Source organism: Parasteatoda tepidariorum, chromosome 5, assembly GCF_982258835.1.
Source record: "Parasteatoda tepidariorum strain Cologne lab strain chromosome 5, Ptep-v5.0, whole genome shotgun sequence".
NCBI lineage: Eukaryota > Metazoa > Arthropoda > Arachnida > Araneae > Theridiidae > Parasteatoda > Parasteatoda tepidariorum.
This window is the reverse complement of record NC_141759.1, coordinates 43677568-43821746: the sequence shown is the minus strand read 5'-3', so window position 1 is coordinate 43821746 and position 144179 is coordinate 43677568. Positions and strand designations below refer to the sequence as shown.

Sequence of the window (144179 nt, the reverse complement as noted above, 5' to 3'; positions counted from 1 at the left end):
CACAAAGAAGACACATTTATGGAAACAATCTTTGCGAACCATGAATCTTTTATTTTCTACAGATCTGCAAGATCCCGTGGAAGTTACAGTTACGAGTCTGTGCTTCCGTGTTAGGTAAAAAGAGGGGTCTTCCCCCATCCCCGAAACTAATTCAGCCGAGCGTTACTAATGGCGCGTGCCGTTGCGTTAGAGGGTGGATTTGGGAATAGGGAAAATAGGAAAGAGGATGGGAATATTCAGGTGATAAAGACAAAAGGTTTATTTTGTTCTGTGCGTTATTTAGGAATGTGGGGAAGGTTTTCTGCTATTTCGTTTCGGTATACATATTTCTTTAACTTGGAGCGGAATCTATTCCTAAATTTTTGGGAACGTGTCAAAAAGCTCTCTCAGCGTTTCTTGTGTGACTAATTGCACGATGTGACTGATTATAAAACTGTTAACTGTGACTTGAGAGATAATAATCAACGAATACTTAACGCTTGTTTTTTCAACGGTGCAATTTTAAGTCACTTAAACTAAGATGCCTCCCAACTTTTATGTTTTTGTTTCGTAAATTAGATGGGAAATTGGCATTTGCATTGTTTTTTACACTGCGTTTTGAAATTTCTCTTTTTTTTCTGGCATAGGTAGTTTTTATTTTTGGAGTTTACCTCTATTTTAATTTTTTTTCTTTGATAACTACATTGTGTTTAAAAATAATCATTCTAACAGCATTGTAATTGTTAATTAGATAGGGGAAAAGGAGCAAATTATTCAGTTTCGAATTTCAAACATCCAATTTCTCAGATCTTTTTCAATTCTAAGAGGATTTTTCTTTATATTGGGTGTGATACACGGGAAGAGGAAAGAAAATGAACTATCTTTAATAGCTTCTGATCTAATGATAGGATTTTCATATAATAAAGTGTAACTTTAACAGTCCAAAGAACGCCTTTGAGATGGTTTAGTAGTTTTATGTGTACAAAAATGCATGGTTGATGATGATTTTTGAGCATTAAGAACGAAGTATATTCGCAATCTGCGTTTTTATTTGCTTGTTCGGGATACTTGCCGAAAGTTTAAGCTCCCTATTTTTAAATAATCAATTTGGTAATAAGACATTAAATGCTTTTCCTGAACAGAGTTTTAAAAAAGGAATAGGGACTTAATGAATAGCTTCGTTGACGAAACTGCTGCATTACTTTAGACAGCTTAATTGGAAAAGAAATATTTAATCCTAACTGAATTCCCCAAAACTATTTTAGTATCAGAACTACACCAGTTATCTATCTTATTACAATTATCATAATAAATGGTACTATAAATAACTAATTTAGGACATAAAGAATAGTTAAGTCAAAGAACCAACTTTTACGAGATGGGTAGATATCCGTTACAGCTTTTAATTTTGAAACAGTGCCAAAAAAAAAACGCTATAGTAATGGAAAACATTAAGTGACTCTAAATCTTTTCAGACATGCAGCTTTAAAAATTGAAATTCTTAGGTGAAGGAAACTACACTTAAGTTCAAAAAATCGAGAAGAATAGAAAGGTTTTGGAAATTAAATGTTTAATTAATTAATTAACCAGTTTACTCTAAAAGGATGCTTGTGACAAACGTAAAATTTTCTGATACATAATAAAAGATTCCTCACGGAGAAAAAAAATTCTGATGAAATTAACGTTGTGTATAGTAATAACATTTCTACTAAAAAAAAATTAATTCTGGTATAACGGAAATATACCCACAACAATACCCAAAATGCACGTAAAGATATAGAAATCAAAATTAGACCATTTATTTGGTAATTTTTCCTTTAACATGGTAATAGTTTACCGAAAATTCAGATTTTCAAAATTACAGTTCTTATTACCACACATTTAGTAAAAAATACAAAACTGAAAAGTAAATTTAACCGCATAAATTAATTTCCTGCTATATTCTAAGGCGTCATTTTAAAACTATCAAATTTTATTGCACCATATGTATAAAACCATATTTTATTGTTAATTTTGCCGAAGACATTATCAAAGCACATCAGTAAAAATTATAGAGCTTGAGCTTTTTGCTGTTTCCATAGAGCCAGAAACACACTTAAATTAACCATATTCTGGTAGTTTTGACCATACTCTTTTCCTCGGCGCTGTCCCCATACTAGTCAGAATTCATCTCAGAGATTATTCTCATGAAATGCTCATCATTATGAAATGGCAAACATATAAATAAGTTGTATTAAAAATTGAAGTTAAAAAAATATTAAAACAGAAATCTCACAATTTCCAGCAATAATCTTACTTATTATCATTCATATCAGAAATTATTCCCATGAAACCCTCCACACTATGAAATGGCAAACATATGGATAAGTTGTTAATACTTATTATTAAAGTTACAAAATATTAAAGCAGAAACCTCACAAAATTTCCAGCAATCTTACTTATTATCATTCATCTCAGAGATTATTCCCATAAAACTCATAACAACATTGTTTAATTCACCACGTTTCCAGCTCTCATAACAATTTCTTACGAAATTGGTCAGACAAATCCTCACCAAAACTGTCATAATAGGCACGAAATTTTTTACTTCGGCCATCATTTTCAGACACCTAATAACACTTAGCTATCAAAACCGCCATGGCTTAATGTTTTTATGTATATGCGTGAATCGACCAGTCTTTGCACATACGACAACTGTCGTGTTTGACACTTTATTATAGTCATTTAACGCCAATTCGTGACTCTTTCTTTTTTTACTGTCGGAAATAAGCTACCGAAGATCCGTGTTTCCTTTCTGAAAACATAAAAATTAAATGGAATAAGAAATTGGGAATTATTCTTTTAAATCTGTGATTCTATGCGTAAATTGCTGTAGCGACTTTCTAAAAAATAATCGCTTATTTATGAACTATTTTACGCAAAAAAATCTTTTTATTCAAAATAATTACAGATTCGAGTTCTTTCTTTCGAGTTCCATTCAAAAAATGCAGCCATTCGGAGTGTAATTATGTTTGCTAATGATTCATTTTACGGAGTTAACTTTTTTTCAAGCTAGACTGTTCACTAACGTAGATGATTTTAAAACTTATAATGTTTATTATGGTAAAGAAAAATAATTATGAATGCATGAAAATAATTATGATTATTTTGCGTAGAGTTATAATTATATTTGATTTTACAAAATGTTAAATTATAAGATATTGTGACTATTAATTACTTTTACGGTTTATTTCTTGATTAAAATATCATAGAATATATTTATTGTTGATTTCATTGAAGAAATAAAACTGATGTGAAACATTTGCCATATGCATTTGAACTATTTGAAATACTATGCTCAGAAAAATGTAATACATGTATTTCTAGGAGGATCCTTAAAAACAAATGCAATAAATTTGTTTTATTTTAAAGGGATGTTTTGTAAATCAAGGAAAACAGTATGAAATTTAAACTAATAATGCGTCGATATTATTCTAAAATGAATTTTATTAAATTATACTTAAATTAAATCTTCCGAAAAAGTAAAAGATAATGAAATCGATAAGGCCATCAAGAAATGCTCGAATCTGATCTATACTTTAAACATATGACTTCCTTTGAAATAAAAATAAAATAATCATTTGCAGTATAAAATATTTCGTTATTCTTTAATCAACCATCAAAATTTAAAAGTTGATTAATTAAAAGCTTATGTTTTGAAAGTCATCAAGAAATGCTCGAATTTGATGTATACTTTAAATATATGACTTCATTTGAAATAAAAAAATAATAATTTATATTATAAAACATTTGTCATTATTTGACCAACCTTCAATACTGAAATAGTTAATTAATTAAAAGGTTAAGTTTTTTGTCTAAATTAACATATTAAAAGTTCCTTTAAAAAGACTTTATTTCCTTTAAGGTCCTAAAAGGCTTTATTTCAATTCCAAAAATAATCGTTATTGGAATAAGAGATCCGCAAATTTAGCACAAACTATACTTTTTTGTAAATATTCTATATTTTTTTAAAACTGTACATTAGAAGTGAAAGCAATATGATTTCAAATTTCGTTGCAACCCCCTACTAAGTAATAAACTCCTTCTTAAAATTATATTGTAGCTACCTTGTTTCAGAATGTCCCTTACATATATGTATCGAATTTTTCTCAACTATAATACTCATGATGCATGCCCATCAATGCTTTGACTTTTGAGAGCTTGACGTGATATTTTTTTTCTAGCAGAAACAAGCGAAAGCAGAAAATGATTAAAGTATATAGAATTTCTTCAAAGCTCTTATCTTTAAGCTTATGTTTCATAAGAGCATGATCAATTGAACTGAACAGAACTGTATAAGAATATTTGGGTGACTGCAGGCACTTGCGGCCCATTGCCCATTCATCCTGTTCTTGATCGATGTGAGGGTTGGATGAGGTGGTGGGAATGCAAATGGAGTAAAAGGAGTGACAGTTGATGACAGATGAGTGTTAAATTATGACTTTGAAGTTATAAGTATGACTATTTGACTAGTAATATACCTGTTTAAATTATTTATAAGTAGTAGTGGCCTTTTTTTTAAATTCAAATTAAATAGAATATTGCTATGTTACCTTTAATATCCCAAAAGAAAAATTTTCTGAAACAACGGAAATTCCGCTGTAAGTTGGAGGATATAATGATGCTAAATAATACCTACTTAACAGTATTATGCTAATATAAGGTACACGGCTTGATCCAAATAATGGACACATTTCTATACTAACTCCATGTAAGCAATTTTTCTTTCAGCAGCAAATGTTTTGGAAGATTTTAAAGTGCAAAACTGTTGGCACAAATTTAAATATCAAGCTTGAAACTACTTCCAGCTTACCCAAGAAATAATTGTCCTTGTAAAGAGAATAATTGCAGCCCAAAGAGCATGCACTTTGCATTAGATACCGGCCCATGTAGACATCTTCGGCAATGATCAGGCTGATAATATAGCCTAGGAAGCCTGAAACTTCCCTCAACTCTCCAATAGTCTAACCCTTAACGATGCTGATGCAATAGCAAGACTTAAACTTACTTCCCGATCACCTTCTATCCCAGAACCTAATTGCAACAGGGTAATTTCAACTAACATAGCCAGACTACGTACGGGACCCTTTGAAGGAATTAAAACATTCCCTGATGGCCTAAGAAATCCTGACATCCAACTTTCCCCAGGCCATGCTTTTAATTTTCCTTTTACACAGACTAAACTTTACAACATAAATTCAAACCCCACTTATCAACTGCTCTATTAGCCAAGGGTCTTTGACATTGCCAGGACTATTTTGGACGCCTTCGGTGCTATTTTATTCATATGCACTACTTGGACAAGACAGCAACATGCTTGAAGCTTTTAGACATGATTACTCAAGCAAAGTTCGAATTGACTAAAATGAGCGCTGTAAGTTAATAATTCTTTCTAGCTTTAACAACAGCAATTTTGAAATAATTCTATAGGATTGCAATATAAGAATGATAGAATATAAGAATGCTTTTTTTTAATTACACTGTTATTGAAAAAGGAAATCACCTTTTAACTTCCTACGCTCATTTCGGTCGATGCAAATTTTGCTTGGTGAAAAAGAACACCATTTTTAAAAGCTTCAAACATAATTTTTCAAAGTGTGCCTACAGTTTGCCATGCAAAGTCTTCCGAAACATTTGCAGCTAAAAGAAATGTTGTCTACATAGAGTAGTATAAAATTATTTCCCTTATTTTGTTCAACCCCTGCTCATTCATTCGAGTCATTAACTCGACTTCCTGTCTTAAATGAAGCCTATGTTATATTAAAAAAATCTAATGTTCTTTCAATTAATTTATAATAATTTACTTGAGTAAAACCTCAGACACTTTTCAGAAAAACGTAGATAAAGAAACCATCAAAAGCTCTGTCACCAATGTGACTGACGATGGTAAATCAACAATTTAAAACTTCTTACACATTGTTAACTCAATGTTGAAGGCAGAAAATGGTACACTTTGCTTTTCGAAGAAGAAAGTGGTGCGAATTCAAATTATATTATTTAAATAAAATTACATTGTAATAAATCCCATTTTTGCAAAATTAGAGAGTAGCTGTGTTCCTCAAATCTATCCGTTACGTGTATATATCAAGCTTATCTCTACTATAATACTTATGAAACACTGTAATACATACTTATAGGAACATAATGCCAATATCATAAAATACATTCATCAAACTGTTATTTTTAAACTCAATTTCCTGTCCTAAATCAATTCTATGTTATAACAAGAAGTTATATTGTAACAGCCATTTATATTTAATGTATTGCTTTAACCAAACCCTAGATGCTTCCTAGAAATGCCTAATTTCGTCAACCATAAAAAGTTATGGAACCAATAACACTGCAAATGACGGTAATAAATCAACAATTTAACACTTCTCATGAATTGTTATCTTACTGCTAAAGGAAGAAAATGCTATATTTCGTTTCGCTTTCTTGTTGTTGGAAAGAGACATTATAGATTTGAGGAAAATCACCATGCATTAAAAAACGAAATATGTTATTTAGTAGGCAGATCTTTTTTACACTTCTTAAGCTATCCACCACCATTATTGCGACGATCTGGGGGGGGGGGAATCTACTTTTTTTTTTCTCTCAGTCACCTGCGTCTGTCTTCAATGCGATGATTGTAAAAGGCGGCGATGTCTGGTCCAACAAAAACGCAAAAAAGCTATTTGTCTTTCAAAATGCGCCAATTTGTCAAGTACATGAAATGTAAATGAGAACAGGAAATCGCAGAAAGGGTTGTTTGAACGTGTAAAGTGACAAATTTTCCTGATAAAAAACATGCTACTGTTCTTAAAACAACTGGGTTCTAGATAAAAGAAGATTCTGCGCTTGCAAATCTGCGTGGTAAAAATATGATGCGGCTTCTGTAGTTGATGAGTTGATTAAAAAGCCTTGAGTTGTTTTATTGTTCTTTTGCGGTTTAAGGTTCTGACTCAACATTCCTCTTAGTAAACTATGTAGGTAACTAGATTAGAACATTTTTAGGTAGATCCCTAGTTGATGACTAAAAATATCACCAACACCCTAAAAGATATGTTAAAAGACAGAATCAACAGGAAAATATTTAAACATATCAAATATATGCTTAAATATATCAAATATATCTATAATATATATAATAAATGTGTATAATATATGTTTAAATATATCAAAAATGTATAAACCTATCAAATATATAAAAAATACATGTTGAATTAAAAAAATAACTTAAATTGTTTTAAAAAACAAAGAAAGAAAGTTTTAAAATTAAAAATTCAGTTTCATGCTTATTTATACACTTCTTCTTCTTCTTAGGTACTACAGACGGTTACTGTCCAAGGTCGTTTGAGTTAGTTATGTATACACTTGTGTATAATAATAATTAAATGAGCTAGGGAATCGAAAATTTTAAAAATGTAATTTTTGGCCAATAATAGGCTTCTTTGGAAGTTACAATGAGCTTATATTCGACATTGCATAAACCTAGCTTTCTGTTTTGCATAAAAACAACATTAGGTCTGTCGGTAAATTTTGTTCGTGAAGGTACACGACTGACATAGATTTGAAATTTTCGATTCTTTCTGCTCACAATATGAAACTCTACCAGTTTCATATGAAATAGTGCCACAAAAATAATTGACCTAAATGATGTATATTATAGAGTACGAATTAAGGACTCTACTAGACGCAAAAAGTGCCTTTATTTATTTATTAATTCATTTTTTTAAATGGTAGTGGATGAATATTTTCAAACTACATTCTCACTAATAAAGCTCAATTCAGCAGTCCTTGAGTTCAGTAGAATTTTGTTAATTTGACATTCGAAATCACGTTATAAATGATGAAACGCAAACTCTCAAATATAAGACGAAAATGTTTTCTGAACTCAAAACCTCACTGCAAGCATCGTGGGAGATTGTTAACTAGAATGACGAAACTAGAATAAAGACTGGACAATCGAAAATAAACAGACTGTACGGTGGTCATGCTAAGTAAGGTGGTTAAGGTTTTGGGCTCGTACTAGGAAGATCCAGGGTTCGAATCCTGCTTCGTACTTGCTCTTCATTCACCTCTCTGTTGACTTTGGAGACTCCCTTTCCCTGTTGTGTCGTGCCACTCATATGCAGGGATGTCAACTTGCTCCGGACCGCAAATATATATTTTAAAGTGGTAGTTTATCAGTTGTGATTCTTGGTTTAATAAATTCAGTTTAGTTGATTTTTATATAAATAATTCGTTGGCTTAAATAATTCACCACTTTATAGTACTTATGAAATGCTGTACCTTTTAAAAAGCATGCAAAAATAGTCAAATATTTACAAAATTTACTTTGTATTTATTTACTGTTTTTTTAATTATTTTGGCGTGTCCGGAGCAGTTGGCATCTCTGCATATGGTGCCCATGATTTTTCGAAATTTAGATACATTATGCTCAACAAGGTTTGTTTTTTTTTTTTGAAAAAATTGTTGAAAAATTACGTATTGCTGAAAAATAATTATCAATATATTATAATTGAAATATTATTAAAATATTATTAGTAAAATATTATTATTAAAATATTAGTAAAATATTATTATTAAAATATTATTATTAAAATATTATTGTTAAAATATTAGTAAAATATTATTATTAATATATTATTAAAATACTGTTAAATATTATCAAATATTATTAAAATTACAACATGAGCATTAATGAGTAAAAAAAAAGTGTCAGAGCATTCCTGTAAATGCAGAAGTTACAAAAAGATATAACGGTTCTGTAATTACAGAGAATAAATACAGGGAAAACATAGGGGACAAATATTATCAGTACCAGTGAAATGTCTTACTTAAGATTAATTTTTTTTCCCTTTCTAATTTATAGCTTATTTTGTAAGATTTTTGCAAATAGAAAAAAAAAAACATGAAAAATAAAATAATAAATGTATTATTCCTCTATTGTTTTTCGTTTCTTCAAATACAACTTAATTCCATGAGACCATTTTCATTCCCGATGCACTTACTTGTAATTAACGCTCATTTCCCGAAATCCCCCCCCCCCCTAAGACGAGCTTAAAGATGGTTGGCATGACAACGATCACGTGGCAGTGTGTCGCGATGCAGTCATGGCCCATTGATTGCAGCCATCTTGAAAATGGGGACTAAATTATATTTGTCAGCTAATTTTCCGCAAGATTTTCGCTTTTCTTCTTCTCTCTTTAATTTTCAGCCCCAAAACATGTGGTTTAAATCTTTTGCTAAAACTAGGTCATCTTTAGCTAAATCTACCCCAGAGAAAATTAAAAAAAAATCTATCTTTTTTAAGGTAAACCCAAAAGAGTGATTAAGGTTTTTTTTTTTCATGTATCTAATTTTATTTGTACGAAACCTTCATTTTTCGTATGATTAAGAGTATTAAGAAAATTACTGATGTAAGTAAATAATTATATACATTTAAGAAAACCTCGTCGATTTAGAAGTAATTTTCTGAACAATTATATCTTTCAAATTATTGAAATGTTTACATTAAAGTGTAATCTTCGAAGTAAGATATCTACAATAACTGCTTAATGATATATAAAAGGGAGGTATTTAAGATGTTATTAGCAAATATTACTTTATGTAAGTTTTTGGAGAAGATGAAGACATCATTTTCTTTCATCAATACAAACTCTCTAAGTAGTGGACGTTTTGGATAAGTATTATTTCATAACGAGTTTTAATTCTATAAAAATTCTATACACACTTTACAACTTTGTTAATTTTGAAAGGAATCAAACAACGAATTAATGTTCCTTATATAAACATTAGAATTTACGTAACATGTTTACTAAATAAATTTTTAAGAAGATACCAAGAATTTATCGATTTGTATCTCTCTTAAACGACGGTTTTAAAAAAGTAAGAAGTGGTAGCACATGTGACTCATTATAAGCATTTATTTTGTAAAAGTAATATAGTTTTGTCTACAATAGAGCTGAAGTCAAGCAACAGCCCTTTTGTCAGGTAATAGAAGGTAATACCTCTTTTGTTTTAAGCAACATGTATGTACAGTTCGCAAGGAAATAAACGGATCTCCCTGAATAACTTTTGACCTTATGATCGGATTTTCACGTTCTAGAACTCAATCTTAATGGTTTAAGGGGGTGACCTCAAATATACTAATTAATTAGTGCAGATGGTATTTTAAGTTACAAAATCAGATACTAAAACGTACTTTCTCCGAATAAACAAGCCTTTTTTTCAACGTATCCAGATTTTCGACCCTTAACATATAGGGGGTAGTTGGAATCTAGGAACTATGGTCCCTATAGTTTGGTCAAGAGAGCGGTTCAAAGTTTGGACCTTTTAATGTTGATTTTACTTTTTACGTAATTCACCATATCTCGAGAACTTTTTAAGCGAAATAAAAAAAAATTGAGCACAATTATAAAATTTGTTTATCCATAGATAATTCCATACGAAATAAAACTATTAGTACACATTAATCACTTTTTTATGATTTTGTATTATTTTACATAATAACAGTGGTAAAAAGTTTGAATTGTAAATTACACAAATTTTTACATCCTTTTAAAGAACGTAATTTTAAATGGCAAAATACAAAATTTTGGCGGAATTGGTTTTAACTTCATAAAATTTCGCTTTTTTTTTTTCAAAATAAGAATAAGTAGAGACTAAATAAATTTAATTTCTTAAATTGTAATTTGATTTGTTTCTAAAATAAACATTTAATAAAATTTTATGAATTAAATTTCTCAAATTGTCACTTTACTTAGTCTCCAAAACAAGAATTCAGTAAAGACTGAGTAAATTTAACTTATTAAATTGTCTTTTAATTTATTCCTAAAATAAGCATTTAATTAAATCCAAATAGATGAAATGTTCTAAACAGTCGCTTTCTTTTATGTCCAAAATAAGAATTCAGTAGAGACTGAATAAATTTAATTTCTTAAATGTCACTTAATTTGTTTCTAAAATAAATATAAATAAATAAAATCTTTAATTTATCACTTTATTTTATGTCCAAAATAAGAATTCAGTAGAGACTGAATAAATTAATATTTTTAAATTTCCATTTGAGTTGTTTCTAAAATAAACACTTAATTAAATATGAATAAGTCAAACCTCTTAATTTGACACTTTATTTTATGTCCAAAATAAGAATTCAGAAGAGACTGAGTAAATTTAATTTCTTAAATGTCATTTAATTTGTTTCTAAAACAAATCTAAATAAATAAAATCCTTAATTTGTCACTTTATTTTATGTCCAAAATAAGAATTCAGCAAAGACACCAAAAAGAATTCAATTCCAAAAATTATCCCTTTATTTCGTGTCCTATATAAAACCATAAATAAATTCAATTATATTCATGCAGACAAAACTATTTTTCTCTCATTCTAAATTTTGATACATTGAGATAGATTACGATATCAGTGATTGATGAAGTGAAAATAATCAAAGATTTAACAATAAGGCGGATATTGTTAAAAAAAAATAATAATCGTTTATTTGAATTTTCTTTTCAATACCATCTAATGACCCAGGAGATTAACAGAAGATTGGCATGCAAAAATCTCTGTCAATAATTATTGCTAAAACTATAGTCTAGTGTCCCAAGGATAGCAGTTTACCGTATTCTTTCCTATTTTAAAGATTTTCATTGTAAAAAAAGAAATTATATGGGCTCGGCACCGTATAAGAAATTATCTCTCACAATTAAGCGGTACGCCCTTTTTCTTAACTTTGAAATGGGTAGGATGCTACTATTACTGCTCTTCAGATTTATTTGATAGATAACTTCATAACCCGGAACTGTTAAACGGATGGCATAAGCGAAAAATAGTAATTCCAAGTATACTTAGTAAGATTAGTGAAATCTAGATCTCTTAGTTGTTGAATTCTTCAACAAAAAAAATTTATCGCATTTTTGATGGTTTGTTTTATATGATTATAACTAACATTTTCATAAGGAAAAAATTGTAATTTGAAGTATACTTAGTAAGATTAGTGAAATCGGGGTCCTTTTAGTTGTTGAATTCTTCAAAGTTTTATATGATTCTAACTAACATTTTCATAAGGAAAAAATTTTAATTTGAAGTATAGTTAGTAAGATTAGTGAAATCGGGATCCTTTTAGTTGTTGAATTCTTCAAAGTTTTATATGATTATAACTAACATTTTCATAAGGAAAAAATTTTAATTTGATGTATACTTAGTAAGATTAGTAAAATCAGAATCCGTTTAATTGTTGAATTTTTCGAAGCTTTTTCTTTATCGCATTCTTGTTTTGTTCTGCATGATTATAACTAACATTAACGGTCAATGTTGCACACCTACTTACTTTTATTCTTTGTGATAACTGTTGAATAGGATGCCTGCGAGTGACGTAGTGTGGGTACCTTGATACTGATTGGTTGTTGAAATTGGGCATTTGCAACTGGCTTTCCATTCTATTTCGAGTTAGCCAAGGCCGTCAAGTATCAATTCTCTTAAGTTACACATTCTAAATTCTTTCACAAAGATTCTCTCTCGAAGATTTTAATTCTTTCCCAATATATTTACACAAGACTTTACACAAAGACAGGTATGAAGCCATGAGGAATATAAACAAACTACAGTCGGACCTCTATTTAATGAAGTCACTAAATCCCGATAATAAGTTCGATATATAAAAAATTCGTTAGATAGAAAATCACCTTTTGAAATACTTAAAGGAAGAAAAAAAAACGGTTTTAAATTCATAAGCACTAGACATAATTAAAATTGCAATTGATACACCTTAACTTAAAAGAAATACGTAACAAATTAATAGATTGCTAATAACTATTAATTTGTTACGTATTTCTTTCTCTTAACATTTTTCTTTTTTTTTTCTTCATTTGCGCATTGTAATAGAGGGCGTTGTTTTCTTTAGGTTTTAGTTTTTTCTTTTCATTCGGCTTGCTGAGAAATTGATGTCTGACATGTGACTATGTGAGTTTTTATTTTTCTGATGATTTTGTTTCAGTTTCTTTTCTTAATTTGTTATTTATATTGCATGTTTTTTTCCTGGACTTCTATGCAAAACCATCGGGGTACTGAGGGAGTTAATTTAAGCATTTGCTTCTCCCTCAATTAGAAATGGTTCTGTTTTTATGGCTACCGGGGCCGGTACCCCCTGAAGACGTCGGCTTCGGTGGTCATATTTTCATTTTTATTTCCTTCATTTTCTTTTTCTTTATCAATAAAATTAAATTTGACTTTGCAAACTTTTGAAAATTTAAGTGATGAGATAAAGTACTATAAATTATCTACTCAAGCTCAAGTTAAGTATAAGTATCTAAGTATCTTACTACTTTATATATATATATATATATATATATATATATATATATATATATATATATATATATATATATATATATATATATATATATATATATATATATATATATATATATATATATATATATATATATATATATATATAAGGACACAGCGGTGAAAATCCGTCTCTTTGGCAAAGAATAGATAAAAACAAATTAAAATGCACATTTAATAAAAAAAAATTATACACCACTGAGAGTACAGTATTTGAGTGCAAATCTTTATTAGTTTTGTTACGTTTTCATTGTTCAAAAACAGCCTTTATTTTTAATAAAAGAAAAATACCTCTAAATTAAAGTAACAAATGTGGTGAGTAAAACTATTTCTTCCATTTTAGACCGTGCTCTATCATTATCCCCAATAAAACCTTTACAAAATAATAATCACGATGCCTATACATGATTCGTAGAGATCATTATGATACAAGATTATGCTAATTTTATTTCATTTGAACTTTTGAAAATGATAGTTAGATTTTTTGATGAGTTTCTTAATCAGTACACTGACCGATAATACTCGAGTAACTAACAATTTATCTCTATTAAGAATGTAAATGGTTATTGCCAATAGGTAGAAATGAAATTCTAGTCACATGAAATGAATTCTCATTTTTTATTCTTTTAATAACAAGGAAAAAGGGTTTATATAGTGCCAGTGGAATAAAAATTTAATTGAAAATCGTAAACACTTGCTCTTTAAAAGGCGTTATATATATTTTTTTTCCAAAATGGAAAAAGTGACCACACAAGTGTTTCGTTATTAGTAATCTCTTCCTCAAAAACGTAATTGCTCTCTTTACAATAATATGTATTATAAATTTAAATATTTATATCTGGATCTGAAGAAGAAAGCACAGTAATTATTGAAGTGATCGGTCACAGACTTCATATCCATAGATATCGTACAGATACCCAAGACAAAATTCTTGGTGGTACCATCAAAGGATTTTGATGGTTTAGGTTAGTTTCTGTAAGATTTTTGATGGTTCAACATGTGTTGATGGTCACCATCATACAACACTTTCCATCTAGTTTTGATGATTTTTGATGGCCCAACAAATTTCCATTATTACAAAATGGAAAATGTTACTTTTGTGCTATGATGGTGAACCATCAAGAAATGTTTGATTTTTGATGGACCATTATGAACCATCATATTTTGATGGCAGATGTTGTTTTGTCTCTGAATGTGTTTGTTGGCGTCTCTGAATCATGCTAAACCTTTTATAAACTAGCAAAATCTGCCTATATTTGCAAATTTAGTTTGTTGTTATTTACCGTGTGGTCAGACGATCAAGCCATGTAAAATTATCGTGGCATTCAACGTGTTAAGGAAAGTCGGTAGGCCATATACCAACAATGCTAATACTGAGCTTTTTCGATGTACCATTATGATGGTCAACCAACAAGTTATGTTTGTTACTGTTGAAAAAACAACAGCCATCAAAATATGATAGTAGATGCTGTATGATTATTTTGATGGTCTACCAACAAGATGTGTTTATTAATGTAGGACCAACAACAACCATTAAAATATGATAGAAGATATTACCAAATATGGTACTATAGAATATAGTAGTATACATATAGATAGTATACATATGCTATGTAGGTATCAATAGATATTGGTGAATATAGGTAGACAATAGTATGAACAAATACAGATGGTTATCATAATTCGCGATCGCAACGAACTATAGGGGGCGTTGTTGTATGAGACGCTTACCTGCGATTTCCATATGAACCGTCATTCAGTTACTCTGGAGACGTCGTTAATGTAGCGTGTAGCATTGCAACGTTCCTTCTTTAATGTGGCTTATTAAATTTAAAAAAAAAATGCTTGATCTTCTTTCTTGTACAACCGAAAACAAAATGGTATCTCTTTTTATTAGAGAAGGAATATCCAAAACACATCGGAAAAATATTTGCACATTAACAGAAAAAAATATGTATATTCTTATAAGAGTTAAAACCTAATGCCCGAGAAATAGTATTACTAAATTTAATGATATAACATGAAAGGCCCATTTAAACTTTACATTCTATAGTTTTAAGAATCATATTAGTTCAAAAATTAAAATGAACAAAAAGTATACATAAGCCTCATAATTTTATGAAATTTAATTTTGTAAACAACGTTTTTTGACAACAATTTTTATCAAAAAATTTCAAGTTTCAATAAAAATCATTATTTAGAAACTAAGAAACGTAAAATAAAGAATGCTGACGAAACAAAAACAAAAAAAAACAATTCTTTTTTGTCGCCATTTTTAGTGCTACGAATATTCGTCTTTGGGATTTGCCAAAAACAAAACAAGATGCAATTTTATTTTTTCAGGAGGGAAATATTTTACTGAAAAAACGAAAATGTACCAATTCCCACAACATAAAACTTTATCTTGGCAAACTTACGTTTTGGAAATGTTATTTCATTTGGAATCTTATTCATCAGAGTTCATATGGCGATATGATTGTTTTGAATCTATGCTAAACTCTATATCGGCTCATTTTCCACCGAAATCCAATTAACTATTTTGATTTTAAATAAAGTGTTTTATTTTATGAACTGTCGCAAAAATTTTAAGTGTAGATTGGCGGCACTTAAAAACCGCCAAATCTGTAGCGGCGGTAGCGTTAATACGTCGTAAGTACCGAATTTTTATTCCATACTTTTCTGAATCATATTATTTCAAACATTGGAATATACAAGAAGTATACATAAACACATAATGTTATACCATTTAATTTTTCAAAAGTATTTTGAGAACAATTTTTATCAAAAAATTATAAACTAAAAAACGGAAAATAAAGAATTCTTAGGATAAAAAAAACGATTTTAAGAATTATTAACATTGAAATAAAAACTTTCATATTGTTTCTTTTTTTATTATTCTTATAGTTCTTAATCAGACGTAAAAACCCATTCTGTAGAGAACCATCATCAAATGAAAAAAAAATATTTACAAGCAAATTTTTTATTGTAAAAATCATTGCACTTACCTGATTTATGATTCCCGGAGAATTCCAAAATGATAAGTTCCTTGTTTGAAAACTTTATTCTCAAATAATAGATACATAGTTTATACCTTCATTACTTTTAGATAACATACTACACAGCAAAATTTTATAATTGATATGAATTTGAATATGTAGCTAAAAACAGAATAGCTGAATTCTAGTTGAACTTATTCTTTCAAAATTAAAAAAAACTTACCAAGAAAACGATTTAAATTAATTAAGAATCAGCACAAATGGCACTATTTCAAGTAACTTGGATAATTTTTTATTGTTGTTTTCCGAATTATATGGATACAGAAATATATACTATTCTATAACGAAGAAGAATATGCTATAACTATTACAATTCTGTATGTTCTGAATTCATATTTATTCACTCGAATGACGAAAGCAATGTTGACTTCACTTTAATTCGTAATGAATTGAAGACAGAAGAAATGCATTTTACCTTAATACACACATCTGTAACAGTATCCGAAATCGGAAGTCATCAGTTGCAAGTTTGTTGATAATAGAAATTAAAAATAATTGAGGAATTTTTCTTCAAATGTTTGGCGTGTTCTGTTCCAGAAAGATTTACTAATATTCTGGAGATTTTTTTCAAGTTCTTCGGCCTTTTCCTTAGGGAAATTTTGTTTCTTATTTGCTGCCAAAAAATGGCGTCTGATTCAGTCAATGACTTTGATGGAACTAAATGAAAACGTGATAAATTAATGTCCGATATTTACAGGCTCCCGCTAGACGGCGTACTCGAGCGTTGCGATCGCGAATAATGGAGACACTTTTATTTTAACTTTTTGAACACAGTTTTTCCATTCCATTTTGCATGACCAAACCGTTGGCCCAATTTGAAATATCATGCTTGAAGCCTTTAGAACTGGTTTCTTTTCTTGCCATGCAAAGTTATTAATCTACCAAAACAAGAGCAGAAAGTGAAAACTTCTTTCCTTTTAATATCTCTATAATTAAAAAAGCATTCTTATATAAATATTGTGATCATGTTGATTACTTTCAAAATTGTTACCGTTATTAGCTTCCAAGTTATTAGTACCGAACCTTGCATGGGTAAAAAGAAGCACCATTTGTTCCTTGATCTTATAAATTGTGCTAGCAGTTTTGCCATCAAAAATCTTTCAAAGCATTTGCTGCTGAAAATAAAAATTGTTTCCCTAGAGTTAGTATAGAAGTGTTTCCATGCTTTTGACCAACCCCAGTATATCTTGGGGCTGTGGTTGCTCAAAGGATCTGGCACATATGCCTCCCAATGAGGTAATCCGGGTTCTAATCCCGACAATGGCTGGTCGATACGAATTCCGCATCTGACTCACACCAACCACAGTGCTGACGTAAAATATCCTTATTAGTTTTAGCCACCTTACTGTCAGACTAACCATTAGATGTTTTCGTAGTTTTCCTCTCCATGTAACGCAAATGCGGGTTAGTTCAATCAAAAAGTCCTCCTCGAATGCAAATTTCTCCCAATACTCGAGTTCTCTTGTCTTCTGAATTGTTTTCAAAATTACATAGCTACGCAGTTGCACATTAGTAGTCGTAAGCCCAAAAATTGGGTCGACTGTTCAACGACGATTATAAAACAAAATAATTTAGCTCTTTGTTGTTTGAAAAATAATGGTTGCGAGACGTATAAAAACAAATAGTTTTGCATTTCTAGATATTAGTAACATTTGCTGAACTTGTGTTGCCAGACTAGTTACACTGCTCCTTAATGGGTTGCGAAGTTGAGACACTTGCATAGCAGCCAACTTTTCTGGATTATTTTATTTTTATACTCAAAGTGGTAGCAAAATCTATGTTCATACCCTGTTTTATTGCTCACCAACCCTTGGAACAGCTTGCAAACTTTTTTTCGAATTTTTAGTTCGCTCACAAGACACTAAGTGTTCCTGTTCAAGTAATATCCCAGAGATGCCAACTGCTCCGGACACGCCAAAATAATTAAAATAACGGTAAATAACTACTAAGAAAATTTTGAAAATGTTTTGATTATTTTTGCTTGCATTTTAAAAGGTGCAGCATGACGAAAGTACTAGAAGGTGGTGAATTATATAAGCCTATGAATTATGTAGAAATAGTGGTGGTTAAAAATCTACCAAATCGAATTTATTAAACCAAGAATCACAATTGATAAACTACCATTTTAAAATATATATATTTGCTGTCCGGAGCAAGTTGGCATCTCTGATATCTTCGAATATAGAAAGAAAATGTCCAGAGTCAACCACCGGTGGCTGACACTGAAATTACATTTAGGCTGCGTCTGCCACCGCTTGCTGACACTGACCTTTCACATACGCCGTGAAAAACAGCTGGCTGACAGCGTATAACATGATATAGAACTATAAAATTTACACTCTTTAATGGAATTGCAGAAAATTTATTCAAAATTTACTTAATTATTTGATTCTTGGCTTAATAAATTCAATTTAGTAGATTTTTAACCACCACTATTTTTAACCAATTCGTAGGCATATATAGTTCACCACTTTTAGTTCACCACTTTAGTCAAATACATCATGCTGAAATGGCAACTTGCTCCGGACAGCAAATATATATTTTAAAGTGGTAGTTTATCAATTGTGATTCTTGGTTTCATAAATTCAATTTAGTAGATTTTTATTAGCCACTATTTCTAAATAATTCGTAGGCTTATATCATTCTCCACTTTATAATACTTAAGTCATGCTATATCTTTTAAAAAGCAATCAAAAATAGTAAAATATTTGCAAAATTTACTTTGTAGTTGTTTACCGTTTTCTTAATTATTTTGGCTTGCCCGGAGCAGTTGGCATCTCTGCATCATGCTAAACCTTTTATAAACTAGCAAAATATGCCTATATTTGCAAATTTAGTTTGTTGTTATTTACCGTGTGGCCAGACGATCAAGCCATGTAAAATTAGCGTGGCATTCAACATGTTAAGGAAAGTCGGTAGGCCATATACCAACAATGCTAATACTGAGCTTTTTCGATGTACCTTTTCACAATATCTAAAGAAGATATTGCTTCAGTGTTTCCCCAGAATATTTACATATACATATTTACACTGTCATAACTGTCAATGCATATCTTTGGCAGAAATGTTTTTAAAAAATCATGAACTGAGATTTTGTAATTTTTTAAAAAGGTTCATCATTTTTGAGCAAAAATCTTTTATGACTGAAAAAATAATCCTGTTAACGCTAAAACTTCATCACAGCCTAAAACTAATATGATCTCAAATATCTCCGAAAAATTCAAAGAGTATTCATAAGTAGCTTCTTAGAAAAAGTACATCGAAAAAGATCAATTTTAGTATTATTCATATGAACCTTTCCGACTCCCCTTAAAAGAGAATAGAATATAGATCAAGAATGCTTACTTTTAAATTATATCATCCTGGTTTTTACTTCTAACACGTCGTGTCAGAAATTAAAATTCAGCACATTATGCTTAACAACTAATATATCTTTGTTTGTTTTGCAATATCAATAAATATGTATATAAATTAAATATTTGACCTAGAATATTGGCATTTACTATTTATACTCTAACATTTTTTTTCTCCTTATATTCTCTCTCTTTCGTATATGCCTGTTTAGGCAGAGGAGAGCGATTGCTCTTGTTTTCCAGTGGCGCCATCTATGGCCAAGAATTAGACTTCTGCTACACCCATACGCCACACCCGTTTATAGGGCAGTACCATTCATACATCCATTCATACATCCACAGATCATAATTTTGATCTCAATCAGAGAACGATTGATTTGTTATGGGAACATGGAGGACTTTTCGACTCGACAGATTTAACATGCTTCGATCACCATTTTACTACACGGAGAGTCTTCTGCCGGGGGGGGGTTCGAACCCACGAACTCTCGGACATGAGCCCAGCACCCTACCCGGCCTCCTCCTTGCATTTCGCGTTGAATATACATAGAAATTTTTAAGTTTTACATTGGTGAGATGTCCAATGTTATGAAATATTTTTATTATTATTTATGCTTATTTACTTAACTCAAATATCCAATATGTAAGTTTCAAAACACGCATCTTCCCACATTCGCTGCACACATTTAAGTTAGAACAATTTGTTCAAACATAACCACTCGAAGAAAAGCGACTAAGATTAGATTATTCCGTCATCTCATTAACTGATCCAGGAATTTCATTCATTGGGTTTCATCTGTATAACATTGCTTACATTTACAGGGGTCTGTCCTGGCCGAATTTACTACCGTTTAGCGGTACCTTCACAAATTCAACTTTAGGAAAAACGGTAGTTTCACAAATTTAACTTTAGGGAAAACGGTAGTTTCACAAAATACTTTTTCTTAAAATTTTATTTTTTTATCCCTTAAGAAACGATAAATTCATATTTTTACGATATTTTTGTGTTGATTTTTTATCGTAATTTTGAATTTTTCACAAATTATGTCTAAATTTTCGCAAAATAGGTACCTCTCAGAAAAACCTAGACAGACCCCTGATTTAATAGTTCTTTACATTACTTACATTTAACGTTTTTTAATCCAAATGAGGTACACCGTTCTTGTCAACAGGAATAAGCAAATTCAAATATTATTTTGGAGTTACGTTAGACTTTTATAGATTTCTTTTCGCTTTTTTTCATAGGTAGATAGATAGACAGATTGATAGATAAATAAATATGATGACAGAAATTAAACTTACCAAACGCTCTTTATTTTGCTGGCTAAAACTAGCAAATTATGAGTGAGTTATTCTTTTTTGCATGTTTATATTCACTACTAAAAATAAATATCTAGGATATACGCTCTGCTTGACTCCATTGAACTTGCAATATCACAATAAAAATTCTTATAAATAGAGAATTGTATTTCATTAGTAACCTTGAAACCAATTGCGTGAAAATTATACGTTATTTCTTATGAAAAGAAAGAAAAAAAAAGAAATATAAAAATTATCCTTTTTTGCTACATTTCTATTTTACAAATAAACAAAAAAATGCAAATATAAAAAAATACATTCTTCACTGTGAAGAGGGACCTACTCAGGTGATAAAGTTTTCATATACAATAGGGTTTTATCAAAAAAGCAGCTGGAAAATTTCTAAAAATGTAGATACAAAAAATACATTCTTCACTATGAAGAGGGTCCTACTCAGGTGATAAAGTTTCCATATACGATAAGGTTTTATCAAAAAAGCAGCTGCAGAAGTTTTAAAAATTCAAATAATAAGAAATACATTCTTCACTATGAAGAGGGTCCTACTCAGGTGATAAAGTTTCCATACACTACAATATGGTTTTATAAAAAAAGCAGCAGCAAAAATTTAAAACATGCAAACATAAAAAATACATTCTTCACTATGAAGAGGATCCTACTCAGGTGATAAAGTTTCCATACACTACAATATGGTTTTATCAAAAAAGCAGCAGCAAAAATTTAAAACATGCAAATATAAAAAATACATTCTTCACTATGAAGAGGGTCCTACTCAGGTGATAAAGTTTCCATACACTACAATATGGTTTTATCAAAAAAGCAGCAGCAAAAATTTAAAACATGCAAATATAAAAAATACATTCTTCACTATGAAGAGGGTCCTACTCAGGTGATAAAGTTTCCATACACTACAATATGGTTTTATCAAAAAAGCAGCAGCAAAAATTTAAAACATGCAAATATAAAAAATACATTCTTCACTATGAAGAGGGTCCTACTCAGGTGATAAAGTTTCCATACACTACAATATGGTTTTATCAAAAAAGCAGCAGCAAAAATTTAAAACATGCAAATATAAAAAATACATTCTTCACTATGAAGAGGGTCCTACTCAGGTGATAAAGTTTCCATACACTACAATATGGTTTTATCAAAAAAGCAGCAGCAAAAATTTTTCAAACAAATCAGTATATTAACCATAGTACTGATACATTAAAAAACATTAGATAAAAACACTACAGAAAATAAGTCTCAATGAATAAAGAATCTTACATTAAAACATAAATCCAGCTAGCACAAGAATAAATTTTTATAAAAAGCGTAGGAAGTTGGCAGCCCGTCATGAAAAAGCACAGGAATTCACGGATTTATGCAATGAAATATTATGGTGTACCATATGAAATAAAATAAAGTAAAAACCTGCAAATAACAATTTTTTATAATTTTTAAGCTTAACTTTTAACATTATAACCGAAAAATAATAAAATAATTTTACCTCTCTAAGATGAGCTATCATTACAAAAAAATAAGCTTCATATTCCAAAATACATTTACAAAAAACTACCTTGGGTACATGATATTATTTTAAATTCAACTTAATTCTCTTCTCAGTTCTTAAAATTCTTACCATTTCTCTTCCTCTGTCTTTTAAATATGCTTAATAACAACATCGTATGTTAGGGAACTGTAAAACCACAGAAACCACAATTACATCTTCTATTTTTAAATCAAGCTAAGTTCAACTCTGGGCAAGGAAAACAAAAACTTGAAGCTCATTTGAGTATTTTCTAATAAAAATGTAGCTAGACATACATAAAAAATATTATTTTTCGGTAAAAAAAAATTTTTCTTAATTAAATCATAATTAAGGGATAGAGTGAAAAATATAAATAAATCGATTATACGAAAACACTTTTTATTCCACACATTATTAAAATTAATTTTTCAACTTAATATACTTTTGTAATTCAAGTGTTTATACAATTTAACTCTCTTTAATTTTAAACAAAAATTCCCAGAAAATCATTTTAATAATTTAACCCTTTCGCGCCGACTGTCACAAATACGTGACACCATAAAACCGTATCAACCAGGGTAAAAATATGAAACTGGTAATCAAAGTATTTCTTTAGCAGTTTATTTGTGGGCGGAGTTATAATTGTTTGATTTATTTAATTCACCATTACTTTGTTCAAAATAAAAGTATTTAGTTATACTTTGAATTAACATTGATTATATATATGATTAAACTAACAATAATTAAAGTAACAGCAAAGTAAGTCTGTCAAATTAGAAACGACTACATTTAAGTTACCGCTTTTTATTTAATTACATCCTGATCCTGATTTTGTACGAATGCTTTCATGAATCACCCGTCCCCAAGGGGTTAAACAAAAGTATATTTTTCCCGCTTACCCAATTTACACCTATTTTCTTTCTTCACTGGTTTCAGATGAGTTTAATTTAATTAAGTTCCATTACGTCATTAAGTTTAATCCATTAATGTCAATAATAAAAGCGTAATTGAAAACTTGCGTTTATGAAGTGGATAAGTTTCCTTCTTACCTACCAGGTTATATTTTAAAAGGCACTTTGCTTTAACTTTAAATCTAAATACTAATATTAATATAACTACAAATCTTAAATTCTAATTATTAAATGATAATGCTATAACTTTTTTCATTTTAAAAGCAAGGGTGGCAGAGCTCCATTTTCGACAACAACAAAAAAATTTTAAAAACGGTGAAAAATTAAAATTTAAGAATTAGGTAAATTTGGCCAACATTTTATAAGCCTCACCAGAGAGTATCGGAACAAAGCGATATTTTATGAAAATGGATGAACGATTCCTAATTTATGATGGGAGAAATAACTTAAAATAGAATTACTGAACTAAATATTATACATTAGCACGTTCACGCCGGGGTGACCCACCTGTGGGTCACGCTAGATTGTCTCATCTTGGCAGCGCACCGGAGTAAAAACTGGTAACAAATAAATTTCATATTTTAGTTTTTTCCGGGAATAATAAAAATCCATAACTACCAATTGTTTTTAACGGATGCAATTTTTTGTATTGAATTGCTTCTTCTCCGTGATAAATTTCTTACAGTGAATTGTTATTGTTGAGAATAGATTAACTCCTCTCGAATATTATCTAATATTGAAATAGTTCTTCTACCAGTATTTTCTCTTTTTCCGTACCAGTATTTTCACTTTTCCCGGCGTGAACGTGCTAAATCATGAACGCAAATAGCTAGGCTATTTGCATCCTGTGAAAAAAGAAAATAAACGAACAGTAAAACCACTTCATTTCTTGCTAGTTTTTTTAGCAATAAATGCAACTGATAACCAAGACTTACTTATATAGATACATTTGTTTTCCTGATAAGGATGGAATCTTGCACATATATTTCAATTTTTAAAAGGTATTGGTATCCGGGGCACAATATTTCTCTCGACAACAAGCTAGTTTTAACACGCAGAATGCCATGCTAATTTTACATGGCTTGCATGTCTGGCCAAACGATTAACCCCTTGGGGACGGGTGATTCAGAAAAGCATTCGTACAAAATCAGAATCAAGTTGTAATTAAATAAAAAACGGTAACTTAAATGCAATCGTTGCTAATTTGACAGACTTACTTTGCTTTTACTTTAATTATTGTTAGTTTAAATATATGTATAATCAATGTTAATTCAAAGTATAACTAAATAGTTTTATTTTGAACAAAGTAATGGTGAATTAGATAAATCAAGGAATTATAACTCCGCCCACAAATAAACTGCTAAAGAAATACTTTAATTACCAGTTTTATATTTTTACCCTGATTGATACGATTTTATACTGTCACGTATTTGTGACAGTCGGCGCGAAAGGGTTAATAACTACAAACTAAATTTGCAAATATTGGACATATTTTGCTAGTTTTTTAAAAGGTTTAGCATGACTTATACCGGAAAAAGTGGTGAATTATATACGCCTACGAATTGTTAGAAATAGTGGTGGTTAGCAATCTACTAAATTGAATTTATGAAACCAAGAATCAATAAACTACCACTAGAAAATATTTATTCGCTCTCCGGATCAAGTTGGCATCTCTGTATATATAAATAAAACAAGTTTTGTGTGTTCCATATTGCATTAATTTCTTCAAACCATTTAAGTAACGATAATAATATAAAAAAATTAAAAATTTACTCGAATTATGTGTTTCTAAAAATCTTGGCTTCGCCGGTGACCCCCATGGCATTCAACGTGTTAATAGAACGCCAAATTATTGCTCAGCAAGTAATATGTTTTCAGAGTTCTCAATGTATTGAGATGAACAGGAACATTTTCTTTCAAATTTAGTGCACACCAAAAAATATTAAAATCTCATTTTAATGCCATTGAAAAATATATGGCAATTAAACGAGTTAATAAAGGGTGAAAACACAGTTACCGTAATATTATTTTTCGAACTTATAATTATATTTCAATTGTTAAAATTACGACTGCAAAATTAGTCGAAGAACTATTCACCGAAAACCTTACAGCACATCCATATGACTAACAGGGAGAAAGTAAGAGAGAAAAACAAGCTCATCTCTTTGGAAGAAAACAAATAAGATTTCTTTCTACAATCCTGTCACTTTCGATGTCTTCCTTTTGATGGATTGCGTGTAGAGATACAAGAGGGATGTACCAACCCTCCTTCCCTGCCGTCCCATTACGCAAGTAAAAGGCTTCGCCAACCTTTTGTTCTTTGTTCGAAAGCAGCCAACTGTAAAAAAAATCACAATTTTAGAGGTAGAAACGGACGCCTCTTGGCGCACATTGTGATTTGAATTTGGTTGAATGACAGACTTCGTATCGCGTGGATGAGTCCTTTGGTTGAGAGGCACAAGTTTTTGCATAAAGCTGCTGTTTTTGCTTCTGTTTGTTAAATGTATTTGGGCATGTGGTAACTAACGATGTCATATGGCATGTCTACTTTGTCTTTTGTTTTGAAAAGTTGCTAAATGGTTTTTCTACGTACCTATGCATAACTTCCAACTTGTCCGGTCATTAACAAGGATTTAACAAACTATTAATAAATAAAGAAAAAAGTATTTTTAGAACTAAGCTACTTCGGTAATATTCAAATGCAGAAAAATTTTAAATAATAGATTTTGAATAACTATGTAAGAATTATTGATTCGACGACTTAGAAGTCAGCAGCTGTGTCTTCGTTTCTTCTTTTCTCTCTCGATGCATGTTAGATTGCAAGTCTATCAATATGTGGTCCGATTTGGATCGAATTCTTTTTTCTTTTCTTTTTTCAGTTAGCGTAATTTGGTAAAATTCAAAATAAATAAATAAATAAATAAATAACCGGCTATTTTCCGGGCTTATTTTCTGCAGTAATTTAAAAAGTGCCTGTATGATAAAAGTGGTAGCAGGTATGCATATAAATTAAATTGAAATTTTTTCCTGTTTTCTATTGATTTGGTTAAATATCACAGATGTAACCAAAATTTAACATCTGTCAAAATGAAAAATATCTGCCAAAATGTAACATCTTTGGGAAAGATTTTACAAAATGGGAATAGTACAAAGCTGAGGGAACTTCATGGGGAATTTTTCAAATGGTAGCTTAGAGTAATGGTATAAGAGCCATAGCATTCACCTTCCAGTGAGGTGGACCGAGTTCGAATTTCAGCTATGACTGATCGATACGAATTACACACCCGACACGCGCAGACCACAGTGCTGACGTAAAAATACCATCAGTGGTAAATGAATCATGGGTTAGAGTCCCTTTGCCGTCAGACTAAGGGTGGGAGGTTTTCGTGGTTTTCCTCCCCATGTAACACAAATGCTGGCAAGTTCCATCAAAAAGTCCTCCAATTTCTCAAATCCAGGAGTTCCCTTCTCTTCTGAATTGGGTTCAAAATTGCAATGCTACGGAGTTAAACATTAGTAGACGTGAACCCAAAATTGGGTCGATTGTTCAACAACGGTTATAAAATGAAAAGTGTCATCTAAAGTTAAGTTTTAGTATATGGTATGTTGTTTTAGTTTAAAAACAAACAACTAACCATAACAAACCATAGCTTACAAGCAAACCACTAAGACAATTAACTAAGTGACAACCTTTATTGCTTTGTTGTTTGATGAATTGTGGTTGCCAAACGTTTAAAAGTAATTAGTTTCACACATCTAGTGGTTTGTAACATTTGTTAAGTTTGTGTTGCAAGACTAGCTACACTGCACTGTAAAGGATTAGCAAACCGTATGATCGCTGTCTACAGTAGGTTGATAGGATATTTCATTGATTTATAGGAATAAATCGAAGGATTTTGTGGTACAATCCTAATTTGACATAGAATAGAAGTTTACCTGCAACTGCGGTTTCACAAAAAAATACTATGGTGACAAAAGTCGAGCCTGACAAGGTGGCTACAAATATTTCGCACCACAGATAAACATCTAGGAAGATGGCATCTTGGCAGCTGTGTGTTGACAGCTGCTTATCTCCAATCGCCATCATCTTCTTTTGCTCATCTTGGGGATTCAAGACTTAGCTATTTCGAGGGAAATAATGGTGGCGAGACAATTAAGAATACAAATTCCTAACATGTGTCACGTACTGTTATATAGGCTCTTAACAATGGCACGGGAATCTCTCAAGGTTTTCCCGGCAGTAACATGATATTGAGGAAAAATATTTTTTGTTGCATATCTGAAAGAAAGTTTCTTCGACCGCAGAAATTTAACTGAATTATAGCTAACAATGAATTTGAAATATATGGATGAATGAATATGAAATATACAACAAAGCTACCACCTTACTGGTTGCCCACTATATACGGAGCGATCCAGAACAGAGGCAACAGCATCTAATCCTGGGATTGAGAATTTCTTTGAAACCCATAACCAGAAATGTTATAATAAGAGCATAGAGGTGCCAGTTAATTATGAACTGGCTGTTCTTGCGAATTTAAAACGGTGCTTTTATTTGCTAAAATTACCTTAATTTTTTGTTTTCTTGTAATTTCTTGTACTCTTGTTTTACCGAAATTCCAATTCAGCTGCTTCATTTTCCAGCAACAGCCTGAAATACAAGAATTATACTTTTTGGGACAGTTCTTTAATAACATCAATCAAAGTGGATATACCTTTGTGACTACCACAACTAATTGAGATTTCAAGATTGTGTATATAAAATTAAACATTAAAGTCGGCGAATTTGTAAAAAAAATTTATTAATTAATTAAAAGGTTTAGTACAAAAATGAAAAAATTAAACTTGTTTTTACGTATAATGGTTGCTGAATTAGTGGAATGACCTTTTTTAGTTTTATTGAAGAATTGTTTTGGTAATTACTATGTAAATACATTAAACACAACAATTATTTTGGAGCAAGACAGATTCAAGGTCAAAAATTAAGCTTGGTAAATCTTAAAAAATTTAAATTAAGAACTTTATTGGTTTTTATTTGCTTCGTTAGTTGAAAAATTTTTTTAAAAAATTTCATTAAAAAATACGTCACATTACAGGGGGGACAATGTAAATACATTAAGCACAACAATTATTTTGGAGCAAGACAGATTCAAGGTCAAAAATTAAGCTTGGTAAATTTTAAGAAATTTAAATTAAAAACTTTATTGTTTTTTATTTGTTTCGTTAGTTGAAAATTTTTTTTAAGAAAATTCATTTAAAAATACGTCAAATTTCGGGTGGGAAATGAGCTATTCGTATATTATTCCCATTTTCTTAGCTCATTAAAATAAAATAATAAAGGCAAACAATTTCCAAACAAAAAGAGAGTATTAATATTTTTATTACTAAATAAAAGATTCAAAATCGTGTTTGTGATTGGTTCCTAATAAACCAAATCTACAACCACTGATTTAAATCTAAAGCAATAACCACAAACTTTCTACAACTTTTTAATGATATTAATACTCATACACAAAAATAATGTCACCAATAAAAATACGAGATTGGATATAATGACGTGTAATTGGTTTTCAAAGATAGAAAAAAATTGCTAATATTTGTTACTCCTGATAATAATGACCAACAGAAAATGTAAAATATCTTAAAAACTCTTAATTTTTGGATAAATGAGGTATAAAATTAGAAGTGAATTAAACAAATAGATAGAGAATTCTTTTTTTTTTTTCGAAAAATGATAAATATCAATTGGTTGGTTGCACACAGAAAACGTTCTTTAAAAAGTGATAAACATCAGCTTTAACATTCATCACACAAATTTTCACATCCGACAGACCTGCATTATTCATTATTAATATTCATCATTATTATTATTATTCATTATTTTTCGTTATTATTATTATTCATTGTTATTCATTATTCATTTCAAAATATTATTTCATTATTAATTTGGTTCTAAAATTTCTACAATTTTTTAATGAAAGTTTCAAGAAATACGAGATTGGATAAAGTGACATTTTGATTGTTTTAAAGATAGAAAAGTTCATGCATATTTGTAAATCCTGATAATAATCTGCCGAAGACAAATTACATATTTCAAAATTCTTAAATGTTTGGAAAGATGAGATATTGAATTAGAAATCAATTAAAGAAATAGACAGAAAAATCTTCTTTGCAATACGATAAGTATCAGCTTCAAGTGACTGAACACGAATTTGAATTGAATGATCCTCCAGAGGTGGATATGGTCTGATGCATACGTCCTCTTTCTTAATTTTATTGGCAGTTGGCTCAAATTTTTTTTCCTTCGCATTTTTAGACAGTGTAGAAATGATGGATTGATATTTACAACTCATTTTAAGTCTTAAATGTCATACAGGAAATTGTATGTTTGATTTATTTGATATTAATTGAAACTTTGTCGATGATGTTGACTATTAATTTACATAAATTTGAAAATGGTTTACAAATTGAGGAGTTCGATACACGCTTGTAGACCACCCAGGATGTGTCAGTCACTATTTAAGAGATAGGAACAGACAAATGAAATAAACTGTTAAATACTTAGAGATCATTGTTGTCTGTTTTGATATAAGTAAACAATAGTAAATAATGATCCATGTTTTGTTTTCTTAGAAAAAAATTGCATGTTTTAGAATAATAACTTATATTTGTCCTTCACTAATAATTAAAATTTGAAATGAATGGTTCGAAATTTATTAGCATTGAAAAATGACGTCAGTTTTTTCTCACAATCCTAAAATTTAACTGTAATTAATATTACTATTGTAAATAAGCATTCTGATAAATATAAAGTATAAGAGCTGCTTTTTTTAATTCTTAGCTTAAGAAATTAATTTAAACAGTTTTGTAAAACATACTGAGGTTGTTTTTTTTTTTAATAAGTGTCCCTTTCATATTTTGTAAAATCATTACAAGTAAAATGAAATGAACTAGTAGTTATATTTATAGTTAAAACAGTAAATGTATTGATAGTAATGGCTGCTATTTCTGTCACAAAATAGTACAATAAACTAATGAACTAAAATATAAAATCATGTAATTTCTAATTATACGGTAATAGTTAATAAGTTACGATAATAACGATTATATTCGGTAGCTTTGTGTGATTTGAAAGTTACTTTACTATCACTTTCTGAATTCAGGGTTCCCAAGGGGGGGGGTTTTTTTGGGGGGGGGATTCTGGGAAATGAACATTATAGACAACCACTATATGTTATTTTGTGGAGAAAATATATAATATGATAATTTTTAGCATGCTTACCAAACTCATTTTTATCATAAAAAAATTACTTTTGTGACTTGAAAAATATTATGAATTGAGGTAATCACAAACTTAATTCTTTTTTATTTTATTTTCCTAACTTAGCTATCACTTTCAAAACATTGTCTCTATGATTCCAGCGTATAAGAAGATCGTTAATATGTTATTCATGTCTAAATAAGTAACAAAATAAATAAGAAGTTAAACTTTATCCCGCAATTACCTCGGACCTAACACTAATAAAAATTGGAAAATTCTTATCTCTTTCAAGAAACAAAACTCCCATTAAAAAGAATCATTTCAAAGCTTTATTCTAAATATCACGTGGCACTTATTGCCTCACAGAATCGTCTGCAAACTCAGATCTTGCTTCTAATAAAAATCAGATGATTCTAATCTCTTTCTTGAAATAATTCTCTGATCAAAAACAATTTTCTCAAATCTTTATTTTAAATATCACGTGACATTTATTACATCTCAGAATCGTCTCCAAGTTCCACTGAATCAAAAAATTAATTCTCCTTTATGCGAAACGTTTTTCCCCTTCGGCTTCTACAGTAAGCAAATATTTCTGTTTCAAATTCTGTTAGATCCAATTAATGATACGCTGAGATGTGTTCTTTGTGTCAAAAAAATGCTGTCTCATTTGAATCCGGCAGCAACACATTGCAAGAAAAGAGGAGAAAAATTTAAAAAGAATTGCAAAATAGTTTTGCTAATAGTTAGTATACTATTCCTGCATGCAAAAGGAACACAAAAAAACCTTTAATACTCTATTCATAACCAAATGGTACAAAGAAATAAGGCAGTTTGACTTTATGCAGCAGTTTACTTAGACTTGCAGCAGTTTACTTATAAAAATCAGAAGATTCTTATCTCTTCCATGAAATAATTCTCTCTCATTAAAAACAATTATCTGAAATCTTTATTCTAAACATCACGTGGCATTTATTGCATAACAGAAACGTTTGCGAATTCCACTGAATCAAGGAATACATTCTCTTTTAGACAAAACGTTTTTCCTCTTCGGCTTCTACAGTGAGCTAAGACTTCTGTGGGATCCAATTAATGATACACCAGAACGTGTTCTTTGTGTCAAAAAATCTTGACTGATTTGAATCTGGCAGCAGCACATGACAGGGGAAGAGAGGAGAGAAGACACGCGATAGGTATTTATGGGCGTGTCTGAGCATCGGCTATTATGCAAACGAAACGACCCATAAGTATATGTTTAGAGGCGTGTCTGGGGACTATTACTACCCCCCACCGCATCTTTGATTTTAATCCATCAGACCCGGATGCCCGAGAGCTAAATTTCCATATTCGACCAAGAAAAAAAATCTTTCATACTTATAACGAACATGAAATTCATACTTCAAGCATAAATTGTGGGTACTTAAATTGTGCAAAAGCCTTGGATACAATTTAGATGTTACAATACATAGTTATTTCAAGCAACATTGCAATGCTTACCGAAATGACTTTTTAAACTCGAACTAATAACTGAATATTTTTAGTCTATTATTCAATTTCTATGAAGAATTCAATCCAAAATAAACGTACACGAGAAAAAAAAATCCTGTAAAATATCTGAATGTTTTAATGGTTGTAGTATAATAGTTGTATGCAAACATCTTTAACTCCAGAAACCAGATGGAATTTTAGATTGGACCAGATAAGTTTGTTTTTTTAAAAATTACATTTTCGTAATGGTGAAATAATTTTTTTCTTTTCAAATTTTTACAATTATCCTTTTAACTGAAGAAGTTAGAGGATGGCGCAGGCAAGTAACATTTTCAGGGTTTATTCAGACAAAATAACATACATTTGTCGCCTCATTGGTCTGTTTAATGTAACGCTATTGTTTTTGCACACTATAGGGAGTTTAAAGATTCTTTCCATTTTTGTTACCACTATAATTCATATAGCTTTCTTAATAAATATCCCAATCCTATAGAATGATTTCGAAATTGCTGGTATTAAAGCCTTAAAAAAGTTATTAACTTCTCTCCTTACTTTGGTCGATCCGAATTCTGCAAGGGTAAAAATATAATTTCTAGAAATGATACTATTTCCCAATAATAAAGCTCTAATGCTGTTATCATCTTGAAAAACACCCATTAAGTCTATAGTGGGCATTGGCGATCTGTTTTTTGTTATAATTTCTTTTCTTCATTTGAATAAATTTGATTGGGGCAAAACCAATGTCTTTCTCGAGAAAATCTCAAGATGTATCAAGATCAAATCTACGAAATAGAAATTTTACTATTTTGATCTTTACAACAGGAGCAGTATTCATCTGTGCTTCTTTCGACAAAGGAATAGTCGCATACTCAGATGTTTTAATATCCTCTGGAGTTTCAGTGGTAACGAAAGAAAATGGAATAGTCTCAGGCAGGGCAATAGCGTTAGAAGGAAATTCACTTATCATCTAGGTTGGAGTGGAGTAGTACACTGTTTCTTTAACATGAACGAGCCTTTGCTTCACCTTTCGCTTCCCAGCTTCTATCGTTTCCCCAATTAACGGCTCAGTATCACAGGTCGAGTTCCTCAGATGCCCCATACATTTGTTCGATTCGGATTTATTTACTAATGAAGAATATGGAATAGTCTCAGACAGGACAATAGCGTTAGAAGATTCACTTATAATCTAGGTAGGAGTGGAGTCAACAGTGTCTTTAACATGAACAAGCTTTATCTTCACTTTCCGCTTCTTAGTTTCTATGGTTTCTTCAATTTGAGGCTCAGTATCAGAGGTCGAGGATTCGAATTTTCAGATGTCCCATTCATTTATACGATCCTGATTGATTTGCTAATGAAGAAAATAGAATAGTCTCAGACAGGACAATGTCGTCAGAAGATTCACTTATCATCTAGGTAGGAGTGGAGTCATCAGTGTCGTAAACTTGAACAAGCTTTTTCTTCACCTTTCGCTTCTTATTTTTTATGGTTTCTCCCATTTAAGGCTCAGTATCAGAGGTCGACGCTTCGAATTCCTCAGATGTCCCATTCATTTGTTCGATTCTGATTGATTTACTATCAGTTAGAGGAGAATTCTGAACTAAATAGAGTCTAAATAATCTAAAGTCTGGACTAAATAATTATCTTTCTCAAATTCCCCAATTCTATCCGTAAGAAATCAAACAACTTCATTGTAATATTTATGGTGAGAATTTTGCATTGTAGAATAGGAAGCATAACGTTCCATAACTACATTACAAAGTTAATAATCTTAGTTTCAACTCTCTGTATAATAAGCTTTCACAATGAAATTTCAACTAAAACGAATCTTCAACACTTAATTCAATGCCACATATTGTGTTTTTCATAACCTTAAAATAACAATACAATAAATTAACAATACAATTGTTCAAAATTATAATAACAATACAATAAATTAACAATACAATTATTCAAAATTATAAATTCTTATCTCTAACATTTTTTGTTAACATTTTGTTATTTTGTGACATTAGACTGAAATTATAACATTTGCTGTTTGGAAACATTTATTTATTTTTATTTATTAGTTAACTTTAAAACTTATATATTTCTTTTTTTAGGAAAATAAATTAAAAAGAAATTCTGAATTTGGAAAACTATGTAGCTTACAACAGGACACATTCCATAGTATATGACCTCAATATCATATTTTTGTAAGTATTTGGCTACCCTGGAAAACCACCTTTTTTTTGTATGAGATTTTCAAACAGACATTATATATTTTCGCGTAGTTGTTTACAAATTTGCATTCGGTTTCTCTATACAAGCTACCGTTTTTATGGAATTTAGTAATGTATTCCTAACCAGGAATTTCTAATTCACTCGAATGAGTACTAAGTGTCCCTAATTCTGCTACGTTGGTAGTGGTAGAAAAAGGTTCTTTCAGTTCTTGATGAGATAGGTTAGACAAGCATATATATATATATATATATATATATATATATATATATATATATATATATATATATATATATATATATATATATATATATATATATATATATATATATATATATATATATATATATATATATATATATATATATATATATATATATATATATATATATATATATATATATATATATATATATATATATATATACACAGTTGGAAATATATTATATTCTTATTGCATCTTGATATTAGAAAAATAATTCAAGTGCTCATATTAAATCTTAAGTTGCTAACCTACAAAACGAGCACTGTATACCCGACAAAAGAAATTAACAAAATATGCATGTTAATTTTTGCGAAACTCAAATTATATTTTAGAAACTATATAAATTTTACGATCAAAAAATTCAGTCAAATAACAATAATAATAAAATCAAACAAAACAAGGACAGAAGAATAAGTTATTTTCTAAGCGATCAAAAGTTATACTTCTTAAAAATAAATTCTTTAACCAATTAAGCGAAGACTTTAAACTAACAAATCATCCACCCGGGTCTGGCATTTAAACCAAGCAATGTCCTGTATACTGGTGGATCGCCGAATAAATAGACCTAATATAAATTTTACAAAAAACTGACATCCAAGATTTCGTTAATAATCAATTGCATATATATATAGGACTGTTCTGTATAAGCTTTTTCTTTTATCTAAATGATGAACAGTTCATAATTAAAATAGTTCATAATTAAAAATAGTTGGTTTCGGGACGCTAGCCGCCCTCTACACAGCAGCGTGAAATATTTAGCTGTCATCCTGGCAATATGAAGGAAACATACCAGCAAATAATATTTGTATTGTACAATTTATTTTACTTCATAACCGGCGTTGAACGTCTGACCCAATTCTGCGTTTACGACGTCAAAATTTAACTCTGTAGCCTTGTATTTTTGAAGTAACCCAAAAGACAATGTAACACTTGGGAGCCGCGATGGCTCAGGGGATAGCCTTCCAATGAGGTGAACCGGGGTTCGATCCCAGCGATGACTGGTCGATACGAATTCCGCATCCGGCTTGCACCGACCACAGTGCTGATGTGAAATATCCTCAGTGGTAGACGGATTATGGGTTAGAGTCCCCTTGCCACCAGTCTAACCGTGGCAGGTTCTCGTGGTCTTCCTCTCCATGTAACGCAAATGCTGGTTAGTTCCATCGAAAAGTCCTCCACGAAGGCAAATCACTCCCAATACTGGATCCAGGAGTTCCATTGTCTTCTGGATTGGGTTCAAAATTACAAGGCTACGGAGTTGAACATTAGTAGTCAAAGCCAAAAATTGGGTCGGCTGTTCAACGACGGTTAAGAAATTAAATAACATGGAACAGTTGTATCAAGAATTGAAACAAACTAGACTTAGTAGCGGTCTTTTTGATGGAACTGACCCTTCATTTGCTCTTCGTGGAGAGGAAAAACCATGAAAACCTTCCATTAACTCATGATCCGTGTACCACTGAGGTCGGTGCGAGCTGGGAGCAGGAATTTTTATCAACCTGCCACCGCTGGGATTCGACCCTGGGTGACCTCATTGGAAGGCAAGCGTTCTATTCTCTGAAGCACTGCGATCGTAATTAAATGAAATCGCGAATTTAGATCCTCAATGGCAATATTTTTATTTCACAAGACGTGTATATATGTCATACGCAAAGCAATAAAGATTTGGCCAGGCGTGCATAACCCTGAAACGTACTTTACTGGTTAATATTCTACGTACATAAATGTGTTGAGATAAATAAACATTAAACTCATAAAATAATGAAAACTACGAGAGTAAAATAGGATGCTTTTGCAAGACAAACGTAAAAAAAAAAGAAAGAGAAATTGCTACAGCTATAAGTTAATATGTATTATAAAAATCATAAAATAGAACTTCCCTAAATTTGAATTTAAACATCCATCAAATCATGCGTGACTTAAATATATGCTTTCGAACAAAAAACCACTTCAATTTTCTAAGTGTCTTCAAATATTTTCCGAAAATGGTGTTATAAAAAAATATTTGATTTGAAAGCAACATTTCCTTTCTTCTAAAATAAACGTTGTTTTCTAACACTCAGATTCAGACAAAAACTCAACATAATTATAAAGCAGTTCAGGAAAGGAAAAAAAAAACCCGTACATCAAATACCACTTCTCACTCTCTTTCATGTTGAAGCAAATATTAGTACAATGTTCGACAACGCCAAACGTGAGAATTGTTAGATTAAGTTCTTTTCACAAAATCGCATACATTTGCAGCCAATCCTTTTCTACTTTTGTTCGTAAAAGGTGACAAAATAAGCATAATACCAGAAATGGGTGGGTATTTCCAGACATGCAAAAATCGCCAATTCTTCTGTGCTTTTAGGGTGATGGAGATATTTTTCCCAATTGGGAGGGGCATATCTCTCAATTTTTGATGTAAATGATCAGCAAACTGTTTACTCTGACGCAAGCGAGTAAAAAAAAAGTAAGTTAATGATCGTTTTTTGTTAAACAATTCCCATTATATTCGGAAATAATCGAAAAATAAGCGTTAGAAACTGGGTTTCGATTTCGAAGCTGATGTATTATTCATCTTGCTAAAAAGGTAGAACTCGGTATTTTTTTATCGTAATGCTGACTGGTACATCTATTGTGAATGATAATCGATAGCAATTAAAATTTTTGCTTTGCAAAAATTTTTATTTTTCTACCAGAACTGAAATTATTTCAAAGTTTCGAGGTGTTAATTTTTTTTTTTATTATTTCATTTACATTGATGAAAAAGTGAATATAATAAACAAATTATTCTATACAATTTTCTTGTTTTTATTCTTATTATTTAACACTAATATTTCAATAAAATAACTCTAGAGATACGAACTATGCCAAAAACAATAAAAAATATCGTTTTTTTCTTTCTTATATAAGGGAAAGTGCGGTAAGACCAGGTAGCTAAGATTCAAAGGCCTGTTGGAACTAAACTGTTCAACTTAGAAATTGCCAGATTTAACCCCTTGGGGACGGGTGATTCAGAAAAGCATGCGTACAAAATCAGAATCAGGATGTAATTAAATAAAAAATGGTAACTTAAATGCAGTCGTTGCTAATTTTACAGACTTATTTTGCTTTTACTTTAATTATTGTTAGTTTAATCATACATATAATCAATATTAGTTAAAAGTATAACTAAATAGTTTTATTTTGAACAAAGTAATGGTGAATTAAATAAATCAATCAATTATAACTTCACCCACAAATAAACTGCTAAAGAATTACTTTGATTACCAGTTTTATCTTTTTACCCCGGTTGATACGGCTTTATGCTGGCACGTATTTGTGACAGTCGACGCGAAAGGGTTAATCAAGATACTCATTGTTAGTTATTTACAATATATCATTCCTGAAAAGTCCTAGGTATTCCACTTTTTAAAAAAGATTTTTTTACTGGGAAAAAATCAAATTCCCCGGTCTTAGCTCACTAGTGAGTTCACATGTTAACTCTATAGTAAATTTAGAAACATTAGAATTTCAGTGAAAAAGTAGCAAACATTTCTATTTCATCTGACAATTTAAGAAAATTGTGCATGTAATTTACTTGTGACGTATTCAAAGGAAAGGGGAGGAAGATGGACAATTGTCCCACACTGCTGAAGGCAAGACCAAAATATCTTACAAAAATTTATAATATATAAAAATGTATATACTACACTGGTTATCATAAATTAAGGAAAAATCACAAAAATAGCGATAACTCTTTCAAAAGTAAGCCAAACCGTGCAAAATTTGCATATGTTGTCCACTAAGAGTAGCTGAGTAAAATTGCAATATGCAAATTAGTGGCGCTGCACTCGGCTTACGTCATCTGCCTGGAGCATAAAAGTCCAAGTTTGAGAGAAAGCACACAAATTTTACTGTGATTGCGACATTAAAAATCTGAGATAGCCAATTCGTAATAATGACCTCTAGGCATCATTTGCCTGAAGAACTACGATGGAGAGCCATCGGGAGACTAGAGGCAGGGCAGAGTCAATCAGAAGTGGCCAGATGGCTAAATGTGAGTCCATCTGTGGTTCATAGACTTTGGAGGCAATTTCAAACCACAGATTCGGCATCTAGGAGGTTCAGTCAAGGACGGCCAACTGTTACGACCAGTGCCGATGACCGATATTTGACATTAAGTGCACGCAGGAATAGAACCGCTACTCCGACACATCTTAGATCCTCTCTTGCTGCAGCCACCGGAAGGTTGGTGTCAACGTCAACTGTGCGCAGAAGGCTCCACGAAGGTGGTCTGTATGCGAGACGACCAGCCATTTGCGTGCCGCTCACATCACGCCATAGGAGAGACCGTTTGCAGTGGGCCCGACAACATGTCCACTGGACGTCAGATCAATGGAGGCCTGTTCTCTTTACGGATGAGTCCAGGTTTAGTCTAGAAAGTGACAGTAGACGTTATTTGATATGGAGAGAACCTGGGACCCGTTATCATCCATCAAACATCCGTGAAAGAGATGCATACGGAAGAGGCAGTGTCTGTGTTTGGGGAGGCATATCCTTAGGAGGGCGCACATACCTCCATGTCTTTCCAAGGGGAACCGTGAATGCTCAGGTTTATCGAGACAACATCCTTGATGCTTATGTGCGCCCATATGCCGGGGCAATTGGTGATTGCTTCCTGTTACAGGACGATAATGCAAGACCACACAGAGCTCGCATTGTTGATGATTATCTTCAACAGGAAACAATTACTCGCATGGAGTGGCCAGCTCGATCCCCGGACTTGAATCCTATCGAGCACGTTTGGGATGCTCTAGGGAGGCGTGTATCTGCCATCAATCCGCCCCCTCAGACCCTTGCCACGCTTGCAACTGCTTTACAAGAGCAATGGCTCTCACTTCCTATTGAACTGATAGACCGCATAATTGAAAGCATCACACATCGCTGTTTGTGCTGTATTGCTTCTAGAGGCAATCATATTCCATATTAAAGGTACTTTTTCTATTGCAAACCGATACTTCCAATTTGTTTATTTTATACATGTGCTAATTTCTATACTACTATTAATGTCTGATAATTTCTTTTTATGTTGTTTAATACCTTACTATGTGTTGTATATTGTGGGTAAGTTTCATAAAATTCCATGTGTAATTTCTTGAGTTATCGCGATTTTTGTGAATTTTCCTTAATTTATGATAACCAGTGTATATAAAAATGTATATACTATATAAAAATATATATAATATAAATATAGTATATAAAATTTCTTACAAAAATATAAATAATAAATATGTATAAAAATTAAAATTTTGTATAAATGGTCTAAAAAATCTACAAAATATGAATATATTATTTTGTGCTTTGAGGAAGAGCTCCGCAACAAATTTTTTTCGCTGGCCCGTATAACCTTTCTTACAGCCTTTGATGAAGCTAGATTCTGCCTCCCATAACTGAAAGCCTCCACACGGTTTTTTATAGGTAGTCCGATCAGACCACTATGAAGGATATCCACTTACCGAACGAGTCATTTAATACAGAATACAGTTAAAATAAGAAAGTGGTAACAAATATATGACAAAAAATTTATTTTATTTATGACTATTATTAGTTTGCCTTATTCACTAATCAACCCCTACAGATCCAATTCTTAAATATATAAGATAAATATCTCTCAATTACTTTTATAAAAGGTTTTGGGTTCATGCGTACAACTGGTTCACTTTTTGAACAGTCTGCGCGGACTACTTATAAAAGACCGTGTGGAGGCTTTTTGATGTAGGAGGTGATGGCTCAGCGTAGACTTACATCAAGAACAAGATCGCACAGGTCTTACCCTAGGAGCAGAGACTATCGAAATGTAATCGAACAGAATTGGACTAAATCCATATTGTATCTAAAGGCAGGAATCTTTTATAAACGTAAAAGAAGTTAAGCTAAAAATCATTTTGTAACTGTAATGACCAATAAATAAGACTCATTTAAAAACTTTAGAGAGCTGACGTAGCAAAGCAAACTTATTTAAACTACCATCGTTAACTAATCGTCATCAACACGCCAATATGGTAGATCTTTTTTCTTGACTTTTAAAGTGTAATTCTGAATTCGTCCGCTAGAAAACAAAACTGATTTCGTCACGATCGAGGTACTCGGTATCGCCCCACTACCCGGTTTTACCCCACTCTCCCATGCATGGTACATCAAGCAAGGAATATAGCAAAGAGAAGAAGTCTAGCTCTTCAAATACGTGCCTAACGCGGGGAACTGCTCAGTGTCGTATGCTATACAAGAAAAACTACTTACTGGTTGAGCTTTACACTCAGATTCAGCAGAGCATTATATGTACTTAAGATCCAGAGCATGAGCATAAGAAGCACAGTGATTGTCAGGAGGTACGTCGTCTGTGAACCAGTTGTTGGACAACTCTACATGTATAGTTGGGTAAGCTGATGCCTTCCTCGCCACCATTTTATTCCTTCATTCTATGCCATGCCAAATGTGTTAGCAGATTTAATCAATATGGAAGATATAAATGTATTCTCAAAGATATATCTTAATTAATAGTACTGCGCTGTTTATCAATTATATAAAAATGCAGAAGATATCATAGATTTAGTATATCACTGTGTCAGAGAGATGTACCAGTAGGGATCATATACATAAATACATTAATTATTAATTTATCATATCGGGTAGCACAATTAACAACCACTCAGGGGTAAGCTAATTCCTGCAACTTAAGTGTAGAGAGCAACCCGGTACGAGTGGTAATTACCAGAACGGCCGGGTCTCTACTTTAACAGAGCCACGCTTACTTACACATATACACACATCCTCACATTCCTTTAACTCGTCCCCCCTTCGCATATATTCCCAAACTGTAAATACTGTAAATATTCATTAGTGTTTATTTTCTCATAGTACTTTAATTTTGCCTTTTTCATGTACTTTTTTATTGCTTGTAATTTTGTTATTACCTAATATTGGCAAAGGGTAATTTTTTTCTCTCCCACGAACTCTATTTTACACTCCAAACTTTATTTTTGTGATGTATGTTTCTTAGTCTAATTTCAGGATGAATGGGGAAAGGGCCGTAACGGCCTCAGACGCACAGTTCCACTACAGCGAACAAACGGACGGGTAGCATAATTTTTTTCTGAAACTTTCAAAGCTACAATTTTTACATGAAAATAAACACAATAGTTTCTATAAAGCAAAACAATATTCCTCGAGATATTAATTTCAGCTATTAAATAAATTTTTTCATTCATTGCAAGAACATTCTTTTATTACTGAGATTGAAAAATAGGTGTTAGAAATATCACTTCGTTGATTTACGTTTTATTTTGAAGTGTTCCTAAAAATAATATCATTCTAAAATAGAATGTGTTCTAAATGCTTTGACTTATACCATTACATTATTGCACATTGTTTAGGTCTATTGTAATCTTCTCAAAAGTTTTTTTTTTTTAAAAATAAAGAATAAAAATAAAAAATAAATAATAATTTTTTTTTTAATTTAAAATTTAAAAAAAAAACAGTTTTGATAAGTGGCAATTCACAATGTATTTTCTGACCAAAAGTATCTGAACACCAGTGGAATATACTCGGAGAGTTCTGATGCAGATACTAATTGAAGTCCCTCTTTTACATTGATGAAGGACAGTACCCGTCTGGGTAGACATTCCACCAATTTTTGATAACTGGCAATTCATAATGCATTTTCTGGCCAAAAGTATCCGGGCACCAGTGGAATATACTCGGAGAGTTCTGATGCATATATTAATTTGATAAAAGTTTCTCTTTTGCATTGATGACAGACTGCATACGTCTGAACAGATTTTACATCAGTTTTTGATAAGGGGTCATAGAAACTGACTTCCAGCCGTCTATCATAGCTGAAGTTAGGGCTGGCAGTGAGGATACTCGAATTCTTTGGCTGGGCTATCTGCGTTCTAATTCGTCCCAGAAGTGTTTTCTGAAAAGGACAATTCAGTTTTGGACATCCATTTGTCAAACCATGACTGCCATGTTTGAATAGTTGAGTAGTTATTCAGCTGGATGAGAAATGGTCGATAACCAAATTATCGCCTTAGCGTTGGGAGAGAAGCGTTGCTCACATGTGCAGAAATATGAAGACACTTCTAATACTGAGGGTATGTAAAAAAAATTCTTTCAACAGCAAATGATTTGAAAGAGTTTACGTGGCAAAACTGGAGGCAAAATTTAAAAGATCGTGCTTGAAGATTTTATAAATGGGGCCCTTTATATCCATGCAATATTTTCATCGACCAAAATGAGAGTTGGAAGTTAAAAAGCTTCTTTCCCTTTTCAATACAACTGTAACTTTAAAAGCATTGTAATATAAATATTGAAACCCAACAGAATGATATATTAACTTCCTCTCCGAATTTTGGTCGATCCGAATTTTGTATGGGTAAAAAAGACCCCATTTCTACAAGCTTCAAGTATGATTTTTCAAACTGTCTCAAGAGTTTTGCTGCATGTATAAACTCTAAATAAAATGTTCCAAAAAATTTATGACATAAAGAATGATTGTTTACTTAGAGTTAGTATAGAAATGTTTCCATATTTTTGTCCAACATCTGTACATCTTAGACTGCTAGTTTTCAACCACAGGAACTAACAGACTCAGACCAAAACATGATGATTTAAATAAGTGTCCGGATAGATATGTTTGGCCAAGTTTCATGGTAATAAGTTTCATAAAGAATATCTTTATCCTTATCGACCCTTTATCCGCCGGACATTTTGTAACAATAAGAAAAGCATCTTGGCAAGTAGAATTCAAAGTAGAATTTTCGGGCCAATCCAAGGTAACTAACAAATCAAACGCGCTTCAGTACTACAGTAAGAACGCGCCATGAAAGATCCCTCTATTTATGCTTTTAATTCTATTTGTGCTTCTGTTTTCATTTTTGTGATCTGGCAATCTTATTACGAAAATATTTTAAATCATTCTTGAAAGATTCGGGTGTAAGTTCATTTGAATTAGCTACTCGCTTTATAGATTTTGTTTTGTATTTTCTTTACAGTTTATTTTCTGTTTTTTGCTTCATATGTTCTATTTCGTGGATACTTTTTACTTAATGTGTTCTGTTTTCATTTCAATTTTTTTAAGTGCTCCTCACACTATGGTATTGATATATTTTGCTTTGGCTGTAGTGATATAATATTAAAAAGCACTCCTTTTTCGCTTTATAATCGTGTGAACTAATGAAGAGATCATATCTTTCCATTACATTGTTTTCCGGCATTTTAATATTTTATTTTAATAATTTTTCCTCTTCCCTTTTCATTTTTATTTTTTTAATCTTTATTGTATTATATATATATTTATATATATATATATATATATATATATATATATATATATATATATATATATATATATATATATATATATATATATATATATATATATATATATATATATATATATATATATATATATATATATATATATATATATATATATATATATATATATATATATATATATATATATATATATATATATATATATATATATATATATATATATATATATATATATATATATATATATATATATATATATATATATATATATATATATATATATATATATATATATATATATATATATATATATATATATATATATATATATATATATATTTACAGTACCGCTCAAAAGTATCAGTACACCTAGAAACTTATAAAAAAATGGCAAAATTCAAAGTGTCATAACTTCTTTAAAAATGATCAAAAATGCTTCTGCTTTAGCTCATTTTGAAGCTTAAAATCTCTACTTTTATGTACTCTAATTGTTTTTAATTAATATATTTTGCAACTATGTACAATTGCACTCTAAACAATCATAGAAAATTGCATTATTTTTTTGTGAAGTTTGACGCGATGGACGGGCACAAAGGGGTTAGATATTGCTAATTTTTATTACACCATTGAAAAATTTGGACTTTTAGCTTTCATTTAAAAAAAAAATTCCAAAAAAACATGTTTTTTGACGAAGTTATTGTCAAATAAAAAAAAGGGGCTTTTTTTCAGAATTTAATGATTTTTCAGCAATTATAATGAATTCCGCACAAGAACTATTTTGGTTCGTCTTCCTACCTTCGTCATATCATATGTGGAAAGTCCTTCAAGAGCAGTGGCGAAAAATAGACAAGATAACATTAAAAAAGCTGATTGATCGGATGCCTCGAGTGTGTGCTGCAGTTATAAAAGCGCGGAGAGGATATTTTGAAGAAAGCAAAATATGATGTAAAATATTTTTTCGTTATTACATTTTTGTTTTCAAATTTTTTCTGAGAAAAATACGAAAAAATAAATTTCAAAATATTACATTGTAAACGTTGATCGTTATTTCATTATGATATTTTCCAAAAAAAAAAAGTTAAAATTGTTATTATAAATTATGAAATAATATTATCGAGAAATATTAAATTTTAATTTATTTTAATTAAAATATTTTCATATCATATTATAAGTACCCTAAAATTCATTATAATTGCTGAAAAACCATTAAATTCTGAAAAAAAACCTTTTTTTTATTTGACAATAACTTCGTCAAAAAACATGTTTTTTTTGAATTTTTTTTTAAATGAAAGCTAAAAGTCCAAATTTTTCAATGGTATAATAAAAATTAACAATATTTAACCCCTTTGTGCCCGTACATCGCGTCAAACTTCACAGAAAATTAATACAATTTTCTATGATTGTTTCGAGTGTAATTGTATATAGTTGCAAAATATATTAATTAAAACCAATTAGAGTACACAAAAGTAGAGATATTAAGCTTCAAAATGAGCTAAAGCAGAAGCATTTTTGATAATTTTTAAAGAAGTTATGACACTTTGAATTTTGCCATTTTTTTATAAGTTTCTAGGTGTACTGATACTTTTGAGCGGTACTGTATATATATATATATATATATATATATATATATATATATATATATATATATATATATATATATATATATATATATATATATATATATATATATATATATATATATATATATAATATATATTAAGTAAGATTATTGAGTGAGTAGTATTGACTGAGTCAGATATTGATTTCATTGTTAATAAAATATTTTGGTGGATAAGAATGTCTTACTGTTCGAAGATTACTGTAAACATTGAAGTAATTGCGTCACCAATCTTTATCTTCTGGAAAACGGGACGCGTTCCATAAATTGAACATTGGAGTTTGAACGATTATTGCATGATACCAAAATATTTATTGGTATATGTGAAAACTACCAATATCAAAGAAGAGGTAGTACAATAGTTCTTCTTTACCTATACTGCCATGCAATTGAAAAATCAACGTAAGCGACAAAAAAATTACAAATTGTGATTCTTATATATTTGGCTTCTTCGTATGGTAAGCTATATGTTATACCAAAAAAATCGTACATACATTTTTTATAATCAGTTTTTTGAAATTCTGTTTTAGCGTTCATAGAATTAGCAATAGAAGGTAAATAGTTAGAAATAGGAGATTGGAAAAATAGAAAATACTATTTTCTCGGAATTAATCGTGAAGCACTTACATTGTTTTTGAATTGCACGGCAGTATACTAAGTGGCAATTTTTTCTATTGCGCTCTACAATGGATTCAAAGACTCTGAAACTTTAATACTAATTTGAATTATGTACTATTCGTAAGTTACACTGCTGATTTTTTTTATATAGCATTGAAAATACATCCGAAAAAAAGAGCAAAAAATGGGAAAAAATATTTCAGTTTTACTATTCCTTTTACAAATAGAAGATTAATATTTCAGAACATTCAGCAATCTAAAATTTATGCTCCATATCAATGCTTGCGCAGAAACAAAATTCTCTAATTAAGAATACGACAGTTGAAAATGTTCGATCAATAGATAATTTAAATATTAGTTCGTAATTCTTTTGATTTTCCAGTTTTTCTGTCAAAGTTAAAGTTTTTGAATTTAAAACTATTACAAAATAATTCTCTTTTTAACATATTTTTTTACTACCAAGTTTTACCATTAAGTTTAAGTAATACGACGTGACTTAAAATCTTTAGAAAGCATATTGTATTTTAAATTTGATTATCGACTTATAAACAATGTACTGGTATATCATATTATATATATTATAATCATATCTTATCTTATATATTATCATAGTTATCTTATGAAGAAAGTGATAATTTTAACTCTTTTGACTAACTTGCATTTTTCTCCCTTTAAAATTTTAAAACGTGGTCAAGCAAGGCACTGTTAACACTTTAAATTAAAGTTTTCTTAATCATCCTTGCAATCCTTAATCCTTGTCGAAATTATCGTCAGCAAACAGTGTTAAAAGAAAATAAATAAATTATAAAAACTAATACGTTTAGATTTTAATGTCTGATCGCATCACATCTGAGATTGGTATTTGCAATTACAATTTAAATAATGTATTCACCGAGATTTACTTTCTATTCTTATTTATACGATAACTGTTTTTGACCTGGATTGTAAATTACACCTTTCAACTTCAAAAATATTATCACTCTCTAAAACATTCGTAGAAATACAACTTGCGCAATTATTTTCTATTCGACAAGTTAGATTGCGTATTCAGAAACTATATCTTAGACTCCATCTTGAAATCCAAGCAAAAAACTCAAGACACATTTCTTTTGAAAACATTATTTGATGATTGATACCTTTTTAAAGCCATAGACGGAAACGAGACGGGTGCGGCATATGCAACAGCATTACTTAGAATGGAATCAAAAATCGCTTTTGCAATCCAACTCATACAAGTAAATCCATCTGGGACAAATCTATCTGGGCTATTCATCACAAATCTGTCACCATTTTCAAATTTGGCTATTAGCAATTCACAAAACGAAGAACCGCGAGGTAAAAAAAAAATAAAAGAAACAAGACCATACCATCTTCAATTAACCACAAACCAAAATAGCAGGAACAATTCCACAAATGTATTTCTATTTTGTTTTGTTAAAGAACTATAAGCGAAACCCAAATTAGTGGCCCTGTCTTTAGCACCACCACCTGGAGGTCGCATAAGAAAGGAGGGGGGTATGAAAACTCAGATATCTTCAGGCAAATTTTTTTAGATAGCCACGGTCATTTGGGCCGTTGCGGGTTCCTCCCCTTTCCGAGGATAATTAGAGATGCCATTGTGCTTAGGGGCAAGAGTTACGCCTCCAAGAGAAAGTTCTACTGTCCACGGGTAAAAAGATCTTCAACTGTTAGGAAATGGTAAAGGTAAAAAAAAAATGGTAATGTAATAAATACGAAATAAGAAGGTATGTCCTACTATGTGAATGATTGTGTAAGGAAAATTATTGTCATTTCACAGTGTCTTCTTAAAAGAATTTATTTTTAGGGACGATGTCATAATTGAAAAAGGTTCTTTCTAGCTCTTTAAACCTTTTAATGATATTGGTCACGATTACATGTTAATTGATATTGAATTTCGACTCCAGCGTGCAGGACTCAGTGACAGGTGGGCATTCGAGGCAAGAACCTTGGATTTTAAAACTAGAAGTAAACTTCAAATTTAAATACAGTACTCGTTTTGATTAATTTTATTATTACTATTTCTCAATTAAAAAAATTATTTTGAAATTTAAAATTTATTCCGTAATTCCAAAATTTTAAATGTATAAATATACAAATGAGCGTTATATGCTGAGGTGGATCAGCATATAGCGCTTTTAAAAACGGAAACTGAAATAACGAGAGAGAGCTTCTCTCTACTAGCTTAAGATTTTATACTATAGCACATTTCTAATAGGTTTAACGAATTACGTGTCATTTATTTGAATTCAAATTTATTTTATTGACTTAGTATTTACTGAAATGACATAATTTTCTTTAAAAATAAAGTTTTTATATGGATTTGAATGATTGTGTTGAATTCTTAGAATTTTGTGTATTTGCAATGTACCTGAGTTAGTAGCGAGCGAAGCGAGCTTGGTTTGCGTAGCAATTTTCGGGGTTTGGCGGGCGGTTGCGAACAGGGGGCGCAGCCCACTAGTATAAATTACTGTTCTAAATTATTTATAATTTTTTAAGGAAATTGAAAGAATGAAAAAGGAAAATCGTTAATAATTAGATCTGTTTTAAAAATTATCCGCCTCTTCTAGAAAATTTTTATAAATGGAATTATTTCTAACTTATATTATTATTAAACTTAAAAGTTCATTATGTTGAAAAAAATTTTGTTGGCTAAGTTAGAATTAAAATCCTTACACTTTTCAGCGGAAAGTTAAATTTATTTCTTTTATCAAAATGTTGAAAGAAACTTTGTTTTTCATCATTAACTTTAGAAGTGAAATCAAATCTAGAAAATTTACTTACTGATTTCACATATTAGTCTTATTAAGTATTGAATAAATTATATATATATATATATATATATTAAGGATAAAATAGAAGAGAGATTAACGAAGAAAATTAAGAAAAATAATAAGATTTTTTTTGTTTTTTTTCTAAATTTGTAAAAAAAAAATTTCTTGTTTTCTCTATGTTTTAACTTATATACATATATTGCACAATTCTTTAAAAAAAGTATATAAAAAATTAAACTATAAACTATAATATATACTAATTAAACTATACTATAAACTATAAACTATAAACTATAATTAAACTAATACTAAAAATTAAACTATAAACTATAATATATACTAAACTATAATATATACTAATGATAAATAACAATCTATATATATATATTACTCTTACACGGCGATAAAAAAAAGCCTCATTACAACTCTCCGAATGGCAACGCTAGAAAATCAACCAATAATTGCCGCTAAAAATGTCACATGCCAAATCTAGGTTGGGTGGCTCAACATATAGCGCTTCTAAAAACGGGAACTGAAATAACCAGAGTGTAAAATATTATGTGCTTATGCGCATCGTATTTTTTGTTAAATAATTTATTTATTATATATCAGTTTATAGATGGTAACGAGAAGAGTTTTGTGGTTGCTATGGTGACTAATTAGAAGGTAAATTGTTTTTTTGAGTGAGTGTGAGATTTATTTTTTGGAACTGCAATGTTGTAATTTTATTGTTTAGTTAATAAATCTGCCCTTTATATTAAACGTGATAGTAGTTTCCTTAATTATTTGATTCGAAGTCCTTGGAGTTTTATTTGAGGTCAGTTTATTTTGTATTTTTTGACAAGAGAGAGCATTCTCACCAAACGAGATTTCTTCCGAAATTCAATGTTTTGTTTATGCAGGGTTTTTCCATTGCAATTTCTCTTATTTAAATTTTTAATAGACTTAATTATAGCCAAAATTTTAACCTTTTTAAAGAGATATCAGTTTTAGAAATTTATATCTTAAGATTTTATACTATAGCACATTTCTAATAGGTTTAACGAATTACATGTCATTTATTTGAATTCAAATTTATTTTAATGACTTAGTATTTACTAAAAAGATGTAATTTTTTTTTAAAAAAAAAGTTGTTATATGGATTTGAATGATTGTTTTGAATTCTTAAAATTTTGTGCATTTGCAATGTACCTAAGTTAGTAGCGAGCGAAGCACACCATATAAGATTGCGCAGCAATTTTCGGGGGTTGGCGAGCGTTAGCGAGCAGGGGGCACAGCCCACTAGTATGATATAATCCCGTTATCAGGCTTCTAATATTGTATCTATATTGCCACAGCAATCTCACACTATTGTATTAATATATTTTGCTTTGGCTCGATTGATACAATATTAAAAAGCACTCTAATTTGCTGATGTAATTGCGCGAGTGGACGACCAGATTATATTTTATTGTTATTCTGGTTTTTTTAGTTTCTAAAGTAATTTTTGAAATAATTTTGTTATTTTTTTGTAGTTTGTTATTTCCTTCGAAAAATTATTTTCCTTTTTATTTATTCATTTTATTTGTATTTTTATCTAATATATATATGAAACTGTTTTAACTTTTCAACCTATAGGACGGATTGTAATTTTTAGCTGAAGTGAATTAAGTCGAACAATCATGCATAGTTCTACACATAAGTAAAATATGAATTTTGTTGTAGATCATAGTTAACTACATTATTCATACTCTAATGCATTTTGTTAATGATACCTATTGAATGATAAACATTGAATGATAAACATTGAACATTGATAGTCGTAAACTCAGAATTCGATCAGCTTTTAAATGCCAGTTATAAAATATAAAATCAGAAAAATAAAAAAAGATTTTTTTATGGCAAAATTGTTGGCGCAATCTGAAAGATCAAGCCAGAAGCTTTTAGAAATAGTGTCATTTTTAGCCTTGCAAAATCCGGGTCACCAAAATGATAAAAAAAAGTTGATAGCTTGAGTATAGGATTGTAACATTTATATGAGAATGCTTTTAAAATTATAATGATATTAAAAAAGAGCAGAAGCTTTAAACATCCTATGCTCATTTTGGTCGATGCAAATTTTGCAAAAAACACCATTTCGTAAAGTTCTAAGCATGATCTTTAAAATTTTTATAACAGTTTTGTCCTGTAAAACCTTCCAAAACATTTGCCTCGAAAATGAAGATTGTTCACATAGTGGTACTATTGAAGGGATTGTATTATTTTGCCAACAACCTACAGATGTCAATATTTTATTCCTCCAGTTATGTAACATATGAGTGTAGTGAGAAGAGTTGATTATTATGTAAATTAAACATATATTAAAAACAGAAATTACTTTTCTATTTTAAACGTAAACTGGTTAAGGACTTAATTCATCGTTTTCTGTGCTCAATCAAAAATAACAAGGAAGATGAAGAAAAAAGCGTTTCATTTGGCATTGTATAGTGATGTATGCATAAGAACAAAGATTAGCTACAAAAATAAATTGAATAATTAAATAAAGTTGTATTGAGGGGAATTTGACACTTAAATCACATATTTGCCACTGTAAATACGAACAAATGAGAGCTTTGCTCAAAAGCTAGTTAAGAAGAGACTATTTTGCCACTTTTTGTTTTTCAAAGATCATATAAAATATCAAGAAAGTGGCTTATTAGTTGTCTCCCAAATAAGTTCTACAATTTCAGGGTTTCTTAAAAGTATTAAGGAAAATTTTAGAAGTAAATATATTTAAATCATTATATCGTGCAAATCCTTGCCAGTACGTATAATAAGTTGAAACTGGTGAGAGAAAAAAAAGAGTCTTATGTTTCGTCCCAAAAACGTTTTTATACCTAATACAGTCGCCTTAGAACTAAATTAAAGACGGTCCCTTTCCAAGTGGCCTAAGGACACGGCCAATTTCAGCCTTGAGAAAGGGGGAGAGTACAAATAACTAAGAAGACACCGAACACAAATAATAGAACTTAGAAAAATAACTATTCTAGAATGTCTCATAGAATATGAAATAATCTATGTCTTTTTTCTTTTTCTTTTCATTACACGTTTCTACTTATTGTCTACTAAATGACTGTGATTTTGGGAAGAACGATCATCTTATGCACCTGTGAACGATAGAGGGCGCTACAGAACGTCCTCCTTGGCGGAGGAGGAGGATCAAACAGTAGCTTTTCAGTAGATCTTGATGGGACACACCTACAAAGTATCCCCTTTTTTTTTTTACTCTAGTTATAAAAGAAGACAAAATTGAATGTTTTTACTTCTTGTAAGTCTTGCTACTGGATTTCAAACTGTGTAATCATCAATACTCAGAATGAATGAAAAGATTCAATTTATTCTATGACTCGTTCGCAAAAAAACATACATTGTTATGGAGGAGCCAAAAGAATGGTTGACAAAATCAGGACAATATTTTGAAAGACGCAAACGATTTAATATCTTTCAACTGAACCCTTAGCAACCTTAAGCAAATAAAAACGATTTTGACTTTTTTCTTTTCATTAAGTTTTTATGATGTTATGAATCTGCGAGAATACTATTTGTAGCCTGTATTTATAGAAATCCTGAAAAATATTGATCAAGATATAATTCAAAAGAATTTTTAGCTTGCGCAATATCTTTATCTATTTACTATTGCGTAACTAGTACTTATTGATTCCAGTTTATGCATAATTTATTTTTCTGAGTATGAATATTATTTTCCTAAACGACAAAAAAAAACTATTTCAAATAGATTGATAATATTTTTCATTACATCAGAATTCAGAAACATTTTTAAAAAAATAATTAAGCAAACTACCTAAGATTTTTTGCACATTTTTTTATTACAACAGCATAAGAAATTCAAAATAATTCAAACATTTTTTTAAAATAAGAAATGTGTCCCGTGAACTAAAGAATTTAAAAAATCAAGAACATGTCGTTGCCAGTATATGGGCTGACCAACGTCCTCAAGAAACTAAACTAGTAGAAAAATTTCTACACGAATATTTGAAATCTGATATATTTTTCCAAAATTATATTCTTAAAACAAAGATCCCACGCAAGAATTCTCTAGTAGAAATAATTATTTAAAAACCGTAAACAGTGTGAGTTTCAGAATGTTCTATAAGAAATTTTTATACCAGTTTTTCAGTTTTTTTACACGTTGAATGCCACGCTAATTTTACATGGTTTGCTCGTCTGGCCATAAGGAAAATAACGACTAACTGCAAATGATTGACAGATTTTGCTTGTTTTTAAAAGATTTAGCATGACATGCAGGATGTAAGTGGTGAATTATATAACCCTATGGTTTGTTTAGAAATAGTGGTGGATAAAAATCTACTAAATTGAATTTATTAAACCAAGAATCACAATTAATAAACTACCACTTGAAAATATTTATTCGCTGTTCGGAGCAAGTTGGCATCTCTATGTATATAAATAAAACTATTTTTGTGTGTTCTATATAGCATTAATTTCTTCAAACCATTTTAGTAACGATAATAATATAAAAAAAATTAAAGTTTACTCGAATTATGTGCTTTTAATAATCTTGGCTTCGCCGGTCACCGGTGACCACCGTGGCACTATGAACAAACTCAGTATCGGTCACCAGTGACCCCCATGGCATTCAACATTATTTTTTATTTTTTTTTTAACGCTGCATTGAATAAAACCAATATAAGATGCTAGGATTATTAGTTTAGAAGTTAAAATGATTTTATGTATAATAAGAATCATATTTTACTTGCACCTAATAATACTTCTAGATAACTGAAGAGTTATTTATGCTGTTAATTTTAATTAAATCAAATGAAATAAAACATGAGGCAATAGAACTATTTTGAGAAGTTGCCAGATTTTGTAAGTATAAAATGTAGATACTTTGTTTGACTCGTATTTTTGTATTTTCTGTCAGTTTTTTTTTTAACTGTTTATTTTAACTACCCAACTTTGACCTAATTTTATTAAGCTTAAAAAATAATAATAATACACAGGACACAATACTTCCTTGAATGGATATAAATGCCTGATACTTTAATAAGCATTTTTATTTTTAAAAAATATTTATAATAATAACTTTCAAACCAAAAACTATTAGTTTAATCAAAGCACTTAGTCTGATCCAATTCATCTAAAAAAATCCACTTAATTTGTTTACATAGATTATCATAATTTTAGATAGAATTTATTAAATTAAGAATGAAATAACAAAACTTGTTTTTTCCTCCTACTTTAAGTAAAAAAATAAACACGTTCCAAAAAACCGAGACAATCCTCAGCTATGAGAATGCTGTCCAAAATATTTAATCACTGTTCGACTTTCACTAGATCAGCCATTGATTTCAACAAGGAAGCAAAAACGTTTTCCGGCAATCCACGAAGTATTGCGGCAGAACACACAAACGGGTTTCTACACTGCAGTAAAACTTCATTTACAGCTTTACCCTTAACGCCGCTTGCGACATATGATGAAAAACTTACTGTAGAAATCTACTCAGCATTTAATAAAGCACAAAATTGAATTAAATAGTTGGTTCTTAAACTCAGAGGCTTACTGTAAGAGCTTCTTTGAAACTATGACGCTTTTTGTTAAACTACGACGCTTTTTTATACAATACGACATTTATTGCAAAATTGTGACACATATCGCAATAGTTTTTCTTATTTTTTCATTTCTTTTTTTTCATTTCTTTTTTTTCATTTGAAATTATGACTCTTAATTTAAAACTGCATTGTAATAGATTTTTTGAGAAACTATGGCATTTATTATAAAACGCCATTTGGTAACTATGACGCCTTTTTTTAAAACTACGAAGCTTATAGTAAGACTACGAAGCTTATTATATAATTATGACATTTTTTGCACAATTGCGACGGTCATTGCAATAGCTTTTCCGAAACTATGATGCTTTTGTAAACCTATAACGCTTATTGTAATAGATTTATGAAAACTATGGCGCTTATGAGAGACATTTAATAACTATGACGCTTTATGTGAAACTAAGCCGTTATAGTGAAACTAAAACACTTTTAACTAAGACTCATATTCTAATAGCTTTGTTTAACTAAAAGCTTAAAAAACTATGATGTTTCAACTATACCCAGCCAAATGGTTGTAAAATTAGAATTGGACTGCAATATTTTAAACAAAAGAATTTTATTTCCTGGAGCTTATCACCATGATATGACATTTAAATTGACTTCGCATTCTCTGCCCCCTACCGCAAAGAACGGCATTCACCAATTAATTGTTCCTTATTCGGATAAATGAAGTTTTAATTTTTTTTTAAACTTTTCCTGACTATGAAAGTCATACGAGCTTCTAGTTCCAATTTCATTTAAAATGTGGTCAGAAGTCAATTTAATAATATTTATAGTTATTACAATGTTTATTGTAAGAGTCAGGAATGATCAGAAAACTACAGAACAGCGTTTTTCTGATGAATCGGGAAAATATAAAAAGGCTATGGAAAACATAGCCAACGTATGTAATAGCCTTAACGTTAAGCAAAAAAAAGAATATTTACAATATTTTTTTTAACATCCTTGAACATGATAGAGAAAATTAACTTTAACAGGGAGAGACTTGACAGAAACCAGAAAAAACTTTCTACTCATTCTGATTGAGCTGTTTGTCATAATAATTGTGATGAAATATATTTAAAACTTTTAAAAAATGTTATCAGAAGGTTTTAACAATTTTTTAAAAAAATATTTAAAAAGAAAATAAAATTGATAAAGACAAAAAGACACAAATGTCACATCATTTAGAAAAATACCCTATGGGTACATTAACAAAAAAAAATTAACGATAAGAAGTAAAGGAAACTTAAAACAGAATCAACAAAAAGGAAAGCAGGTATTAAGAGGCATTAAAAAAAGTTAATAAAAAATTCATTTAAAAAAAATTTATCTTTATGTCTCCTAACTCAAGAGATATATTCTTTTATTTCCCAAAATATATTTTTTAGAAGACATAAGAATACATTATCAGAAATTTCATTGGTTAGTCTCCCTACTTCCACTTTTTTATTAGCTGATTTGGTTTTGCGTTTTGCATACCTACAAAATTTGCATTCTTTAAAAAAGTACTTTTTCAGTGTTAGTCTCCTGAAGCGGAGACTTCTAAAGTAAATATAATTTTTATGAGACTTTCATCGGAACTTAAAAATATCGCCGTTTGTAAATTTGATCTCTACTTACAGGGGGGGGATAAAATAATGGAATCAATTCTATACTAATTCTATGTAAGCAATTTTTCTCTTAGCAGCAAATGTTTTGAAAGATTTTGCATGGCAAAACTGTTGGCACAATTTAAAAGATTTAAGTTGAAAGATTTTAGAGACTTTTAGAAATGTCATTTTTACCATTAAGAAATGCCATTTTTACACATAATAACTTAACTTATTTCTAACTTTAATACGAGCAATTTTGAATTTTTTGTATAGGACTGTGATGTTTATCTAAGAATGATCTTAGAATTATAGTTTTATTAAAAAAAAAGAAAAAGCTTTAAACATCCTATGCTCATTTTGGTCAATGCAAATTTTTGTATTGACCAAAATGGTTAAAAAGAATATAAAAGAATATAATGGTTAAAAGAATAAGAGTAACGCTGAAATGGTTAAAAAGAATATCATTTCTAAAAGCTTCAAATATTATCTTTCAAATTGCTTGCCAGCACTTTTTCCAGCAAAATTTTCTAAAACACGTGCTGATAAAAAAAATTGTTTACATAGAAATGTTTTCAATATTTTAATAAACTTCTGTAAGTCTGTTTAAATTATTTAGTACATTCAGTAGTAAATAAAAATCTCCTATATGCAATTTATTAAAAATTAATGCATTTTTAAATTACCTCTAGACTAAATATTTTTCTAAAATATTAATTAAAAAAATTCCTTGTATGTACCCTAAATACAGCAGTCAACAAGGCTACTTAAATTAATATCGTTATGAATTAATCTACTTAAAAAAATACTTGTATTGGACAATTTTTGTAAAAAATTTGTGTATTGTACTGAAAACGCAATATAAGTAAAGGGAATTTTAGAAGGCACCAGGAAATAATTTTAATCCCCGAGAAAGCGATTGACAACACTATGTAAGTTTATGGTAAACTCGCAGCAAAAAGATGACTCAAAAAAGTTCTATTTATAATATTTACTTATAAATGCGGTATTAAAAATATCGAGGTTTCAAAAATGATTATTCTCGAAAATTATTAATTCGACTTAATAATTTTAGAGAAAGTGAGTAAATTGACGATGGATCCATAAAAAATCATCTTCATTAAAAAGTGAACACTTAAAGGCCGCGAATCGAGTATCAAAAAATGAATGCTCGAAAGAAAGATTCGACAATCGCAAGATTTCAATAAATCTGGAAATATATAAAAATTAAATAAAATTAATAAATATACCGGAATTTTTAAAAAAAAAAAGCGTGTGGAAATTTTTCAAAACAAATGCTGGTAAAACGATTGAAATATGATGTGGATTTACAATAGAATCGGCACACATCACGCGTATTTGTATTCCTTGATATTAGGCCTACAACATGATTGCATGCCTGCTAACTCTTTCGGATTTTCCGGAAGATTTTATTTTCATATTTAAAGTGGTAGTAATTATATACTATTTTTTCTTTCATAATCTTAATTTTTAAATGATATTGATCACCACTATTCTTACAAAAATTAAGCACATATATTAATATGCGTTACTGTCGTGGTTGTCAACTTAAGTTTTCTCAAATACAACGTATTTGTTTGTTTAAAATTGAAGTTTTAATTCCATTTTAATACCACTGGGAAAAATAATAATGGAAGGGATTAAAAGTTGGCAGGTATGTGATTGCCACTTTTGGCTTCTAGCGTTTGATATTTTGGAAGCTATTCTCTGTGTAATGGTCGCCCGTTGGCGAATGGTAGGCACTAATCTTTTTTCTATATTGTCTTACAAACTGAAAATAATGCTTCGGTACAGCATCTAAACTGTGCTGTAGTATTATTTTAACACATTTTGAATGGCTAAACGTTGTTTTTCTTTTACTATTTTGCAACATAATCATTAATAGATTAAAAAAATAAGTGTATAATTTGTCAATAATTAACAATAAAGAGCGACAATTTTCTTTCTTTATAGTTGAAAAAAATTCTCATACGCTGTCATTAAAATTCTAAAAGGGTTAATTGCCCCAACTCCCAATTTCATATACAAAAAGTCTTTAATTGTTACGACATTGGGCAAGAATAAAAGATACTCGTCCTTTCCAAATATAAATATCACATTCAACTGAGTTCAGATCCCTTTAAGCCAAATAACCTTCTAATGATTAACATAACCAATCAAAACTGCCAAAGCTTTAATTTGGCGAATAGCAATATCATCAAAAGGCTTCCGATCAAATACAAGGAATGGTAGGACAAGACATAATTTGGCACTGGAATCGCTACTTAGGTAGTTTTAGAGGCAGTAAATGTGCAACCTAAACTCTTTTTCCCACGTTTAAAAGTAGGAAGAAGAGTTTTTTACTACTCAAGTGATATTAAGGATTTAAACACCAGCTTGCCACAGACGAATACGGTCACAGACACTCATTTATGTGGCCCGCATGGGTCAGTAGATGGACAAGTGACAAATGGTTTTTCGGCACGAAGCTTCAGCTAATGAAGGAGTTGGCGCTGGAGCGTCATGGTTGTAGAGACGGTAAACTCTTGTTCAATTCCCTGTTGTTTGGGTAAAATTTTTTGTTCTAAGCGGTTTTTTGGTTACTTAACCATTTATTGTGAATGAGGGAAAGTTGGATGCTTTCTCTTTTTGTTTTTAAAATGGTATATCTTTATGTATGGACACATCTCAAATAAACACTATTTTGAGTGTTAAATTAAAATGGCGTATAGCTCTTTTTCGTTATTTTAATATTATGTTTGACAAGAAAACTTAAAACAATGTTCTGATCTAAATTTTACATTAGAACTTTTCTTGAATTAGGCATTTTTCTTAACTCATTCTAGATTAATCTTACGAAAGCGTAACTTTTGTGGTGATATAAAATGCACTGTATGAAAAAAGCGATTTTTGCTTAGACTAATTTGATATTTTTGGCTACATTCTTTAAATTAAAAGTACTGCAGTTCTGAAATTTCAGATTAAAATATGCTATTTAATATATTGAGATGAAATTCAATATCTTGTTCCGCTGTAATAAATTTCAATAATAAAATAATTGAATTAAGAATCTATTCCTTAAAAAAAAAAATAATAATAATCGTTAGTTTTTATTGTATTTGAGATTCTTAATGGAAATTTAAATTGTGTAAAATTGAAAATTAAATAAAAATAATTAATGTGTTTACCAGATTTTCCTTTTCTGGTTTAATTAAAGTCATCTGTACCACTTAATTGCAAATTATTGTACAAATTGTAATTAGATTAGCATTTTGGACCCCTTAATGTTAATTGAGTATTTTGCTACATATCTAGGGCGATTTAAGAGAATTAAAAAAATTTGCACACACACATAAATAAAACCTTCTTAAATTTCATAAAAGAAAACAATAGATATTCAACTAATGTAGTTAAATTCTACATAAAACCATTGACTTAATCGTATGTTAAAATTATTATTAAATTTATTAATAATTTATTTGTCAACTAAATTTATATGTTTACCATGCGCAAATCCAATTAGGGCAATTCAGTGACTAAAAATCTTCTAATATTTAATAAGGAATTATATTTGATGAATAATTATTTTTAATAAATGTGAATAATTTTTTCTAAAAATCATCAAAATGAAAGTTTTATAATTAAGTTTCATTCTTATTAGTTAAAATCCTTATTATTTAATTAATTATCAAAAATAATATTAGTAGATTTCGAATATGCAGTTTAGGCTGACGAATCAAATGCGCTTCTGTTCTTCAACAAGAACGTACCATAAAATAAATCCAACTATTCTCTATTCGTGCTTTTAATTAAATATTTTATAATCTGGAAAACTTGTTACGAAAATATTTTAAATCACTTTTGAAAGATACTGGTAAGTGGAAAGCGACTAGCTTTGAATGTTACACTTAGTGTTTTGTTCTGAATTTTTTACTTGATATTCGTTTTATTTTCGTTTAAAAAATATCTTTGGTGCTCCTCGCACTATTTATTATATTAATACATTTTGCTTTGGCTACTTTGATACATTGTTAGAAAGCACTCTTTTTTGCGGATATAATCGTGTGCGCTGATGACGAGATTATATCTTTTACTTATTTTATTTTTCAACTTTTTAATTTTTTTTTAATTTTTAAATATTTTTTAAAAACATTTTATTAATTAAAGACTTTTTTTCTTCTTTTTAAAAATTTATTTTCCTTGTTTTCTTTATATTTTTAACTTATATATCTTCAGGGCTCCCAACTTTCTACGTTTATTGGGAAAATTACTTTTAGTGGTAGCTAAGTTTAAATTTAAATGTATTATTCTTTGTTTTATAAATTTGATTTAAAGTTATTTTCATCACTACATATAAATATTTTAAGAAATCAAATAAAATGCAATTTTCTACCAACTTTTTCGTGTTATGGCTTATTAAACATATATGGTAATGAAATGAAAAGGACAGCCACCACACAGTCTGCTGAACATAAAAAGTTTCCACTACAACTCTTCATAAATTTCATGATGGATGGGATAGGGGCAGCTGCGCGGCCCAGGTACCCAGCTAAGTCAGAAATTGAAAGGAAAGATGATTTAAACTTTGTATACTCATTTTGGTCAATGCATAGGGAAAAGAACGAACACAATTTCCAAAAGCTTCGAGCATGATCTTTTAAATTGTGCCAGCAGCTTTGTCATGTAAAATCGTCCGAAACATTTGTGGCTATAAGAAAAATTGTTTCATATTTATATTCGACCCTAGAATATTTCATGATCCTGTTTTAATATTAATTTTAATTCTTTGTACTGGAAGGCTTTTTTCTGGCAACATAAATTATCGATCACTCAGAATAATAAAATTTTTGCACTCCAATAATTAGTATACAAAGCTGAGCAAGTTGGCATCTATGATACTGTGGAATTTCTAAAATCTAAAACTTTAAGAGTTTAAAATTATTTTAACTGTAACTTTTTCTATCTGTAATTGTTATTCAATTTTCATTTTCTACCACTGAAAAAAATTATTCTAGGGTAAATTAAAAGTCGGCAGGTATGTTTATATTTATTGCTTGTGCGTTTATGAATTTAATTTTAAATGATTTTGTCTACCGTTAAATTTTTAAAAAATTGTAATTATATAGAAATGTATGATATGCTTACTTTTGTGTGTTTAAGCTTTCATAAAATACTATGTCTAACTTCTACATAAAATCGCAGTTTAAGTGTACAAATTTGTATATTTCTACCAGTGGAGAAAAATCATCCTTGGAATGATTAGAATTCAGCCTGTACGTAATAGCATTGTTCAGAAATTTAGTCCATTCTAAACTTTTTGCTAAACTTTAGAATGGACTAAATTTAGAATGGATTAAACTTTTTAATAGAAAATTCATTATTTTAAGATTTCACCGGAACAATAATTTATTTTAAACTTGAAAATAAATTTTAAAAAAACTATTTTCGTATTATTTTCTGGTATCAAATATGTTCCATCGTTTCCGCCATTTTAAAACTTTTCTTTAAAATTCTCTCTTCATGACTAAATATAAATAATGCGTTTACTCTCTTAAAATTATTTTTTTCTTAAAAAAGATAATAAACAGTTTGGTGGAAATAAAAAGCAACTTTGGTTTATTTCAAACCAAAATTAATTCACCCGGAACTTCATTACTACCACAATTAAGTCATCCGGATTTATTTCTAATAAAATCAACCAAATTTTATTTCTAAAGAAAGTTAACCTATTTCGAATTTTATTTTTACCATAATTAGCTTATTGAAATATAGTAGTTGTATAACCCTTCAATAATTAGAAAGCAGAATAATTACACCTAATATTCCGAAAGTCAAAAAAGATCATTAATCATTCCTATTGCAGCTAATTTAGTTAAAAAAACCTAGACAGACAACTAGACATTGGCAGCTTCTACCGTAGAATAAGTAAACATACATAGGCTTTATATTGTGAATATTGATTGCTAAAAAACGGTGAACGCTTTATATTTTTTGTTGTTTCAATATTTTTTAAATTAGTGCATTCAACAGTTACAAATTGGATCAATTCATCAATAATTGATTTATATTCAACTAAGTTGAAAACAAGCTAAGAATTTATCATTTCAATCAAGTTAAGAATCAGTGTTCATCAACTAAAAATTAATCATTTCCAAGACCTTTATTCAGTGAGTGAACTACTCTAACTGTGAATTTCAATTTGGTCTTCCTTAACAATTGGACGCCGGAGGCATTCAAACAAATTTAGCCCAGTCTGTCGTCATTAATATGGCCCTGGCCTGCGACGAAGGCATATAGCGTTGTCGTCATAGTAATAAGTAGACTAATAAGCAAGTTCGTGTTATTTATTTTTTCTCCAGGATTTCGATTTTGTATATTTTTTGTTCTGTACAAAAATGTGTAAATTAGATATTATTCCAGATAAAGATACGACACCAGTAAAAGATTCCGTAAGTTTCTAATATCGAAAAATCGTGAGAAAAAAATATAAAAATTAACATCCTTGAAGAGTGTGTTATTGTTCCCCAAATTTAGTGATTCCCTGAGGGGATTTTAGAACTAAACTGCAATTGAGGGGTCTTTAGAACCCACTGTGGTTTACTCTTCTCTTGCGGTCCAGCGACGAAGATTAGGCTAAAATCCACTTTGTCTGGGCGCCTTCTCGCCAATTTAGTCCAATCTCGCATCACGCTTCTTGCAGCCAAATATAATTGAATTGTTGCTGGAACTCGTGGAAACAAATCAAGTCTTAAGAAGAAGTAAAGAGTGTCAATGAAGGTGAATTATACATAGTTTTTTAGAAAATGTCAAAAGTATATTTTGATTTTCTTAAAAATTTCTTGAAAGATGCAATTCAAACATGTAAGTTCTAAAATATGCTCTAAGATGAGTAAGTTGTACACTAATACAAAAAGTAATACAATTTTACTGATGCCAAACTAAGATTTTCTTATGCCAAACTAAACTAAAGCCAATTACTCTAAAACGAAACTAAATTTATACAAACATCGATAAAATTACATTAACGTCAAATTACACTTATACAGACATGGAGAAAGGCAATAAACAAAAGTTGTGCTTTAATATTCGAACTATTCTAAAACAAAAATGTTTTTAAATAATCATTCATATTTTCAGAGATGTCAACTAACTCGGTTCTGTAAAAAAAGATTTTTTTAGCGGTTACAAAATATAAATTATTTTTAATTTAGTATTTTTCATTTTAAGTCATTTTTCAACCACTACACAGAAAAAAATTGAAGTATGTTTCATATTGAATTTATTTCATAGATACTTTTATAAAAAGTGGGCGTTTTTCAGTATTAGGAAGTTTACGTTTTAATTCACTACCAATTTATTAAAATTTTTACAGAAAGAACAATCACAGCAGTTAACATCTTCGAAATTTTAATGGCTGTGTGTATCTCGCAAAGTAGGAAAAAGATGGTAGTAGTACCAACTCCTATTTATCTTGTTTTCAGGAGGGAAGGAATGTATCTATCTTAATATTAGTCATTACATACTGGACTGTTTCTTATTTGGGAAAAAAATTAATGAAATACAAACAGTAAATTTATATTTACTTTTAAAGGAGCTTCAACCAGTTTCAAGTTTTCTATCAGTTTTTTTTTCCAGGGTACTACTGCGCAATTCGAGGTAGTCTATCTTAGAGCCCCTAAATTAGATAATCTTTCTAAGTAGTATTCATGATCATGTCAAAAGCATTTTAAATCAATTTTAAACATTAGAAAAAGAAATATCAAAAAAAATTACTACCACTTTAGTTATAATAAAATTTTAATAATAGTTTCTATCAACCTATTTTAAAACACTCTGATTTAATGAATAATCACCTTCATCGCAATTGTTTAGCATTAGAGATATTGTGTTTTTAAAAAGAATATATAAATAATGCAGTTACCGTATTTTATATTAAATTTTCTATGTCGTAATTTATTTATTTTTGAATTATAATTTTGTTCAATTAGTACAATTTTTGAATTACAATATGAAATTTTATTCGTCATAAGTTTTTACGTTAATTTGAAATGTTTTACTATAAATTTATATCAATAACAGTTAATGGCAAAGTGGACTTAATTCATATAATTAATTTCAATAAAATCAACAAGGCATAAAATCGTCATAAAAATCTCGGATATGTGTATGTTTTTTATTACAAAAAATAATATTTGGATAAAATACTTTATTGAAATAAAGAACAATATTTTAAATAAATAGTGCTTCAAAATAATTTCTTAAATCATACTTGCCATTTTTTAGAATAGCTAACTCCTCAAATGGTAATGAAATGACAATAGCGAGCAGAATATTTTTATATTTTCCCAGAGCTTAAACAACACTCAATCACATAATTATCATGCATTTGAATATGCATGTTCAATTTATTTACATATAAAGTTTCTTTATAAATTAAATTTATAAATTCAAGAATTAAATGGAGAAACATAGTTTTGCTATCATTTTAAAGTAAAAAATAAAATCAACTCTTAACTCCAGGAGAGTTGGTTGCTATGTTGAATGTTCAATATTGGTTAATATATTAGTCCGGGAATTAATTGATTACTCTGAAGTAGTTTAATAACACTAGTTTATAATATGTGAAGATTAAATAACACTTTTTCTTTCATTTTACAATAATGGCTGAATTGATTAAAACCGATGTTAAATTCGACACAAGTTCGAAATATATTTATCTCGACTAAAAATTTTAGTATTAACAATAAATTAAGGTTAATGCTAGAAGATATTTTTTATTTTAATACACCGTCAAGTAGTTAAGAAGTTGAAATTTTCATGCATATATACTTTCTTTAGAAAAAAATTTTTAGTGGTGGTTACACAGAAATTAAATCATCGACATTTGTTTAATTTTCATTATCACTTTTTAAAATTTACAAGACCCACGACAACCCTAATATTGCTTTTATTCTTTATTAGAAATTAAATTTTCTAACAGTAACTTAGTCTTAACAAGAGACGATATACCATTCTCAATTGAAAATCAGATGTATTAAACTTATTATGTCAGTAAACAGTTTAAAGCAACAAATTATATGTTGCTTAAAGATCTATTAAAGTAAATTAAGTACTTTGAAAGTGATTTGATTCCATCTATTGCGCTCCTGAATAGCAAGCACCCGCATCTTGTTTAAAGCCCGGGAGTTCAGATTTAAACGATCGTTTAACGATGTTATACTTGTTCTTTACGATTGGACTGTTAAGCTATGAATCATAAGTGTTTAAAAAAACTGCTATAATAAATAGCTGGAAATGCCGATCTTAAGAAACTTTGAGTCAATCATTGGGAAAATTTTTTGCTTGGGCATAACTCAAAATGCACATTAAACAAAATACACGTAGCCAGAAATACATATTAAAAAGAAAAAGAGTAGATGAAAATAGACATAACTAGAAATGCATATTAGAAAAAAATGATATAGCTCAAAATACGTATAGAGGAGAATAGACATACCTAGAAATGCATATTATAAAAAATTGATATAGCTCAAAATACGTGTAGAAGAAAATAGACATACCTAGAAATGCATATTAGAAAAAATTTATATAACTCAAATTACATATTGAAGAAAATAGGCATAGCTAGAAATGCAAGTTAGAAAAAATTGATATAGCTCAAAATACGTATAGAAGAAAATAGACATAGCTTGAAATACGTTTTCAAAAATTTTGAGGTACAACAAAATGCGTATAACAAAGAATTGACATAGCTTAAAAAGACATTTTAAAAAATTTAAATAGTTTTGAATGCGCGGTTAAGGCATAGCTGCTAACTTTTACACATTTTGAGTAAAATTTTATTTTTATATTCAAAATGTTAGTAACATTTATATTTTATTCAATTCTATGTGAGCAATTTTTTCTTTTAGAAACAGGTATTTTGGAAAATTTTGTCAAAACTGTTGGCATAATTTGAAAGATCATGCTTGAAGCTTTTAGAAATAGTGTCCTTTCTACCCATGCAAAATTTGGATCTACCTCATTGAGCAGGAGTTTAAAGATTTTTTCCCACTTTAATACCACTATAATTAAAAAAGCATTCTTATAAAATTATTACGATCCCCTAAAATGATTTAAAAATTACTGGTATTAACTTAAAAAAAAAGTTACTAACATCAGTTTTACTTCTGTAATCATTTACACTCTTGAAATTTGTAAATCGATTAACTACTGTGAAGTGAAAGTTTTACTTTGTTGATATTATTCTATTTGATTTTAATTTAACCCTTTAATGGTCCCTTTATTTCCAGTAAAGGTAAATTAAAGTATTTTTGGAATTGAAATTGTTTTAAGAACAGTATTTGATATTAAGAAGAAAAAAAACTCATTTAGTTCATAAAAATGCCATTTTTTTGGTGGTAAATATATTTAACATGACCTATTAGGAACTTACTGACTTTTATTTTTCTTTATTTATAAAATAAATTCCTTAAATGCTACAAACTTCAAAAGGAATTATGTATTTTATACGTTTTTTAAAAGTGACAAATGGTTACCAATTTTATTCAAACTCACTTCAAGAAAGCTGAAGTTATTGAAAAATGGAAACCTAAATTAAAAGTGGTAAAACGTGGTGGTAAGTATACTTACCACGGCCTACAAAAGGGTTAAGTTTAATTCGATTCTTGATTTTCGTATTCTTAGCTTTGTTAAAATAGTAAATACACTGTTTAATTGTATTTTCTTCACATTTCCAAGTACATAATTTATCTACGGCATTTCCAGTTTCAAACAAAAATTACTCAGAAGAAAACTAACTCTAATGCATCTCTATGAATCTCAAACTTGAAATTTTATGTGTTTTTCAGCTTAATGTGTTTTATGTTTTCAGACTTCATCTACAATTCATGCACATAAGGAAATGTAGATTGTTTGTAAATAAATGAAGAATAATATAACATTTAAGTAAAACTCAAATTTTTACTATGACCGATGTGTACAACCTTAAGGTTCTTGTTTGGTTACTACGTGCTACGTGCCCTTTGTTTTAATAAGTCAAGTTGCAGGATAATTTTAATACTGTTTAAGAGAGAATTAATAATTCAAAAAGTCAAAATATTTTTTAAAAAATTCAGTTTCTTTTTTTCTTCTTTTTTTTGAGAAATTTTTTATCTTAAAAATATTTAAAGTATATCAATTTCAAAATTTGTTTAAAATTGTAGGTTAGTAATTAATTTACAGTAAACAATGATCCCACTCTCTTTATTATGAACGGATAACGTTAAAACTTGTTGTAACTTGATTGTAATTTAAAAAATTTTATCAAAATGCATCATTATTATTTTATTTCTTTACTTGTTTATTTATTAATTAGTAGTAGTAGTATTTTCTAATTATTATTAGTTGTAGTAGTAATAGTATAAGTAATAGCATTATTATTAGTAGTAAAACAAAGCAAAGAATTTTCGCAATAGAACGTTGTGGCCCACGGGGGTCATGGAGCTCAAGGCTCCACAATTTCCTGACTAACAACATGATAGTAACAATGTGGCCAGCACTACGCACATGCCCTTTTTACTTCCCAGATAAGCTGGTGCCCATCGAACTGAAGCTGGGTGGGCCTGTAGTCGCCACTGGGTATTGAACCCAAGTTTTTTACAGTAACAGTTCAATTCCTTACCCACTGAGCCATTGCTGCTTATAAGTGGTAGCAGTAGTATAGCGTAAAATTTTCTTAGTATGAATGAGATGCCCATGGATTCTTGTAAGTAGTTCCAGAGTTATGGCAAAAAATGCAAAAAGTACACAAACCATAAATATTAAAAAATATATATATTAACGCCAATTATTATTAATCATGCATTAATTTATAAAAAAAGTTTTAAAAAAATTAAAATAATTTTTAAAACATTGGAAGTGAATCTAGATTAAAACTTTTATGATGCCCAGGCAACGTTTCTGGATTTCCAACTCGGCACTTTGTATTTCTACAGTTACGGTAAATGACTTAATATCAGAGTTTTGAGTCAGAAGCTAAAAATATAGCGAAAACATGGTAAATAATAATGATTAGGGAAAAGAGAAGACGAAAAACTATTAAAAAATATATATATATTAGATAAAATATTTTTTTTAATAAAAATTAATATGAAAATATATTTTAATATATAGTACGATATATTTCGCTTCGGCTATATTAATACAATATTGGAAAGCACTTCTTTTTGCGGATATAATCGTGTGAGCTGATGGAAAGATTATATCTTTAAATTTTTCTGTTTTCCTGTTTTTTAATTTATGTTTTTTTAATAGTGTTTCTTCTACTCTTTTCATTTATCTTTAATATTTTCCATGTTTTCCCTATATTTTTAACTTACTTTATGAGTTCTATATACTTGCAGCTTATGCGCAGTAAATAGAACTTGTTAAATTTCTTACTTTTCTACGTTTTTGTCTTTTTATCCTTTTTGTCTTTATTGTGCTTTATATATATATAAACTAAACTCAGTGGCTCCACAGCCCATAGAGGGCCAAGGCCTATTGTGCCCATCTCAGTTTTCTTGACCTTGGGTTCTGGGGTGCAGGAGCAGATATTCCGGTTAGTCAGCCGAACGCGGATCCCCCAGTGTTTAGAATTAACCCCATGAAAAATGTGAAGAATATCTCAGTGAAGGAAGATGTCTGTTCCTTCACTAGCAGGAAGTTGTTGTTGTTTTTTTTAACAGAATTTTGATGTATTATATGACTAAAGGTACAAGAAAATCAAAAAAGTTTTCTTTTATTTCTATTAAGTTGGAAAAATCCCAGTAAAGGAACACTTGTTCATTCATTGGTTTTTCATCGTTTGGTAATCCAGCTAATAAACACCCCCTAACCTCAGTACTTGCTTATTCTATGATGCGTAAAATAAATAAAACGTAACTTCATTAACCTTATTTTGAATTCTCTTTTGCACGGTGAGAAAAATAAAACTATTAAATGCAATTAATTGCACTTTTAACGGATAACTACAAACACTGACCATATAATTTTGTCAAAGAAACAAGGTGATTGATGCACAGATACTAACAAATTCAAAAAATTTTCCACAGAAGACAATATAACCAGGTAACCCAATTCATTGTTAAATAACTTCCTATTGTTAGGTTGTAAGCTACTGTTATCAATCATTCTAATTAAAAACTTCTAAAATCTTATTTTTAAAAAATATCTATGAAATGTTCATTCAGTGGGGTGTGTTCCTTCACTGGTTGGATTACCCTATATTTACAAAAGCAATGTCTTACAATTTGTTGGACAAGCTTCTTGACACATTATCTTTAAACTTAAAAATAATAATAATAATAACAATTTAAAAATAAACTTTTATGACTTGCAAATGTCCCAAAAATTTGAACATTGTCAAAATCACCCATACATTTTTTTTTTCAAACACCCATACATTTTTTTTTCAAACACCCACTACAGATGAATTTTTCAAACGACAAATTTGTGGCCAACCATTTCTTTAGTTAGCATTTAAACGATTAATGTTTTTGTTTTTTTTATCCTTCAAATTCTTTGAACTATTTAAACAGAGCTGTCTATTCCTATATTAAATTTTTTCCAGGGCTATTTATATTAAATTTTCACCAAAATTTTTAATAGAGTGCTAGACAATTAAAAACTTATACTTTCTGAATTTCTTTTAATTTTGCCAGCATTTTAAAAGCTTTATCACGAGAGAGTTGAGGAACGAATTTTTGAATCATTTACATGTAGTGGTAAGATAAATAACTTTAAATCAAATTTACAAAATGCGATAAAATTTATAAAACATGCATTAAAGCACCTAGCTACCACTGGGAAAAAAATTTACAAAAAACTCTAAAGTTTGCCCCCCTGCATTAAAGCTTGTATGTAATAAATGGTTCACATATAAAAAACATCTAAGTTTAAAAAAAAACACGTCAGACACATTCCTGCCAACTGCTATGCTTCCTGCAAAATATTTTATAGAGTGGTTGGGTAGACATTTAAAAACCAAAGCTTTTTGAATTTTTGGTAGTTTTGCGAACATTTTAAAAGCCCCACCATATGAGAGTTAGAAAATTAGAGCATTGTTTTTGAACTTTTAATTCATTTATATTTAGTAGTGTGGAAAATAAGTTTAAATGAACAAAAAACAAAACATTTAAAAGATAAAATTAGCTACCACTAGAATATATTTTTACAGAAAGGGCAGAAAGTTGGCAGTCCTGATTACATCTTATGTTATATCAAATAAACATTAATTTTTGTTGCTTACCACATTAGTTATAAAAATATCACGGTGTTTTAACTTTCGATCCAAATATAAATATTTATATGATTGATATGTAAGGATAGACCAAGATATTTTTCTCCTGCAACCTTATGATAAAACACTGTGGCTCTAACTTGTTTTTTAAATAAATAAATAATGAAAGAAGGATTGGTTTTTTTTAAGGAATGCTAGGCCCAAATGGGTTAATATTTATTTTTATAAAAGAAATGAAAAAAAGGTACCGTTCTTTTAAAAGGACGTTTGGTTCAAATGGGTTAATGTTTATTTTATTTTATTTATTTATTTATTTATTCAAAAAAAAATTATGGAAAAAGGAACCGTCCTTTTAAAAGGACACTCGGTCCAAATGGTTATATGTTTGTTTGATTTTATTTTTTTTTTATTTATTTATTTAAAAACAAATAATGAGAAAAGGAGCCGTCCTTTTAAAAGGACGCTCGGTCCAAATGAATATATGTTTGTTTGATTTTATTTATTTATTTATTTAAAAAAAATAATAGAAAAAGGAGCCGTCTTTTTAAGAGACGTTATGCATAAATGGGTTAATGCTTATTTTTTTATTTTAGTTTCGCTAGAAAAAAAAAAGAAGAAACAAAAAAGGATGTAAAAAGGGACTGTCTTTTTAAAATGACGCTATACCCAAATAAATGGGTTAATGTTTATTTACGCTACGTTTACTATAAACGTTGCTATCGTGGCGTTCTGATTTCAAAATCTTAAGCAGTCTTAACTTCATCAATGAGACCATTTTTTAATCGTTAAGAAAACAATGTAAGATAATGGGAAATAGAGGGGGTGTAAAATCGTAGAACAAAATCCGGATGCCGATGAAATTGCGGGAGGAGGAAGAGGGGATGAAAAAGTGGAAAAAGAGGTGGGGCAAGATGGGTGCGCCGATCGTGAAATTAACCCTCATTTAGGCGTTCGGGCCGCCTTAAACAGAAGCCGCAGAACAAGCAGCGTGAGTTACGGGCAAATACAACGAGTCGATCAAGGGGTTGCTCAACACGCGTCGACGGAGCTCAGTTTGGAAGTTGAGCGGCGACGTACCGTTCTCAGTCCCGCATCAAAAGCGAACAGTTGCCGTGAGAATTCAAAAGGTATCTTTTGCTTTATATTTGGTCTAGATTGAAATAATTTTATTTGTTATTTTTTAATTCAATATTTTTAATTAATAATCTTGTTTTAGATATGAACATTTAAAAGGGCAAATAAAATACCACTACAAGATATACTTAACTGGTGGTTGCAACTTCCTGTAAAAAAAAATTTAATTTCGTTTTAAATTAACACAAATTTTAATTTAATTTATAACTTTCAATTAAATTTTGAAAATAACTCCATATGCATTTTTAAAAATAACAATAATTACTTAATATATTAACATGCTACAATAATTAAAATATCTCGCTTCATCTAAAAATAGGAGAAAAATATCAAATCTTACTACCACTATGTTAATTTTAATAGGATTGGAAGGTACAAAAAGACACTTACCTCAAGCGTTCGTAAGGGATTTTTTTTTTTACAGAATTGAAAAGTGGGAGCAAAATTATGAAAATTAGGTAATTTTTAATACCTTTGTATTCCCATTACACTTCGGCTTTTTAGGAAGATTTTATATTTATAATATGGTGGTAAAATTTATATAATTACATTTCATTCTTTTTTAGATAATTAGATAAATGTGGTTAAAAATGATTTTGACGACCACTATATTTAAATAATTTAAACATATATACATAATAAGCCTGTTGTAGAGAGTTGCGGACAATCCAACTTGTATAGTTGTTAAAAGGGATTTTTCAAAGTTGTTTCAAAACAACAATTAAGTTTGGAAGAACTTTCCAAAGATAAAACTACTAAGATATCTATAAGCAAAATTGGCCAACAAATAGATCTTTTCTTCATATTTTTTAAAATTATTGATTCGTTGTTGTAAACTAAAAACAATTAATACACCAAAATGCTAATGTCACTACCACTAAAATTATTTCTCAACGGCAGTACGTGTTGGCTAAACATTAACAAACACCAGCATACAATCTTTATTTAATTAGCTTTTCCTTACCACAAGGAAAACTTTTTTTTGAAAAGCGTAAAAGTTGGCAAGTATGCACTTAATATTTCCAAATAAATATATTTGATCACAAACTCAGATTTCTAATTTTGAAGTGAAATAATAATAATAATAACAATTAATAATGAAAATTTGTAACTTTTTTATTGGTATATCAAACCGATTTTTGAAGGACCGTTCGATCACTGTAACTCATACAGTGGTCGCCGCATTCCATAAAGAATTCGTAGCAGATAACCAATGTTTTATAGTTTAAAGAGTAGTTACATTTTATCTCATACTTTATTGAAACTGTTATATTTACTTAATTTTAGAATTTAACAAGATGACATAAATTTTAACATACCCCGATATTGAAAATATCTCATTTCACCCTAATGTAATGAAGGGAAAAAAATCATAATTATCTTACTACTTTTTTATTTTGTTGACTTTCGCTCTTTAGTAAATATGTAAATACTGTAATCAAAGACATAGTAGTTAATATATAATTAAAAGATTTAATTGAAATTCCTTCAGCAATCTATTAAAATCTCTTATATTTAATCTATTCAATTGATTCCAATTTAAAATTATTTAACAATCCAACTCTCTAATCAATTACTAATAATTGGAGATATTATCACCTATGAATTATTGAATGCTACAATTATTTTTTTACTAGCTAATATATTAATGAATATCATTTTAAGTACTGAAACACTGTTCATTACCTAACTTAGGTATAAAATATTCTATAAATACCGGGATGCTGCTACACTTTCTGCGACGCATATTATAGAGTGAAAACCAATTAAGAACTAGAGTTTTCAGAATTCTTAGCAAATTTTCTAAAATTTGGAAATCCTCAATGTGGTACAAAAGGAATTTTCTCATAAACTTTCGAATCATTTACATGTAGTGGTGAAAGACAAAAACTTTCAATCAAATTTTAACATTAGAAAAAATTTAAGAAGAAATCATTCGAAGAAATTTTCTCAAAAAAAGGAGTTCAAAGTTGACTAATCATATATGTTTTAAAATCAAATTGACCGAAAACCAACTCTGTAATAATAATGATTGTATCTTTAAAATGAGTATGCCTACGCTTTGTGGAAAACTTTTCTTCCACTTGTACCTGAGTTTATGCTTTAATGTATAATTCTTTGTTTTGTAACTTGTAAATTTGATATACTGTTATTTTTCACACCACACATGGATATGATTCGAAAGTTCATATAAAACGGCAGTTTGATACCCTTTTCTCGCAGAGATAACAACTTGCTCCAAACAGCAAATATATATTTTAAAGTGGTAGTTTATCAATTGTGATTCTTGGTCTAATAAATTCAATATAGTAGATTTTTATCCACCACTATTTCTAAATAATTCTTAGTCTTATATAATTCACCACTGTAAAGTACTTATGTCATGCAATACCTGTTAAAAGGCAAGCAAAAATAGTCAGATATTTGCAAAATTTACGTTGTAGTTATTTGCCGTTTTTTTTTTTTTATTATTTCGGCGTGTGCGGAGCAGTTGGCATCTCTGGCAAGGCTATTAAAATGATGGCAAATTTAACCAAAATTCTGAAAGATTTATTGTTCCGTTGTCAACAACTCAGTAATATATTTTGCAAGAAGCGTAGTTGTTGGCAGTCCTGCTATGGTTACAGGGATGCCACAGACGACTATGAATCTGAAAAATAGTAGAAACTCAACTCATTTTTTTTAATCTAATATCTCTTTAATTATACATTAGTATCTAACATTATGACTTACATTTCAAATTAACAGGGCTTAACTACAACACAAAGTGACGTATCTCTTATGCCTTTGAATTATTTTTGAAGTAGAGGGGAGCAAAAACCATATAAGTTGAATTTACTAAACCAAAAAACATACATTGGAGACAACCACTCGAAAATATTTATCCGCAGTCCGAAGAAAGTTGCATACTTTCACCACTTTTCCCATTTTTAGTCGCCTGTTTCTGTTATCCTTAGAATAACTTCCATTTATACAAATAATGTATTTATCTATGTGACGCGGTAATCACAATCGTTTTAGATTAAATTTAAAATTAAAATTAAATTTATGAATTTTATTACCATTTTAAACATGAAAATGAAATAACCAGAAAAATCCGTAGTGGTTTAAAAATTTAGCTTCATTTATATTTTAATACTATAATCAGATATTTAAAGTTAAGAAGAAATGCTTTATCTACCATGGAAATCAATGATTCAAACTTCTAAACCTAAGGCCCATAAGTTCGGTAGATGTATACTTTTAAAGAAACGAAGTAACTAAATTTTTTTACAATTTAATCCAACTTTGTAAAATATACACAATTTATTACCATTTGAATCAGTCGCAGTTTTGTTCGTTCAATTTTGTTATCATTTATAAAGTAATGTCCAGGCCTAACTTGGCACGTGCCATTTAAGGTCTGAAGAAAACAAATAAAGTGGTTTTCTACCAGTTTTTTGTTTATTTTCGATCTAATCTTCCACCTTTCTGTAGATACTACAAAAGCAAGCTTTGTGATAGAATTCTTTATTGAATTCAAGAATGTATAGGACTCTGTCTCGCATAGCAAAGTATTCGCCCTACTAATTGTTTATGCGTAATCGTTATGCTAATGGTTATACGCAGATTTGCGTAAACAACGTAATTATTTACATCAATCAACGCTCGTCGTTCAATCGCAGCTTACGGTATTGGGCAACGCAATGTAAAACACGTAACAATTTTATTGTCAATATAAAAGAAGTATGACACAAAATAATATTCATATTGTATTTCATTAAAATTTCGAGTTTTGATAGACAATTGTATATTTTTTATTATTTAACAAGACGATAATACACGTCATGCACATCGTAATAGAGATTTTGTCCGACGTGTATATGCGTCAAATGCACTGCCTGATATCAGCTCTGCTAAGGCTTAAGTGATAGTTATCATCTCTTACGGATTTTCCCCAAAAAATTTTACTTACATTTAAAGTCTTAAAAAAGCATTAAATTCAACTTTATTCTTAACTTAATAAAATACATTTTAAAGGATCTTAACAATCAAATCATTTAAGCAAATGGCAGCTATCTAATGCAGTTTTCAAGTGCTATTCAATTTTAAAATTAACTTTTTATAATTGTCATTTTTTTCTGTGCCACACGAATTTTTAAAGAAAATTATTATAAAAAAAGACGATAATAGTTGGAAGTTGTTCAGAAGTATAAGAAACAATCTGCATCAACATTCAATACTTTTCCAACATCGAAAAGAAAGCTATTCGTGTCAAAAAAAAATTTCATGACAATTCTAATCGTGGTTACATGATTTGATACAACCCTTTTTATCTTCATGAGCTACTGATGTTACAAAGTATTTTATTTTAGTACAAATCATAACGCGTTTGTGTTAGGCGATATTCGATTAAGTTTAAATTTTTACGATCATATAATAAAAAGAGTGAAGGATGAATTTTCTTATTTTAAAAAACAATCACAAACAAATTTGAAATCGTCATTTATAATGCACATTTTGTTTGAAGTATACAAAACGATTTTTGACAACGGTGAAAAATTCCAATATTCAGTGAACTTTACAATTTGTTGAAATAACAAATTTGAAAACAAATGAAAATTTTAATTTATTTTTGTAGTTCAATTTTAAATTTACAATTTTATTTAATTTTGTAATTTTTTAACCCTTTCAAAATTGTTCAACCATAGCACTCTCAGATAGATGACGACCATAATTATTCAAAATTATTCAACCAAATTCCCAGGAATGTTTATTCAATCATAGTTTCAAATTCCCAGGAATGTTTTAGTTTATTGCCTATTAGCGAAGATGATTAATTCCAATACGCGTCAAATATTTAGTATAGTAATAGCAAGTATTACCTGTTTAGATTAACTATTTTAGTTATAATATGATGACAAAATGCATACAAAATCATAGAAATCATGAACTCACATTAATGTATTAAACAAATCACAAGTTATTAAAAAAAGGCTATTTAATAGTTTTATAAAAATTTTATATTTAAAAAAAAAACTTTAAAACTGAAAAAAACTTTTTTATTTTCTATTTTCAAAAATATATTTTATATTACATATTTCTATTATAGAAGTGGTTATAGAAAACTGATTTTCGATTACATAAAACTTGATTTTCTCATTTCCAAACATATGCAATTTTAAATTACAATTCCATAAAGGTAATAATTATAAACTTCTAGGCATCAATGTTCCTTTCTAAAATTTTAATTTACTCTTTCTTAAACATATATTTAAATGTCTAATTCATGAATACCTTAAGCTACTAAATATGTATGATAGTGATGTTGAATAGATAGCAAAAACCTATAAAACGAGATTAAAATAATAAACTTTTTCTAGCAAATTTTTTTCTTAGTGAGCTTTTGAAAGTATTCACTTTCAAAAGTATAGATAAAAATTATTTTCGCTTTAAATATGAATAATTTGCATAGTAACTCATAGTGATAATTACGATTGAAGAATTAAATAATAAACGATCGATTGAGTTTCTACCATTTCTAACATTTTTACTCACTTGTGACAGCCTTTCTAATAATTTAACACATTGTATAAAAGGTACGTAAAATTACATTTTTAAAGCCGTTAAATATTGAAATGTAATTTTTTAAAGTATACAAAATTTGAAAAAGTGATAGCAAAACTATTTCGGTTTTATTCTGATTTTCAAAGAAACAACTTTGTCGGAATTACCACAAATATAAATTAATCAGAAAATGTATGCCCATGCAGTAGTACATTTACTTTGAGTAGACCTGCTAAATTTGACGCTTTGCTTTTGTAAGTGCATATCTGCCAACTTTTAATTCTTTCGAGGATGTTTTCCCAGTGGTAGTAAAATGGAATTTTAATTACAATTTCAAGCAAAAACACACACGGTATATGGTTAACGGTTAGGTTGTCTACCATGACGCTATTACAGATTAATATATATGCTTCATTTTTTTTAAAAATAGTGGTGCTCAAAAAGATTATAAATTAAGTTTATAAACGCAAAGAATATATATAAAGCATACATTTTCTACCACTTTAAATATACAAAATATATTTTACGCCAAATGCGTAAAAGTTGACAGGTATGCTAGTGATAGTGAAAGGCTAATACACAATAAGCAAACACTTAACTACACTATTGAATACTTAAAAAGCCTGCTATAAGCATGTTTGAACTACTTAAATGTAGTGGTAGTTAAAAATTAGTTTAAATTTGTTAAAATTTGAAACTAGTTTCAATGTAGCAATATATATTATAACTTAAATAAAAAATTAAAATCTTCCGAAAAAATGGCATGCTTTGTGTAAAAATAGTTTAAACTAAAGCAGCTACTTTGAAAATTTTGCCCCAGATATCATAGAATTCTGCCTACCATTTCTTCATCACTTCATTAGCCATCACTAGAGTTTTACAGTAAAAAGTTTGCATGATTTATTATTCATTTATTACATGATTCATTTATTACATAAATGAAAATTATGTAATGAAATGAAAAAATGAAGTTCTCCTTTAGACTTTAACTGCTATATTAATTTAAAAGACAGAACAGATAGTTTATTAAAGCATTAAATCACAAATAAAAAGATAGAGAATATAATAATAAAAATAAAAAATTAGCACGTAACCTCTCAAAATTTACCATTACTAGAATCATGTGCTTGCGAAATTCGGCTTATCGTTAATCAAAAAAAGAAAAATAATAATAAGGCTTATTTATTATTCATTTTCAAAGAAAATTCTAAAACTGAATTATCTCCAACATTCAAAATCCATGCAATAAGTCTTCTATTAACATAAAGACTATTTCTTAGTCTACGAAAGCTTGCTCATCGTCAACAAAAAAATAAATAATTGAAATAAAATAAATAAAATAATAATATTTATTTTAAGGAAAATGAATAATGATATTGAATTATCACCATCTTCACGGAATCCGCACAATAAGTCACCCAAGCGGAATAAAGAAAAACATTTTATGGGTTTCAATGATTTTACGTTTTCATATTATCCGATATTAGAGGCTCTATTTTTATTTTATAACAGCCGACCCAAATTTGAATTTACGTCTATCTATGTTCAACTCTGTAGCCTTGTAATTTTAAACCTAATCCAAAGGTATTGACTTGATATGGGAACTTAGAGGACGTTGTGACCCCGACAGATTTAACTTGCACGGTTAGTTAGGTAGTCTGTGCATAGATAGTCCGATCGGACCACTATGAAGGTTATGTCAGTTTACGAAAGAGCGATTTAAAAGAAAATTGGGTAACAACTGAGTAAGTGGTAACAAATATATGTCTAAGAATTTGTTTAATTTATGAATATAATTAGTTCGTCTTATTATGTCTAGTTTTAAAAAATATGTGGTTTCGTAAAGTTAATATAAATTGGTAGAGAATTAAATAGTAAAACTTAAAAAGGAAAATTACGCCCACTTTTTAAAATAGTCACCACGAGATCACTGCTAACGAGACCGGTCACCAACGTTTGGCCATGAAAACACGAGTTAACTGGTGACCGGTCAACAATGTGTTAAGTTTCATACGTACAATTTGCAATTTTTGACTTACATAAGAAGTTAATCTGCTCTAAAATCTCGCTTACCTGTTCTGAATCTAAATACATACCTGCCACCTCTTCCGGATTTTCCCGAAGATTTTATTTTCATATTTAAAGTGGTAGTAAATATATACTATTTTTTCTTTTATAAATTTAATTTTTAAATGATTTTGATCACCACTATTCTCACAAAAATTAAGCATATATATAAATATGCGTTACTATCATGGTTGTCAACTTAAGTTTCTCAAATACAACGTATTTGTTTGCTTTAAATTGAAGTTTTAATTCCATTTTAATACCACTGGGAAAAATTATAATGGAAAGGATTAAAAGTTGGCAGGTATGTAAATACAAACAGCTCTTGAATCACAAAATTTGTGAGTGACAGTTTGCCTGTTTTATAACTGTTTTAACGTCTGACCTATATTTTTAGACAAGTGAGGCGTTTTTCTTACGCAAAGCTTTTTGAAAAATATTTTATCGGCCTGTAAACTGCTAAAAACCATAGGTTACGAAATTTCAGTAATTTCGCCAACATTTTAAAAGCCTCATCACCTATGAATAGATCGGAATTACGTATCGTCTTATATGAAACTTTTAAATTATTTACATATAAAGATGTGGAAAATAGCTTTGAATCGAATTTACGTAGCAAATAAAAATACAGTGAAACATAAACTTAACTACCACTGGAAGAAATTTTCTCGAAAAGCTTAGAAACATAGTCTGATTATCGCCTAGGCATGGAGCAAGGGCTCACAATTTCTGAAGGGGGGCCTCAAAAATTAGAAAAAAGTCTAATGAAAGTTGGACTAGTTTTGTGTTGGTTTAAGTTCTAAATAAAAAAAATAATTCAGCTAATCAGTGACTTTTTGCAAAAATCACTGATTTCAAATGTTTGTGGTCTCCAAACTATTTTAATTTTGATATACATAACATTGTTTTGTTGTTTCATATTTGCCTTGAATTTATAGATACGTAAACTTTATCTTAGAAAAATAATCTTCAATTGTCTGCTTTCAAAATTTCTTAGAATGTTTTCTTTTGAATCATGCAGTTCAATAGATTCTTTTTTATTATTTTAGGACTGCTCTTCAGTAATTTGGTTTTAAATTACTTTGTAAGGGGCCCGAAAAATTTGGCGGGCCTTGGGCCTGAATTTGTCTTGATTGGTCTCTGCGTAAAAAGCTGGCAGCCCTGCTTAATTTACTTAACTCATCAAGTTGAACTGTATCACTCCGCACCGTAGAAGCACTTCGGGGGGAGGGGAAGGAGTGATGCAGGGCAGGGGTGAAAGCGAGGCGGAAAACAGGAAAGGCTGGTAGTAAAACCATTTCAGTTATTGCGAGTTTTGGGGAGGAGTTAACTTATTCTTTTTTTAAATTTTTCAACAATATCTACTTTATCTTGGAAAAGAAGCAGTTTTATATATATGCCAGAATTATAAAAGAAATCTTGATAGTTACAGATATTTCATTTTTTTCGAAAAAAATGCTGGAATGAAATGTTTTACGTACCAGGTCTTTCTCTTTTCCGTCTTGCTATATAAGGGCTTTAACCCATGATGCAGGGATTCGAGATGCTCGTTCATTTTCATCAACTCTCGATTAATTGTACATATGTAAATATTGTAAATGGTATTTTCCTTTATCCCAGTTTAAACTTTCAAACATATTAATTTAGTGTTTTTTCAGTACCTCAGCGTGATTTTTACAATTATATAGCAAATTTATGATACGTAAGCTTCTCACCCCCCCCCTTCCCTCATTTTATAATATCCAATTTAAATGTTGTTGTTGTTGGCGTAGGTCTGTTTAGGCAGAGGGGGTGCGGTTGTTTCCAGTAACGCCATCTATGGCCAAGTATTCGACTTCTGCCACACTATACGTCGCACCCGTTTACAGGGTGGACCCATTTATACATCCATTCATTCATCCACAGCTCGTAATTTTGACCTGAATCAGAGTACAATCGATCTCCAATCCAGTACCCCCAGAGATTTTGATTTGTTATGGGAACATGGAGAACTTTTGCGACTCGACAGATTTAACGTGCATCAGTCACTTTACTACACGTGGAGTCTTCGGTCGAACCCACGAACTCTCGGGCATGGCCCAGCACCCTACCGACCAGGCTATCCCGGCTCTTATCCAATGTAAATGATGAACAGTTCGAGTTAGGTACTCCGTGCCCTATGTTTAAATCGTCAAATCGGCCTATGTACTTTTATACGTTTAAGAAAATTAAAACGGAGTCGATATAACTGATAGTTGCTTAGAAATAATGAGAATTTTGTGTATAAAATTTATAATTATTGCCTAGTACCGTTTTACGCATAAGCACTTGTAATTTCGAAATAAATCACCCTCAATCAAATTAATTTTAATTTAATTAGATTGGATTCAGCGTAAACAAAGACACCGGAACTTGCCTATATAATAATCTCAGAATCATAAATTGGTCTTAGTATAAACCTTTACTTTTTATGCACAAAACTTTAATTGCATCTAAGCTACTAGTCCTATTAACTTGGATTTGGTTTAATTCAACTTAACGTAAATATATTGCATTGGAAATTAAATCTTTGAATTGCAATGTTTGCTAAGTGCTCATGGGCCTTAAGAACTTTAAAATTGGTTAATAAGAAAACGTATTTAAATCATTTAATAAAATTGTGACCAACACTAAAAGTTTTTTTTTTTTTCAAATAAATAATATCTGTTTTTTCTCCACCGTAACATGGGCCATTTAATTGCTGCATTTCATGTAATCTGTCTAGTGTTTTTCCTTAGGTTCTCATTTCAGGATGAATGGGAAAAGGGCCATTTTTGGCCTCAGGAGCCCAGCTAGACTAATCAGAACAGAAAAATTTGTCTTACCAGCCAACGAGAATCAGTATCTAAAAACAATTTAAATCCCTTCTTTTATTCTCAACTCGTAGCTTCCAAACGTCTAGTCCTGTTTATCTTATTGTGCTATGCATACGGGAAGAATAAAAAATGAAAATGCGAAATCCACTAAGAAAACTGTTTTAAGAAATAATAAAATTAAAAAATTTTAGATACCACTTTTTTTTATAAAATTTAATATTAAAGTATTCATAAAGTAAATTTAATTTATATATATAATCCGCAGTTGCTTAAATAGAAAAAGTGCTAACTAACGTTGGCATTAATGTAACTCAGATTGAATAAATTTAAATCAGCATTTATTAAATTTTTAATTAATGATTTGACTTCTAGTTTAAAACAAACTTGTTTAATTGATTCGCTTACCTTGTGCTAAACAAAGTAGATTGATTTAAGGGAAATATTCTTACAATTTTTAATATAAATAAATTTAGTTTTACATTAAAAAGTCATAGTTAAATATATTTCAAAATATAAATAACAACATTTATTATTTGCAATCTTTGGAGACGTTAAAGTGATATGTTTGCGCTCTTCCTAAAATTTTAAATCCCCAAAACTGACGAAATTCAATGGTCTATAAAGGGAATGCTTTGTTGACTAGAAACAAAGATATATCGTGAAAATAATTGCCAGATTCATCTATATTTAGAAAAACTTTTATTTCCTTGACCATCAATATACATTACAAGGTAAAAATTTTTAGATTTACCTCAAAACCCGCAATGTATCATAACGTGTTTCAATTATTCTTGCCGTCTACTAAGTGCGATGCAAAGTTTGGGTTCCAGTTCCACCGTCGCCCTAAATGAATTTTTATAATATCCTTGTAATCTTGGTAACTTGTGATACCAACTTGACAAAGACTTATGAGGCTTACCTTGTAATGAACACACAAACCTGTGTAGCAACAAAAAAATATAGAAGCACTGTAGCATATTCCTATTATAACTTTAATGCTAAGATTTAAATGTTTTGGTAGTCTTAATCCTAACCTCCAATATTTGAGACTCATGTAAAATAATTCCTCCGATGATAGTGAGCGAAAGCTGACATCTTTAATTTTTTTAAAAAAAGCTTTAAATAGAACAGAACTAAAAAATTGTGCGCATTATTTTGCTGAATTTATATATTTGGTTCAATTATTTATATGTAGTGGTAGGCAAAATCCTTTTAATTTAATTTTTTTAAATATTAATACTCAACTTGAACTACTTTAACCCTTTGGGGACGGGTGATTCAGAAAAGCATTCGTACAAAATCAGAATCAAGTCGTAATTAAATAAAAAACGGTAACTTAAATGTAGTCGTTGCTAATTTGACAGACTTACTTTGCTTTTACTTGAATTATTGTTAGTTTAATCATATATATAATCAATGTTAATTCAAAGTATAACTAAATAGTTTTATTTTGAACAAAGGATTGGTGAATTAAATAAATCAAACAATTATTACTCCGCCCACAAATAAACTGCTAAAGAAATACTTTGATTACCAGTTTTATATTTTTAACCTGATTGATACGGTTTTATGCTGTCACGTATTTGTGACAGTCGGCCCCAAAGGGTTAAGGAAAAATATTTTCTAAAGCTGTACAAATGTCGTGGTAGTTAAAAGGTCTACCTTTCTAACTATACAACCACGTTTTACTTTTTATTAGAGATTGCTGTCCTTAACCCCTTGGGGACGGGTGATTCAGAAAAGCTTTCGTACAAAATCAGAATCAAGTTGTAATTAAATAAAAAACGGTAACTTAAATGTAGTCGTTGCTAATTTAACAGACTTACTTTGCTTTTACTTTAATTATTGTTAGTTTAATCATATATATAATCAATGTTAATTCAAAGTATAACTAAATAGTTTTATTTTGAACAAAGTAATGGTGAATTAAAAAAAATCAAACAATTATAACTCCTCCCACAAATGAACTGCTAAAGAAATACTTTGATTACCAGTTTTATCTTTTTACCCTGATTGATACGGTTTCATGCTGTCACGTATTTGTGACAGTCGGCGCGAAAGGGTTAATATTCTTGATCTTGCAAGGGCTGTCACGGGCTACTAAAATTGCTAAATATTAAAATACAAAATTTCATTAAAATTATCTACTATTTAAAGCATATTTTTTTTCAATTTACTATTGAAAGAGATTGCAGAAAGTGTTTGTATGTGAATAATAAGAAATGTAGGTCATAATGGCAGATACGATTGCATAATTAGAGCGATAATAAATATATAAAAGTGAATTGAGTTTCTTCCACTCTTTACATAAATAGTTACCTGTGGCATCACTGCCTTTCAGAGCTGATTAAGATCCGTACTCTTCAAAGAATACAGCCAAAACACAGTTTAGTGATTATTTGATTGATAATGAACAAGAAGAGTTAAGAAATTATATGTCATAGCTGATGCCTGACATTTTCATTCAGTGATAATTAGGAATATTTTGGATTTTCCTTTAGATTTTATTTTAATAGTTAAAGTGGTAACAAAATTTCTATTATTTTTTATTTAATTGTTGAATTTATTGATTCAAATTAAAACAATTGTATAATGAATATCAATTTCTTTTTTGTAAACAGTAAAAAGTAAATACCTACTCAATAAACTTAGCGCTAACAATAATAACTATAAATAAAATTTAGTATACCAAGAATCATATATTGAAACAAATCTTCACACCTCTTGTAAACGTTTTCCACATGACTTAACAAGTTGACAGATTTGAAGAAGGAAAACATTAAGATGGAAATAAATTCTCCATCTAATACTAAAGCGCATTTCAGGTTTCTGCTGACCAACGGTCAAGACTGTCTTTTTTTCATAAAAGATTTACAATTTGGAAATTTTTAAGAATTATAAAATTCATTCATTTAAGCATTATAAAATTGGGGTTTTAAGACAACGCATCTGATTGCGCTTTTCGTAAGTGGTGGTAGTTACGAAAATGCAAGAATTCATTTATACTGTACTTACATGAATATAATTTAGTACTAACCCATTAATGCCCTGTCACAAGTGATCTACGTGAGAAACATCTATGCAGAAAAAGTGGTGGTACAGTCCGCAAAAAAAAAAAGATATCACCCTGAATAACTTTCGTTCTAATGATCCGATTTTCACGTACTAAGTGTCAATCTTAATGGTTCCTGGGGGTGACCTCAAATATGCTAATTAATTAGTGCTAACTATTAGTTAAGTTACGAAATCAGACACAAAAACGTACTTTCTCTGAATAAACATATATTTTTTTTTACATATTTGGAATCTAGACACTTGAATTAGGGGGGGTAGACAAAATTTTAAAACAATTGGGTCGTAAATTGGGTTGCAATAAAGGTTTATATATTTGGCGATAGTCCAGAAAACCGCCAAAAAAAGTCGCCTACGCAAATAAATATTTTAAGATAACCCTTGACTGATTCAAAAGAGAAACGCTTAATTTTACTAGGTTGCTAGGCAACCAATTTCTGACTGTAAAAAAATTGAAATAATGTTTTGTGATTGCTCTGAGAGGTTTAATTAATAGTTAATAGAAAACACCTCGAAGTTTCTAGGCAATAGACAATTTTTAAGTTCATTTATGTCCAAAAAGCAAAATAAATAAATAAAATAAAAAATTATTTTAATCTCTTTTGAAAAGAAAATTTGAATCGATTTATAAGTTTTCAGAATTTAAATACATGAACTTTTTATCTGATATTATTTAGATTATGCTATTTTTGCTATTTTTATTCGAGGATTTCATACTAAAATCAAATTAACATAACTTATAATAGCTATATACAAAATTTTAGGGATAATGATTTTTACAGCTTTAATCGAGTCTTCTAGGCATGAAAGTTTGAAGAAAAAAAAGTGCATGAAAAATAAAATGTAGATTGTATAGTAATTCTAATGCACATTCACAAGGTTTTCTGTAATTTACGATTTCTTTTTTCTATAACTCAATGAATTGCTGAATGTTTAGTGGCATTTTAAAAACATTGAAATATGTTATGTTTAAGAATAAGATATTGAAATAATATGTTGCATATTGTATGATTCATTGTTTAAAAAATTGCTTCATTTTGCTAGATATTTACGTTACATGGTTTTCTTTGGATAAAGATGATTAGCAAATAGCATCCACATGTTTCGATACATTCTGAAACTTACGTTCCCAAATTCACCATAAAATGTCGCACAGCATATTCTTCAATTACGATAAGCTACATTTACCACCAAATACTGCTACTATGATTATTTTTGTTATATATATATCAGATATATATATATATATATATATATATATATATATATATATATATATATATATATATATATATATATATATATATATATATATATATATATATATATATATATATATATATATATATATATATATATATATATATATATATATATATATATATATATATATATATATATATATATATATATATATATATATATATATATATATATATATATATATATATATATATATATATATATATATATCTGATATGATACTCTCTTTTTAAACAGAGCTCGTAAGGCCCTTAAGATACTGAAATGGGGGCACGAAAACTTAAAAGATTTTTTTTTTTCCTAATGCCCGCCTGTGTTAACATCAGTCAATTCAGGCATCTACAGGGCGACAGATATCTGTGTGGCCTAAGGATTCCTAACGAGCATCAAACATTCTCAAAATTAAGTGTTCATTCACTGGAAAATTTAGTGTTTATTCAATTAAAGAACTGTTCCTTCACTTGGTTATCTTACTACTTATTATTTAAACCACCAAAAGCTTAAAACAATATTATGTAAGTTATCTAAATTTTTTTTTACATAATTTGCATTTAATAACAAATATGTCGACATGCATTTAATAACAAATACGTCATTTAGCTAAAATTACATATTTTGAAATTTTTATGATTTTTTTTTAAAGGCAAGCTAAGCTTAAGTATTCCTTCACTGGTTAGTTTACCCTATAAGATTTTGAGAAATTTGCGATGTTGTGAGAGATGCTTAAAAATGTTGACTGCGTATTTTTATTAATATTTATAAAATATATATTCAAGAAATTGATGAATATTTTATTCCAAATTTATTCATTCGTATGTATATTATTGAAATTTTATCAGTTATTGAGAAGAAAAAAATAATAATCACATTAAGGAAGCACAATCTGTTGTTTAATCATATTCTATCAGAAGCATGCTTTTATAAAACTCCACATTCTCTGAATAAAATGTATTTTATTCAATAAAATGTTTTATTCAAATTTCTTTACTAAATTGCAAATAGAATTTTAGACGACTAAAGAAGAAACATCGTATTTTATAGCTTAAAAGAATAAAAATGAAAAGATAAGCAAACGATTATTAGCGAAAAAAATATGAATGAAATTTTATGCTAAGCGCGCGAAGTCAAGTTCCTCGCAAGTTTATCACATTTTAATATTAATCGCTCCATTTAATCGTTTCTTCATTGTCGCCAAATTATTTTTTTAAAAATAATTAATTTTAATTTTTCTCAGTTTCTAATAAATAAAAACAGTTGAAACTTTAGATTTTTCAATTGAAAAATATGTAGATTAATATGGTATAAAAAAATTCATACCTTATAATTCAAAAATTTTTCATCCTTAATTTAATTAAATAATAAAAAATAATTAACAATTATTAAAAATTATTTTTTTCGTGAAATTATCTTTGGGTAAATGAGTTTTATGACTGGGTGAAATTTTCTTCGAATTGCTTTATTAGTTTTTAAAATATGACTAAAAACGTAAAAAGTGAAATTAACATTAAGGGGTACGAACTTTGGATCGCTCTCCTGACCAAACTATGGGGACCATATTTCCCAGATTGCGGCTACCCCCTATATTTTGAAGGTTAAAAATCCAAATATGTAAGAAAAAATATATGTTTATTCAGAGAAAGTACGTTTTTGTGTCTGATTTCGTAACTTAATTAATAGTTAGCACTAATTAATTAGCATATTTGAGGTCACCCCCAGGAACCATTAAGATTAACACTTAGTTCGTGAAAATCCGATCATTAGAACGAAAGTTATTCAGGGTGATATCTTTTTTTTTTTGCCGACTGTACATAACATATTTGTTTAAAGCAAGTCGATATTTTATTCTGTTACCTACCACTTCAGCTTTAAAAAAATCTTATGCTGAGATTTCAGAACCAAATATAAATATCCATATTATTTACATATTATGGTAGAAATAACTAACTTGTTTCTGAAAAATAAATATTAACAATGGAACATTTGTGCTGCTAACCTCTATATTTTCTTTTTGGAAAAATAACTACCTTATTAAAAGGATGCTAGGCACAAATGTGCTAAATAATGGTTACCAAGGAAACCAAAAGAATTCACAGCGCTCTAAATTAGGTAGTTCATGCTGTGTTCTGCAGAAATACCTCACATAGTTTTTAAGATTTGAAAAGTTTACATGTATCTAAAATCATAAAAACTAACGTAATTAAACAGAATTAATAAACAAAAACTATCTGTAAAGTCGATAAGATTTAGTTATTCTTTATTTTGGTTATGGGGCATCATTTATATCACTTTTCATACACAGGTATGCCCCAAAAGTTACATATTTTGTGAACAATACTAACTTATTCAATAAAAAAATTTCATGTGTAATTTATAGGTTTTCTTTTATTTCTTTGCAGGTTTTAGATTAATTGAATGAATTAATTGAAACTATAGCTTAAACGTTTCTCTCTTCAGAATCATCAAATGTTAAGTCGTCATAAAATTCTGAACTAAAGCCTTATGCATCCATCCTCAATTGACAAATGGTCAAACATGCTCTACCACACACCTCCAATTACCTTGGGACATATGATTCCATCACACCCTCAACCTACCCTTAGTTTTCCTCCAGCAGAACTAGTACCCTCTTACTACCCAGCAACTTTTAACAAAGGACAAATACCTGTAATGCCTGTTGCACAGCCAGTATGCCACCTACCAACATACCGTGAACAATACACCCCTACATACTCTAGTGCAGATACTGCCATGTACTTCCCCCAGTCTCCACTACTTCGCAATACTAACATACCTCATACTTTGGAGCCCACCTTAACTGTAAATAACCGCTTAAAGGCAAGATTTGATTTTTCCAAACTTGCTGAATCAGCAACAACTGTTGAAACACCTTTTCCTAATTCCATTGTAAGTCCAGTAGAAGATCCCTTTAGTTCTATAGTCACACCTTGGTGCCCATATGGAATAGTACCTAGGTACACAAACTCTAGAACAGCGTCATCAACCACAAATGGATCAACCAGGCCCAGGAAGGAATTTATTTGCAAATTCTGTCAGCGAAGGTTCACGAAGTCTTATAACCTTCTAATTCATGAAAGAACTCATACAGACGAAAGACCATATACTTGTGATATATGTCATAAATCTTTCAGAAGACAAGATCATTTGCGAGATCATAGGTAAGTAAAGAAATGTACATGTCATTGCTCTAATACTCCTAAATTTTCGAAAGGTATTATGTAGTGCATGTTATCCGAACCTTCAATAAAAAAAAACATTTTTTTTCACTTTACTTTGTTAATTCTATTTACAATATGGATATTTTTAAATGCAAGCTTGTTTGTTCCTTTATAGTATTGAAATTCTCAATCACAGGAATTTAAATAAACAAATTCCTGTTTGATTACTATCAATCACCAAATTAGTTCAAAAATTGCGATTAAAAAAAAATTAAATAGGAAATAACTCTAACGAATATGATTGAATTTTTATCGCATTGTTTTATTAGAAATTTATTTGAAAAACATATAATGCGAGGTAGTTGGGTTTTTTTTTTTTTTTTTTTTTTTTACATTTTTTTTAATGAGGTAATGAATTTGCGTAAAATTACTATCAATTCCCGAGTTTGCGTTAAATTTATAATACGCGAATATTGGAATATTGGAAATTTGAACAGATATTATACAATGCAAGATCCTACTTTCTTTTCTTTTTTTACGTATAGCAACTGCAATAACGCAAATTAAAATAACTAACCCGTTCTAAAATACTATCCATCACCGAATTCGCTTATAAATTCATTACAATATATGAAATAAAGTAAATAATGCAATGAAAAGATAATTACGTTAGGATACTACTTCCCTCTTAGTAAATCTCTACGTGCGAAAAAACCTTCGCACAAAGTTTGAATTATGATTTTATAATTTCTCATTAAAATCAATGATTTAAACAAATTATTTTCATGAAAAAATAAATTAATGTTCATCTGAATTTTTATTGGAAAAAAAATTAATAAAATCAAAAAATAAAATAAATATAGGAAATTCCTTGTTTCATGATAATTTTTATTACTTGAAAATATTTTCTTATTTTGCTTTAATACATTAAAGTACTAATTTTTGCGGCAGTAAAAAAAAAAAAAAAAAAAAAAAAAAAAAAAAAAAATTTCTTTTGTTTTTTAATTCTCAATAATCATTTTTAATCGTTCTACACATAAATTTCTCTGTATAATTTTTTAATCTCTATATGTATAAATTACCAAAAATATTTTAATCCTATTAAATAGAATCCAGAAAATATTTTCTATGCAAAAAATTTTATTCATTATTTCACACATGCAAAATACGAGTCATATTTATTTAATTTATTAAATATAAAAAAATCAAAATAAAATCATAATCCAAAATATTGTATTTTAAGAAACTCATATGCAAACTAAACGTATAAAAGTTTTCGTATCATCTTACATGATTGAACTCAATATTAACTGACACAAAACAAACAAAATTATTTGCAATTGCATCACATTTCTTAGGATATTTTTAGTAGTTAATGGAAAACTTTTTTTAAAAAAAAACATACAAACTTTTTAAAAATGTGTGATAAATCAAAGTTTTTCTGAATTATAGATGGCAGCATGTACCACTACTTCACTTAAAATTTTGAAAAAGTAACATATTCTTATTAGAGATCGCTTTATTAAATTTTCTTAAAACACATTTACAACATCTTATAAACATTTCGTTTTCTTAATTTTGTTAACCATAATAAGATTCCGTTTTATTTAAAGGTTTGATAATTTACATTAGTAAGTTTGGTTTTATTAGATTTAATTATACATATTTTCTACATTATTATTTTGGAGCTTAATGGCAATTATTAAGTTTACTGCCACTACCGTAGATGGCAGCACTATGAAATATTATTTTACGTAATATAGGAACTATAAAGGAAAACTTTAAAAAAATCACTGAGAAAACAAATACAAAAAAAGCTAAGTGCTAATAGGACTTGTTTGAAATATAGATGGCAGCATGTATCACTACTTTACCATCAATTTTGAGAAAATTGCATATTCTTATTTGAAAATGTATTGAAAACTTTCATGTATTTAATTTCCTTTTCTTAATTTTTTAAACATTTTTCATAATAAGATTAAATTTCATTTGAAATTTTGATCCCTAGCAACATTAAGTATGGTTTTATTGGATTTATTTATATTATCATTATTGTTATCGTGATTTGGAGTTCAATGACGATTAAGTTTACTACCACAGTGTAGATGGCAGCACTATGAAATATTATAATATAGAAAATATCTTTGCGTGTGTGGATGAAGATCAAAAATAAAAGCTTCTCTTCTTTAAATAGTAATACTTCATAACTAAACAATTTTTTAAAACTTTTTCTCAATAATTAAAAAAATAAAATTGTGTTTTTTTTTAATTTTAATTTATTCATTTATTTACTTTTTGATTTGAGGATTCAATTTTAATACTATACGTCAGCTAGTTTATAGAATAGTTAAAATGCAGATTCGTTTCCTTTATTTATTTTTTTAAACAAAATCATTTTTAACAATACGATTAAAACTAATTTTAACACAACCTTCAATCAATAATATTTTTCAAATATCTAAGCATGAGTTCCATCCAGTAATTATTTACTTCCTAAATTTGCCAATTGCAATATTATATTTTTAAAATTATATGAGAAAATGCTTCCTAATACCGTACTGATAGGAATGACCGTATAATTTGTATTTTATATTTCAAAAGATATTGATATGTGAAGTAATAAAAATTTGTTGATTTAGTTATGAAAATTTAATTCGAAACATCTTGATTTTTTTTTGAAAAATAACTTGACACAAACTGTTTATTCATTTTATAAATATTATTTAATTTCTGTAATTCTATTTAAATTAATAAATGAATGTAACGATTAGAAAGGAAATTAAGACCTATTAAATTCTAAATACCAGAATTTACATTTTTTAAATAACTAAATTTAAAAAAATTCCAACGATGTATCTGGTAGATTGCTAAATTCATATGTATAAAACAATTGTATTCTCATTTATTTATTTAATTCATGTATCAACTTTTAAGTTATTTGTAATTATTTTTTTGAAAATAAGTATTAGCAGAGAACAAAATTTTGGTACATAAATTAATTTTAACTGATTCATCAGATAGTATTATAAATTGTAGTTCCCCTATAACTAACTATATTTAATAATAAATTGTAGCAAATTAAATTTAACTACAAGTCCAGATTTATTTTTTATCTAATAATATGGAATTTTGTGAATTTGAAAATATATTTTATTTTAATAAATAATGTGAAAATTATTACTAAAACTTAACAATATTATAATTTAATTTTTTTTTTAAATTGTCTTTAATAGAGAACAGAAATTTTATTAAAATTTTTTAATAATATAAATTGCACCCAATTTCGTAAAATATTTTTAACTAAACTTATATTTCTTAAAAATATATTTATTCACTTGACAAACACGTTTAATCTAAAGTTGTTTTAGTTTTTTAGTAAATCAAACTTTATTGACTAATTTCCTAAGTTTCAGCAGTATATTTTTAATAAAAAAGTTCTGTTGATAATCATTAACGAAAATACGCAATGATATTTCTTTTCCCTTTACAAAAGAAATATTGTAAATGGTGACTATTGTGTTATCCGTTTAATATAAATTTATTAGTCAGGTGATATTTTTAAATCAGTAATTTTCATTATAAATTAAATTTTCTTCTTTTGAATTTTCCTTTTTTATTTACTCCTTATAAATTAAAAAATAATTGTATTTTATTTACAGGTACATTCATTCTAAAGAAAAACCGTTCAAGTGCACTGATTGCGGTAAAGGCTTCTGCCAATCCAGAACACTTGCTGTGCACAGAATTTTGCACATGGAAGACTCGCCTCACAAATGTGCAACTTGTGGAAGAACCTTTAACCAGCGAAGTAATTTAAAAACTCATCTCTTGACTCATACAGACATTAAACCTTACAACTGTTCATCTTGTGGAAAAGAATTCCGTAGAAACTGTGACCTTAGGAGACATACTCTCACCCACGCCTCTAGTGGCGGTTGCGAGAACAATAATGGTTCTTCATTCACTTCTTCTCCAATAGATGGCGCTCCTACATCTCCTGCTAGCATTTGCGATTCTGGATTGGAGAGTGGAGATCAAGACCCTGGTTTTGATGATGATGATAGTGACTCATCGTTATGTCATGAAAATGAAATAGTAGACGTTGAAAATTAAAAAGAGGAACATCAATTTATTTATTTTCTTAATAAGTTAATAAATATACCCATTTGCAATAAATTTTATTAATATTAAACAGAAGATATTTCATATTTATAGTCTTAAAAAATGTAAACATATCTGCAATAAAAATATTAACTGTTTTACATTTGCACATAAAGGTTGTAGGATTGTAAGAGAATATGAATTAAATAATGATAATATAAATTATGTCTAAGAAACATTTTATTTTAGGAATTCTCAAAATCTAATTGTTAGCAATTACTTATGTTTGCTTTTTTGATTTAATTTAAATTAAAGAAATAAATATCATATTTGAATTATATTTCTAAAAATCTTTTTTTTTTTTTTAAAGTAAAAAAACTAACAAAAAGTTGTTTTTTTTTTTTGTTATCAAGAAAAATGTAATGCTTCCTGCAATATAAAAATAAAAATAAAAATTTCAAGAACTTTAAATATTTTTTTCCCAAATGTGTTAATAATGTGCTTGGCTATCTGTGATTAAATTTTGATTTGAGAGAAAATGTGAAATGTATATAAATTTACGTTGAAAATTGTATAACTTTGCTCAATATAAAAGAGGTTTGCTAGCTCATTTATTAATTTGAAAATGTTTTTCTTTTCTGTTGTTTTTTGAGCTTGAAATTGTACTTAAAAGTGTGAATGTTATCAAAGGAAAGTATGCAAAGAGTTCTTTGTTTTCAAATTTAATTTTTATGTAAATTATAAATATTTGTTTATAATGCAATAAATATTGTTTTATATTGTATCATCCTCATCGACAATTATTTTATGTAATTGTTCTAAAAACAAACTGGATAACTCATGGTTAATTCTACAATTAAAGTTTAAAATTCATTAATGGTTCCAAGTGCAAACTAAGAAACTCTTCATTAGCTCCATAAAAAAGCTATAACACTCATTATTAGTTCCAAAAAAATAAACTGGATGACTAATCAATGGTACGAATAAACTGAAGAACCTATAATTAGTTACTCAAACTAACCGGAAAATTCATAGTCTTCACACGAAAAAAACTCATTAAACTCCTTATAACACATAATTATTCATTTTATAAAGCCAATTTTCTAGTTGTTGTCATATGCCACTAAGGCAAAGAGAGTGAGCTTATTCGTGTTTTCCAGTGGCGCCATCTTTAGCCAAGAATTTGACTTCTGTCACACACATACGGCACAGCCTGTTTATAGGGACTAACCATTCATACATCCACAGATCGTAATTTTGACCTGAACCAGTGAACGATCACTCTCCTATTCAATACCCCAGGAGGTATAGTTTGTTATGAGAACATGAAGGACTTTGCGACCCGACAGTTGTAACGTGCACCAGTCACCATTTACTACTGGTGGTGTCGTCAGCCGGCGGAAATAGAACTCACGACCACTTCGACAAAGGCCCAACGCCCTACTAATCAGGCAATCCCGTTCTCATTTCCTTGTACTTGACATAATTAAATCGATTTCTTACAATGGTCTTATAAACTGTTGCTAATTAAGAAATGTGTCGATATTTTAAAAAATAACTTTTAAAGCTGTTACATTTTAACTTTAAAAAAATCGAAATTCCAATCATTTTAAAAATTTAAAACCTAGTTCAAGTTTTCTTAAGGTAAAAGAAATTTTTATAAATTTGCCTTCCACTTTAGCTTATAAAATCATTCCTTGTGTTCAGAAACAAACTTATGCCTAATGGTATAAGAGTAATGTTCATGATCCGATACATAATAAAACCTTAAAATAGAGTTTCCCAACTTTTGACTTTGACCGAGATTTTTACTTCTGATTTAATGGCATAAAATTTGGTACTTGGTACATTATTTACGCCGCACTAGAGCTGCACAATGGGATATTGGCGGCGGTCTAGGAAAAATACCTGTAGATGCCATCCCCAAAGGCATCCCATCGCAATTTTTGAGCCTCCGCAGAGGGGATGAGTCCCCTGCTTTGGTAGCCCGTTGACCTGCTCTCGAAGTCGAGCACTTTAAGGTAGAACAGTATAACGAGGACAGATACCGCGCACCCTCGGACCCCAAACAGGCTGATCAAAGCGATCACCCATCCGCTTACTGACTGCTTCCAGTGATGCTTGAATTCTGTGTTCTACTGGGAACCATGTCTTTACGATCAGTCCACTGCTGGACAGCATAAAATATAATTTTACCTTATGACAATTTTCGAGTTATGCCAGGCACGACCGAGAAATGTTTTTTTCACATATTATTCTATTATGAGGCCTTTCCTCTTGACTTGCAAAGTTAAATATTCAGTTTGTAGACAGTGGTCGGTAGACTCTGATAACTTAGTAGTCAACGATTAATGAATCCCTTCCTCTTTCTTTCCGATAAAAAGTAAAAGAACCTTGGACAACCATATTACCACAGAAAAAGAGCATTAGAAATTAAATCTATGAATTGCAATATTTGCTAAGTTCTCATGGGCCTTAAAAAGTTTAAAAATTGGTTAATAAGAAAACATATTTCAATCATTTAATGCATTTGTGACCAACACTATATGTTTTTTTTTTCCTTTTTTTTTTCCTTTTTTTATAAATAAATAATATCTGTATAAAAATTTGTCTTACCAGCCAATGAATTGTTATCTAAAAAAAATTTAAATCCCTTCTTTTATTCCCAATTCGTTGTTTCCAAATGTCTAGTCTTGTTTACCTTATTCGGCAATGCACATACATGAAGAATAAAAAATTAAAATGCGAAATCCACTAAGAAAACTGTCTTAAGAATCAATAAACTTAAAAAATTTCAGCTACCACTCTTTCTTATAAAATTTAGTATTAAAAAATTCCTGAGGTAACAGTATCTTTTTATAAAAAATTCTTACTTCCTTTTAATTGTTTAAAAAAGTGCTGACTAATGTTGGCGTTAATGTAACTCAGATTAATTAATCTTAAATCTGTATTTATTTCATTTAAATTTTTAATTAATGATTCAACTTCTAGTATAAAACAAAGAAAAAGAGCAACTCAGAAGTATATAAATTAGGCAATCTCAAACCAACAATAAATATGGGACCGCAGTCTCCGTGGGCAGCAATCAATGGAGAAAATAGAAACTAGATAAACCTTTTTAATTTTTTAGTGAATATACCTCTAAATCTCCAAGTAAGAGTTGGAAGGACTAACCAACAAACGTTGGACCTTCCTGAAGGAGGTGAACCAGTTTTCAAATTAGGGGGAAGGAGATGTGTTGAACAACTGGACTCGTACGTGGAAGGCTGGTGCCATCATGTTCAACCATGGCCAATGCTCCAATGTTCTGTCAAAGCATCAACTCATCTCACAAAACCCTTTTTTTCCTTTACAGCAAGCTCAGACAGTCCAGCTTTAGTGGGTCTTTAGGGTTGAAGGATTGGGCATCAGGTGCACGAGACGACACGCATTGCTTCTGGATGGCAGATGCTGGTTACCCTGCCCGATAGGCTAGGGACCAAGGACCCCTGTAGTGCGGGGGTAGTTATTTTACTTAGGTCAACCACTAAAAGTCGCAAATTCGCTTCGCGGCTACCTGCGGTGACCAAACCTAATGATGATGGCTCAAAGGATAGAGCACTCGTCTCCTAATGAGCTGATCTGGGTTCGAATCCCGGATCGGATCGGCTACAGTGTAAAATTCCCCTCGTGGTAGACGGGTCATGGGTAAAAGTCTCTTTGCAGTCAGGCCAACCGTGGGAGGTTTGCGTATTTTTCCTCTCCATATAACGCAAATGCGGGATAGTTCTATTAAAAAGTCCTCCGTCAAGGCGAATTTCTTCCAATACTTGATCCAGGAGTTCCCTTGTCCTCTGGATTGGGTTCAAAATTGCAAGGCTACGGAGTTGAACGTTAGAAGGCGCCATTGCCTTAAATTTGCTTGTTATGTTTAAGGCATAATAAAGTTTTCGTTTCATTAAGAAAAAATTACATTTCGGTTTTTTTTTTTCTTTTTTTTTATTAATCTATGTATAAAAACTGCTGCAAATGAATATTATTATTTGGAAAACTTTAGTTTAATAAGATTTTAATTCCATTGAAATAAAAAATTTTAAGCAATAATTTTTTTTTAAATTTGGTGATAAAAATTTCCTTTTTAATTATAAATCATGCAAACTTTTACTAATCGGTGAACTAAATATTCAGTTGTCCGTTTATTACTATTTTGTTCATTGCTACATTAAACAAGTTACTACAACAAATTTGTACTAACTAGTTTGCTAATATATTTTGAAAAAGTAGGATTTTAAAAGGGGGAAATTTACAATAGTAGTCACAGACAAGAATTATTACAACTGCATAAGAACTTTCGAATGACTTTGTTAAACAAGAACAAGACTTTATTAAAGCTGATAAAAAATAGCGAATTTTCCATACATAAAAATAATCACAATCTTTTCAAAACATAACAATAAACTGATTTTTAAAATAATAATATAAAATAACAATAACAATTTTGCAACATAAAGTATGCTCTTATTTACATTGTAGCAAAAAAGTGAAATTTATCATATTCGATGTATATAAATTTATCATCATGAAATAGAATCTTCGAACAATAAAATTTTAGTCTTTAGACAAATAAAAACTTAGGTTAATTTTTAAAGTTATATGAAGAACAGAGTTCGATTTCATACAACTGGATCCTTTTTACTGACAAACTGTACAAATATTTTGAACTCCATAAGTTTCAGCCAATTTCATCAAAAGTTCCTTTTTTTCATCTTCCGGAAGAAAACAAGCTCGAGCAGCGTTAAAATTCTAAGGGGGAAAAAAAAGATTACTATTTAGTTATCATAAAACGAAGTTACAATACTTTAATATTCATTTTTACGTGGAATTAAATTTGCAAACAATGAGGTGAAATGCAATTTGCATTTTATATCAACTTGTGTTTTGAACATTTGAAAGAGAAAAGGCGCGTTTGACATAAATAACTTGGTATCATTCCTACCAATTAATAAGATTGAAAAGTTGTTGTTTTTTCTAATAGTGGTAGTAAATTTAAGAAAAAATTTTAAAATAAGTATTTTTAGAGAACATTTTTATAAAAGCATGTATCATGCACATGTGCATGAAGCATGTGCTGTACCTACTCCTTAAATGCATATTTTAAATCATGTTTTTTTCAATTCGCATTTTAAGCTTTGTCAATTTTCTCAAAAGCACCTTTTGGTCTATGTCCATTTTCTCAAGCACACATTTCATTTCTCAAACGCGTATTTTGAATTATATCCTAAAAAAAAGCTCACCAATAATAAAAAGTTCAACAAAAAATTTCAAAAATAAAATAGATTTTAGAATTAAAATCCAAAATTAAAATAAATATGCATTGCTTCTTTTTTTTTCTTTCTTTTTTTTGCATTTTTGAGTTGCATTAAAATAACAATTTAAATTTTAAAAAAATGCTAATTTTAGTTACTTTTAAAAATTTACAAATCACATCATATGGTTTTTAGAAAATTGCGTTATTACTTTTAACTATAAAAATTTAAAAAAATATATATATATTTAATTGGCAAACCGAAGGAATTAACAGCTGTAATACTATACAAAAAAAAATATTCACAATGATTCAATTAAAGAAAAATAATAATAATTAAATGATGAATACAATTATAATACTACTTTTTTTTAATCTTTAAGGAGTAATTATTCAACCTCAATCATTTTTATGTCACATATTGGATTAAGTTATCCGGATGTAAGCTAAATGTATTTTTAAAAGCACCCGTACAATATAATGCTATATTGATTTCTCCTTATCTCACAGTGCCCGGATGTTTAAAAATACAAATGTGTCACAGCAAATATTTAATCATTCAGCTTACAGCTCTAGTGAAGTGGACATCCTTGAGACCAAAGCCTCTCAAAAACTCGTATTCCTGGTCAAGAGTTTTCTGTATTACAGTTGGATCATCACGACTAATGGAAAAATTAGCTCCGTCCTCGGCGAACCTATTTCGAGGAGATAAAAAAAAAATATAAGGTCATTTTCTTACAACTCTAATTTTAGATGAGATATTAATAACTTTTATCTAAAGAAAAGGCAAAGGTTGGTGTTAAGTAAGGAACTCTTGAAATAATGTTGAAACTTTATTCTGTCGTTCTTAAATCAATTTGATAGAAAGCGGTGGGTTAGAACAAATTCATTTTCAGTTCGTTGATTTAACTCATGGAGTAATATCTATTTTGGGTGGCGATAAATCGTCTGCGAACTAAAAAGCATTTCTCTTAATGAAGTTGCCAACGAAAACAAAAGCCGATTTATAAAATTTAAGTTTAATTTTATTAATCTAAATTTGAATTCTATTCATCGACTTCTTCTATTAATCTAATATGTAAAAAAAATTCTACATTATTACTTTTTATGTGAAATAAATTAAAGTGTCCTTATTTTAGTGAAACATATTTTATTCGAAAATTTGAAAACGATATCTTAAATGTATCATTTATAGAATCGTTTGCTTAAAAAATTATATTTTTTCCAGTTTAAAATATTATTTTTAATAAATTGAAACAAATTGAGACATATCTGGGTAACAAATTATCAAATTAGCATCAACAAGTGGCCTTTTGCGTAAAACTAAACTCTAATTTTAGCTCGTTTTGGAGGAAATTAACTTTCTATAAAATCATTCGGAAAGAGCGATCTTATGTAATTAAGATCAACAGTAAGATCTGTAATTAAGTTAGTTGGGGTTTATAATACGCTGTAAAAAAAAAAAAAAAAAAAAAAAAAAAAAAAGTCAATATCAGCTTAATGAAAGAATTGAAAATTTCTTCTTCCCCGAAGCCTTATAAAACGAAAGTGTTCCCATAGCAACACAAAAAATGATGTAGTTTACGTCTTTCCTATGTCAATAAAGTAAATTTATAGCATCGATTCAATCAATATTTTGCATCATAGATATAGTTGTTATTTTGTGATCTTAGGAGGAAATTAATTGAACAGTCTGAGGGAAAAATAGTAATGTTTTCTTTTCAAATGAATTGTTCAAGCTAACAGGACAATGTATGAATTTTTTAAATTATATAATGTATAGAATAAAATTAATTTTAATATTTATCATGCTTACTTTTGTAAGTTTAAAAGATTTTAAAATTGAATCATTTAAATAATTTTTGGGCAATTGAAATCATTTAATTATTGTATATTTAACAATTATTTACTGAAAAAGAAGGAAAAAGTAGTACCAAAAGTAGTACGGATTTTCCAATTTTACATTTTGAAAATGCGATTTGTTCTAAAAATGAAACAAAGGCATTTAAACACTTAGTAAAATATAGATAAGTGAAATATAGATAAGTGCAATGTCAAATTCGGAAACTCGTTTGTCGAATGGTTAATAATTTAGAATTAAAAAAAAAACATTTCTTTTTATTAAAAAATATTTTAGTTAGCAGAATATGTTTATATTCTATATCTAAGGTCAATATGCTTGTCGATTTTAGGCACATATTTAGGCACAGGTCGATATGCTTGTCGATTTCAGATGCATATTTAGGTATAAGTCGATATACTTGTAAATATTAGAAAACTATACGTTCTTTAACAAAAGATATCAAATCTTAATCTTTCCCAGCGTCGGGCATAAGAACTATTTAACAATTTACTTTTCATCACTGCAGTTCGCTCCTCTAAAGCAACGTTGCCACTGGAGACTAAAATTGTAAAAAGTGCCGACAAATAAAACTCTACATTTTGTATCTCCAACTCTACAAGTTAATATTAGCTATTTTTTGTAGCTTATTTTTTTAGTTTTCTTTTGAATGTTAATTCAAAGAAAGTTTTATTGTAAATGTGAATGATTTGAACTGCAAGTCAGAAAAGTATTTACGATTGAATAATAAAAGAGATTATAAATAAATAAAAAGTGAATTGAGTTTCTACCACTCTTTACAATTTTAGTCGCTTGGGGCATCCCTGGCTAAAGTGACGCCTCTGAACGGCGCACCACTACGCGATGTGTAAGCGATGCATGTTCCAATTGTGTAGTGAGACAAATGCTTCACAACATATAACACAAGCACATGAAACTTATTCCTACTTACAAAACTTATTGAACGCATTCAAAATATACTTTTAATAGTATTAATCCAATATTGGTAAATGGAATCTTGGCGTAAACGTAAATAGAACGTTAGCCAGTGGCAGTTTGGGGCGGTTACCAAGCAGTTTCGCGTCAGCTACTTACGGCGCTCGTACATACAGGGCATCGCGTGGAAGCTAGCTAAATACGGCGCACAGGATATCACGTGAGTCGTGGATGACGGCTAAATATGAAGCTGGTAACAAAAGGGTTAAAAAAAAAATTAGAAATTGAAGGTATGTTTAATTTGAAATAAATATAAAAGCTGACCTGACAATAGGATGCTTCGTAGCCGACAATGGAACTGATCCAGTTAAACAACTGGAGTAAGGACATGTTTCGAAGTGTACTCTGTCGTTCAGACATCGTTTGTACAAGTCTGGATCATCAACTACATGATAACCATGGCCTATACGCTCTGCTTTCATCTCTTCCAATGCAGTTTGGACATTTGAAGACGGACCAGCTTCTCCTGCGTGAGCCGTCCGATGAATACCCAAGCTCTCTGCAAGCTAGAACAACAAACAGGTTTTGAGTAGCAGTTTTTATCAACAGACTGAATAAACAAAATTAAAAATTATGTAAATTAAAAAAGATAAAGTCTTTCATAAATGCAACACAGAATTTAACCATGAAGCACCAAACGTATTTAAAATTTAAAAGGTGCAAATGTTTGATATTCTCTTGCGATTATTTAAAAAAAAATTTCTAGCTAAAACAAGAAAATAATCCACTACACACCATTTTATTTTTTTCCAGACATCTTTTTTTCCTTGTAAATAATCTCTGATTAACAATAAAGCTTTGATCCTCCAAGCGTTGAGACCCTGGGAAAAGTAATACTGGAATTTTTCTGTTTCGCACTATTTTTCCTTTGAATAACGTGAAAAACACTGCATTTTTGATAAACAAAAGCCCGTATTTAAATTAGGAAAAAGTAAATACAAACGCTTAAAGTTTTAAATTGTTGGACATAATCTCTAGATTAATTTATTAAACTACTATAAAAGTACTGTCCTTGCTACCACTGCGAAAAATATTTCTGAAACTTTGGTTGAAGTCTCTGATTATAACTTTTTTTATCTGCTCCCAATATAGTAAAGAAGTTGGATGCTGGATATTGGGGTTATCTCGGCGTTTGGCTCGAAGCGCACTTAACCGATTCATCGAATCTGTTTTGTCGTATTCTGGGAGGTCCTAAATATCATTAAAGTTCAACTAACAACAAATCAAGTCCTTAAAGAAGTAAATCTTTAGTTTTGAAGTGAAAATCATCATTGGGATGGGGAGATCCCCCTGAGTAGAGTTGTGTGATAAAGTTAATAGTATTTTGATAGTATGCAGTCTGAGCATAAAAAGACGATAATTGGGCTGAAATTCGAATTATCACGGATTATATCAAGAACGAACAACTTATTGAAATTTGATGTGATGCATGTTTTTGCGTCGCCATAAAATTTTGTGGTCAATTTAGCTATAAAGCAATTGATATCATCAATGTTTAAGTCTTTTCTGAGTAATCTATTGCTAATCGCCCTTGGGGCGCCAGTCATTGTGCGTAAAAATTTACCTTCAGTTGTAGATAGCTTCTTTTTCAGGTTGTTGCTTATAGTAGTGAGGGCTGGGCAAGCATACGTAAGAATTGGTCGAATCGCTTGTATATAGATAGTTCTTTTATTTGATAGATAAAGCTTTGAATTCTTATGCAGGAGGACTTAGAGCGCAAAGAACGCTCCTCTGGCTCTTTTGCTTATGTCGTTTAAGTGAGTACTCCAGCTCAAATTATATGAGATCGCGATGCCGAGGTATTTTACGTGTTTCACTGGTTTGATCTCAGTATTAAAGAGATAGATTTGGGGAGTATTTTGTTGTTTTTTCTTACTATTCATGATTAAGAATTGACTTTTGTCGGGGTGTAGTTTTGTGAGCCATTTGCTGCACCATGTTTCAACTACTTGTAGCAGGGTAACAGCGCGTTTTGTATTCATTGACTTAGTTATGATTGCCGTATCATCAGCATATAGTGCTACAAACTCGATTAGGTTATCATCATTAGTCGGAAAATCTGCAGTGTACATAACAGGGCCCAGAATTGAACCCTGCGGTACACCCGCAGAGTAAAGAAGTGGGCGCACTCAGTATTTATTTCAGTGAATTTTTAAAAAAAAGTACTGGTAAGAAATATACTATTAAATTGCATAAAAACTATAGCTTGTATTAAGAAATAGAGTGCAGATGTAAAATCGGTCAAAAATCTCATGTAACAGAAAAAATAATTGCTCCCCATTGTAATTTTTTCTGACAACGACTGAGGTAAATTTTAATTTAAAATCACAAAGCAATTTAAATTTTATGAAAACGCATGCTCAGAAAAATAATGTATCAAACATGGTAAAATAGCGAGAAACTGGTTCATAAATAATAATTTCTCATAAATATCTATACGATTTGAATAACTTATAAGATTTTAATTTAATATAAATGAATAAATTTACACATAATAATCAAACAATTTTCAATTCATTTCAAGTAGACATTTAAAGTAAGAAAAATTCTTTATCCGATATTTACCACTCTAATGCTAATATAAACTCAACTTCATTCAACTTTTTTCATAGCCTTGCATAAAAGCATCATGACTTGCACTAAGCTTCGGTACTAGGCTTAACTACTTGTTAAGTGATGAGTTTATCACTTTCTTCTATTATTTTTAATTGAATTCATTACATTTTTGGAACCATTCTGAACCTAGCGCTAACATCTTATTAAAGAGACGGCCCTTTTTTTAAAAAAAAGGTAGCAGAAATGTTTTATTATTAGAATTTATTTTACAACATTTTAGACTCTTACCAGAAAAGGACTGGCACAAAGTAATTTTTATATGGTTTTTAAAGTGATTAACCTGTAGTTATGAAAAATAAATATAAATTAAATAAATTTACTAATTTAAGAATCATACAGAAAAACATAAACTTTGTTACCACTAAAAAAATTTCCTAGAAAGTGTTAGTCAAGTAAGTGTTTTATATGCAAACTAATTTAACAAAGCACATAGTTTCTTTTAAACCCTTTGACGCAGATGGGACGCTCTTATTAGAAGAAAAATGCATTGTAGAATTTTTTATTTATGAAAAACAGTCTACTAGTTACTTAAAAAATCTGTTAGAATATCTGAATTATATTTGTACCAAAATATAAAATCCAAAATAAAGGAGTTTGAATTTTTTTTTCCATTTATACTCAAAAATTTATCAATAATTGATTTTGTAAATTAAATAAATTTCAGTAATTAATAACTGTTTCTTTTAGATCTAAATAACTACAAATAACTGCAAATTTTAAAAACTATTGTTTGGAAGTGAGCCATGCTTGGAAGATTTTACCTTTTACGTATAAAAAAACACTGGGTTTCATGCTGCATATTATATCCATTAATTATTAAAATGTTAAATATAATATTTTGACTTAAAGTAATGATAAAAAGCATGAAAAATATGTTTTAAAAAAATTCTGAGTCAAAGGGTTAAAAAATATAATAGACATATAATGCACAAAATAAACAGAAAAAAAATTCGCCTAATGCACAATACTCCTTCTTAGAAGAGCTACAAAAAGCCTTTTCATTCAGAACGCTTTATGAGTAATTGAACAATAAATGTAAAGAATATATACGAAGATTTGAGAAGTAAAATGTTTTATTGGTTTTCTTTGTGACTGTAAGAACTATAAAATATTGAATGAAATTTATTTTCTCTATAGATTTATTTTCTATTGAGAGTGACTCACATAAACAATAAAATGCTTTTTTTTCTTCATGATATTAAAAAGAAACAATGATTAACCCTTTCGGGTGCAATTTTCTTAAACGCGTATTCTCATTTTGCCCAAATATGAATACATATTAAACTGCATAATACGCATATTATTAATACATAAAAATAAGCTGACGAATGTTTACGAATAAAACGAATGTTTGAAAACTCACTGATTTACTTTTCCAATTTAATAATCGGAAAACAGAAATTCCTCGCAGAGATTCTTTAACCGAAATATTTTTTTATATATATATTATTAGGAATATAAACAGTGTAGTTTTCGAATGCTCTTTTAGAAATTTTACTGCAAGTGACGTTGAGTGGGTATCTCGATCCTGATTCGTTGTTAAAGCATGGCATTTGTTTACGCTATCAACTGTTCTTTCCCTTTCTATTTCGAGTAAACCAAGCCTGTTGAGTATCAATTCTCTTAAGCGACACATTCTATATTCGTACAGAAAGATTTTGTCACAAAGCTATTGATTCTTTCGATACATATTTTTTACTTAACACAAAGACATGCATGAAGCCATGTAGAACATAAAAAAAAAACTAATTATGCATCGAAGTTGCCAGGTACACAAAACAAAAATATATCACGGTTACAATAAAATGCATAAACAAATAATAAATCTAAGTTAAGTAAGTTGTATTTAATGAACTTCACGTTAATTAACATTCCAACTTATGTGGAAAAACTTAGCTCAACTTTAACATGCCATTTTGCTTATAATCGATTAGATGGCGCTGACGTCATAGATCACATGTGTGGGTAATTGTACAAGTACCTAATTCCAGTTAAACTTATTTTGTATAATATTTTGCCAGCACTTAAAACTTCCCTGCACAATTAATAGATTTTAAATATATATCTTTAAGTAGTTTGTATGTAGTAGAGAAAAAAATCATTCTAAATTTAATTTATTAAACCAATAATAAAATGCTAATTCTTAAAATTTACCACCAATCTAAATATTTATATACAAATATTCGTATAAATCGAGTGGTAAATTAGGAATAGTAAATGTGCCTCCTGACAAAAATTTTCGACTGCAATTTGCTCTTTCGTATGGGTTTTGCATTAATGCGTTGAATGCCAAGCTAATTTTACATGGCTTGCCCGTCTGGCCACAACGGTATATAACTAGAAACTAATTTTGCAAATATTGGGCAGAGTTTTCTAGTTTTTTAAACGGTTTTGCATGACATATCAATGATAAGTATCAATGACATACCCTCCAACTGCTACGGAATTTCCGTAGTTTCAGAAATCTTCTTTTCAGACGGTAGCAAAATTAATTTTAGCGTAACTTGTTAATTTTACCGTACCAATTTTTGTGTGTTCTATATTGCATTTATTTCTTCTAACCATTTTAGTAACGATAATAATATACAAATATTAAAAATTTACTCGAAAAATGAGTTTCTAATAATCTTGGCTTGGCCGGTCACCGGTGACCCCCATTGGCATTCAACGTGTTAATGGGGATATATTATTGTGGGTACATTCGGTAAAACCCAATTCTGCTCAGCGTTCTTTAAAAATTCGGGTTCCTTTTTTAAGCAAGAAAAAAGTGGTAGTAGAAGTTTCTCATTTTTAAACTTTATTTTAACATACGCATACCCTCCAACTGCTACGGAATTTCCGTAGTTTCAGAAATCTTCTTTTCAGACGGTAGCAAAATTAATGTTTTAATATTTAAAAAAAAATAATTTTAGCGTAACTTGTCCACTATTACTTATAAAAGTGCAGGCCATATAGCTAGACTCTTAAGTTCTGATAAAAGTTTTATGAGAGATCCATTTGCTTTAAAAATTTCTACTTTGGTTCGCTACCACTAGAAAGAATTATTTTCAAAATCCTCATAAGTTGGAGGGTATGTACAAAGGTTATTCAATAGTAAATCTTAATAATACTTTTCTACCACTATTAAATTGTTTGAGAAAAAACATAGAAACACTTTACAATATAAATGCAACAGAATTGCATTGTATTTAATAACGTAAAAGACATGGATGGAAACTTTCCTACATACAAAATAATTTTAATTTCAATATAAAAAGAATTAATTAAAAACTGGTAAAATAAAGTATAAGTAAAATTTTTTATTATTTTTTTAAAAAAGCTTTTTCAAACTAGAACTTGAAATTCATTGACTATTATGAGAACTATTTATTTAATATCTACTAGCTTCAAAATGCAAGAAAGTTGACAGTCCTGTCAACTTTCAATGCTTTTTGGGTAAATTTCTTCTTGTGGTAGCTAAGTGTTTGTTTCAATGAATGATTCCTTTTTTCTACATTTTATTTTCAAGGCATGTAAATGATTCAAAAGTTCTTATGAAACATGATCAGGCCTTTAAAGTGTTTAAAAAAATCACCAAATATTCCGAGAGTTTTAGTTTTAATTGTCTACTACTCTGTAAAATATTTGGCAGAAAGTGTAGTATTTGACAGTATACTCATAGTAATAATAGGCTGATTCAACCATTTTATTTTATAGGGCCGGGATAGCTTCGTTGGAAAGGCATTGGGCCCATGACCAAGGGGTCATGAGCCCAACGGTCAAAGTTTCCCAGCGTTGTAAATAGCGACTGGTTCACGTAAAATCTGTCAGATCACAATGTCCTCTACGTTCCCATACTAAATCACTACCTCAGGGGGTATTAAATTGGAGACTGATCGTTCTCTGGTTCAGGTCAAAATTACGATCTGTGAATAAAAGAATGGATGTATGAATGGATCCTTATAAACGGGCTGAGACGTGTGTGTGACTGAAATCGCATACTTTGCCATAGATGGCGCCACTGACAAGAAAAGCGCCATCTGCCTTAAATTCGTTAGGCTTCACCAAGTAGACCTGTTGATATTGGCAAGTGGGATTAGAAACAACATTTTGTGAATAACAGCGCAACCTATGCACTGTAAAAACTGTGGAATAATGTATCTCCGAATTTGATGTTGGAAAATCCTGAAAGCTTTATGAAAAAGCACTTTTTTTAAGTTAACACTAAATAGAGTTTTACTATACAATTTAAAAGATTATTGAAAGCTCCATACACCAAGATCTCTCCCTTCACACCATACGTTAAACATTTTTGCTTCCGAAAACTTCAATGTTGGCGCGTTTTGATTTCCCACGTTATATGTTTACAATCAATAACGAATCGGCTAATGTTGGCAGCTACCATCAATGATTCTTTCATCTGCACAATCTAAAGTTCACAGTTGGATCAACGCGAACTTTATCAACGTTAATGCCCGACTTGATATGTAGTGTACTCTGGACATCTCACTCCTTCATCTGATGAAATGGTATAATGGCTGAGACTAAATGACTTTGGCAAAAAAGATTCAAGTGTTGGCTGTGAAGCCTCTGTGAAATTACAGTCATATCTGAGTATGTTAATGCCCGACTCCAAAAAGTAGTCAGTATATGAAAAGCAATAACACCAGAAAAGTGGTTGTTCGTATTTGTATTATTGATTTCGTTCGTTTACTTACGACTTAGTTTTTAAAAAAACAAAGATGCTTTGACTTTCGATCTAAATTTAAGTATTTATATCTTAAATATATTGCAATTGGTAGAACTTCCCTGTTTCCGCAAAATAAATACTAATAATGAAACACGTCATTGAAAGAACGCAAGGTAAAAATGGATTAAAAATGTGTATGAATATTTTTAGTTGTGTAATGAGGATATTTATATTTAAATTTCCAAGTCTCTGTAAACTGCATTAAGTGATTTTAAAATGTATTAATTTCTATCTAATCCCATTAAGATTATTAAGATTCTATCCCATTAAGATTCTATCTAATCCCATCTAATCCATATTATTACACCCATACACAATTTTTTGCTATGGGTATGTTTGATTCACAAACTCATTTTGAAGAATTAGTGCATATATGCAAGCTAAATAAATGATTCTTACTTTATATTGTCTCGTAAAAATAACTTTACAGTTTCTTATATGTATCTTATTTTACTGTACTTATAAACTTTTATTAAATGACAAACATGGCGGTTGGTGGCGGTTACTTTTCACGAAGTAGTGTAAAGAACATTCCAGGTTAACGGCTAGTAAATGGTGTTTCGTGGACCACCAGGATTCCATAGAAAGATCACAAGGGTTCCGTGAGTTAGGACTCTTTTCAAACCAGTAAGATTTTTAAAACCTGTAACAGGTTTGTAGTCAACCAATAATCCGTTATTCATTTATATTAAAGTAATTTTTATGAAATTAGTTTTGTAAAATTGCAATACCGAAATTGCAATGACCGAAATGCAATCGCACCACGACCATACCTTATTGCTACCCGTAAGCTTCAATAAAAGCGTTTCCTTGAAGGAAGGAATACTTTTATTTCCACTAGGGTGTATAATATTTTCAGATTTAGTACATTATTTTTTATTATATTTAAACTGTTTTATTACAATCTTAGTCTTATAAATGTAGGTTAAAAGGATTTTGACTAACATTACATAATAAAAATTTAAATGTTTGTTTGAATAGCTAATAGTTTGTTTAGGTAAATAAAAAGCAGAAAGTTATTTTGACATTTAACTACATCAGGGAAATTTTTTTTGTTCGAAAAGCGTGAAAGTTTGCACCCATTAAAAAAATAAAACATACCTTTAGTTGAAGGAAAGAAAAAAAAAATTTTTTTTGATATTTTCAAAACTGTTACTGTCTTTACCAAATAAAAAGAGTGGATTGAATTTAATTCAATACAGAAAGCCGCCTTTCTAACATAAACATGCACTTTAAAATTGAAAACTAAAAGCACAAAATTTCCCATTTAAATACACCTATTAAATTGCATTAAAACAGTGTATGAATAAAATATCCAATTACATTTTTCACCACTTCAAAATGTTAATATTGCTCTAAAAATTAATCTAAATTTTTGTAAATATCTGAAAATGTCAAATTATGTTTATATTTATATATGTCAACTTAGATTCGATGAATCAGATATTCAAATGTTATATTTACTCAAGCAAAGTGCTTGTTTTTCTATTAGCTACCACATCGACTGCTAAATTCAAAATGTTATTACTATAAATTTTCTGTAAATTTCCAGATGTATGGGATAGGAGCCGCTAAGTGGCCCAAGTGCCCAATTTTTGTAAATAAAGTAAGTAAGTAACAATCTGAAATTTTAAAAATTTGTTTTTCAGAAAATCTTTAAGATACACATTGTACTAGAGCTGCAATAGTACAAATAGTCAATATTTAGCACAGTAGACTCCCGAAAATCCGGTTTAATGTGGAAAAGGGTAAACCGGATAACAAAACAGTCAGATAAGACGAAGTTTTACTCTCCCCTTACTCTCCTAGATAACTAAAAAACTTATCACACATCTCAAGAGAAAAATGATTAATACAAAACTACTCAATATTTCTTAAACTATATAAATGGGAAAAACTACAACAGGAAGAGTCGGGTCAAAATGATCAGGGAATCCAGAGGTCCCTCAAACTTATTGTGGTAAATAAATTTCTGTCATAAAATATATTTCATGTTTTTTAAAATTTAGCCTGAAGCATTCCTGATCGCCATAATAATTCCATAACTTACGAGTTATGCAATGGATGGAGTGAAAATTTATATCTTTCTGTGGTTACTGAAACAGACCTGCTGCTTGGATGATAAGTTAAGTAGTACCACTATAAAAAATTTTAGGACTCTCTGAATATACAAAAGAACTACTTGAACATTTTTTTTCTCCATCTACTACGGCGAGTTTGACAAACAACCGTTTCCTGCATTCACAATTTTTTATCAGAAGCGGATAGTCAAAAGTCGGATAAACGGGAGTCTATTGTAATTGCTTAGTAGGTTTAAATCCTCATAAATATATACCTTAAACACCCTTATAATCTCTTTATCTGCCAGTCCTTTAGCTTCATCTCCAGCGACATCGATTCCAACAACACCATGAGATTTGAACTCCTGGCACAGATCAAGAATTTCCTGAGACCATTCTGCAGATTAAATCCAAGTAAAACTAATCATTTCTGATACATTTAAAAACATGGCAAAGAAAAATGGGAGATTTTGTAGTAACGTAATTTGCACAAATAAAAACAAGAAAAAAATTTTGTTATTGACGAAAATGTATGTCTTCTTCAAGAAATTGACAGTGAGTGATATTTTATTATGAAAACATGGCCATACTATGGCACACTTTCGACAATAAATGCGTTTTGTATTTTTATCAGTGAAAATTATGGTACTTCAATGTGTCCCGTCTTCCTGTACCATCCTATAGTATTGATTAGGTAAGATTAATTTGAATAAATTAGATTAACAAAAACAATGAATTAGAACGCTTATAAAATTATAAAACGATTAAGGGATGAATGATAAGTCCAAGATGGTGTGGTTAGAATCAGAAATACGTATTTAGTTAAGGGAAATACTAGTTTTTTTGTCTAGTAGCTTTTTTTGTCTAATAGTTTTTTTGTCTAGTAGTAGTCATTTTTTAATGGTCCCGCTCACCACTCTTCTGTGCCACTGAAACTTCAGAGAAAGATCGTGATCCCTTTTTCTTCTGTGATGCTGGATTTTATTGTGTTTCTCTATTTTTACTAACAATAAATAATTTAAATTATTTTTACAGAATGATATTAGCAAATATATTTCAAAGAACAACTTGGAAACCATTTGAGCGATCTCAAAGTTATTAACATGCTTGAATTCAGCATATCTATATATAGATCGTCATTTCGTAATTGGATCTCATTACCTTGGATGATATGACATAAATTAAATTAAAGCTATTCTGGCTGAAACTGTACATTGAAAAACATTATACGTTAGATATTATTTAACCTTTAAGATGACAGTCAAACTTGCAAACATACACTTAAATAATTCTGAGCCTTTCTGGATGGAATGAAATAATCATTGGGTTATCATGTTCAATCAACGCCTTCTATAACTGAAAGTCTCCACGCGGTATCACATAGGTAGTTCGATCAGACAACCATCAGGGTAAACTAGTTTACGAAAAATCTATTTAATAGAAAATACAGTAAAAATGAGAAAGCGATAGCAAATATGCGTCTAAATTTATTTTTTTTTAATTTATGACTATAATCGGTTATTCTTATTTACTAGTCAACCACCAAAGATTCAATTCTCAAATATATATAATAACTTTCTCTCAATTACTTTTAAAATAGAATTTAGTTTCATGCGCACAGTTGATTCACTTTTTAAATAGTCTGCGCAGACTACTTATAAAAAACCGTGTGGAAGCTTTCTGATGTAGGAGGTGAAGGTTCAAGTCCCATAAAAACTGTACCAAAAACAAAGTTATGTGCTTTTAAGACATTTACAACAAACAAAACATATCTATGTTTGTTTTTTTATTCCAAGTGATAAAGAGGGAAAATTATTGCTTCCCATGTGCTTTTTAAGTTACTTAAAAACAATTTAAGAAATATGAACTATCATTTTTTTGTAATTAGATTATCTTTATATTGAAGTTCCAATGCTTTTGTGGCTGAAGCATAACTTTCAAAACTTGGTTGAACCGTTTTGAAACCAAACGCCTCGTGTATCATATTAAATAAAAAATTCTATTTCATCATCTTACCAGGATTTGGTCGGAAACAACATAAGATGCTTCTGACTGATAATTTAAACTTGGCAGCTCCACGATTAAGTCCTTTATTGACACACATGACGACATCTCTGGGGGTCAACTGTCCAGATATCTCGTTGTCCAAAGATGAGCACAGTAAGTGTGGACAATATCGTACTTCTGAGTAAATGACATTTTGGTCAGCAAGGTCTTCGCAAAATTCGTAAGCGACACGTTCAATAGCCTCAGCATCACCTCTATGGCAAAATTAAATAAGAAGAGATCGCAGGTAAGATTATAATTTTAAAAAAAATTTAAAAATTAAGAAATAATACGTATTTTAGAACTTCCTGACCTATTCACCAACCAAAATAAAGAATTTAGTAAAAAAATTACTTAGAATTAACGTAAACACAAAGCAAGTTTGTTACGAAATAAGGTGTGTAGTTATCATGCTATTAATTAAAAGTCAATAGTATTTCGCTGACTTAACTAGACAACATCGAGCTTTTAATTCGGGGAAAAAAACAGTATTTCGTTGACTTAACTATACTCCGTTGCAAGTTAAGAAAAGAACATTGCGATATAGGATAAAATGCCCACCTGTGTTGACATTTTTCGTCAATTCAGGCATTTACAGGGCAGATTTGTTGGCCTCTCTTTCAGGGGCACCATATTAGGTGGGCCAACGTTGCTCCCACAGTAAGAACAGATAGTACAGTGAAGGAAAGAACATCCATACCTTGCCCGGGATTCGAACCCAGAACCTATCTAATGCAAGAGCAGTTCCCTAACCCCTACACAGGCCGGTCGTGTGTGTGTATATATATATATATATATATATATATATATATATATATATATATATATATATATATATATATATATATATATATATATATATATATATATATATATATATATATATATATATATATATATATATATATATATATATATATATATATATATATATATATATATATATATATATATATATATATATATATATATATATATATATATATATATATATATACAGCTTGCTAACAAAATTTAATTTCAGATTTGAAATCACCTGACTTAAAAATCTCCTCCTGTACACTGAAATAAATATTAAAAGCAATCAATAGTCATCAATTTCGTCTATCGACTTAAAATAGCATTTTTTAAAATCTTGAGTTATGAATTTTAAAAAAGAACAAAATTTTAGAATCGTAACCTAATATCTTCTGCTGCCTTAATGGCAATAAACTTCAGATTGGTGCCTAGAGACATCACCTCCTACATCAAGAAGCCTCCACACGGTCTTTTGTAAGTAGTCCGCGCAGACTGCTTTAAAGGTGGACCAGTTGTGCGCATGAACCCAAAACCTTTTACGAAAGTAATTGAGAGAAATTTATTTTATATATTTGAGAATTGAATCTGTAGTGGTTGACAAGTGAATAAGGCAAACCGATAATATTCAAAAATAAAATAAATTTTTAGTCATATATTTGCTACCACTTTCTTATTTTAACTATATTCTGTATTAAATGACTCGTTCGGTAAGTGAATATCCTTCACAGTGGTCTGATCGGACTACCTATAAAAAACCGTGTGGAGGCTTTCAGTTACAGGAGGCGTTGCTAGAGGTGGCCGAATAGAATCTTCCGCATTGATTCCGTCACAATCCAAATTTACATGATTTGAGGCTGCAGAATAGAATATTCTGAATTGATATCTTCTGCCGCAATGCAAATTTTGGTGCCTTGAGTTGACAGGAAATGCCAATTTGCAATTATAAAAAATTTGCACGCATATTCCTGTTGAGAAAGAATAATTTTTAAACGCTACTACAAGCCAATCAACAAACTACGTAATAATTTGAATTTTATGAATTTTTTTGTCAAATTTTTACAGTATCTATCCCATTAAAGTGGCAATAGATATCAATTCAAAGTTATAGATTTTACAAATTTTCAATAAGAGAGTGGACTACTTTCTCAGACTACCTCAAAAAGATTTAAATACTTCTATTCTTTCAGCCCCCGATGCCACGACCAGTGAACGCTTTATAGGCACTGCTAAGAGATTAAAATGGTTAGGTCCTGTTTGTAGAAGCAGTAATATATTTAACTACGAGGTTAAGACAGACTTCTTCTCTCCGAAACTTGTAGTTGCCTTTCTCTGTAAGTGGGTTCCTTAAGAATTCTTAACAAATATTCATTTAGTATAAAATTTTGGGAAAATGAAAATTTCTTCTAAAAAAATGCAAACGACAGAAAACATTTCACAATTTTTTCAAATTAAATTTGAAAAATCAAGGGAAAAAATGTCCACGAAGTAAAAATATAAAATATGCTTCTACTGAATATGATTAAACATTAAAATTAAATGTTCTTCAGCACATTTAATCAATTTTTTTTCATTCAAATCCATTCAATTTAAAAATGCGGTATAAAACGATTTTTTTTATTCAAATCCATATGATTTAAAACCTCAGTAGAAAACGATTTTTTTCAATCAAAAAAAAAAAAAATACATATTAAAAAATAGCAAACTACTAAATAAGTATCCTTTCAACAAAAAGTAAAGAAGAAAAAACTCTCTAAACTTCATGTTAAAGTAAAATAAATAAATGAAATGAAATGAAATAGGTAAAAAAAGAGCTTAAAGGAAATAGTAAAAAACACGTATTAGTTTGTTTACAATTTTTAGCAAGGTATACTTTAACCATCTAATGTGTCCTTCAGCTCATTCCAAACACGCAATTAACCGCAATACAATTTGGCAGACAGCCATAACTCAAAGCTGCTCATTTAAATTCGAAGACTCTGTTTATTTTTCTGAGCAAAATAAATAAACATGGCGGCTTTGTTGCTTACCGAAACTGCTGAACTCACCCAAACACCTAAAGGTGTTTTTAAAGGCTGAGTTTGAACATACCTGAAAAATTTGTTTATTGGGCATAAAATTAGCAATCTAATTAATTCAAACTGTTTGAAATTTCGATGATGTAATTCTTTTTCCTGTAATCCATTTATTTGTGTCTGCAATTGTTTGAAAAGATATTGGCGGGTATTAATGAGTTAAAATAAGTGATTATATCTCGAACTTAGTGCATTTTTAATAGTAGATTAAAAACTAATAACAATAAATGTTTAACTTTTTCATTAAACTATTTTTACCTCCTTTTAATTTTTCAAGAACAGTTCCAGCCCTAAACATATCGATTTATAAATACTTATATTAAAAATAGATTATGATAGATGTATCCTGTTTATGAAAAATTATTCGAATAAAAAATTTTTTGTATTACTAGATTTCTCTTTTCTGAAAAAAGGAATCGTCCTTTTGAAACAAAGTTATGCACAAATGGGTTAAATCAACGCCTCCTATGACTGAAAGCTCTCACACGGCTCTTTATTGGTAGTCTAAGCAAGTCACTATGAAGGACAACTACTAAATCTAGTTTGGTAGAATGGTAGAAATCATATAAATCTCGGTGCGCTGCCGCTAAGCGGCATTAACCGATTCATCTGTAGTAGTAATTCGATGATGAGGAGTAGTGAGGTGGAATGGAGATGGGGGGAAGAGGTAGTGCTTAGCACCAAAAATCGAGAGTGTATTTCGTGTGCTAGGGCAACGTCATATCCCTAAGGAAAAAGTCAGTGATTGGGCTAAATTTAGTGTTGTCGTCAATTAATTCAATATCTAGGAGTGAGTTAAAATTGCTGGTGGTACAGGTTTTTGCTTCATCGTAGAAATTTTGGTTTAAATTTTTTATATAGACGTTGATGTCATCAATTTTAAGATCCCTTTTTATACTATTATTGCTAATGCATTTAGGGGCGCCGACGAGTCTTCTTATAATCTTCCCTTCTGCCATAGAGAGTTTATTTTTTAAATGATCTTAGAGTGTTAATGGCGGGGCAGGCATAAGTTAGAATTGGCCTAATGGCATAAGTTAGACAGTGCGCTTGCATTTTAAGTCTAAAGATGACTTCGAGTTTAATATGGAGTTGAGGGCCCAATAGGCAAAATTCGCTTTTTCAATAATTTTATTTATGTGCTGTTTCCAACTTAAATTAGAGGTGATGGTGACTCCTAGATATTTTGCACTCTTTGTGGGTTTAATGATCTGCTTGTATAGGACTATATCAGGAATAGTTCTACCTTTCTTTTTACTATTGAAAATAATCATTTGGCACTTATCCGGGTGTAGTTTTATCTTCCATTGTGAGCACCATTTTTCGATATTGTAGATCTTCTTTTGCATGTATTTGAAGGCTTGTAAATGGCTCATAGATTTCGTGATAATTGCTGTATCGTCAGCATATAGGGCTGTGAATTCGTTTGGATTTTCTTTATTAATAGGGAAGTCAGCTGTGTATAAGATGTATAGTAGTGGCCCGAGGATACTACCTTGGGGCACACCGGCTTGAATGTTTTTATAAGCTGAGAACGAGCTATCGATTTTAATTCTGAACTTTCTATCAGTAAGGAAAGAGTTAATTAAAGTAATAAGGTCTAATGAAATATTCATTTTATGTAGTTTTACGATAAGTCCCTTATGCCATACTCGGTCGAAGGCCTTGGCCACGTCGAGCATAAGCATAAGGGCGGTTTCGTGTTTAAATTTAGCATTACTGATGTATTCGAGGATGTTTACAAGCTGCTTGGTAGTTGATAGGTACTTCCTAAAGCCATATTGTTGGTTTGGGAGTAGGTGAATATAATCATTGAGTCTTCGTTGAATAATTTTTTCAAAGATTTTTGATAACATAGGGAGTAGACTAATAGGCCTGTAGTTTTCAGGATTAGAGGCTGTTTCACCGGGCTTGGCGAATAGAATGATGTTTGATTTCTTCCATTCCTCGGGAAAATATAGGTTTTTAATGGAGGCATTATAAATATTAACAATTTGGAATACTTTATTTCGATGGAGATTTTTTATCATGATGTTCGTAATATTATCGTGCCCAGGAGCTTTCTTATTTGCGAGGGTTTTAATGATGCAGGTGACCTCGTCTTCTGATGTCTGTTCGATGCTGTTCTAAATATGGTTGTCTTGATTTATAATATTATTGTAGTAGTCATTTATAATTTTAGCGTTTATGGGGCAGGTATTTTCAGTATTGTTGCTGAATTGGGTCTCCATAGTGTTGGCGAAAATGCTAACTTTATCATCAGAGGTATATACTGGGCCGTTTGACCCTTTTAAAGGCATTTTGTTCAGGGGTGATCTCTTAAGAGACTTGGTCATTTTCCAAATTGAATTATCACTATTGTTCAGACTTTCGAGTTTCTCATTCCATAGGCTGTTTCTATGTTGATTACATTTTTCTTTTATAATTTTGTTTAATTTATTAAGTTGACGTTTAAGTTCCGGATTGAAGTTTCTCTGGAATCTTTTTCTCAGTTTATTTTTATCCTTAATAAGTTTTTTGATGTTATGAGGTAGTTTATAGTTGTTGAAGTTGATGGTTTTGAGTTCTGTAGCTTCATTATAAGCATAGGTAATGGCGTTTGAAATATTATTAATGGAGGAGTTTATATCATCATTGGAAATGGGGGCTGAATCTTCGTTAGAATCGGTAAGATGAAGGATGTTGTGGTATAGAGTCCAGTCAGTTTTTCGTCTAAATTGGTTGTTATCCTGCATTTCGAGGGTAGTAGTGATCCAGACAGGGAAATGATCGCTGCTAAGTTCATCTAGGGTTTCAATAGCAAAAGGTGAGCTTGTATTTGTAATCATGAAATCTAAAATGTCTGGAGGGTGCATTACACTATGATGGAGATAGGTGGGTTTTTCAGGAGCGTAGACTGTGAGTCTGAATTCTTTAATGAGCTGGTGCAGTTGTCTTCCAAGTTTGTTAACTTTTCTACAGCCCCATATGTCGTTTTTAGCATTAAAATCACCAAGAGCGATCGTTGGAAGATTGGGAGGGAATAGTTTTTTCATAAAATCTGTTGAGAATTCATTACACGGTGGGTTGTAGATGCAAGAAATTTTAATATTATTGTTTATTTGTAGTAAAATGGAGGTTTCTTCTCTATTATTTTCGCTGCTCAGGTTGTATATTGATGCTTTGTACTTCTTATGGATAAATATCGCGCTCCCGCCGCCTGTGCGAATAATACGGTCACATTTAAAGGTGTTGTAGTTCGGTACTTTCAGTCTATGGCTGGGCTTTGTGTGCGTTTCAGTAACTGCTATTATGTCAGGGTTGAAATTTGCAATGAAATCGAGAAATTCGGCGAATTTTGTTAGGATGTTGTTTGCATTCCATAGAGCTATGGTTAATGGGGTGAAGGAGAATTTTCTACACATGATCACTGCTAGAGGTTCCTTGGTTTGGGATGGCTTGCGAATTATTTAGGAGTTGCTGTTGGAAAATGGATATACATTTTGCAAAGTTGTTGCTGGCTTCCACAGCTTGTTGTAGTAATAATGCTGGGTTTAGATTTATTGGTTGTTGGGTGCTATTGTTTTAGACAACATTAGCATAGCTAAATCTTGAGCTGGTGGTATTACTATTGAAATTGTTTCTATTTTCTCTGTTACTGAAGGATCTTCTATTATTTGTTCTATTGTACATTTTTTCAACAATACTTTCGTATTTAGGGCATTTACTGTAATTTGCTGGGTGATCTCCACCACAGTTGCAGCATTTTGGAGGTTCGTCGTTTGTTTTTGTAAATTCATTGGTAGCATGGTTCCCTGCACATTTTACACAGCGGTGAGGATGGTTGCACAGTCTTTGGCCGTGGAAGAAATCCTGGCATCGGTGGCATTGTGAGGGGCGGTCGGATTTTCTGTATTCTTCTATGTTGATGCACATATTGAACAGGTATTTAATATTGTAAATGTCTTTACAGCTGGGGATTTCCTTGTTTAGGGTTGCGACAAAAGTGGTCATAGGAATTTTGTTACCATGGTTTCGTCTATACATTTGAGTAACGTTAATAACAGAACAGTTTACTTTAGCTAATTCGTATTGTACATCTTCTGCACTGTATTCTTTTGGTACTTTTTTGACGACGACTCTTAAGGTACGTTCTTCTGGTAGGCTGCATGTGTGATGAGCAATATTTGCTTCTTTTAAAATTATTATGCGACATCTGTCTTCTGTTTTCTTGGTTTTTATAGTGAAGTAATCACCATTATTTTTTGCGTTATAATCTTTTATATCCTTATCTTGGAGTTGTTTATTAAAATCCTTCCAGTTGAAATTGTTGTCCTTGATTACGATGGGGGGTATTTTGGATATTTTCTTTTGAAGAGTGAAGTCGTCTTCTGGATTGGGGTCATTAATAGTATGATTTATCCTAGTTGGGGATGGTGGTGTTGTCTTAAACCTTTTTGTTTTTGAAAAAGAAATATTATTTCCTCTGCAATTCTGGTTTAAAGTATCAGGAAAGTTTATGTCCATATTGTTATCACGTGAGTCATTTTGATCAAAAAATGGGATAGAAGGAAATTGATTTTTATTATCTTGGGCGAAAGTATCAATTTTTTCCGTGGTGGTTTCTGAGAGGACACTAAATAGGGTATTTTCGTTGGATATTTTGCTTTTGAGTTCGAGATATTTATTTTTGAACTGGTTATGGTGGTCATTAATTTTATTCAGGGTCTGTGCGACCTTATGACCTAGATTTTTAAAATTAGCGGAATTTCTCAATAGCTCAAGGGTTTCGATTAACATATTTTCAAAAGGTATAGCGATATCATTATAATAAGGTTCAAATCTAATTTTTCCTTATCGATTAAGTTGTCAGTGGGGGCGTCGTATTCTAAGTCCGTACAATCTTCATCGGTTGATTAAACTGTATTTTTGAGGCGATTTTTCCACTTTTTCTTTTTATACGTTTTGCCGGTGTTAGGATAGCTTATATCCAAAATATTTTTGGAAGGGATGCATCCCACATTAACAGCGACGTTTAGATTGGCATTTGAATCCTCAATAATAATTACCGCGTCCATAGGACTCTCGGAGATAAGAGGTGAAATCGTATTTTGCTGGTCCTGTACAGGACCATTTTGTGATAAATCAGTAGGTGTGGCCATGAAACTCTGGTCCCACCCAGAATCAACCGTCGCTAAACTATATTCCACAATAAATACATAAAGAACAAAACTTACTTAGGCAAATTTCAACTAACTAGCACAAATTAAACGCAAGAATACTTATCTTACAATCAGCGTGCTACCTTCGCATCGTCACCAGCTCCCCACTAAATCTAGTTTACGAATGAGCCATTTAATACATAATCTAGTAAAAATAAGAAAGTGGTAGTAAATATATGTCTAAATTTATTTTTAATTAATGATTATGATTGGTTTATCTTATTTACTTGTCAACCACTGCAGATTCAATTCTCAAATATATATGATAAATTTCGTCCGATTTCTTTCAAAATACCTTTTTCCTATCCGACGGAGTTTTGTCCCGCAAATTATGTTAATAGCTGTCAATGCTTGTAAATAATTTTGCGCATTTGTTATGTATTTCCCCTTTTCTCTGAGGCTATGTTTCTACTGTGCACCTCAGAAGCTCGGGGGTAATACCTCCAGGGGAGGCAAGGCAGTCTACCACAAAACCTCTTCTCGCTCATATATTTGTTTTTCCAAATTTTCTCTTAAATTTGTCTTTTCCAAGTACATAATTTATCTACTGCATTTCCAGTTTCAAACAAAAATTACTTAGAAGAAAACTAACTCTAATGCATCTCTATGAATCTCAAACTTGAAATTTAATGTGTTTTTCAGTTTAACACGTTCACGCCGGGTGACCCACCGGTGGGTCACGCTAGATTGTCTCATCTTGGCAGCGCACCGGAGTAAAAACTGGTAACAATAAATTTCATTTTTAGTTTTTTTCCGGGAATAATAAAAATCCATAACTACCAATTGTTTTTAACGGATGCAATTTTTATACTGAATCGCTTCTTCGCCGTGATAAATTTATTATTATGACTTGAGCTTCTCATGCAGATACTACGAGCCGCCCACTGCCTTGTACTCCTTCACTATCCTAATGCCAATTATACCAGTCGCCCTAGGGCATAATATGTCAGATGCAGAGGTCAAGTGCCCGCTCACGCGGGCAGGCACCTCACCAAATTCCAGATCGTCGTCGTCGTCCGTGATAAATTTCCTTACAGTGAATTGTTATTGGTGAGAATAGACTAACTCCTCCCGAATATTATCTAATATTGAAATAGTTCTTCTACCAGTATTTCCTCTTTTCCCGTACCAGTATTTTCACTTTTCCCGGCGAGAACGTGTTAAACTTGTTTGTTCAATCTCACTACTTCATTTTAATTTTCTCTCAGTAAAAGATACTGAACCCCAACTTTCACCTTTCAGTTGCGCTTCGGGGATTTATTATTTATTTCCACTCAGATGAATTAGTTAGAGCCCCTAGAGGGGCTGCTGCTAAGATAACCATCACATATGAGTATGAGTTCTTTCAAAATAGAATTTGGATTCATACGCACAGCTGGTTCACTCTTTAAATAGTCTGCGCAGACTACTTATAAAAAACCGTGTGGAGGCTTTCTGATGTAGAAAGTGGTGATGGTTAATACGACATGCCAAAATATACAGATGATTTAACCAAAAGCCAATTTACTTTTCGGTTGTTTTTCTCAACGGGTTTCCCATTTGATGTTTCTTATTTTTCTCAGATTTTTCAAGAAATTTTCTCATTCGTAACGCTACAACTTAAAAGAATAAAAAAATTTAATTCAGTAATAATTAAATATTCTGGGAAAAAAATTTGAAACGAAACATTAGTTAGTAAGTTTAAAGCGTTTTTATGATAGATATTTTTTTATTGTGAGTATTGAGCTATACAGATGATTATGGGCAAAAATTATGAGTAACATTTATTGGAGAAAAAAATAATTAATTCGGTCATCATTAAATTTACTGCTATACAAAGCTTTGAATGGGCAGGACACCACCTAATAAGATTGGATGACGGTCGAGCCATGAAGAAGATGTGCTTGATCAAACTATCTGGTATTCCGAATTAGAAGAAGACCAAAACTTAAGAGGTTTGGCTGTCTATAAAATGACCTTAACACGTTGAGTGCCACGCTAATTTTACTTTTGATAAACTAGAGGTCATCATTAAATTTACTGCTATACAAAGCTTTGAATGGGCAGGACACCACCCAATAAGATTGGATGACGGTCGAGCCATGAAGAAGATGTGCTTGATCAAACTATCTGGTATTCCGAATTAGAAGAAGACCAAAACTTAAGAGGTTTGGCTGTCTGGAAAATGACCTTAACACGTTGAGTGCCACGCTAATTTTACTTTTGATAAACTAGAGGTCATCATTAAATTTACTGCTATATAAAGCTTTGAATGGGCAGGACACCACCTAATAAGATTGGATGACGGTCGAGCCATGAAGAAGATGTGCTTGATCAAACTATCTGGTATTCCGAATTAGAAGAAGACCAAAACTTAAGAGGTTTGGCTGTCTGGAAAATGACCTTAACACGTTGAGTGCCACGCTAATTTTACTTTTGATAAACTAGAGGTCATCATTAAATTTACTGCTATACAAAGCTTTGAATGGGCAGGACACCACCTAATAAGATTGGATGACGGTCGAGCCATGAAGAAGATGTGCTTGATCAAACTATCTGGTATTCCGAATTAGAAGAAGACCAAAACTTAAGAGGTTTGGCTGTCTGGAAAATGACCTTAACACGTTGAGTGCCACGCTAATTTTACTTTTGATAAACTAGAGATCATCATTAAATTTACTGCTATACAAAGCTTTGAATGGGCAGGACACCACCTAATAAGATTGGATGACGGTCGAGCCATGAAGAAGATGTGCTTGATCAAACTATCTGGTATTCCGAATTAGAAGAAGACCAAAACTTAAGAGGTTTGGCTGTCTATAAAATGACCTTAACACGTTGAGTGCCACGCTAATTTTACTTTTGATAAACTAGAGGTCATCATTAAATTTACTGCTATACAAAGCTTTGAATGGGCAGGACACCACCTAATAAGATTGGATGACGGTCGAGCCATGAAGAAGATGTGCTTGATCAAACTATCTGGTATTCCGAATTAGAAGAAGACCAAAACTTAAGAGGTTTGGCTGTCTGGAAAATGACCTTAACACGTTGAGTGCCACGCTAATTTTACTTTTGATAAACTAGAGGTCATCATTAAATTTACTGCTATACAAAGCTTTGAATGGGCAGGACACCACCTAATAAGATTGGATGACGGTCGAGCCATGAAGAAGATGTGCTTGATCAAACTATCTGGTATTCCGAATTAGAAGAAGACCAAAACTTAAGAGGTTTGGCTGTCTATAAAATGACCTTAACACGTTGAGTGCCACGCTAATTTTACTTTTGATAAACTAGAGGTCATCATTAAATTTACTGCTATACAAAGCTTTGAATGGGCAGGACACCACCTAATAAGATTGGATGACGGTCGAGCCATGAAGAAGATGTGCTTGATCAAACTATCTGGTATTCCGAATTAGAAGAAGACCAAAACTTAAGAGGTTTGGCTGTCTGGAAAATGACCTTAACACGTTGAGTGCCACGCTAATTTTACTTTTGATAAACTAGAGGTCATCATTAAATTTACTGCTATACAAAGCTTTGAATGGGCAGGACACCACCTAATAAGATTGGATGACGGTCGAGCCATGAAGAAGATGTGCTTGATCAAACTATCTGGTATTCCGAATTAGAAGAAGACCAAAACTTAAGAGGTTTGGCTGTCTATAAAATGACCTTAACACGTTGAGTGCCACGCTAATTTTACTTTTGATAAACTAGAGGTCATCATTAAATTTACTGCTATACAAAGCTTTGAATGGGCAGGACACCACCTAATAAGATTGGATGACGGTCGAGCCATGAAGAAGATGTGCTTGATCAAACTATCTGGTATTCCGAATTAGAAGAAGACCAAAACTTAAGAGGTTTGGCTGTCTGGAAAATGACCTTAACACGTTGAGTGCCACGCTAATTTTACTTTTGATAAACTAGAGGTCATCATTAAATTTACTGCTATACAAAGCTTTGAATGGGCAGGACACCACCTAATAAGATTGGATGACGGTCGAGCCATGAAGAAGATGTGCTTGATCAAACTATCTGGTATTCCGAATTAGAAGAAGACCAAAACTTAAGAGGTTTGGCTGTCTATAAAATGACCTTAACACGTTGAGTGCCACGCTAATTTTACTTTTGATAAACTAGAGGTCATCATTAAATTTACTGCTATACAAAGCTTTGAATGGGCAGGACACCACCTAATAAGATTGGATGACGGTCGAGCCATGAAGAAGATGTGCTTGATCAAACTATCTGGTATTCCGAATTAGAAGAAGACCAAAACTTAAGAGGTTTGGCTGTCTGGAAAATGACCTTAACACGTTGAGTGCCACGCTAATTTTACTTTTGATAAACTAGAGGTCATCATTAAATTTACTGCTATACAAAGCTTTGAATGGGCAGGACACCACCTAATAAGATTGGATGACGGTCGAGCCATGAAGAAGATGTGCTTGATCAAACTATCTGGTATTCCGAATTAGAAGAAGACCAAAACTTAAGAGGTTTGGCTGTCTATAAAATGACCTTAACACGTTGAGTGCCACGCTAATTTTACTTTTGATAAACTAGAGGTCATCATTAAATTTACTGCTATACAAAGCTTTGAATGGGCAGGACACCACCTAATAAGATTGGATGACGGTCGAGCCATGAAGAAGATGTGCTTGATCAAACTATCTGGTATTCCGAATTAGAAGAAGACCAAAACTTAAGAGGTTTGGCTGTCTGGAAAATGACCTTAACACGTTGAGTGCCACGCTAATTTTACTTTTGATAAACTAGAGGTCATCATTAAATTTACTGCTATACAAAGCTTTGAATGGGCAGGACACCACCTAATAAGATTGGATGACGGTCGAGCCATGAAGAAGATGTCCTTGATCAAACTATCTGGTATTCCGAATTAGAAGAAGACCAAAACTTAAGAGGTTTGGCTGTCTATAAAATGACCTTAACACGTTGAGTGCCACGCTAATTTTACTTTTGATAAACTAGAGGTCATCATTAAATTTACTGCTATACAAAGCTTTGAATGGGCAGGACACCACCTAATAAGATTGGATGACGGTCGAGCCATGAAGAAGATGTGCTTGATCAAACTATCTGGTATTCCGAATTAGAAGAAGACCAAAACTTAAGAGGTTTGGCTGTCTGGAAAATGACCTTAACACGTTGAGTGCCACGCTAATTTTACTTTTGATAAACTAGAGGTCATCATTAAATTTACTGCTATACAAAGCTTTGAATGGGCAGGACACCACCTAATAAGATTGGATGACGGTCGAGCCATGAAGAAGATGTGCTTGATCAAACTATCTGGTATTCCGAATTAGAAGAAGACCAAAACTTAAGAGGTTTGGCTGTCTGGAAAATGACCTTAACACGTTGAGTGCCACGCTAATTTTACTTTTGATAAACTAGAGGTCATCATTAAATTTACTGCTATACAAAGCTTTGAATGGGCAGGACACCACCTAATAAGATTGGATGACGGTCGAGCCATGAAGAAGATGTGCTTGATCAAACTATCTGGTATTCCGAATTAGAAGAAGACCAAAACTTAAGAGGTTTGGCTGTCTGGAAAATGACCTTAACACGTTGAGTGCCACGCTAATTTTACTTTTGATAAACTAGAGGTCATCATTAAATTTACTGCTATACAAAGCTTTGAATGGGCAGGACACCACCTAATAAGATTGGATGACGGTCGAGCCATGAAGAAGATGTGCTTGATCAAACTATCTGGTATTCCGAATTAGAAGAAGACCAAAACTTAAGAGGTTTGGCTGTCTGGAAAATGACCTTAACACGTTGAGTGCCACGCTAATTTTACATGGCTTGCTCGTCTGGCCACACGGTAAATAACTCCAAACTAAATTTGCAAATATAAACAGATTTTGCTACTTTATATAAGGTTTAGCATGAATTAATTGAAAAAGTGGTGAATTATATATGCTTGCGAATTGTTTAAAAATAGTGGTGGATAAAAATCTACTAAATTAAATTTATTAAACTAAGAATCACAATAATTAAGCAAATTTTGAATAAATTTTCTGCAATTCCATAAAAGAGTGTAAATTTTATAGTTCTATATCATGTTATACGCTGTCAGCCAGTTATTTTTCGCTGCCTATGTGAAAGGTTAGTGTCAGCAAGCTGTGGCAGACGCAGCCTAAATGTAATTTCAGTGTCAGCCACCGGCGGTTGACGCTGCCTAAGTGTAATTTCAGTGTCCGCCACCGGTGGTTGACGCGGCCTAAATGGAAAGTCCAGTGTCAGCCACTGATGGCTGACGCGGCGCTCAACGTGTTAATAGATACTATTAGAATGAAAATCTGGAAAATCTTAGCCAGGAACAGGACGGCATGGGATGAAATTCTGGTAAAAGCCTAGAAGTATGCGGAGCTGTCGTGAGGATAAAGAAAAAGAAGATGAAAAGGAATTAATTGTACTTACACAATAACTGGAACAAAATGAGCGAATGCCAATAAAAACTGTTCAAGACTTGATGGACTTCTAATACTGCAAACATGGAAAAATTCTTCTAAAGTATTGCATTTCAGACTGTAGCCCTTTTTTCTGTTCAAAAGAAAAAGTCATAATCAATGTTAATTAGCAAACTAGTTTAACCAATAAAGTCAGCAAAATAGTTTATCTAATAGAGACAAAGGAACAAACATGAGAAAGATTATAAAAAGAAGGATGATTAAGGAACGGGGGGTGTGATTAACAAGTGCTGTGGCGGGAGCTGCAAGGGGCAAAAGATTAAATTAGAGTAGGTTTCCAGACATTAGGAAAGAGTGGGATAGCTACTAATTTTTAATTTAATTATTTTTTCTATTATTTATTAATTTTAATCTAAATTACTAAATTTTTTCGTAAAATACGGAATGATTCCTAGAAATCAAGCTTAGTAGGTAAAGAGCAGTATCGAATGATGTTTAGCAGAAAAAACTCAAACATATTATTAGAATTCCAATTACGTAGGACAATATAAAATCGTTTAATACCCAGATTTTTAAACATATCTTTCATGTCTTTACGACGAAATTTAAGGGTACGTTAAGTTTGTCCAATATACGGAAAACCACACTGATAAAAAAATTTGATTAATGCCCAGCTATTAATATCAGCAATAGGGTCTTAGGTTGTAACAATTTAGTTTGTTTAAAAGGATAAAAACAACTTTAAACTCAAATTCATTCAAAATCTTAGCGAATTGGGAACTGATTTCCGGATAATAATGAACTTTATATTGGGATGGGAGGAAACTTTTCGGATTGTAATTACATATTCGGATAATAGTAAATAAACTTAGAATTATAAAGACTTGGTTGGGTTACGTCATACCTACCAACTTTCACTCTTTCTGGGAATGAATTTTCCAAGTGGTAGTAAAACAATTACCGAAAAACAACCTTACTCAAATATATATTTATATTTTGACTAGGTTAAAATTCGCTATCATTCAGATTATCATTCAGATAAATGCAAACAAATCATTTGTTTGCTTTTATATATTTGTTGTAATTAATTAAACGTAGTGGTGGTCAAACTTATTTATAATTATCATTATAATTCAAAACTTTTAATGACGTGACATGAGTTTGGGTACCACTTTAAATACAAAATTAAAATCTTCCGGAAAAACCGGGAGAGTTGGCAGGTATGGGTTACGTGATTAATTTTCTATAAATGGTATCGAAAAAACACCAAAGGTTTTACAAATATATGTGGCTTCGCAAAGTTATAATAAATTGGTAGAGATTTAAATAGTAAAACTTGAAGAGTAAGGAGAATTACGCCCACTTTTTAAAATAGTCACCACGAGATCACTACTAACATGATTGCTGTGACTCGTGACTGACCGGTCACCAACGTCTGGCCACGAAAACACGAGTTAACTCGTGACCAGTCAGCAATGTGTTAAACGATCTTTCATCGCCCTTACACAGTTGGAATTCTAATCACAGGTTTCAGTTTTCTTCTGCTGTAATCATTTAGCACTGTTCTTCATCTACCAAACTTCATTTCTGGGAATCATAGCATACATAGAAAGATTCTAACAATTTAGTTCATTATCTTTCTAGTATCCTACCTACTCTTTCTCAATGCTTTGAGATCTATCTAATTAATTCTTTTCTCCCCTATTGTTTCCGCATCAACAACTGCCAATCACACCAGTTTCTTATTACCCATATTTTTATTATCTTGTTCAAGCTTGTTCATTTGCCCCCATTGGTTAAAATATTTCGCACGAGTTTACCTCTTTACTTTCTATTCCTTGTCCTTTGATGCTGGAAAGTTGAGGAAGGTTCTTGTTTATAGAATTCAAAATATAGTATGTCCTTTTTTGTTCTTTACTTAAACTCATCGCAATTTATTAATTAGGCAGCACTTACGGTGCTTTTGCCATTCACCATATAGAATTACAAACAATGTGTAAATAAACAAATTGGTAATTTTTAAAAAAATTTTGCAGTAAAAAAAGAGGCGGTTCAATTAAAGCCATATAATATTACAAATTAATAAATATTGAAAAGTTATTTTTGTGTCCATAAAGATAACAGTGTAATAAAAACTTGTTATGGGGAGAATTACTCTATGCCTATCCATAATAGTAGATGATGATGAGGAGAAACAGTGATGATGCAATGTATACGGGTGATAAAGAGATGCTATTTACATATTTTGGTACTCAGAAAAGGGAACGTCGCTGCAGTAGAAGGATGATACGGGTCTTATTGAGATGTCTTGAATTGAAAAGCCTGAGTTTGAAATGTCTTGAATTTACTCCTGCTTCAGTCTTATTTTAAATCTGTTTATATTAATTAAATACCATGATAGTGAAAAAGATTTCATATTAAATTTGTTAAAAGCATAAAATGAAAGAATAAAGTTTGCTACCACTTTAAATATTATTATATTGTGCAGAAAAATCTTTTCCTGTCCACTTCACAAGGTTCCTGTTGTAAACTCAAAATGTTTTTTACACACTGTACAAATTCATGATGTATGGGTTAGGGGCCGCTGCGCGGCCCAGGCACCCAATTTCTTGATAATAAACGTAAACGTTCACAAGGTTCCTACTCTCTAGAAACAACAAATGAGTGGTAGTTAAGCTCTTTCAAGGCTGTTGGTTTCACCGTTTATACTAACTTTTCATTATTTTTATATATAATAAAAATGTGAGGAACGTATAAAATTTATTATGTTGCATAAAATATATCATTGTTGCATATCGTTTATACCAGGGTTGTTTTAGGAGAAAAGGAAAAAAACTGATAATAAAACTATTTCACATCTAGATTTCTTAGAAGGTCAAGTAAAATCTTTTACTGTTTTTAATTGTAAACTATCCATCACTTTTTCCTAACTAAGAAACAGTACTGTATATATTTTATAAATGCTAATAAGTCTTGGCAATAAACGATATTATACTTCTCCCGAAAACAAAGGTGACATGAATTGGTCTCAGTGCCAGTTTTTATCTTTTAGCTGGAATACAAACGACCTTGTATTACTCTAAATCTGCGGTTCTTAAAATCCGCGAATCCCCGGGGGCCCTCCAGTAAGTGTTGGTTGCACTCCCCGATTTGTGACACTGGGCTGTTAGAATATGATACTCTCATTTTCGCATAGATAGCAGCACCATAAAGCTGCTAAGGTATCTGCAATGCCCAGTTAAATTTCTTTGTTACCATCTTGAAACCATGCAAGTTGAAAATGATTAAAAAAACCGTATAGTTTTATTTTCATGATTTCTTAACTCTCCCAGTTATAAACAGTTTCAAAACCGCAAAGGTAAAAAATGCCCTTTATCGTAAACTTCACTGTTGATTGGCAGACTGCTGCCAGTTATTTTACCATAGTTTTAGAATGAAAGTTCTAAAAGTGTGTCTCCGAATGAAAAACAACAGGATTAAAGATCCATTTGCATGATATGTGCGTGGACAGGATGGTCTCAGATCAGTAGAAGAACAACAGGATTAAAGATCCATTTGCATGATATGTGCGTGGACAGGATGGTCTCAGATCAGTAGAAAAACAACAGGATTAAAGATCCATTTGGATGATATGTGCGTAGACAGGATAGTCTCAGATCAGTAGAAAAACAACAGGATTAAAGATCCATTTGCATAATATGTGTGTGGTCTCAGATCAGTAGAAGAACAGCAGGATTAAAGATTCATTTGCATGATATGTGTATGGACAGGATGGTCTCAGATCAGTAGAAGAACAACAGGATTAAAGATCCATTTGCATGATATGTGCGTGAACAGGATGGTCTCAGATCAGTAGAAAAACAACAGGATTAAAGACCCATTTGCATAATATGTGTGTGGACAGGATGGTCTCAGATCAGTAGAACAACAACATCTGATAAAAATTTCAACAACTGGAGCTTTTAAATCAGTTTACAAGATATAAAGCCTCTCCCAAACTTTTGGGACCACTTACAGGAAGATTTTTCCAGTTGTCCACAAAAGTTCTGATGCCTGTCCAAACTACTCAGTCATATGAAAGAATATTTTCAACTCTTCTTTATCATGAATGTAAGTACAGAAACCATCAACAGAAACAGCAGATTTACGGGTCAGAAACAGCAAGATATAGAAGAAGAACAGCCAGATAAGTAAAGAAACATCAGATTTAAAATATTGCACTTGATATAAAAACCAGCACTAGTAAATAAAATGCGGCATCTTCCCTCTCATAAAAATTTTTAATTAATTCAGTTTAGTACATTATTTAATTATTTGAAATTAGTATTTTGTAATATTTTTAAATAGATGTTTTTAAAGGAAAACAACAAAAAGTATGCATGTGTAGCAGAGGCAGTCTTAGGATTATTGAAGAACCTTAAAATCACTCAGTCATGTGTTGGGAGTCAGGGAGGGATGTCAGGCTGATACCTAAAATGGGTCGCGCCAATCTGAAGTTTAAGAACTGCTTCATTAACTCAGTAAAAAAAAATTACTTTCTTTAGTTTAGTAGCAAGTTTAATACAAAATAACACAAATAGTGAGTTCTTTATACTATAGAACGTAGCATTCCACTTACTCAGCAATTTCCCATATTGTTTCACAACGAACAGAGCCTTCTAAATGGGCGTGCAATTCCACCTGTGTAAATAAACAAAAGAGGTTACCTTAAGATACATGACAACTTTCAACATTCCCGAGGAAGATTTTCCTCAGTAAAAATTGAATAATAATTCCAGACAGAAAGATATTTTTGTTATGTAGGTGTTTAACCAAACCATCGTTTATTATCTTACACTAAAATCTGTTTTTTTTTTATTTATTTATTTTTATTTATATGCAGTGGTGCTTAAAGTAATTTTAAATTCATAAATTCAAGATACAAATAGGATTCAAGATGCAAATGCAGATACAAATACACAATGCAAATTCAAGACACAAATGTATTTTACTACCACTTTTAATATAAAAATAAAATTTTACGCAAGACGTGTAAAACTTGGCAGCTCTGCCTAAACCAATATTCTGATGCACATTTTTTTGAAACACATTAAATGCTGCAATAAAATTGCTATGATGCATTTATTTATTTATTTGCTAAACCATTCTTTTATACTGCGCATGCGCATTATAAAAGATACCATACACGATTATACTGCGATTATACTGCGCATGGGCAGTTTAAAGGAACTACCTTAAATACTTAAATCTTGCTCAGTTTCTAACAAATATTTTTTTTTTTTAAATTTTAAATAAATAATTTTGTAATTGATTTTAAATTGCTCCAAAATATTTTTTGATTCCATTGAATATTTATAAACTTACAGCAAAAAAACGTAAGACAAAAGATTCGTTTTTTTTTTACATAAAAAGTCCATATTTCCATAAATATTTACTCTAGGTTTATGAAATTTTATGCAGTTATTTCAATTAACAACTAAAGTATCGATACAAGTTACAAGCTTAGGGTTCGCATAGGGTGTACAAAAATACTTGTTTTCTTTCAAAATTTATAGTCGGTCTCCTAAACCTCTGAAAGCTTTAAATCTTATTGTTAAGTATGAAAAATTGCATGAGCTAATCTCTAAAGAAATAAAATAATAATTTTAAGTATTTCTTAAGAAGTTTTTTATAAATAAAAAAATAAAAAACTCAAAGTGCCTCTTCCATTATTGTACGATAGAGTATATGTAGGACTATTTTTTACCCAAGATAAAGTGATAGATAGTTGACAATTAAGAATAGTTGGTGTCAAGCCGCACCACTCCGCGATGTAAAATAATTAGTAATTCTATTGGTAATATGAAACGAACATACCATTTAATATTATCAGTATGTACAAATAATATTATCGCTGTATTTTATTGGAATTTCGAGTTTAATAGTCAATGGCAATTTTTTATTTCACACGGCGTGTGTACACGGCATACGCACAGCAAAAGAGATTTGGACCGACAAGTATACTCATCTAACTTACCGCAATAAAGATTTGGACCGACGTATATACACGTCAAACTCACTTAACTGGTTAATGTATTTTATGATACCTCCTATATAATTATCAAAATGTTCACGTTTTAATTTCTTTTCTTTTTTTTGAAAAAATTCTCGAATTATAGAAATTTTCATCTCCTTCACCCCAATCATAAAATTTATTTGCTTAAGTCATGAATAAAATATCTAAAAAATTTATTTTCTTAATAAGCAACAAAATAAATTTTCTTGTTAAAAACGGAAAGATTGGAGGATAGTTATTGGAGATTACCTGCCTCCCTTTGCCACCGCACGACGTATTTCATTCCCTAAGGATGAGAAGGGAGAAATTTTTGCATCATTGAATAGTTTTTTGACCATTCCTAAGAAAAACCTATCTTTTTTACGAGTAACAATAAAATACTCAAAACAGACAGAAAAACTCCTAAACAATCCTTAAGATCAATTTTAGTAAACTTTACTTGGCTGACAAAATTATGAAACTTACAAAAGTGAGTCTTAAAATTACTAAACTCGCTGGTGAACTATATAAACAAATTTTTTTTCTTTCCTAGTTCTAATAATTAAATTCTCATTTTAGACTTATCCATTATTTAAATTATCCTAATAACCTTGATAATAAAGAAGAGTTTACTAAATATATTTCGTTTAATAAATGATGAAATAATATATCTAATTCATTTGAATAAAAAATTCAAACTATGAAGTATTTCTTTCAGTTTAAAAATTAATCTTCATAATAATTCTTATTATTATTGTAAAGATATTACTCAAAATATATTTTTATACTCCTTTTTCCTTTTAAATTAGAAGCAACTTTAAATTCTTTACGAGTTTTCTCTAATTTTAAGTTTTGTCATAATTACTTTAAGAATATTAAAAAGTTATGCAAAAATTAAGAGGAACAAAAAAAATGAATTCAAATCACATATGAATTTTATACGAATAATTGCGAATAGAATCATAATTACTTTACATCTTGGCTGCTTACTGGAGTCAAATTCGATGAACTGTGCCATAGTTCATGTAGGAAAAATTAAACATTACTTGTTGAGCTGCGCACGAATAAAATGCGAAGTTTTTAAAAATTTTCACGCCCTCATTTCTTAAACGATAAGGAAAAAGTTGCTGCTGCCATCTTTTAATGAAGTATAGCTCTACTTATATATTTTTTTTCTATTCTGTTTAAAATGTCTGCTGTTCGTGTTGCCATCTATTGGTTTATATGAAAACTAATTCTTAAATTTTTGCATATACTTTCTGTTTTTAATGGAATATTCTCGGGGAAAAAAATAAGGCATTATTCAAACAGTACGTAAACACTTACGGAGTTCGAAATTAGCGATTTGCTATTTTCAGGGCCACAGACAAGGGGACAACTGCATTCTAGGAGCGTGTGATTAATGTATGCCCTGGTATAGCCTGTTTCCAATAACAAATGTTGAAAAAGTAAGTCTTTGAATGCAAAGTAAAAAAATTTTATAATTCAGATTTTCTTATTTTTAACTAATTATTTATTTTTCAAAAATTTTATAAAAAAGAACTAAGTTGTTAATACAAATTATAAGAATTTAATGAATCCTTCTTTTTAACAAAATGAAAACTTCAAATTCTCTTACTTTTCGAAACTAGATAGTTCTTTTTTTTATCATCGACTTCCACAGTAAAAAAAAAAAAAATGTGCAGTAACATTTCAACACTGTTTTCTATCATTAAGAAGATAAAATAGCAGATGATGGTTATGAATAAATTTATGCTATAATGAACTCAAAAATTATTCGTATTTTCCCTAAAGTAATATTTTTAGATTCTGTTTCATTATTTTTTTCCTATTAAATTGCTTTTTTTTTTTTTTTTTTTTTTTTTTGAATAAGTAACATGAAAATAAATGTTCAACCAAAATATATAAAAATCAAATGAAAGTAATTACAGATTGGAACTATTTAATGCAAAGTAAATAATTATTACATTTCAAATTTACTTATTTTTAACTAATTATTTATTTTTCAAAAATTTTGTTTATTTTTAAATTTATTTATTATTAAAATTTTATAAATTTTATTTTATTTATTTTGGCTCTTTTTTCCCCTTCAAGTAACTTTACAATAATTTTCTTAGGAACTCACATGTTTTCAACTTGTACTGAAGAGAAGTCGGCCCAAATTTAAGATGGTTGGATTACAGCAGGTATAATAGACTGGAGAAAAAAAAATTAAAGGCTTTTAGTTTACATAAATGTGGATATCAGTGAATGTTTTGTGTTGCGTCAAAAAGCAAAGACAACATTGGAGAGCGATTACCGCTTGTGCGTTATGCGTTCGTTCATGATATCATTGCTCTTCAAATTTATTTGTATAGTAAAGTTTATGTATTTGTGCGTCGAGTTTATTTGTAATAAACACAGAATTCATGAATTCCATCATTTGTAGGCATAGATGTTCAAGTTTATGGCCAATTCCTTACAGTGGGTAAAATTTTGAAATCTAGCCCACCTTTTACACACAAAAAAAAAATAATATAAATAAAATAAAAAGCACGGTTTAAAAAATTAAAATTAATTTTAGATAATAAGCTAAATGAATTTCTTTTTATAAAAAATGCGATCTCAATTTTAATATGACATTATTGGAAAGAAATGGCTTTTTAAAGGATTAAATGAGGGATTGTTGGAAATATATAAAAAAAATATATTCACTGAATGAAGTTCTTTCGTATCAAATGTAATTTATTTATTAATATGAGTAAGAGAAGTAATGAAATGCATTGTCATTTTATCTCAGTTTGGATAAAGTAACAAATTAAATGTTCAGTGCACAAAAAATAAATGGACCACCCTGAATATCTTTTGATCCAGTGTTCGGATCTTAAAGTTCTAGGACTCAATCTTAATATAAAATAATAAATATTTACTAAAATTTATTTCTTGCACGGAGTTATGTTTGGACTAACAAATTTTATAATTGTGTGCAAATTTTTTCGATTTGATTAAAAAATTCTCGAGTTATGGCGAAATACGCCAAAAGTAAAATTAACAATAAGGGGTCCTAACTTTGGATCACTCTCCTGACCACACTATGGAAGCAATATTTCCCTGACTGCGGTTACTCCCAATATTTTTGGAGTCCGAAATCCGAATCCATCGAAAAAAAGGTATGTTTATTCAGAGACAATACGTTTTTGTGTCTGACTTCGAAACCTAAAATATCGTCTGCACTAATTAATTAACATATTTGAAGTTATCCTCTAGAGCAGGGGTCGGCAACCTGTGGCTCGCGAGCCGTATGTGGCTCTTTTGATGTAAACTGGCGGCTCTCCAGTTGACAAATACATTCCATTTCTATCTCACCCATGGCAGGACGACAGGAATACATAGAGGGGTAACGTCAATTTTGCAGAAAAAATAAACCACGAAATTCCAATGTTTCACTGCATAATTCATCAAGAAGTGCTTTGTGGCTAAATATTTCTGACCGAAATGGTTGAGGTAATTAGGATTATTAACAGCGAAACCACTCTACCATCGCCAGTTTTCTGACCTACTTCTGCACAATAAAGTGCGATGGCTTTCCAGAGGTAACTTATAGCAATTCAGGGTGGCCACTCAAATCAGGTTTTAAATTTCCCTGATTTTTCCAGGTAAAAATCTTAAAATTTCCCGGTTAACGCGTTTTTTTTTCATAAAGTATAAGATGAATACAACAAAAGTACAAAAATTTTAAAGTATTTTATTTAAAATGATATTTGTTTAATATGTCATATTAAAAAAATAATTAAAGTACATTTATTTTAGGTTAGCAAAATTTTGTTTTTTACTTTTTTTTTTTTTTTTTTTTTTTTTTGAATTTTTAACGTTTTGGTACAAGTTGAATGTGGTGAAATTAAGTTGGATGTGGAGAAAATATGTTTAGCATGTAAAATATATTGTTTTGATTGAATAAAAAAAGTTTAATGTGAATGCAATTTTTGCACAAAGTGCACCGAATGGCAAATACAGAAAGACTAAAAAAAAACTTTGATTAGTATTGTTTAATATATTTCCATTAGGGATGTAATGAATAGTGATTTGGCAGAGTTGCTGAATATCGAATAGTCGGCAAAACAAATCGTCTGAATGCCAAATATTTGGTGGCCGAATAGTAGCATTTTTCTTTTTTAAAAAAATCATTAATATATATTATTTTTTTATATATAAATAAGTTCAGTCATTTTTAAAAATTAATCAAAACTTAGCTATATTATTAGAGTCGGGTAAGGAGAAAAAATTATAAAAGTTATCTATTAGAAATATTTAAGATAAATAAAAACTAAACCAATAGCTACAAAAAAAAACTGAAGTTGTAAAGTTGAATAAAAAAGAAAATATATTCTCTTAATTTTTAAGACAGAATTTTAATGCTGAAAATGGTATTTTCCAAGAAAGAAAAAAAAAAAGTAAACATAAAAATTTAAAAAAAAAAAAGTCGATCAGAAAAACTTTTAAAAATGCCCACAAAAAATTATACACAAAAGCGAAACATAAAAAATAAAATTCTATCATAATTAAACTAAACTAATGGACTACCATATTTTAAACTGAACATCTATTTTCCAATTATACTGTATTTTTTTTTATTTTTGAAAAAAGATAGAAAAAAGAACTAAGTCTAATAGAAACTCTCTTAATTGCTCCACCATAATAAAACTCTTGATAAAAACCGAAGTTTTTTAAAAAAGGAAAAGCTAAATGGAAACGAAAACAAAAATTGTTCTCAATTTTTAAAAGAAAATTTAACGCTTTTTCAAGTATGTAAATATAAACAGGTATCAAAAATAATGTTCCTCAGAAACACTTTTTAAAAAATGCTGTACCATAATAAAAACTTTGATAAAAAGTTAATAAAAAAAAGGCAAAAAAGAGACAAAAAAAAGCATTCTAATTTCTTAAAATATAACGTTAAGGTTGAAAATCATAGCATTATTTTTTTACCAGCTATCTGTTTTACCATACTAGAAAAAAGTAAAAATAAAAGAATAAAATCTATCATAAAATGATCAGTTAAAATGCCGTGATATAATCAAAACAGAAAAACAAAAAAGAAAATCTAGATTCTTAAAACAGAAATTTTGCTTTTCCATTTATCTTCCACAACATAATTTTGCAAGCACATGAATATTAAAACTTAACAAAGATGTGTAAAGACTATATCTGATAATGCATAATAAAATTACTATTTTAGATAACTCTATTTAATCCATCAAAACTATGTCAAAAAAATACTTGGCCGAATATTCGGCAAGCAGGCCAAATGCCGAATAGTAATCGAATATTTGTTGCATCCCTAATTTTCATTAAACAAAAAAATAATTAATAAAAAACAATCATTTCAGGCGATTATGCATGAATAACTTTTATATTTATTTACATTTTATATTGTATTTAATCCAAACAGTACTCTTTGTAAAGTTCACTGATCACATTTTCTTTAAACCAATATCTAAAGTCAAATGTTTAAATAATGTTGTTTTCAAGAACGATCAGCAGTATTAAAAAATTTATGTCACAAAGGCAAAATTGTCAAATATCTTATTACACATCTGATAGAAAAAAACTAGATAAATTCTTTATATTTTATTATTTTCTAATTTGAAATTAAAATATTTAAAGAATTCCTATCTAACTAAATGATTTTTTAGCTTAGAATAGTAAATTTTTTTGTTTGCTTTTACAACTAGAAACCCTCACAGTGCAGAACAAAAAAAAAACAGTTTCATTCTCCTTCTTCCTAATAATCATATATGAATAAAAAAAATTATATTCTCTGTTTATACAACATTTAGCATGTTTCCCATACATTTCCTAATTTTTACCAGCTTCTTAAGGTAAAAGGAGAAACAGTTTAGGAAATATCATCTCTGGAAAAAGAATAACATTAACAAACTTTAGACATTGTTATTACTAAACAATGTCAAATTTTGAATATTACATTGTGAATCAAATTTTAAATCAAAAGTCTTAATTTTGAATAAAAAATCTAATATTTACCTATAAAATGTTATTATAGCCATGTTAACATATGGTTGATCCTTAAAAGAACCTTTTTTTTTTTAAATTAAAATATGTTATAAAAGTTTAAAATAAAATCGAGAAAATTTGCATTAAAAATTTTACGATTTGTTGACAAACATCGCTGTTAGTGATTGTAAGAAAATACGTGACTTGATTGGCTTTGCTGAGAAAAAATAATTCACAGATTTGGATGGGTGTACAAAAGCTTTTAGAAAAAGAGTATAACATAAAATCTATTAACTTATGACCAGCCAATTTGTGGTAAATTTTATGAAATTAAAAATACTAAAACATTCTTAACCATTTAGTCAGAGGAAAGAAAAAAACTTAAAAGCATCGGAACAAACGATAAATGGATTCAACCCACGGTTTAGAAGTGAAACAAATGCTACTTTTATAAACAGAAGCAAATATCTTAACTCCGTTTTCAACCTCCACCACAATCTTTGCCTTTCCTAAACTGTCTCCAAAAAGGTTTCTCCATTCATTTAGCAATCATGAGTTTTATGTGGCATTTTAGTCTAACAGGGATTAATGGTGTAAATTTTGATGCATGCAAAATATTGCTAAGTTGATATTTCAATTGTTTGGCAATAAATTTCCGTTTAAAAAAAGTCAGTATAACGCATCATGAAATAATTTAAATTAAGGAAATCTATAAAAAAAATTCCAACTTTTCTTTAAAATTCCCTGATTTTTCCAGGTTTTTATCTTAATTTCCCTGACTTTTCCAGGTTTTTCCAGTATAAAAAAATTCCCTGATAATTCCAGGTGGGTGGCCACCCTGAATGTGCTTGAGTGAAATAAAACATTCCTCAATGAAAAAAGCATTGAACATCCGAATTGGAAGACAAATGTCTGCAATAATTCAACTTCATGGTAAATGCCACAATGAAACTAAATGAACTAAACCTGAAACTGCAAAGGACAACCCAGCCTACGCCTTGCTTGAAGTAGTTTATTTCGTAAACAAATTACATAATTTTGTTGTAGTAACTTCATTTTAAAAATCTGAAGCAATATCTTGATGAGATGAATGCAACTATTGACATGAATTACTTCAGCATAGCTTTAAAAAATATAAAGAATGTATTCGCTGAGAGATTTAAGCAATTCAAAACAAACAAATCAGGGTGGCCACTCAAAACAGATTTCAAATTTCCCTGATTTTTCCAGGTAAAAATCTTAAAATTTCCAGGTTTGTGTTTTTTTCCTTTTTTCATATAAAGTGTAGGATGTGTACAAGAAAAGTGTCTGTATTATAAAATATCTTATTCAAAAAGTTATTTTTTTAAACATATCTTGAAAAAACAATCTTTTTTTACAAGATATTTTATTATTATTTTTCAATGTTCTGGTACAATATTAATTTTTAAAAAATTAAGAAGTGGAGAAAATAATATGTTTAGCTTGCAGAATATATTGTTTTTATTGAATAATTTTAAATTGTTTTTATTGAATTTAATGTGTTACTTTAAGTAGTATTTGCTCAAAGTGTACCTACAAAATGACAAAATTAGAATAACCAATAAAACCTTGGATAAGTATTGTTTACTATATTTTCATTAAGGAAAAGAAAACCGTTTCAGGTGACTATATATCAATAATTTTTAATAATTACAGTGGCTCCCAAAAGTGCACACTAACTTATAACTTATATTGAAATAGGAAATAAAAATTCAATAATTAAAATTAATATTTCGCAATGGGTATATGATAATAAGATGTATAATCTATTCTTAGCAAAACTGCACGGAATATTTTAAAAACAAAGCAAAAGTTAATTTTTTTATCAAATAGTAACAAAAATGTTACCCCACGAAAGTCATCGTACATTTAAATGTTTTGGATCTCAGAATTAAAATTATCGTCAATTGCTTTTTTTATTTAATTATTTTTCATTTAATTTTTTCTTTTCTTTATTAGCAATTTAGTATCAAACCTATAATAGCAAAATTATATTTTAATTTTTGCTTGCTAACTCCGTAATATTTTATTTTATCATTTAAAAATGACCTGTGGTCGTAATAGAATAGACCAAATTTGATTATTTGTCTTCATAAGAGGTAAATCAGTAATGAATATGTTAAATTAGTTTACTGTATTCAATTGAACTGTGCAATATGTGATAAAATGCTTAAAAGAAGGACTTTATATCAGAGATTAAAATTATAAATTTTGTGGAAAAATTCATAAATTTGTAATTGAGTGTTGTAAAAGTTTCTGTAAAAATTTTAAAAAAATATTCTGCACGAATTTCACCTGACAAAAAAAAAAAAAAAAAACTAGTTACACGTATTTTCAACCTTTAAAAGCTATTGTAGATGCTAAAGGAAACTCCACTAAATGTTAATTTAACGAAAAATTAGATTTACTAATAGACTGAGTGTTTTCTTTAAAAGTGTATGATGACTTTTGTGGGATAAAGTTTTTGTCACTTTTTGATGATTGATTCCTTAAAAATAAACTTTTCCTTTGTTTTCAAAATATTTCATATTGTCATTAAAATATTTCAGTTTTGTTAAGATTAGAACACATTTTTTACCATTAAATATATATTCTGAAACATTCATTTCAATTAATGGATAGTCTTATTTCATTGAAAGTCATAAGTGTATCAACACTTTTGTGAATAACTGTAATTACATTTCAATATAAAGCTGTACTGTATACTGTATTTCATCTTACCAGTGCTTTTTATAAAATTCACTGATCAAATAACATTTTTATTTTAAGAGATTCAGTATAAAAAAATAAATGTCAGAATTGTAAAATTGTCTAATTTTCAGTTCGATACTCTATAGAAGAAAAAAAATAGATAAAATTTCTTTAAATTTATGCTTTTTTGATTTCTTTTCTTATTTGAAATTAAAACATTTAAAGAATTCCAATCTAAACACACAGTTTTTTAGTTTAGCATAGTTAATTGTTTTTGTTTGAACAACTGGAATCTTGTACAGTGCAGAACTAAAACACTAAGTTTCGTTTTCCTTCTCCTGACTAAACACATATGAATAATAAAAAAATTTATTTTATGTATATACATCATTTAATATGTTTCCTATATATTCCTTAGTCATTGTCAGCTTTTTTAGGTAAAAAGATGAATAGTTTTGAAATATCATCTCTGGAATGCAAGCAACATTTACAAAATTTCGATATTGTGATAACTAAGCAATTCAAATTTTGAATCAAAAAACTAATATTTACCAACAAAACCGTAAAATTTGATATTAATATATAGTTAGTTCTAAAAAAAAACTTTTTTCAAAATAAAAATACACTATAAAAGGTTAAAATGAAATGCGTGATTGGTTGTTTTGCTGAGAAAAAATAATTTACAGATTTCATTGAATGGGAGTTCAAAAGCTTTCAGAAAAAGATTGCATTATAAAATCTATTATTATTAAATTATAACCAACTAATTTTTAGAGAATTTAATAAAGTTAAAAATAAAAAAACATTTTGTCAAAATAGAAAAAAATTACCACTCTCAATTGCGAACAAACTTGAATCATTGTGTGATCACGGACAGAATTTAAAAACCGAATCCTAACCCCGTCTTCCACATCCACCATAATCTTTGCCTTTCCTAAATTGCACAGTCCCATAGTCTGCATAGAGATCAAAGACATTTGCTTAGCAACCATGGGAGAATTTCATGTTGTATTCTAGTTTAACAGGGTTATAATGGAGCAAATTTTGATGAAAGCAAAGTTGATGATATTTTAACTGTTTGGAGATACATTTCCGTCTAAAAAATGTGGGTATAATGGATGAAACAATTTAAATTAAGAAAATTAGCAAATAATTTAAATTAGTGAAATAGAAAAAAACATAAGAAAAAATTTCCAGCTTTTCTTTAAAATGTCCAGGTTTTTATCCATATTTCCCCGATTTTTCCAGTATAAAAAAAATTCCCTGATAATTCCAGGTGGGTGGCCACCCTGAAAGTATTCTCGCTTTCATAGCAAATCCTCTCAACAAAAATACGCAGAATAGTCTTCCAGAATACTACAGTGAGGTGAAGAAGTTGGCAGAGTGCTGATGATCTTCGGGTCGACATATTCGTGCGAGCAAGCGTTCTCTTGCATGAATATAATAAAAAAAAGTATAAGTTGAAAGTCAACTAACTAAAAAATTGATGGTCGTGCTTGAAATTTAAAACAAGTTATTAGCCAGATTTGAACTTTCAAAAGGCATGGCATGCAAAGTCAAATACTCCCATTGTATTATATATATTTTTTTAGGAATAAATATTAATCAGTACTTAAAGCTGTTTACTTTAAATCAAAAAACAAATGTATATAAAAGCGATTATAAA

At 29.9% G+C, this 144179-nt stretch overlaps 2 protein-coding genes across 2 annotated transcripts; one reads left to right on the top strand and one right to left on the bottom strand.

The window, feature by feature from the left end:
* The first annotated feature begins 71450 nt into the window (after positions 1-71450).
* LOC107441358 (uncharacterized) lies at positions 71451-94484 on the top strand. The gene is made up of 3 exons (XM_016054586.5): positions 71451-71633; positions 88820-89599; positions 93259-94484. The coding sequence occupies exons 2-3, from the start codon at positions 88923-88925 to the stop codon at positions 93710-93712; spliced, it is 1131 nt and encodes a 376-aa protein (XP_015910072.1). The 5' UTR covers positions 71451-71633; positions 88820-88922; the 3' UTR covers positions 93713-94484.
* A 3555-nt stretch (positions 94485-98039) lies between these two features.
* LOC107441346 (adenosine deaminase) lies at positions 98040-134943 on the bottom strand. The gene is made up of 8 exons (XM_016054571.5): positions 134781-134943; positions 132395-132456; positions 127787-127909; positions 113242-113486; positions 111501-111622; positions 102085-102326; positions 99553-99679; positions 98040-98482 (listed from the first exon to the last, which is right to left on the bottom strand). Exons 1-8 carry the CDS (start codon positions 134826-134828, stop codon positions 98372-98374), a joined length of 1080 nt encoding a protein of 359 aa, XP_015910057.3. The 5' UTR covers positions 134829-134943; the 3' UTR covers positions 98040-98371.
* Between the last annotated feature and the right edge of the window lie 9236 nt (positions 134944-144179).

Coding starts and splice junctions, on each gene's coding strand:
- LOC107441358 (XM_016054586.5), top strand. CDS start 88,923: ATGCATCCATCCTCAATTGACAAATGGTCAAACATGCTCTACCACACA. Junction 89,600..93,258: donor GATCATTTGCGAGATCATAG/GTAAGTAAAGAA, acceptor TTTTATTTACAG/GTACATTCATTCTAAAGAAA.
- LOC107441346 (XM_016054571.5), bottom strand. CDS start 134,828: ATGGCACAGTTCATCGAATTTGACTCCAGTAAGCAGCCAAGATGTAAA. Junction 111,623..113,241: donor TTGTTTCCGACCAAATCCTG/GTAAGATGATGA, acceptor TTTAATCTGCAG/AATGGTCTCAGGAAATTCTT. Junction 102,327..111,500: donor AGATTATAAGGGTGTTTAAG/GTATATATTTAT, acceptor TTGTTGTTCTAG/CTTGCAGAGAGCTTGGGTAT.